General features: G+C 43.1%; 1 protein-coding gene across 3 annotated transcripts; it reads left to right on the top strand.

The window, feature by feature from the left end:
• Positions 1–32975: 32975 nt before the first annotated feature.
• On the top strand, positions 32976–134298 carry UXS1 (UDP-glucuronate decarboxylase 1). Of its 3 annotated transcripts, none has more exons than XM_019485014.2 (16): positions 32976–33166; positions 47770–47797; positions 51728–51776; positions 54863–54906; positions 61860–61920; positions 66922–67102; positions 81735–81839; positions 83923–83982; positions 90849–90970; positions 105943–106062; positions 122098–122141; positions 125094–125154; positions 126983–127040; positions 128805–128908; positions 129771–129922; positions 133486–133600. In XM_019485014.2, exons 1-16 carry the CDS (start codon positions 33070–33072, stop codon positions 133505–133507), a joined length of 1308 nt encoding a protein of 435 aa, XP_019340559.1. In that variant the 5' UTR covers positions 32976–33069; the 3' UTR covers positions 133508–133600. The 3 variants fall into 3 exon arrangements, with proteins under 3 accessions (XP_019340559.1, XP_059577013.1, XP_006265982.1); XM_059721030.1 differs by lacking the exon at positions 133486–133600 and adding an exon at positions 132090–132145; XM_006265920.4 differs by lacking the exon at positions 129771–129922 and having other exon boundaries at positions 32979–33166; positions 133486–134298.
• The last annotated feature ends 9881 nt before the right edge of the window (positions 134299–144179 follow it).

Genomic DNA, 144179 nt, shown 5'->3' with positions numbered 1-144179 from the left:
TTGGTGGTACCTTCCAACTCTAATGTCTATGAAATCTATTAAATCTATTAAATCTTTCTTGGTCAGGTGGATCCAGTCTCTTCCCAGAAATCCTTGTTCTTGATCCCATGGTCAAAGAAGCCAAAGTCCTGCTGGGGATACGACCTGCACATCCAGGTATTGATCTTCAGGATGTACTGGTTCCTGCCCAGGCCCTTTCCCTTGACTAGAAGGATCAAAGAGAGCATGACCTGAGCTGCAAACCACTTCACCTTTGTACCCAGCGCCCTGTAGTCACTTCTGATCTGCTCAGGATCTCTCCTGGCAGTATCATTGTGTGTCCACACAGTCAGAGGACTGGAGGAGTCTTGGAGATTCCTCTGTGACATCTCGGATCTGGGCTCCGGGCAAGCAGCAGACTTCCCAAGACAAGAAATCAGGTTGGCAGATGGCTCCCTCCATCCCCCATAGAAGGGAGTCTCCAACCACCACCCATTGCTTCTTCTTGGTGTGGGTTGTCTCATTCCTTCCCACCTTGGTGAGGTTTTGCCTGTCTTTCTCCACCAATGGAACGCGCTCCTCCCTGTGTTGCTAGGGCTGCAGATCTGTTCTCCTGACAAACTGCTGCAGGTGGAGGTGAAGATTTCTGCTTGCTGCCAGAGGTCACAAGCTTCCAGCTTCCACCCTCCTGGGACTCCATGTCCTCTCTGAACTCTAGTGCTGCCTCTGGCAGCTCTTCCTTAACAGTCCTGGAGGTCTTCTCTGGCATCAAATCAATGAATTCTTCATGGCAGAGGACGCTTCGGAGCCTCACCACTGCCTCCTGTAGCTCTCTTGCCTGTTCCCTGAGAGACACCACCCAAAGGCACTGCTCACACTACAGGCAGCCCCCCAACCTGGCCATCACTAGAAGGAACCTGCAAGCCACAGTCCCCATAGCACCAAAGCTGTACCAAGGTGGAAGCCTTGATGGTGAGTGATCCTGCCTGGACAGAAACCTCACAGGTGTAAGCAGAAGCAGTTGTGGTGGCTCTGGCATGGCGATGTCCTCCAGCCATTTCCCTGAGTCTATGAATCTGCCTTCTCTCTCTTACTGCCCTTCTTCCCAACACACCTTCCCTAGTGAACTAACCTGCAAGCTGGCCTGTTAATTGCTCATTGGCCCCAAAAGGTTCCTTTTTTCCTGCTTCCTCACACCAAGCTGAAAGGCTCGCCCCTCAAAAGCCACACGGGATGAGAGCAAACTGGCTTATAAACTGACCGGCAAACTGCTTACTCTGTTTGATGCCCCTGTTTGCTGGCTCCTTGGTTGCTGGCCTCCACTATCCTATCGTGCAGTTTTTTACTTCGCAGCAACACATGTATAGACCCTGAAGGGGCTGGCTGGGGCACAAGGGTCCTTCAGTGCAGGGGCTACCCACTGGCTAGCACTGAAATGAAGTACTCTCATGCCCCAATCAGCCCTTCTGCAACACACTGAACAAAGTTGGAGTAGCCCTGAGCTGGCAAGCTGACCCCGCTGGGTCCCTTGCCAGCTGGGGCTGCTCTGACCTGGCTCTGACCTGGATCTCGATGCGAGGAAAAAGAGGGAAAGGGTCCAGAAAGCTTCCCTGGCTGACCAGAGAAATCCAGAGCAGCCTACGGGCTAAAAGGGGAGCATATAAAAAGTGGAAACAGGGAGAGATTACCAAAGAGGAGTATACCTCCTCTGCTCGCGCTTGTAGGGAGGCAGTTAGACGGGCCAAAGCTACCATGGAGCTAAGGATGGCATCCCAAGTTAAGGATAACAAGAAATTGTTTTTTCAGCTATATAGGGAGTAAAAGGAAGGCCAAGGGTGGAATAGGACCCCTACTAAATGGGCAGAAGCAATTGGTGACGGACAGGGGGGACAAGGCTGAACTCCTCAATGAGTTCTTTGCCTCAGTGTTCCTAAGCGAGGGGCACAACAAGGCTCTGGAGGCGCAGGTGAGGGAGCTCCGGGAGGAGGTTAGCAGGCTGAGGGGGATCAGGGAGGCGGAGGATGAAATTGACAGTTATTTCCTTTCCCTGCAGGCCCAGGCACCCAAGGAAGAAGCAGCCCGGGGAGTGCCCTCCGCAGCAGAGTGGCAGACGGTCACAGCCAGGACCGGAGCAGCTCGCAGCGAACCGGTACCAGCTTCTCCAGTCCGACTGGTGAACAGGTACGAGGCCCTGGCGACCCTGCAGGAGATGGAAGGGGAGGAGGAAACCCTTGGGCAAGAAGAAACACCACGTTCTTCACACTCCGAACAGATCAAGAGATCCACGAGGACCCAGAGGAGGAGGCGACGAGTGCTCGTCATAGGCGACTCCATCCTGAGAGGTACGGAAGGACCCATCTGTCGCCAGGACCCCTCGGCATGAGAGGTATGCTGCCTCCCTGGAGCAAAGATTCGGGATGTGACGGAGGTAATCCAGGCCAGGATCAAGCCCACCGATTACTACCCCATGGTCCTAGTCCATGTGGGTACTAATGATGTGGCCAGGAGAACCCCCGATCACCTGATGGCGGACTACAGTGCTCTGGGTGGCATGCTGAAGGAGTTCGGTGCACAGGTGGTTTTCTCTTCCATCCTACCAGTGACCGGACGAGGAAGATGGCAGGAGAACTGCATCCAAGAAACCAACTGGCGGCTTCGGCAGTGGTGTCTTGAGGCAGGCTTCGGCTTCCTGGACAATGACCCGCACATCACGACGAGGGACATGCTCAGCTGGGATGGGCTTCACCTGTCCCCCAAAGGTAAGCGTGTGTTTTCTACTAGGTTGGCGGATCTCCTCCGGCGGCCTTTAAACTAGGCTCGTCGGGGGGAGGGGAGTACGAGGGCAGGGGAAGCTGTGGACCACCAAACCATGTGGCACCCACAAGGACAGCCCAGCCTGAAGAAGGAGAACATTGGAAACCTGAAAGCCATGGGGAGATCAGCACTACAGAACAGGTAAGAAACAAGAAGGTAAGAAACAATGGGCCCCTTGGGACTCGGAGCGGGGTGGCAGCAAAGGCACCAGTCGCAGGGCTCAAGTGCCTATATACTAATGCTAGGAGCATGGGGAACAAGCAGGATGAACTAGCGCTCCTGCTTGCACTAAACACCTATGACTTAGTGGGGCTAACAGAGACCTGGTGGGATTCATCCCATGACTGGGCGGTACATATTGAGGGCTATAGATTGTACAGAAAGGACAGGTCAGGGAAGAAAGGGGGGGGGGGTTGCACTTTATGTCAGTGAGCAATATACATCAACCCTCATCAAGACAGAATCCAAGGTTGAGGAAGTAGAAGGATTGTGGGTTAGGCTACATGGGGGGCAAGGAGAAAGGGATTTGGTGGTAGGGGTCTGCTACAGACCCCCACACCAAGGGGAAGAAATAGATGCAGGGCTCCTGAGGCAACTCTCGGAGACCATAAAAGCTAAAGAGGCGGTAATCATGGGGGACCTAAACTACCCAGACATCTGCTGGGAGACTCAGACAGCAAGGTCCCATCGCTCACGCAGGTTTCTAACCTGTGTACAGGACCTCCACCTGACACAGGAGGTGCATGGTCCCACTAGGGGGAATGCCATACTGGATCTGGTATTGGCAACAGGGGATGACATGATAGGGGACCTCCAGATCGGTAGCCATTTGGGAGACAGTGATCACCTAATAATAGAATTCAACATAAGACGTCGAGTGGGTAAGGTAACTAGTAGGGTGAAAGTGCTAGACTTTAGGAAAGCTGATCTCAATGCACTCAGGCGATTAGTCAAGGACACACTGCAGAGTAGGAGTTTTGAAGGGATGGGAGCCCAAGAAGGGTGGCTGTGCCTTAAGGAAACGATCCTTCGGGCACAAAGCAAGACGATCCCCGAGCGAGGCAAAAAAGGGAAAGGGGCCAGGAGGCTTCCATGGCTGACCAGAGAAATTCAGGGCAGCCTAAGGGCCAAAAGGGGAGCACATAAAAAGTGGAAACAGGGTGAGATCACCAAAGACGAATATACCTCCTCTGCTCGTGCTTGTAGGGAGGCAGTTAGGCGGGCCAAAGCTACCATGGAGCTGAGGATGGCAACCCAAGTAAAAGACAACAAGAAATTGTTTTTTAGTTATATTGGGAGTAAAAGGAAGGCCCAGGGAGGAATAGGACCCCTGCTAAATGGGCAGAAACAATTGGTGACAGACAGGGGGAACAAGGCTGAACTCAACGAGTTCTTTGCCTCAGTGTTCCTAAGTGAGGGACACGACAAGTCTCTCACTGGGGTTGTAGAGAGGCAGCAGCAAGGCGCCAGACTTCCATACATAGATCCTGAGGTGGTGCAGAGTCACTTGGAAGAACTGGATGCCTTTAAGTCGGCAGGCCCGGATGAGCTCCATCCGAGGGTGCTGGAGGCACTGGCCGACATCATTGCAGAGCCACTGGCAGGAATATTCAAACGCTCGTGGCACACGGGCCAAGTCCCGGAGGACTGGAAAAGGTCTAACGTGCTCCCCATTTTCAAAAAGGGGAGGAAGGAGGACCCGGGCAACTATAGGCCGGTCAGTCTCACCTCCATCCTTGGTAAAGTCTTTGAAAAAATTATCAAGGCTCACATTTGTGAGAGCCCGGCAGGGCAAATTATGCTGAGGGGAAACCAGCACGGGTTTGTGGCGGGCAGATCGTGCCTGACCAATCTAGTCTCTTTCTATGACCAGGTTATGAAACGCCTGGACACAGGAGGAGGGGTGGATGTCGCATACTTAGACTTCAGGAAGGCCTTCGATACGGTATCCCACCCCATACTGGTGAACAAGTTAAGAGGCTGTGATGTGGATGACTACACAGTCCGGTGGGTGGCGAATTGGCTAGAGGGTCGCACCCAGAGAGTCGTGGTGGATGGGTCGGTCTCGACCTGGAAGGGTGTGGGCAGTGGGGTGCCGCAGGGCTCGGTCCTTGGACCGATACTCTTTAATGTCTTCATCAGCAACTTGGACAAGGGAGTGAAATGTACTCTGTCCAAGTTTGCAGATGACACAAAGCTATGGGGAGAAGTGGACACGCTGGAGGGCAGGGAACAGCTGCAGGCAGACCTGGATAGGTTGGACAAGTGGGCAGAAAACAACAGGATGCAGTTCAAGAAGGAGAAATGCAAAGTGCTGCACCTAGGGAGGAAAAATGTCCAGCACACCTACAGCCTAGGGAATGACCTGCTGGGTGGCACAGAGGTGGAAAGGGATCTTGGAGTCCTAGTGGACTCCAAGATGAACATGAGCCGGCAGCGTGACGAAGCCATCAGAAAAGCCAATGGCACTTTATCGTGCATCAGCAGATGCATGACGAATAGGTCCAGGGAGGTGATACTTCCCCTCTATAGGGCGCTGGTCAGACCGCAGTTGGAGTACTGCGTGCAATTCTGGGTGCCACACTTCAAGAAGGATGCGGATAACCTGGAGAGGGTCCAGAGAAGGGCAGCTCATATGGTCAAGGGCCTGCAGACCAAGCCCTATGAGGAGAGACTAGAGAAACTGGACCTTTTCAGCCTCCGCAAGAGAAGGTTGAGAGGCGACCTTGTGGCTGCCTTTAAGTTCATCACGGGGGCACAGAAGGGAATTGGTGAGTATTTATTCACCAAGGGGCCCCCGGGGGTTACAAGAAACAATGGCCACAAGCTAGCAGAGAGCAGATTTAGATTGGACATTAGGAAGAACTTCTTCACAGTTAGAGTGGCCAAGGTCTGGAACGGGCTCCCAAGGGAGGTGGTGCTCTCCCCTACCCTGGGGGTCTTCAAGAGGAGGTTAGATAACCATCTAGCTGGGGTCATCTAGACCCAGCACTCTTTCCTGCTTATGCAGGGGGTCGGACTCAATGATCTATTGAGGTCCCTTCCAACCCTAACATCTATGAATCTATGAATCTATGAATCCTCAATGAGTTCTTTGCCTCAGTGTTCCTAAGTGAGGGGCAAGACAAGTCTCTCACTGGGTTTGTAGAGAGGCAGCAGCAGGGCACCAGACTACCATGCGTAGACCCTGAGATGGTGCAGAGTCATTTGGAGGAACTGGATGTGTTTAAGTCGGCAGGCCCGGATGAGCTCCACCCGAGGGTACTGAAGGCACTGGCTGATGTCATTGCACAGCCACAGGCGGGAATATTTGAACACTCATGGTGCACGGGACAGGTCCCGTTGGACTGGAAACGGGCCAATGTGGTCCCCATTTTCAAGAAGAGGGGGGAGGAGGACCCAGGCAACTTTAGGCCAGTCAGTCTCACCTCCATCCTTGGCAAATTCTTTGAAAAAATTATCAAGGCTCACATTTGCGAGAGCCCGGCAGGACAAATTATGCTGAGGGGAAACCAGCATGGGTTCGTAGCAGGTAGATCATGCCTGACAATCTAGTCTCTTTATGACCAGGTTACAAAACGCCTGGACACAGGAGTAGGGGCTGACGTCATATACTTAGACTTCAGGAAGGCCTTTGATACGGTATCCCACACCATACTGGTGAACAAGTTAAGAGTCTGTGACTTGGATGACTACACAGTCTGGTGGGTGGCGAATTGGCTAGAGGGTCACACCCAGAGAGTCATAGTGGATGGGTCAGTATTGACCTGGAAGGGTGTGGGCAGTGGAGTCCCGCAGGGCTTGGTCCTAGGACCGATACTCTTCAATGTCTTCATCAGCGACTTGGACGAAGGAGTGAAGTGTACTCTGTCCAAATCTGCGGATGACACAAAAATGTGGGGAGAAGTGGACACACCGGAGGGCAGGGAACAACTACAAGCAGACCTGGACAGGTTGGACAAATGGGCAGAAAACAACAGAATGCAATTCAACAAGGAGAAATGCAAAGCGCTGGAGTCCTAGTGGACTCCAAGATGAACATGAGTCGTCAGTGTGGATATATGTTATATGTAGTATCAGTTGATGAGTTTCATATGGTTTTATTTAAAAACTATTTATCTTCATAAACCTCAAACAATTTCAGTCTTCATAAAATGGTAAAGGGTGGGAATCAGGGTATAAGGGAGACTCTATCTGGAATCCTTGAGGCGGTATTCTGTTGTCAGTTAATATCCTGTCAAAGGAAATCGCTCACATGCATAATGGCTTCACTGTTGACAAATACAGGATGAAACTTTTTTTCCTGATAACCATGACATTGATGTAATTCACAAATACTTTCATTTTATCATTCCACTAAGAATAGTTAACCTTTCTTACAAAGTCTTGAAAAAAAAAAACTCATTGGTAACACGTTTTAGAACGAAACTGAATGCAATATTAAAGTGTCATTGCATCACACAGGCAGAAATTTGTTAGGCAATGTATTCATTGGACTAACTATGTAATTGGGAGAGATGTAAGACCAGGTTTCTGGCCAAAGCTCAGGAAAGGAATTTTGTGCCTGCAAAGGTTTGTCTAAAATCTTTCTCAACTATATAGCTGGTCCAATAAAAGACATTATCAAACAAATCCTGCTTCTTACATATTCCCAGGACTATCACAGGCTACAGCTACACTACTATCACCTCATAAGACAGTTTTGCCAGGAAATTAATTTCATAATTGGGCCTGTGAACATTTTTAATGTATTGTATTAAAAAAGAAGCAGTGCAGACTTAGACCTTCCATTGATAAAAGTATGTACTAAAGCTGAAGATAAAATGAAGCCTTCAGGCAGTGTCCCATGTAGCCAGTTTCTTACTGCAGAGTTGTTGATGAAATGAAAAGAACTGATGCAACCAGCTGTGCTACACAGTGACTCCAAGCAATAAGGGACTTTTCCCGTTTCAGTGCCTTCACTCCTATCACTGCCCTGTTGCCAGGTCTGCCCCTTTGACTCTCTCAGAGAAGCCAGATCTACACTTAAAAATTTTGCTGCCTTAGCTATGTCACAGAAACCTTATGTGGACACAGCTATGCCTACAGAAGAGGTCTTTGGTTGGCAGGTGGTCATTTAGAGTTTGTGTGAGCTATGCTAGCAAAAAGAATGCTTTGGGCAGGATTTTGGGTAGCATTGTGTCTTCACTGGGATGCTCTGTTAACATAGGTGTGCTAGGATTACTTTAGCAGCAGAGGCTCCATAGCATGCAGTAAGCCAGAATCAGCAGAGTAGAACATAATGGAGAAATGTTATCTTGTTTGGTTTTTTTTCCTAGCAGCAAAATACTCTTCTCAAGAAAAACCCTGATCTCTGCTCAGAAACCTCATTATGTGGGTTATGAATCTTTCTGTCTCTCAAGTAATGCCAGCCTCTGCCACTGCATTTCTTCTCCAGCAAGTGCATTAGCTTCTTATTTGTTAACGGGTGCCAGTCAAGCCTTGAAAACCCTCCATTGCCCTCTGAGAGATCACTACTGTCATCAGGCACCACTGCAACCAACTGTGGTGCTTATAGTTCCAGTTATTAAGGTTATGCCTACACTTTAGACTTGCCCTGCGTGGCTAAAAAGTCCCCAATGTGAAGCCCTGTTTGTGATTGACCTATGCATCCATAATAGTGTTGTTCAAGCTTTTGTGGTTCTTAGCGTTCCATTAAACAGGGCTGCTCTATGAATTCATTTCTAAAGTGCTTTATGTCTCTCATCTAGCATGGAGCTGCTGTCTGTAGCAGTGATGTTTGAACAATACTTGATATAAATAACTCCCAAGCAGAGTACGCTATTAATGCAGACAGCTCTGAAGGCAAAAGTAAACAGCATTTGGCAGCATGAACTTAATGATGATGGCATTAAGGAATTCAGCCTACAAACTAGCAAGTAATTGATCTTCAGTGCTTCCCACTGTCTTTTCTGCTTCCTCACATCATTCTTTCCTACTAAGCAGAAAGACTTCATTTTAGGGACATTTCCCCAACTGAATGGGCTTATTGATATCTCATCATATCTCTACCAGCTTCTGGCAATGTGACCTCACTGAAAGAAGATTTCTTGGATGGCAGCTCTCTTCAAATGTTGTAGAAGTGCAGTCAAAAGCAGACAGCCAATTATGGCAGGGAGAATTAAGAAAGTACAGCCTGAGTGAAACTCTGGTGAGGCATTGAAAGACTAGCAACACCAAAGCTTAACTGGCCTGTAGTCTCATTTCATCAGAGGGCTGTTGCCAGATTAGCTATAGCTTAAGATTCCTGATAGCTCAGGATCTTATAGTGCCTTTAAACATGGGTGGGAAGTTTTCTATGTGGATGGAAGAAGGGGTTAAGGATATTACCCAGGCTACAATGTGAGCTAGCTCTGCAGTGAAGACATACCCTTATCACATTGATGGGCTATAGGATGAAGTATACAGAATTTGCTTGTCCTTCATGTCAAAAAGAGCCCCAATTTGTTGATCTCAAAGTGTTATGTTCAGAATATATATACAAAAATGTGTGATTACAGTAAAGTGATAATTTTTTACCCATGTAACTGGCTGGTTTTCAGCCATTTGTCATAGTGATGATTTGTGGAATCTATGTATTGACTGAATGCATGGTTAAGTTACAGTACTGAGGAGGACCGGGAGGTTACAGTGGACTATATGATCCAATAGTGTGCTGTTGTTGTGAAAAAGCAAAACAAAACAAAATCCAACAGCATATTGGGTTGTATTAATAAGAGTGCTGCTTGCGCTTCAAGAAAAATAATTCTTCAGCTCTGTTCGGCACTGATGAGGCCTCACCTGTTCAGTTTTGGGGTGTACTTCAAAAAGAGCTGGACAGACTGGAAAGAGTCCAGCAGAAGGGGACAAAAATGATTTGAGCATTGGGAGCATGACTTATGAGGGAAAACTAAAATAACTATATATAATGGCACACCAGGGCAGCTTCCCAGGCCCCACACTGCAATCTACCCAGGCACAAACACTGACCTAGGCATCCACAGACCTTACTCCTCAGAGGACATCTAACCAGAAATCAAACTCAGTCAGCAATGAAAGTCCTCTCCTTCCTGAGTGTGACTTCCTCCTTTTATACCAGTCCTGGAGGCCTGGCATTGGCTGCAAGCATACCAGAGTGGGGCGAACCCAGTTCAGCAGCTCTCTTTACCCTTTCTCATGAGGGGTTAGCCAGCCCACAGCATCACACTAGGATCATTTAGTTTAGAGAAGAGAAGATTGAAGGAGATAGACTTTTCTCTGTGGCTGTAGGGGACAGGACTAGAAGCAATGGCCTTAAACTGCAGCAGAGGAAACTTGGTTGGAGATGAGAAAGAAATTTCTGACTATGAGGGTAGTTAAGCACTGGTATAGGCTACCTAGCATAGGCAGTGGAAGGGGGGGCTAACGGGGCTTAGCCCTGCAAATGTGAGGCAACAGTAGGGCCGCAAGGCAGCCCAGCTGCAGGCTTCCAGTGGCTACAACAGAAGTAGGGAGGGGCATGCAGGTAGTGGTGAGGGAAGGAGTGGGGCTGGGGCAGTCTGGGACTGGGGGGGCAGGCACTGCACAGCCAGTGGAGTGTGGGACTGAGCCACAAGTGGCTCATCTGTGGGGCACGGCTCCTGCTGCTATGTGCACCCTAGGAGGCATGGCAGGGGGTGCCCCCAGATCTGCAGGGGACAGGGCAGGCTGCCACTGCGAGCTGGGGCTGGACAGCACCGGGCTCTTCCCAGTGGAAGCAGGGGGCGCTGGGAGGGAGCTACAGTAGGGGTGCTGCAACCACCACAAAATTTGCTGTAGCTCCCCTGACCTCCCCTCCCAGCACCACCCACCCCAAGTGCAGCCCGCTGCCCATGCAGATCCCTGCCCATCTGGGGGCACATGCCCCCCCATGTACTCCTGTGGCATGTGCAATGGCAGAAGCTGCCCCTTACCACCCTGAGCCCCGCAGATGAACCATGGCTCTGTCCCGCACCCTACCCCACCCTGGCTGGGCAGCCCCTACCCCTGCCCCCTCTCCATCTCTGGACATTTTCAAGAGCATATTAGACAGACAGTTGACTGGGATAGTTTAGCAGGGAGCTGGACTGAATGACCTTGTGAAGTCCCTTCCAGACCCACTTTCCTATGATCCTATGCATAGTTTATGAATTCTGGTTGATGGAAATTGTTAATATAAAAATGCTGTCTCAGGGAATACCTCTCCATAGATGTGCATATGTCCCTTTGCTAACAGGGATACTAGCACATCTTAGGATTCCTCTTTTCTGGAGCAAGAACAGTCATCTCATTGAACCACACACAAAATAAACCAACTTCAAAAGGAGGGCTGGAAAAGGAACTGGATAATGCCTACCTTGTGGCCTAGAAATTAGAGCACTGTGTCCCTAAAAACAGGTCATAGAAAAGATAGGTAGGACCTCACTGCATTTTTGTAACTCAGTTTTAAGGACAAGATGATGGCATATTTAAAAAGTAGGAACATTAATGGATTTTAAGGGACTGTGAGGATTTGACCCTGATGTCTTAACCTTGTGAGTAGGGCTTTATGTAACTGTTAAGGGCTTGCTTCCTCGGTGCTCATTGTATGACCGAGTGGTAAGTCATCATCAGGGAACCTGGTTTTCTCTGATAAAAAAAATCACCAACTTTCAGATTTAAAAAAAATTAACCCCAAATCCACATTTTTCCATGACTAAATTGAAACACCACTATATATGTGTGTGTGTGTGTGTGTCTGTGTGTGTATGTATATGTATATGTATGTATTAGTGGCATTTCATTTTAAACATGGAAAAATGTGGATTTGGGGTTACTTTTTTTAATCCAAAAATTGGGGATTTTTTTTTTTATCAGAGAAATCAGGCTCCCCTGTCATCAGTAGCTGGAGTCACCCTGCATTCTGTTTGGCTTTGAATTTTATCCCAACCATACAGATGGTCCAATAAAAGTTATCACCCCAAAAAATCCTTGTCTCAAAGATTTAACTACCTTAGCAGCTTTGGAATATCCCACTAGGGGTCAGGATTTCAAAAGTATTAGGCACATAAACATGCAAATAGGCACCTAGTTGGATTTTAATAGCATCTAGGCAGCTAATTCCCTTTGATTTGAAATGCATTTCAACATCTTCTATATTAATAATGGTTATTCTCTGCTTTGGTATATGGCATTTTTTATTCTTCCAGTATGTTGGGTGACTTTTTCATGTGTTTATAACTGCATTTTGCGACAGAACTCATCCTCAGTTCTCCTTTCCCAAAAGAATAGTTTAAAAATGTGCATTCATTGAGTATCTTCATAGCTTCACCTCAGTAAAATGATTCCTGAACAGCAAGGGGAAAAATCCTCCTCTCCCTTTTTAACTTTAAAAGTGATAATTGGCAAAGCAAATGGTAAGCTTTTGAGTGATATAGATGTAAATAAAGAGAAAAACTAGTAATACTGGCAGTCCAGTTTTGAAAGACTTCACTTTTGTTGATTATGCTAAGCCAGAAATATTATCCTGACCTTTTCATTAATTTGCATAACATCAGCTACAGTGTTTTGCAATGAAACTTCTAATGTTGGCTTTTTGACAGTCTTTCTAATATAGTTATCCATTATTCTAAGAAACCCTATATATGAATGAAATATGAAATGCAATACTGGGAAAAGCAAGTATTTGTTGTTTCTTTCTTGGCAGATCAAGTGCAGAAAACTTCACGATGCTAACCTGTTAGTATGTCTGGTAATTTGTTTAGTATTATTCATGCTGCTTAAAAACTGCTTCAAAGCCAATTGTCTCCTGCTAATATTTAAGCTGCTACCAGAAAAGTGGTCTGAGAGCTGTTGTGACTTCACATGCAGACTGGAAAATATTTTATGAGGTCGTAAATAAATCTGTTAGTGCCAGGCACTGTAAAAGTGCTTTATTTATATTCTGAGATTCATGCAATATGGATTGTGGCTTTGTGTCTCTTGTCTCATTTCATAGTGAACTGTAATGATCCTAACATACTGAATTGTTTTATCTTTTCAGACAATTAAATCATCATCAAAGTTGATTTATCAGCTTTTTTCTCTCTTTGTTGTCTATATCCAACCTCTTTCTTCCTCTTACTGTCTTCCTCTACATAGCAAACAAGATCAAGGGAAACCTCAGAGCACTGGAGAAAAGCAAACATATTACTTATCTTTAAAAATATATGGAAAAAGAAGTCAGAGAATGACAGACCAGTCAACCTTCAATACTTGGAAAGATTTTGAAGGGAAAAAAATTAAATGTTCAGTGTATAAATACCTTGAAGTTATTGCTGGGTGGGGCAGAGCTGTACTGCTACCAAGTGCATCCACAGGAGGCAGATAATGGAATGACCTTCAGGGAAGGTTAATTGTGAAGTAAGCAGAGGTAATTGATGAATAAGTAGTTGTGAACCAAGTAGTAGTTGTGAACCAAGAGCATGTTGTAAGGACAGCAGATAGCCATGCTTTCCTCCCTGAAAAGCCACATATATCCTTTGATGGTGCTGTGACATGGCAAGAACAGGTCACCACTACAATAAACCTGCCCAGCCCACAGCTATGGGTCTACGAGTCTTTAATGGAGGAGCAGGAAGAAGAAAATGTTAGAATCTCAAAGGCTATAAAGGCAGATGAAGGCTACAGCAAAATGAGATCCCCAGTTGACTTGTTCTGGTTGCCATTGAATCAATCATCCTCCACTGTGAGGGACTGCTGAAGATTGCCAAAGGTGATTTTGAAGTTAATAATATGATAAATAACAGCCAACATGGGCTTTTAAAAAATAGAACATGTCAAATCAAAATGATTTCCTTTTTGACAGGATAACTGGTCTAGTGAATAAAGTGGAAGTAGTTGATGTGATATATTTTGACTTTAGCAAGACTTTTGATGCATAATCAAGCTAAAGAAATATGGTTCATGTGTAATTTTCATAATGTGTGTGAACAACTAGTTAAAACACTGGTACTCAAAATAGTTATCAACAGTTCTCTGTAAACTGGAGATTTCCAGTTTGGTACTGCAGGCATATGTCCAAGGCCCAGTTCTATTAAATATTTTCATTTAGAATTTGGATTATATACAACTATGCATAGATCAACCCTTACAATACTACTGGCAGCTTTCCTCTGGATAGTGGATGATGTTACTTGCTGTCCAGTTCTGCCATATCACACTTCTAATGAAAAAACTGTCATCTTGACTAAAAACTATAATTTGTTATCAGTCTGCATTTCAAACTGTGAATATGAATCACTAATCTATAGTTTTATATAATGACTCATCTAGATGCTTTATATTAGACGTAATCTTCCTGTACAAAATATTTAAAGGACAACTGCAGTATTTAGTGGAGACAAGACCAGAATATTAGTAGCTCTTGTTACCACTTTGCACCAATGTGTCTTTACCACCTCCAGGCCACCTATGCCAGGGGTTTCAACATTTTTTAATAAGTGTACCCGGCGGGGGGGGAGGGGGGGGGGCGAGTGGCTGGACACCAAGTGGGGAGTGGCGAGCAGCTGGATGCAGAACTGGAGGAGGAGGGGAGCTGGCAAGTGGCCAAATGCAGAGTGGCGATAAGGGTGGGCTGGCGAGTAGTGGAGCAGCGGCAGCGTGGCATCTTTGCAGCCCTGTTCTCGCCCCACCCCAGCCCTGCTCCTGTGAGGCAGCAGCGTGGGGTGGCGGCGCTCTGTCCCTACCTGCCGCTGCCTACCCCTGAAACCTTTCAAAGTACCCCCAGTTGACAATCCCTGACCTACACCATGCCTTGCAAGAGGAAAGGCCTCAAAAATAGCCTCACAGCCTTCTGCAATGCCCATACCAGGAGAATCTTTCCCTTAGAGCAGTAGTTCCATAGGCAACGAGTAGGGGGAGCATGGTGGGGGCACATGACCCGCCCTGAGATGGGCCGCCACTGAAGCTGCCGCCAGTTTCTGTGAGCAGTTGTGGCCCCCCACCCCCCCACTGCCAATGCAGCCACCGGTGATAATAGGTGGTTCCTGCTCACCGCTGCCACTACGTGGCACCTGTGGGTGGTTCCCACTTGCTGCCACTACGCCCCTGCCACCAAGACTGCTGCTGCCGTCTGTGGGTGGTTGCTGCCCCACCCCCCGCCCCGAGTCTCCGGAGCGATGTGTCATTCATGAGTAGTTCTTAGTCTTTTTAGACTTGAGGTATCCCTCACTAGACTCAAGACCTCCCTCAAGAAAATGCCAGTTTTTAATTTTCATTTGATTTCTGACTACAGAAAAATACTAGACCAGTTCTTCCATTGCAAAAAATCCTCAGAAAGACCACAGTAAGTCAGAATGGTTTTAACACTAAGGCTTCCTATTTGAAATATCTTGGTTTATCTTATGAGTCATGTTTGCATATCTAACAGTACTAACGCTAACACATAATACCCCATGGCACCCCTGAGAGGATTTCAAGACACCACAGGGTACCTCAGCACCCTGGTTGAGAATCACTGCTCTAGGGAGATACAAGGCTTATATGGCCCCTTTCTGCCATTCTGACCCATTTTGCCAGCCTAAGGGGGTTGAAGGGTAATGTGAATCTCACTCAAAAGTTTTAAATAGTCAAGTTTCATTTAAACTAGTCATTCAATGTTGTTAGCAGGAGAAATTATTAAAATGTTTTTACATGAGTTTCCAAAACACACTGATGTGGCAAGGGCAAATGTGACCATAAGAGTTACTCTCAGAGTAATAAATCCAGCCTGATATAAATTAGGGCAGTGAATGCAGTTTCCAATTGAATGCATGGGACAGATGGGGACTTTTGAATTAGTTGGGCTATTTTTTAAGAATTTGGCTAATTTTAAGCAACAGATAAGTTTGTAGAGAAATAATAGCTGCCTTCAGAACACTTTATTGTGTCTTCCACTTTATCACGCAACCGAATATGACCACTTTTCTGTCTTGCCCAACTCAGAGCAGTGTCAAAATGACACCTATCTATCTGCCTGCTAAATAGTGTTTTGTGTGATATAAATAATATTCATTTTTCACTATTCCCTCTTTTGAAATTAGTTCTAAATGGTCATTATCATATCTTTTCTTTCAATCTATATCTAATGAAACTCATCTTTTTCTAGCCTAAGACCTTGCATACCTGTACTGTATTTGTAAATACATCTCTTATTCACCAGATTTCTTTCACATACTCCATACCTTGTATATTATATGCACCTTGGTTTTAAGAGGCAGGTTCAAGAAAAAAATGTTCCTTGCAGAAACTGAATAGCAGCAGCTGATCCAGATGGGGCTCCACGTGCTAGATGAGGCCCATGAACCCTATATTCTGGGTCAAGGGCGATGTGCTGGGTCCAATCTGGTGAGCAGAGTCTGAACCCACATGTGCAGTCTGACCCTACACTAGCTCCAGGGCAGAGTCCAACCCCAAACCCCAGTTCCAAGTCTGACCCTGTGTGCTGGGTCCAGAATCACATGCCAGGTTTACTGCCACAAGAAAATGTAGTATTTCACTGGAGTTGCAAGTACATAAAGGGTGTAGCTATGACCTTCAAGATTCCAGCTCCAGGGCACAATGATTTGGGAGGTGCCTTTTACAAAGAAACACTAACAATCATGTTGGAGGGCAGGCAAGGAACAATATTTCACAGGGCATGCATGTCCACTGGGTTGATCAGACCCTGAGTTGGTGGGACCGTCTACAATGGCGATGTAAAGCAAATAATTATTCTGTATTAGAACCAACTAGTGAGCAGAGAGACTAAAAATAGACGAACTAATTTTGCAACATTGAAGTGGAAGAAAAAATGTTATATAAGGGAAGTGAGTTTGCTAATGGAAGGGGTTTTTTACAACTTTTCTCCAGGTTTTCTTTGGAAGACTGTCAGGGTAGATAATGATTACCCTTTTTGATCTTATCTCTAGTATATAGAGTTATTATGAGAGAAGACTCAGCTATTACATTCAGATATAGATCAACATATCATCAGAAGCCTCAGAAGGCAATTAAATAAGTGAAGTCTAACAAAACCTCAGGCACTGAGTACCTTTCCAGTGACTGGCATAAATCTTCCCAATCACTTCACCTTTATCTGGATTATATAATAATGCTCTACAAACTGGAAAGCTTTTCTTTTTCATTAGTCAAACAAGAATTACTGTGCTCATGTAAAGGATAGAAGATCCTCCAGAGTATGTCACCTCTAGTGACCAAATGCCTTCCCAGAGAATGAACTGGTACATGACTAAGGAATGCTTAAATGCATGAGTGTGATACCTGAACTGGAGCAACTGCTCAGACTGGGTTAGCAGATGTGACATGCAAATTCTGAGACAGGTTACTTCACCATTCATATCTCTGCATCCCAAGTTTTCTGAGCATGAAAAGAGGATGTGTTTAAGGTAGGGAGTGTCTGTGTCTTGGAGGACATGGACTTCTGGAATGAAGAAGTCAAAGAACAAAAGCCATTGAGAAAAAATTAATTTGTCTCAAGCCAGAGTAAAGCTTTTACTACAAGTAAAAAGCTCAGCATTGAGGCATAAGGGATGACAAATTAGGGCCTTGTTACACATTAATTTTGGGTGGCTTCTGAAGCCCTTAACCCCTATATTGTCCACCCACTAATACCTTTAAGGAGCTTAAAGCACTCATTATGTGGCTCAAAGTTATGCCACTCCAGGGCAGGATTATCTCTTGATCCACATAACCCAGCTCCTGTTCTGTTATGACGTGACCACTCCCTGCAGATGTGCCACTCAGGTTGAAGGTATGACTGCAAGCTTGCACTAAGCCAATCAACATTTATGCAGCTCCCAGTGTAATATGTAACAAGTCGGTTAGTCTCTGTGAAGTGTTATAATACCCAGATGCTCTTTTCCTTGGGACTGCTTTGTTCCCTTTTAATTAATGAATGCTATTTTGTGCACACTTGCCATCAGAGTGAGAGCTTCCAAGCCAATTATTGGACTAGTAAATTGGAAAGTGGACCAAACTGGTGCAAGGGATTTGAAGGGGGTGGCGGGGGAAAGGGCACAGTAGGCGCATCTACACATGTGCCCCACTGCGCAGTGGTACTGCACAGTCATTTAGTACTTACTAAAGCACTAAAGTACTTGCTAAAGCAAGTGCAGTCCCAGCGGCACATGGGTCATTTCCAACCCTACCTCTCAGTAGCAATGCGCTACTGCACAGTAGCAGCAGTGTCACAGTTAGTGCCCACCAAAACTACTTCACTGTAGCAACAAGCTATGTTGCCGTAGCTTGTCACTATGGCAATGTAGCGCCTTGTGTAGATGTTCCCAGTAAGTCACAGCTCATAAGCCTGTTGAAAACCTGCCCACACTCCTTCCAGCAGACAAACTCTTTTGTACATGGGTGTTTGTTCTATGAAGGCTACAGAGTAGAAAACAATTACTACCATAAAGAGGGGTTTCCTTGTACAGGGTAGTAAACTGTAACCATTTTTCTAAGTAGGTGACCTGCCTTTGAAATAGCCATCATTTAGTTCTGGTCTACAAACACTTTCTGTACATTTATATCTGTCAGAAACCATATAGAATAACATTGAGCCTGGTTGGAACAGCCCCAAGGTGGCAGGCTGACCTCCCGGACCTCCTGCTAGGCGGGGCTACTGCAACCTGGCTCAATGTGCTGCGGGCACAATGCACGTGGAAACTGTGCACCCAGGAGCATCCTGGGAGCAATAAACTGCAGAGCAATAGGCTGCACAGTTTATTGCTGTGCATTAATGGCTTGTATAGATACACCCACTGACAGCACAATTCCTCTGCTCAGTTCCAGTTCCAAACCCCATGCCAGTTAGTGACAGCCATCACAGGGAAAGTTTGCGGGTTTTTTTCATCTCTCTTGCCCAGCTGTTTGAGGATGATGCATCTGCAATCTAATCACGTCAGAGAATAAAACCCTGAAAACAGTATCTTATAATGAAAAATGTCAGGGAACCTTACTAAGTTACCAACCTGACCTATAATAAGCACTTTATACTGATATAACTGCACTAATGCAACTGTTTTGACTATATCAGTTTCTAAATCAATATAGCTAAAGCAGTATTAAACCTCTATGTAGAGCACTCTGCTCTCAGAAGACCACATGTACAATAAATAGGAATTGCTGGTTTTGGTTTCTCCATTAGTTTTCCTTTAATCTGGAACTTGCTTCCTCTTTCATCACGTTAATTTGGTTAATTAATCTCCTTGGAGGACTGCAAGTTCCATTTTTCTCTTAGATGTATAGAGAGCTGATACGGAGGATATGATGACTTTAGTTTTGGGGTCACTATGGTAGGCATAGGCATTCTCACTGTATAGCTAATTCAGTTTGCAAACATACTGTAGATTTTACTGCGTTACAATTTTTTATTAAATATGCTAAAGCTCTCTACTGGCCCTGAAAAAGCTGAAATAATGGTATTCGTATATTATGATACTAGAGCATACATATGATACTAGAGCAGGGGTCTTCAACCTTTTTTAACAATTGGTCTCAAAGTTTCAGTTCATGTATCCCTTCATATTTTTTCTGTTTTTTTTTTCTGGGGAGGGGGCACAGATTGAGTCCCCCGTGGTGAGGGAGGGAGTGGGGCTGGAGCAGGCTCTGCATAGGCGGAGGGAGAAAAAATTATTGTGGGGGCTGAGCACCCATGTGCGCAGCCCTCCCCCTCCCCCTGCAGGTAAGTCCGTGGGGAAAGAGGTGGGGGGAGGGGAAGGGGCCATGGGGGCAGGGGGCAGATTGAGGCGCCCGTAGTGAGGGAGGGAGTGGGGCACATTCAAAAGCAGGGATGGGGTGAGTCATGGCTTCATGGGCCATTCAGATTGGTGGGGTGGGGAGGCACCATGATGTGCATTGTGGGGCTGGTGGCACCCAGTGCATCCCTCTCCATGGGTAAGATGTGAACGCACCGGGGAGACACTGCTGCCACACCCCAGGCACACTCCATCCCTGCCCGCCTGCATATAACCCCTGTGACCTAAGTACTCCTAGGGGTATGTGTACCCTCAGTTGATAACCCCTGTACTAGAGCATATATTGCTGGCTGGCTGGTCCCCTCCCGGGATTCACCACCAGATGCATAGACAGTGCGGCCAGCAATGCAACAGCAAGTGACAGGCACTGGCCAACAAAACTGTCTCTCCTTAGGAAGCTCCAATGGCTCCAGGTGCTTAATCAAATCTTCTGTTAACCAGATTTGAACTGAAAAACCATGAATTTCAGAAAACAGCTATAATTGATAGAGAGCTACATCAACTGGGCATCGATATGGCAGCCCTTAGACTTTTGGAAACTGGATCACTAGATGAAGTAAACTACCACTTCTGCTGGTCTGGGAAACCTGACAATGAACCAGGAATACATGGTGTTGCATTTGCTGTCAGGAAGTCTGCTTTCAGTGCATGTACCCCTCTAGTATCTATCAATGAGAAGATTGTGCAGTTGGTTGTGAACGCAAACTCAGGAACCCTGACTCTTCTGTCCATCTACGGGCCAACATATGACTACTCCAAACAGCAAGGAGATGAGTTCTATTCTTATCTGGAACAAATCATGAAAAGTGACCCTACAAGGAACAGACTCACTGTTCTCAGTGATTTCAATGCCTGGGGGGGTAAGGACTAGGAACACTGGGGACACATCATTGGCCAACACAGCACAAATAGCCTCAGTAAACATGGCCAGCGTGTCCTTGAGCTTTATGCCTTGTGTGAGCTGATAGTCTCAAACACTTAGTTTGCTGGCAGCAGCCGCAGCAAGATCACATGGAAGCACCCCCGCTCAAGATATTGGCATTAGATTAACCTCATCCTGATCTGTCACAGAAACGTTCACAATGTACTGCATGCACAATAATGCATAGTGCTGATTGCTACACTGACCATGCCCTTATTAGAGCCAAGCTCCAATTACAGCCTAAAACAATCCATCATGGAAAGCCAAAAAACAAACACCTCACCTCAACATCTCTAACATGAAGGACTCTGACTTTTGCACCTTCTGTGGGAGCACTTGTGCAACGTTTCAATGTGCACTTGAGCATGTTTCTGAAAATGATCAACTTGATTTCCCTGATTCTGACACCTTGTGGGAAAATTTCAAGTCACTGGCTACTGCCAAGGATGTCTTTGGAACAACAAAGAAAAAACAACCTGACTGGTTTTTAGCATCTGAACATCTGCTGCTCCCGCTCATAGAAAAGAAAAATCAAGCTCCTTGAACTCTACTTCAACAACCAACTCAGTCCAGAACTCTCAAGTTCAAAGAGGCTATGGCTGTGGTCCAGAAAGCCACCAGAGAATGTGCCCAGAAGTAGTGGCAAGACCTGTGCAAAAAGATTCTGCTTTGAAAGAGGGGACCTTTGTGGTACCTTTGATGAAATCAGAGGCACTTGGTTCAACTTGTAAACAGACTGCAAACCTGAAAGTGAAAGATGGTACCACCCTGACTGACAGGCAAAACTGTATGACAGTCAGTCTTGACCGATGGACTAAGCATTACAAAAAACTCTACTGGATGCCATAATCTGTAGATACTGCTTTAGCTACCGTTCCCCAGCTTCCAATGATGCAGGAGCTGGACTGAACACCAAGTTTTGAAGATGTAGAGAAAGCTATCAAAGCGATTGCATCTGGGAAGCCAGCAGGCAATGATCATCAGGTACCTCAGAAGCTCCTGAAGGCAGGGGGGAGAAATCTTGTAAGGGACATCCATGTACTTCTCCGCACCTGCTGGGAGGAAAGCCACATACCCCAGGATCTGAAAGATGCAAAGATAATTACTCTATACAAAAATAAAGGGGACAGTGCAGACAGCAACAACTACTGAGGAATATCTCTGCTCAGCATGGTTGGCAAGGTGATTGCAAGGGTCCTGAGGAAAAGACTTCAAGTCCTTGCTGAGAAAGTCTACCTTGAGAGCCAATGTGGGTTTACAGCTGGATACTCCATGACTGACAAGTCCTTCACAGTGCACTTGTTGCAAGAAAAAAAGCCTTGAACAACAGGCACCTCTCTATGTAGCATTCGTTGACTTACAAAAGGCCTTTGACACAGTTAGTAGGAATGGTATCTACAGGATCCTGTCAAAAATTGGCTGTCCAAAGAAGGTGCTCTCCCTATTCAAGGAGTTCCATGAGGGAATGAAGGCAACCATCCAGTATGAAAATGAAACATCATCTGAGTTTAGTATTGATACTGGTATGAAGCAAGGCTGCATCTTAGCACCTATCAGCTTTGGTATCTTCTTCTCTATCCTTCTCAAGTACGCTTTTGGAAACAATCCATCTGGCATACTAGTTGAATTGAGGACAAACCGCAGCTTGTTCAACATCAGACGATTTCAGAGCAAGAGGCATGTCACACAACTTGCTATTTGGGATCTGCTCTTCAGAGATGGTGCTGCATTCATTTCCATCTCACCTGATGAACTGCAGATCATGATAAACAAGTTCTCTAATTCATGCACCTAGTTCAGCATGGTAATCAGTATCAAGAACACAGTTCTCATGTCACAGGGCACCAACATCACACCCAAAATCTATGTCAGTAATGAAGCTCTGGACAGCATAGATCACTTCTGTTATCTTGGCTCAACTCTTACCAGCTCGCATTGCCTTTATAGAGAACTTGATGTGAGAAGCGGCAAAGCCTCTGTCACCTTTGGCAAACTTACTTTATACGTCTGGAATGACAAACTGCTAACCATGAACACAAAGGAGTCTGTCCATCAGGCTTGTGCCCTCGATGCCCTCCTTTATGGCTGCAAAAGCTGGGTCACGTACTCCAAGAAGGAGTGGAGATTGAACAGCTTCCACCTTTGCTGTCTTAGAAAAGTCCTTAGAGTCACTTGAGTCCAACAGATCACCAACAATGAGATCCTTGAGAGAACCAGCCTACAGTCTATGCAGACTAGGCTGGACACTCACAGGCTTTGCTGGTTGGGACACGTGGAGCATGTGTCTCAAGATCATCTGCTGAAGGCTGTACTCTATGGCCAACTCAAGAACTGCCCATGATGCAGAGGAAGGCCAAAGCTCCAATGCAGTGATAAGGTCAAGCAAGGTGTCAAGAAATTAAGCATTCCCACTGACAACTGGGAGAACCCTCCCCACAACCACTCAGTCTGGAGAAACTGGGTCAAGGCTGGTGTAATCTCTGCAGAGAGCCACCAGAGAGCCCGTACTGAGGCCCACAGGTGAGCCAGGAAGCAGAGCGTGCTTCAGCCTCCATCTGGCAAATGGATCTACAGCCACTGTGGGAAGGTTTGCCACTCGCACATCAGGCTCTTCTCCCACATCACTGCCAAGCACCATTGACTGACTATCACATCTCCTTTCATCTGTCAAGATGTTGAATGGCCTGAAGTAAAGAGCATATATTGTTGTTAGAGGAATGTTAAATTGACAATGATACTGAACCAGATCAAATCCACCTATTAGGCATCTATGAGGCATTTAATTATCTGAATGTGATCTTGATGTGGCCTGCTAGAGTCCCTGAAAAATTATTAATATGTCTTCTTTTGTAAAGCACCTTCATCTTAGTTTTAAGACTGAGTCATAAGAAGTTGCAAGGACCCACCCACCTATTCCATTAAGAGTTTTTCCAGGACTCTTACCCTTTCCTATTTGAGTTTTGATTACTCTTAGATATCTAGCTACCACTTCAGGGCCTAATAGGTTGAATTGGATCTAACCATTTATCTTCAAAAATGTACAAGAGAAGCAATGCATGAAAGAGAAATTTAGAGAAGTGGTTTTCAATATACGATTATTTATGAGCCAAGTGGATGGATCATCTATGGGTCAAGAGATGGCATACAAAGTTATTTTTAATTACACTGTTAAAATGTTATGGGGCCATGCCTTATTTACGAGGATTGGAAGATGAAGTATTAATAAAAAAATACAATCATGCTATAAGCACAAGAAATAACTACTGGCTTTAGGAAAGAGTTACAAACAATAATCTAAACTGGTGGCAGGGGCCAGGGTAAATGTTTACATAAAGAAAATAACTGTTTCTGTACCAGAACCAACTTATGCACAGGCAGTCTAAAAACAGTCAAGAATCTCTGCAGTCCATTTTACTTCTGCTAAAAGTGCATGCAGCTACACTGAATTCTATATTTTATTAATGTGGATATCATCTGTTCTTTTTCTCTGCTAGTACAAACATTATTTTCCTTTTAACAATGCTGTGTACTATTGGGTGTGGATATAAATAAAGCTCTTAATTCTACTTTAGATCTTATCACCAGACCATGTTCTCAGGCCTCTTTTTGCAGAGAGAAACATTGATAATTATAGCATTTGCTTTAAAGTATTTGGAGACTGTATCCATGTTCACAAAGCTTTTTTCTCTCCCCTTTTCCTGTCAATCTCCATTTTTCATATAGATTTCTTCTTTCTGGCGCCACAGTAATTTCTCCTGGGATTCTGGCACTCGCTGCTCTGCTCTCTTAAAAGTTTTGCTAACATAGTTATGTTGCTTAACAGCATGGGAAAAATTGATATAGCCAGGAGCAAACCTCTTAGGGTAGATGTAGTTGTATCCACAAATAAGTCCCTTTTCTGCCCTTGCTTAAGCATAACTTGCTTAAACTATGCTGGCTAAAGAACTCTCCTGCTGATATAAACTGTAACTCCACTAGGGGGGCTTTGCCCTTGGCTCTGTAGAGTTCTGTTGCTAAGGTTTGTTTGGAAACCCTTTTAAGCAGTGTTCCCAGCTCCTGAAAGCAGAATTTTTCCAGGCAAACCTCAAATATTAACTATATATCTCCAAGGAGATCTTCTAAAGTTGTCACTAATATCACTAGACAGTTTACCAATACCAGAGAATGATAGTTAGCCTTGTTCATCTGAAGTCAGACAGAAGGCATAAGGATAAAGGTGCACCTTATATGTGAACTGAATCAGAGATGCATATGTTTTCATGAGCAACACCTCGATTCACCAGACATCGCCTTCCAATTTACCAGTATTATATCTGGCATACTGATACTGGACCCTTAATTACATACACTTTCTTACTAGCAGCCCCAAAAGTCATTAGAGCTAGTGGCAAAATATTTAAGCAACATTACTTTTAAATATAGGTAAGCCCTTGAACCTTGCTTTTGTTGAAATCACCCACAACTGACATATCCATATTAATCTTTTAAAATTAGGGTTCAGGTTCAGCAGTCTATTCCCACTCAGCAATGCATTCAGCTATATGCCTAGAGTAAAACGTGTTTAAGACCCATTGACTTCAAGTTTATCACTTGTTTATAGTCCATCCCTAATTTTACAGTCGTTAATAGTTGCTTAGCCTTGCTGAATTGGGTCCCCCCCCAGCACTGCACAGTCTCCCCTGCACTTCCCCCAAGCCATATACCATGGGTCTTCTCCATGTGTCCCCCCCCCCACTACCACTGTCTCCCTTGTGCTTCTTTTGCCACAAATCCCCTCTCTGACCATATCAGTTACTCTAAAGCAGGTGGTGGCTCAGCTCTGGCTTCAGCATCAAGCCAGTACTTGAATCTAAATCAAGGCTCCCTTCTCTCTCCCTTGCCTGCCCCCCCCCCCCCCAATTTATTTGGGGGGAATAAACTTGTCTTCAATTTGAATAAATATGGTATTAAAATCACAAAAAAGATAAAAATTACCCTCCCCACAAAACACTTCCTCCTTCTAGGCATCGTTTATGCAAAATAAAGACAAGGGAAGGCCAAAAAGTGCAGTCTGATTTTTTTTTTTTAAGGCATCTTTAAGATTTGTATTTTCTTTGTTAAACATCTCTGGAATTGAACCCCTTCCCCACCTCCTACCTCTAGGACACACCTTTACTTTCATCATCTTTAAGGATTTCCCAAAGGTGATTTTTTTCAGTCTATTTGATGCTTCCCTCTGAAAAGTAGGGTGCTGGTAGGTAACTGATTAATAGTAACTAGTCCTATTGGAACCAATGCGAGCAGAATTAGGCCTATGCTGAATGCTTTCAAAATTTCCATTAGTAAATCTCTAGGGACTGTGACCTTCTCTGTGTTTCCACAGAGCCCAGCATAATGGGAACCTATTAAATAGTCATAAGAATTAGCTAGAGTGGATTGTTGGAAATCAAAATTAATCACTGTTTTGTTCTCCTCCAGATGAAACATCTTTTAGGTCATAAGCTTTTTGGCTAGGAACTGTCATTTATCACACATTTATATGGTCTCTGGCTCAGTAAGTCTTGCCTTAGATGTAATCTTTAGTGCTACATGATATGAGCATTTAATCATCCTTATCTTCTTCCTCTTCATCATCATCATGTTACCTACCTACCATATTTATTCAAATCTAAAATGACCCTGAATTTAAGGCAAACCTCTTCTCTAACTAGAGGTTATACATGAAAGGTTTATAAATTTGATATCATTTTCAGGCAAGTGGCATGGGGAAGTCAAGGAGTTTGCTCCCTGCTTGTGCCTGCACCCCTACCACCTCTGGGCCCCTACCACTCTGACTGCCCCCCTGCAGACTCGAGCCCTCCTGTTCCCTCTGCCTCTGTTCCCCCCTTCCTCCTCCCTCCCAGCCTCTGCATCCCCATCCCCCTGCCTTAAATAATAGAGGGTGTGGCTCTCTTCCTGGGATCTGCTGAGCATATATTAATAACCATTATGGCAGCAGGATGTTGTCTTTTTTGACCCCCTGCTTTACTTGTGGCAGGTTAGGGTGTAATGTCTTGTGTTGTGTCAGGGTTGACTGTGTAGTTTAGCTAAGAGGTTAGATAGTGGATTTGAATAAGATGGGATAGGGATGATTCTGCCTTAGGCAAACAGTTGGACTAGATCAGTAGTTCTCAACCTTTTTTGTACCAGGACCCATTTGTAAACATTGATGGCCAATCTTGACCCAGTGCCCCTCACCCCCAGGCCCTAGCCCCACAGTGTGTGGGGAACATGGGGGGCCCCAAGCCTGGAGCTCTGCCAGCCTGCAAGGGAAAAGTCATGGTTTCTCATGTATTTCTCCTTTAAAGGAAAATCCATTTTTAAAGTTTGTTGTTCCATTTTTTATTTTTGTTCACAACCCTTTCATATATTCTTGTGACCCCCTTTTGGGTTATGACCCATGGGTTGAGAAATGCTGGATTAGATAATTTATGAAAATCCCTGCCAACCTTACTTCTCTGTGATTAGGGGCCACTGGAATTGGCAATGGAAGTGCACTGCACAGCAGCTCCTTTAATCCTGTGCACGCCCCCACTGCCCACAGATTGGCAGAGGGGCCCCATTGGCCCTGCTGCTCACCACCTATCTAATTGGCAGGGAGGTGAAACCCACAGTTTAAATATGCCATGGTATTTGCAGAGGGCCCCATCAGCCTTGCCACTTGCTGCTGTCTGAACAGGAGGCAAAAACCGCAGCATATTTAAAACTGCAATATTCACCTCCTGGCCATCAGAAGCAAGCAGCAAGCCATGGGTCTCATGGGAACCCTCCACCAATCAGCAGCAGTGGGAGCATGAGGGAAACTCCAAAATTAAAGGTGCTGCTGCACAGAGCACTTCTGACACAAATTCCAGTGGTCTCTGGTTTTGATTCTATGATAGTGATATAGGGTCACAGTGGCAGCGGCTACTTGCAACACTGACTATGCAGTAGCTCATTACTACTGTGCAGTAGCATCGTGTGGCAGGAAGCATGACATGATGCTATTGCGCAGTCAGCATTACCTAAAAGCTGTTCAGCGATGCTACTGTGCAGTAACTCCAGTTATTGCATAGTCATTTAGTACTTGTTTATACTAAATATAGAAAAATTTGATTAAAATGAAACACTACCATATATGTATATATACATATATATGTGGTGATCCATTTTAATCATAGCAAAATGTGGATTTGGGGTTTTATTAGTTTTTAATTTATTAGTTTATAAATTTCTCTCATCAAAAATTGGGGATTTTCTTTTTTATCAGAGAAAACCAGCATCCCTGGACATGAGTCCATGGTTGGCTTGGATGCCCAACCCTATGGCTCTGCCCCCGTGCCCATTGCGCAGTCAATGTCTTATGTAGACACGGCCAGTAAGTCAGATGGTGTTATAGCTATTCTGGAAAAGCCCAGTAGTGGAGATGCAGTATATGCTGACAGAAAAGATTTTTCCACTGACTTTAAAGTAAAGATACACCTTAGTTTTTGTTGTCATTGTCTATGTAACCCCTGGTTGGCTTAATGTGTGTGGTATGTACATGTTAGGTCAGCATTCCTTAACTGGCGGGACCCTAGTGGACTTATTCTGGATTTATACTGGTGTAACTTGTAATCAGGATCTGCTCCAAAAAATGCCAGTCTTCAATTTAGAGTTTGAATTGGGTGAGTAAAATCTCAATGGTCGGTTTCAGGCACTATTATTCACAGTAGGCCTGATTCAAGTCACGGTCATACCAGTATAAATCAGGATAAGGTCTGCTGTAGTCACTGGCAAGTCATCCTTGTAAAACTGGACATATGTGTTCTTCCTGGCACAGCCAGCACTCAAAGAGGCTACAGGACCAGATATAACAGAGCTGTCTAAATTATTTGTCATATCATTCAAATTGGCATACTTACAGATCAGGCCCTTGGTATGGCCCTCCACACTCCCAGAATAAAAAAGTGTTTCTAAATCTCGTGCAACTCTTTGAAATTGTCGTTAGTTGTCTTCTGTCGTCTTAAGGGAAAATGCTTAATGAAAAACTGGTGTTTTGTGTGCATAGGGCTATCAGAGCTCATGGTAGAGGATATCTTTTATTAAACCAACAAGGTTTTTGCAAAAAAGTTTCTTTAATTTTTAATACAATTAATAAAAGATAATCACCTCGAATAAAAGATACTAATAAAAGACACTAATAAAAGATATCACCTCTACCATGAGCTCCAATTGTTTTTTCTTCTAGACCAATACAGCTACAAACTGGATAAATGACACATGGAAGATATCAAATTTTAGCCAGTTTTTTTAAATGAAATCTTCATAATTTTCCAAGCAAGAAGCAGCTGTGACCACCTGAAACCTGAGATACTGTTCCTGCCTCGGGTCAAGGTAATTTGCATGATAACAGAGTCTCACAAGAGAGCTGAGAGACTCATTACTAGCTAAGAATGGCCTGCCCAGAGGAGCTTTCCATCTATTGACTCCTCTGTGAAATCCTATGAAATATGAACTTTTATTTCTACCCAGAAGAACTTTTACAATCTTTTCTCCAATGCCTGATGAAGGATGTTTGTACCCGAAAGCTTGCAATTAAAGACATTTTTTTGCAAAAAACTTGTTGGTGTAATAAAAAATACCATCTCTACCATGAGTTCTGATTGTTTTTTCCTCTAGACCAATATGAATACAACCTGGATACCTGACATAGGGCTATAAGGAGATTTCTGAGTATTATCTGGCTTTAAGTTTTCATTTAAGCACAGCATATAGGTTTCAACACATCCCTTGGAACCTTGAACAATCTTTCTGAATAGGTTGGTCGGTTGATTTCTGTATTCTTCTTGTATAAAAGGATCTTAACATCTATAGAAGAGAGTACATTTAATTTAATAACACAAGTTCTCCATGGAATGCTGATAAAAAAAAACAAAACCTCATCTACGTGGGCAGTAGGAATTTTTCAAATGTATTTCATTTATTTATTTTTGTTACATTTTTTTTAAATTAGCTGTCTATAACAGGCAGGCAAGGTTCTTTGGATAGATGTGATATTTTTTATTAGACTGACTGAGTACTTGGAGCAAAGTTCTTTGCAAGCTTTTGGGCAAAAGCACCCTTCTTCAGGCATAGGGAGATGCCGTAGTTGTAATTTAATTTAATAGTGCACTTATGCAAATGCACATACTTACCACTCTCTTCCAAGTCCTGTTTGTACCATTCCTTTGTATTTGTTGTTCATGTTTGATCCTTATTTTACAGCTTGTCTATACTATGGGACACAAAGGGTCATATGGTGTTATAGCTTTGCTGGCAAAGCCTAATAGTAAGTTGCAGTGTATGCTGACAGAAAGGATTTTTCCACTGGCATTGTTATGCTGCTTCCCAAATGACATTAAGCTGACAGAAGCCCTCTTTTTCAGAAGCTGTGTCGACACCAATGGTTTTGCCAGCATAGCTACATCAGCTAGGGATGTGAGCCAAAATAGCAATTGTAGTAACTTTTAAATTGGGATAGAAGTGCCTTTACCTAACTGTACCTGTCTCAGACAGGTAAACCTAAACATTCACATTTATTGTGATTTTGGAGGAAGTCACTTAGTGAAAAATCAAAGTCCTTTAGTTAAGAACTTTGAGACCTAGAGATGAAAAGTGCTACATGAGACTTAGGAAACGTTATTACTATTTGAATATTTATCTAAGAACTTTCCATTTTTCCTCTTTGTTTTTGGGATTAAGTCCTGCAGGTTTTAGGATTCCTATTGAATTCTGCCTAAGTAATGACTGCAGGAGTGCTGAGTATATTTCTCTATCACATGGGTATCTTCTCTTTATGTTAAAATTCCTAACTTAATCTCCCCATGGCCCAGTTTATCCCTGGTATAAAACTCTATTGGAGATAGACTTGGCTCTGTATTTTATTTTGTATCACTGTATCTTTACTTCCTGTTCTCTACTTATGAAACAATAAACAATGAAATAAGCATACAAGTGTAGACTATCAAAACAGAAACCCAGGAAAGCTAAAACTAAGAGACAATGGTGATCATATCACTATAGTGCAGCAGCAGGAGTTATGAAAACTCGGTTCATCAGCCCACCACTAATTTCCTGCATGTTGTCAGGCATGTGACTTGCTTCTTCGGGGACAGATTTTGTTGTTTTCAGTCATGCTGAATAGGCCCATGGTCCTGTGAAGAATTTTATTTGTGCCCAATTTGACACAGGTTCTTCATACCTTAAGTAGGAGTGTGTTTTCCTGCTCTGTGAGCATCACTAAATCTGTCCCTCCATCAGCTAAGTTTTTTTCACGTTCCCATGTAGACTTTCCCGTTCACATTCCCGTGAGTGTAGTCCTTAAGAACAACAGCAAAAATTATGAGAGTTCGCAATACAGGTTTTCCTCGATTTATGCAGTAGTTGCGTTCCTAGGGCATGGTGCATAAATCGAATTCACATAAAGTGAACCCAGTTTACAATGAAACAGATAGGGATGTGTTCCCACGGTGGTGAGGGAGGGAGGGAGGAAGGCTGGGGCTAGGGAAGGGGCGGGGAGAGTGACACAGCACAGCCCAGTGGCTGCAAGCAGGCAGCATCTGCTACTCCTGGGGCTGCAGCAGGGGTGGCACCAGGCTCTTCGTGGTGCTCAGGGTGGGTAGCAGCCCCACTCACTCCACTTCTCCACACTCACCACAGCCCCTGCTACGGCAGCCCCAGGAGCAGCCGATGCCAACTGCCTGCAGTCACTGGGCTGCACTGTGCCCCGAACCCCCTGGCGTGGTGCAGCCCAGTGGCTGCAAGTAGGCGGCGTCCGCGACTCCCAGGGCTGCAGCAGCGGCGGGCCGCAGTCTGCAGCGAGACAAGACCAGGCTCTTCCCAGCACTCGGCAGCAGTGCTGAGAGGGCAGGTTGGGGGGGGGGGGGGCGGCTATGGCGAATTTTGGGGTGGCAGCGAGCCCCCTCTCATCGCCGCAGTCCACCCTGAGCACCAGGAAGAGCCTGGTACCACCACTGGCCCCAGCCTGTGGTGGCCACCAGTCCCAGCCTGCTCTCATCCCACTGCAGGTGGCTGCCTGCCCCTGCTGCAGCCCTGGGAGCAGTGGATGCTGCCCGCATGCAGCTGCTGGGCTACGCCATGCCTGGCTCAGGGTACCTTTACCTAACTGGGTAAAGGCTCGGGGGACAGCGCAGTGCAGCAGTGGCTGCAAGCTGCTGGCATCGGCCATTCTCAGAGCAGCTGCAGCAGGGGCTGTGGTGAGTGGGGCCATGGCCCTTGCTCCCCCCCTTACCCCTCTCCTCAACTCATGGCCCTTTCCCCTCTCATCACAAACTTGAGGGAGAGAAGAGCGCGCCTCTACCGATCGCATAGCAGCAAATTTACTTCACATATAACAAATTTCAGTTATAAAAAAGGTCATCGCATAAGAGCGAATTTGCATAAATCTAACCTGCATAAATCGAGGGAAACCTGCACTGGTAACATGTCCTCTAGCAGGGGCCAAAATCACATCCTGGGCTACTTGGTGCTAAGTGGCCTGCCATACCCAGTGCCAAGGGGCACAGGCATGAATGCCATGTGCCCCCGGAGGCTGGGGAGGCATGGAGAGCTTACGCAGGTGGTGGCAGCGCTGTTGGCAGCGGGATAATGGCAGCAGCAAGCGGTGAGCTCCTGCAGGAGGCTGCAGGCAGTGCGGGGGGTGGTGAGTGCCAACCAGCGGTCAGCAACCACCCGCAGACGTGACCGGCAGCGTCAGCAATGGCCAGCGGCAATTGGGGACTGCCCACAGATGCCTCCAGCAGTGTTGGCGGCGAGGGGAGGTGGGGTGGCTAACGACAACAGCCCAGATGCACTATTGGCAGTGTCAGCGGCACCTTTTTGCAGGGGTGCACCGCCACACTCAGGGGGTGCACATGCACCCGCATGCACCACCTATGCATCGCCAATGGGCACAGGGGCAGAGCTGTGGAGTTGGGCATCCAAGCCAACCATGGTCTCATGTTCAGGGATGCTGGTTTTCTGTGATAAAAAAAAATCCCCAATTTTTGGTGAGAGAAATTTATAAACTAATCAATGAAAAACTATTAACTAATAAATTAAAAACGAATAAAACCCCCAAATCCATATTTTCCCACGATTAAAATGGATCACCGCATACATATATGTATATATACATACATATACAGCGGTGTTTCATTTTGATCACGGGAAAATTTGGACTTTGGGTTATTTCTATCCGAAAATTAGATTGTGTGTTTTGTTTTTTTTAATCAGAGAAAACCAGGATCCCTGAGCGCTGTCCAACCTCGCAGAGCCTGTCACCCAGGCGGCATTGCGCATGCGCATCCACACGCGCTCCCCGGCAGTGCCTCACCGCGGGCGGCGCGTGGAGCCCCGGGGGGAGGAGGCACCCGCCCGGGAACCGCCAGCCACGCAGCCAGACGCCTCGCGCCCGTCCCAGCGCATGCGCAGTAACACCCCCCTCTTCCCTCTCTCGGTTGGCAGGGGCGGCAGTGCGCCTGCGCGGCCCGGGCGGGGCGGAGCCGGCCCGGCGCTGGCCTTGCGCGCGAGCGAGCGAGCGCGGCCGATAACGGGCGTCCCCCGCCGCCGGGGATGGTGAGCAAGGGTCCGCTGCTGCGCCTGATCGCCGCCCTCAACCGCCGGAGGATGAAGCTGCTCACGGGGATCGCCCTGGTCGCCTACGTCGCCTGTGAGTGTGGCGGGGCTGGGGGCGGCGGGGGCGCAGCGGGACCCCCGCGCGCACGCGCTCTGCTGTGCTCGTGTACTGCACGGGGTGGTGGTTGTTGCCTCCTTGGGCTCCGGACCGCGGCAGGCCAGGGTCTTTGGGGAGATGCGATGTCTCTTATATTCGTGCAGTGAAGAGTTGGAAAAAGTGTTTTCGCGTACTCATGCACATGCAGTTGCATGGATGCGTGTGTGGGTAGGCGTGTGCTTACATGCACATCTAGGCAGGCAGATGTGCATGGGCAAACGCATGTGTGTGGCCCTCTACATGGGACACATACAGGTGCGCACGTGGCCGTGTATGCCTGCCCAGGTGCACACATGGACACACAGATGTACGTCCTGTGTGTGCGTGCCCACATAAATGTACAAGGACGGGAAGTTTTTTCTCTACCCCTTCATTACTGCCCCCTCCTAGTGGTGATGTGTAGAGGGTGCATGGGGGTGCACGTGCACCCCCTGAGAGCTCCAGTGCACCCCCTGACAGGCAACGCTCCCCGCCTAGGCTATGGGCAGGGGGGGCAGGCAGGAGCTCTGGTGCCCCCCGCCCGCCCCATGAGTGCCGGCCCCGGGGGCGGGGGCACCAGATGAAGCGCTGCTGGCACTTCGCCTTCCACCCCCCTGGCTGGCAGGGTTGGCCACAGGGGGGACCCCCCATCTCAGTCGCTGACTGGCCGCTGAAGGGGCATGTGTCCTTCCCAACCCCCCAAGCAGTTGGTCAAGGGGTGCCCAGTTCCCTCCCTTGTTGCCCTGACATCTGCGATGTGGTTGGGGTGAGATCTGCCTAGAGTCCCAAGTGGCTGATGGGAGACAAAAGAGAGAAGGAGGCAGCTGGCAGGGGAGCCCTGGATGTTTACTTTGCTGTCAGGTTACTCAGCCTTAGCATGTCCAGCATGCTAAGTGATGTGGGCTTTTGAAGTGCCTGGCTTTCCACTTGCTTGCAGTTACTAAAAAAAAAAAAAAAAAAAAAAAAAAAAAATGTAGGCTGAACAGGGGAAACCTCTCCCAACAAGACAGATATGTGCCGCCAACAGCACATGCATGTGCTTGCAGCATTCTCACACCTGTAACATATCCACATGCGTCTTAGCCCCTTGATATTCATATTCTGCGCTGAAGCAGAGCAGTGTTTCAGGTATAACCAGGACTGGGCCGGTGCTGGGAGGCCCCTTAATAGTCATAGTAGTGCTTTGAAGTGGCCCTGTGCCTGAGCTACTTGTGCTAGTGTTAGTAAATGCATCTCTTCCCCCCCACCCCAATACTTTCTTTCAAATGATTAAGTGTTTGAAGGTCATGAACCTTCTTTCCATGAATTCCCATTCACCGTTCTTATGTAATGAATCATATTTGGAGTACAGTACAGCATTAATACTTGAACATAAGAAACACTAAACAAATAATCCAAATACCTTTTTTGCAAACTAGGAAATATGAGCTCCAAGCCTCTTAAGTTTTAATGGAATATTGCTTGCAGGCACACATGTGAAAGCCCCACATAAGGCTCACTTCCACTCCATGTGGGTCCATTTGTGGATTTCAGCCTCTGACAGTCTTTCAAGGGTGTATCTTGCATGGGGGTGGGGCAGTGGAATACCCTGTCTGTGCAGCGATGTGTTTGTGCTTGGTGCTCTGCAAAACTAGAAAGCCAGACTGTGTTCACAGTTTAGAAATAATGTTAAGGCTAGGACAAAGTTTCTCAGGTCTTGGATCATATCTTGTGTCCCGTATTTTGCTTAATATCCTTTGGATGCAAACCTGTCCTTTTGATTCTGCATAGCAGTGTGTACATTGTTGTGGTCTAAGAATCTAGACAGAAGCGTAAAGGTGGCTGGAAGAATTAGGGTCCTGACTGAAAGACTTTGTGGCTCGTTACTCCCCCAAATTGAAAGGGGAAAGGACCACATTGCCTTCCAGACCTTTTCCTCCTTTCCACCAAGGCCCATTGTATGTTTTGCACTGTTTCATATTCGGTTTGGTTTTTATGTTGGTGTATACTTTGTCTTCAGCTTGCTGTAGGTTTTACATTGACAGTGAAGACTATAGAAGTTGTCAGGGATGAGGTCTGAGACTTTGGCAGCTGAGTTGGTGGCAGCTGAAGCTTTTGATACTCAGAGGCAGATAGGTGAGCTAATTTGATGGGATGTTTTGAGTATGCAGAAAGGTCTCTAAGGCTTTTCATATTTAGGAAAGGATTGTTTTCCTCTTTCCTTCTCAGGCAAAGGTGGGGAGAATCAGCTTTCAAACCTTTCTCCCCACAATAACCCTGAACAGCAACCTGCTGTCTCATTGCAAGTCAGTATCTGCAGCTAGTAACTCGTGACATTTTAACTAATTGGATATTTCTGTCATCTTTAATATTATGTAGGTGTCAGCAGCAACTTCTAGGATAGCCTTATAACTCATTGAGTTATTCCAGGTTACTTGCTATGGGTATGGGAAAAATATTATGTTTTTCAGGCAGAATTTCATATGCTTGTGACTAAATTTCAGTTGTTAGAGAGAAGAAACTGCAAGAACCTTTGCTGCCTGAATCTCTGAGCTTTGAGGTTTTTACAGCTTTTAACTTCCTGAAGATTAAGTTGAGAGAGATGCTGCTGTTCAGTATGGAAAGGGTAGCCTGACATATTAAATAGTGAGTTAGTTCATGAGAATAAGGTTCTTGTAAATCTATCTCACTTGGTTATTCTAGTCAATCTCTGCAGTAGAATCATTGGTTTTGACTTGTGTCTTGAGTATATTAGGACATGGTGTCAGATTGTACTGAGCAATTGCTTCTGTAGAAAAAGATAACACTGCAGTTTTCCAAGAAACTTTCTGTTTTATTTCCCACTCCTGAAAGTATGTTTCTTGGAATATCAGTGAATTGCCACAGCACATGGAAGTGGTTAGATCATACCACACTGAAATAGAATGGAAGTTGAAGAAACTGAGCTACTTGTGCTAGTGTCAGTAAATGCATCTCTTCCTCCTCCCCCCAAATACTTTCTTTCAAATGATTAAGGATTTGAAGGCCATGAACCTTCTTTCCATGAATTCCCATTCACCGTTCTTACATAATGAATCATATTTGGAGTACAGTACAGCATTAATACTTGAACATAAACACTGAAAAAGTAATCCAAATACCTTTTTTGCAAACTAGGAAATAGCCTCTGAAGTTTTGATGGAATATTGCTTGCAGGCACACGTGTGAAAGCCCCAGATAACACGGGATGGAAGTGAGCCTTCTCATAAGGGGTTTGGTGTCTTATTTGATAAGAGATGCCTTTTCTTAAAAAGTTCTTCCCAAAGGGCTACATTGCTTCTATGAGGGCTTGTGTCAATTAACAAACTTGTACTGGCAGACAGCACTCACATAGGGAAGCCTCCAGGACATGTGCCCACCTGTGCAGCTCCTGCTGGAACTGCACAGCTTCACTGCTGCAGCTGGGAGAAGACCTGCTGGGTGATGGCAGAAGCCAGTTTCTGACTGCAGCGCTAGTGTTCCTCTGCCATCGGAAAGAAGGTGTTCTGCTGCAACTATGGGTGTGGATGTACTCAGTCCTGCTGACAAAGCTATGTAGTGTGGATGAAGCCTGAACGAGTTAGGAAGATGTAAGTAGGGCCCCCAAAAAACAAACATCTACAACAACACTCTTACAGCCAGATCCTACAGTCTCTGTTTTTCTAAGAAAATCCTTGGATCACAATGAAGTTGCCAAAGAGATTAATTAGTTAGTTGCAAAATGAGGCCTGCAGTAATTATGTACTCTTCTTGCAGAACTCATTGACTTTTGTAACTTCTGTTTAAGTGGAAGGTAAGGACATAGCATCCATTAAGATCCCATCAAGACATTGTAACTCACAGTTTCATTAAACTTATTTAAACCGATTTAAAGGGATACAGTGCACTCAGAAAGGCCTGCAATTTGAATCTTGTGGGAAAAAAAAACAACCCAAAGGAATATTTCTACAGCAACAGAAATAAAACTGCATGTAGTTTAAAATCTGAAACTTAAGCTTCCTAGTGCTGTGAACATGAAAACAACCAGAAGTAGAAGTGAGATGTTATACTTTGTTTTCATTATGGCAAGTGGTAAATAAACAGCAATCAACACAATATTTTTAAGAGTGGAACATATGTCATTATTAAGATGAGTAGTTTATTTACACCATACAGCCTAGAGTTTCTAAAACACTTGCCTAAATGCAAGCTTGCAAGCCTGTACTATAATGTTTAAGTAAAACTTGAATCCTATAAAGAACGGTATCTGCTCAGCTTTGTGTACTGTACCAATAATCTCATTGATGTATGAAGGTTTTGTAGGGTAGGGGTTTTTTTAGATGCTTATCTGTGGACTTTGAAGTCTTATTTTTTACAAATCTTAGCCAGGATTTTAAAGTGGGTCATAAGCCTTCAAATCTGTTTTAAGAAATATTTTGCTTTGGTAGGTAAATAATCCCCCCCCACTCCTCCCCCCCCCCCCCAAGAATTCCAGTTCTGCCAGAGTTCACTAATTCTTTCCTCCTCCTCAAACCTTATAATTAGTACATTTGCCCCCATTTCTTCTTTAATGTTCGTAATAGGACGTTATGCTTCACTAAATGTTACAATGCGTTTCTTATTGTGACAGATCTTTTATTTATATTAAGGTGAAGACTACACTTTTTTGTGTACTTTCTCAACCTGTTATTTTCCCAGTGGTGTTCATTTACTTAATTGTTTACATTGTGAAAATGGTGATTTTTTTTTTCAATAGATTACCAAATTTGTGTGAACCAGTGAGGCACTAATGTATATTCAAATATAACAGTTAGTATATTTCTGCACCTGATTCTTCAGTGGGTCATATGTTGTGTATTATCTGTGCAGAGTGAATGTAAAATGCTACTTTTCTGTGCTGGTTACATTTTATATTCACTTTGCGGTAGTGAAAACCAGTGGCATTGGTGAAAGGAAGCAGAGAATAAAGCCTTCTCTTTCCAAGGATTTGAATTTTGAATGTGTAAGTGACTGAGAAAGCTAATGTGCGACAAGGGTGTAGGTTGTAGCCATGTTGGTCTGAGGCAGGGGTGGGCAATTATTTTGGGTGGAGGGCCGCTTACTGAGTTTTGGCAAGCCATTGAGGGCCACATGATAGGCAGTCAGGGACAGATAAATATTCATTTTCTAAATTTTTTAGGGGCCCTGCAAGCCAGATAGAATGGCTTGGTGGGCTGCATTTTGCCCACCCTTAGTCTAAGGACATAGGCAGACAAGGTTCTTTGGGTGAATCTGATATCTTTCATTAGACCAACTTAAATAGTTGGAAAAAAATTCTTAACAAGCTCTTGGGTTTAAAAACCCTTCCTCAGGATGAGGAAGCCTCTGCAGTTAGTGTGTGCTTTTCCTTGATGGAATCAACAGTAAAGAAGCCAGAGGCTGGGCTGGTCTGCATGTAAGACCAGCAGTCAGTGGAGATGTAAATTGAGGAGTCAGTGGATAAGAAACAGGCTCAATGGAGGGAAAAGAGAGAAGGGGGATGAACATAGCAGGTAAATAGTGGAGAGGTACCTGAGGAGTCAGATGTCAGGCAAGTTATAACGTGCATCATAAATCCAATGTCTGTATTTAGTCTGTGATCTTTAGTATCCAGGAGGTTGTTGACGTGACGTTCATAGGCTTGTCTGTGAAAAGTGTTTTGTAAGTTCCCTTTGGAGATTAGAACTGAGAGATTGGAGAGAGAGTGGTTTTCTTGTGAGAAATGTCTCTCCACAGGTACTTGGGTATTCTTGTCTTTAATAGATTTCCGGTGTGCATTCATTCTGTTGCGCAGTTGTTGTTTGGTGTCTCCTACGTATTTTCCATCAGGGCATTTGGTGCATTGGATGAGGTGTATTACATTTCTGGAGGTGCAGCTGTAAGATCCAGGAATGCTGATGGCTCTGTTGTGGGGTGCAGTAATTGTGGGGGTGGTGGAGATGCGTTGGCAGGTTTTGCATTTCTTGATGTGGCATGGTCTGGATCCATTCAGTGTGTTCTGGGCTGTAGGAAATTGGCTTCTGGTGATGAGGTTAGTGAAGTTTGGTGCTTGTTTGAAGACTAAGATGTGTGGTTCTGGGAAGATCTCTTTAAGAATAGGGTCTCCTCCTAGTATGGGTTGCGGTTGTCTGAGGATTTTCCGTACGGGTTCAAGGGAGGAGTGATATGTCATAACTAGCGGTGTGCAATTCGTGGGGGGTTTTCTTCTGTACTGCAGCAATTCTTCACATGGTATCTCTTGTGAAGATAGCTCTTTCAAACATGCCATATATCTCTCTGGAGGAGTGTCCTTGTTGAGTGACAGCCTTTTAAGATTAGTGAGGTGGCAATGTGTGACAACATTTTTCACAAATCTCATGCTCCCCTGCACCCATATGAATTAGTCTGCTGCTGAGAAGCAAGGGTTTTTGTGGGTGATATTTTTCTACTAGACCAACTGTGTAGTTGGGTGGGGTAGAAACAAGCTTTTAGGTACCACTGTAATATTCCTTAGAGGATACTGATTGTACTGATCAGTGTCTTCCACAAAAAAAAGATAACCACAATATAGTTTCTTAAACTTTCTCTGTTTTATTGCCCCCTCTGAAAGTATGTTTCTTGAAATGTTACTGAATTACCACAGTGCTGTAGAGTGGTTAAATCAGGGGTTCCCAACCCCTGGGCTGTGGCCCGGTACCAGGCCGTGAAGGGTTGGCTGCTGGTCCTCAGGAGGGCTGGCTGCCAGACCGGAAGTGACTGTGGACCAGTAAACTGTGGACTGGAAGTGACTAGCATACTGCAGACTGGCAGCCAACCCTTGTTTATATCGAGTATGCTGGTCACTGCTGGTCCACAGCTTGCCGGTCCTCAGCATAAAAAAGGTTGGGAGCCTCCGGGTTAGATAACTGAAAGCTTATCCATTTTCCCCCTAACTACACAACTGTTCTAGTAAAAGATATTGCCTGAAATTCTTGCTGCTTGCATGTTTCCTGATCCATCGCAGTTACATTATAGCCCAAACTCTGTTGCTACTGTCATTTCTTGAACTCTTTATATTTTGGTGCTTGTCATCATTCAGGTTCTGAGAAATCAGTTGGTATTTAGCTTTGCTCTAGCTATCCCTTCACATCTTTTAAAGACACCCTTCAGAAGCAGACACGTTCTCACACACTGTATAGCAGCTGCCTCAACTTTCACGTAGCCATGCACAGTACATGGCTAGCTCAATGCAGCCAAGCCCTCACAATTAACATGCCAATTGTCATGCAACTGATGGATTGCAAAATTCCAGTGTGTGTGGCTCTGTTACACCAGTTAACATAAAGCAAGATACGCAGGAGCCTTTGATGTATTCCTTCTCCATACTATCCAAGTTCTTAAATCCATGTGGCAGAGTTGACAGTATTGCTGCTGTAGATTTTCAGCACAGTGGGGCATTTGATTTCCCCTGGTGACTTCACATCAGCTTAGTGAGCCCCTGAAAGCGGTATTAGCTTTCTTGGATACAGAAGCTCATCTCCTCACCAGTACAGGCATAGCTGGTAAGGTTGCTTCTGAATGATATTGGTCAATCTATTTCCTGTCATTAGGAAGGTCTGACATCCAGGGAGTTGAGTGATAGATGATCAGAGTTGTTTTTGGGCTTATGGTTTGACTAAAGCTGGAAACAAACAGCAGAGTGGTTTGTGAACAGCTGAAGTTCTGCCTATGTGCTATGAAAGCATGAGCTTCAATCTGGACAGAATGGAGTGAAAGGCTTTTCAATGTCCTGTCAACTTCTACTGCTGTCCCAGCTCCTGCTCATGTTGATATGGAATAGGAAAACAAATTCCAACCTCTCAGTTTTTGTGTTCAGGTACCACCGAGATTAGTTTGTTAACACTTTGACTTCTGCTTGGACGTAAAAAGGAGAGCCCAACAAAACCTGCTAGCCCACCTCAATTTAGTGATCATCTGGATGGAGTATTTGTCTGTTAAGTACAGGCCAGATTTCTGTAGATGCAGGACCACTTGGATACCAAGGTAGAAGAGCTGCACCATGTGTGGCAGGGCAGTGCAGGACTCCAAACTATTCATGGGCCAGCTTGTGATGTCATATGCTCAGTGATTTCTGTTGAGAGAGGATGCAGCACTTTCAGGGAGCTGCTTAACAAGGTATTAAGTGGTGTTGAATACATGCACAGGATTTCGCAAGAGGGCAGTAGTTAAGGTGTGGGAGACTCAGATTTGTTGTCTTCCTGTGTGACAGGTTTGACATGCCACCTGTCAGTAGACTGCCTTACCTACCAGGCTATACAGTATTCACAGTAAGATGCTGTCAGTCTTGTCCGTTGACATTGTTCTGCTTTGTTTAAATAATTAAATGTTTACCAGAGTGGAGATTAGAATCTGGTCCTAGCCATCAGGCTTAGAAAATAACTTGTACTCTCTTGTTCATTAACTATTTCACGTGTAATGGAATGGCTCTGAGAGGAAGGGTTGAGGAAAGCTCATATTAGTATACCCTGTAGGTTACACCTTACTCTGTAGGTGGTTAGGATAGCATCCTGGGAAGCTAAAGGCTCAAATTCATACCTAGTCTGTCTCATTCAGAGAAGGGATCTATCAGGGTCCTGTTCATTATCAGTGCGATGTGGTTAGAACAGATAATTAGCTTTTAAAAATCTTAACAGGCAAAGCATCTAATGTAACTTAATAAAAAAGAACAAGTTAATACACCTTGCTGAAAGGCATGATCCTAATTATTTCTCCATGTGAAAATTTGTATGCAATTATCAATCTTATTTTTTTCTGCCAAAATGGTGCCATTTTATAAGTTGTCATCTCAGTCTGGTAGGTTTGCAACATACTGTCATTTCAGTACACAAATTCCCCTAATATTTGTATGGGAAAAACAGTATTACTGTCTGAGCTGAGGATTACTGTGGAACACCTGATTATTGTATGTCTCTGCTTGTTATCAATGTATACTCTGGCTAGTCCTTTGTTTTGTAATGGCTAATTACAGATTTAATTGGGATCCACAAGGCAATTAAAGTAGTTTACTTTTGATGCAGCTGGTATACTAGTCACCATTTTTGACAAGCTCTCCCTGTATGCTTTTCCAGTCTGTCAAATTTTCCTCTAATAGTCTGTCATTAGTAGGAGACTACCTGCTGAGTGACCATGCAGATTCTAAAGAAAACAAAACCTTTTTGAGAATGTAGATTAAATTGTTGTGAATATTAATGCATGCTTCCTAGATGGAGTGTTTAGCATCAAATGATTCATTTTAAATTCTCAAATGTTATTTCAGACAAGGTTCTTTGGGTGAATCTGATATCTTTTATTACACCAATGTAAATAGAAGAAAAATTTTAGCAAGCTTTTGCATGTAAAAATCCTTCATCAGGCTGAGAGCCTCTGCAGTGGTGTGTGCCCTTCCTGGATGGAATCAATAGTAAAGAAGCCAGAGGCTGGGCTGGCATGCATGCAAGACAGGCAGACAGTGACGATTATTTCTTCACTGACTGACAATAACAAATGTTATTTCTGCTCTGGAAACTTTAGGTAACAATATCAATTCAGACTTTCTTTTTTGGTATGCCACTACTTTTTAAATAGGAAAATGCAAGAAGGTAATGGCCAGAACATAGGTTTAGCTGTGTTGGGGTAAGGAGAAGGTAGAAGGGGAAAATTAGCAATTATTAACAGCTGAATTCACTTAGGCTAGAGATTGGGAAAGAGTTTCAAGACATTCATCATTGTCAGCAGGAGGCCATCAGTTATTTGAAGATGTACAAAACAGAGCTGTTAAGAACGGAAGCGCTTCTTTTAAAAGCAGGTATTACAGTGGTCCCTTTTTAACACCAAAGTATGATCTAATCTCAGACAGACCTTGCAATCTCATCATCGGTTAAAATATCTGGTTTTGAATTCTGCAACTCCCTAAGCTTGTGGTTCTGAAGATGAGGGCTGTAGACCACAAGTGGTCTTACAGAGGTTTGGTATTTGGTTCTTAGATTGTCTTGTGTCCTTCTCCGCAACATTCAAGTCAGTCAGATGGTAAGGGTGCATGATGGTCCACAAGTAATGTTAAGAGTTTTTAATGTTTCCATAGCCCAGAAAGTTTGGGAACTGCTGTGTTTAATGCCATGGCACAAGGCTTGAAATTCTGCATGTTTTTACTATCATGCAGTACTTTAGGGTGGACTATGAGTTGTTTCAACTATTGTTGATTTCTTACATGTGATAGGGGAGAGAGAAGGGATAACCTGTGATGAAGGCAGAGATTTCCTCTGCAACTGGGCAAGCCACCTTATTTTTCTTCCCACCCTTTAAAGGGCAATAATATTTTCATCCTTCATGGGGGATATTGGGGATTAATTCAGTAATGGATGTGAGTTGTTTGTAGCCTGTGGTATAGCAAGGAATTTATAGAAAAAACATAAATTGCATGTTAATAATTTGCACGGACTGAATTCAAACAAACATCCTGTACAATGACACTCTTTTAGGGCCAGATCCTACATTCTCTGCTTTCTCTAAGTAAAGAGAAACCTTGGTTTCTGTATTCTATGTACTAAAAAAGATTATCCATTTCTCCTGTAATCTATAGATGCTCAGATAAGTGACTTTGACAGATCAGCAGATGTCAGTTTAATGGAGGGTGTTTTTTAAGTTGCAGCATGGCATTTTTATTTTTTAGTTTCTGACTTTTTTTTTTCTTCTAAGATAATTGAGCTCTTATTCCTGAACTCACATAGTCCCCTACCTAAGTAAAACATCAGACAAGAGAGAGTCTTTGTAATGGTCCTTGTTATATTAAAAGCTGCTGTATCTTATCTGTATAAATCCATTAGCATGATGTCAGAAATGTTCAGTATGCCTCTAGAGAGCCAACTTTTAAAATTCCCATAAATATTAATTATTCAGCAGAAAGAAAAGCATCCTTTGGACTTTGCCTTTTGGTCCCTTCTTGTTAAAGTTGACTTGGTATGTATGACTTAGTATATCTTGAAGGAAGGAAGGGTTTGGAAAAGAGAAAAAAATACTGCTAGATTGCACTTGCTGTAAGGACACAACTTCAATCTTGAGAGGCAAGGGAGTTTGAGTCTCTTGAGAGTCGAGACTTTTAACATTTTGTTTCAAAGATTCAAGCAGCTCGGGTTTTAAGAAGTATGGTCGTGTCTTGTTTTAGAGACCTTCCTCCTGTCTCCCAGAGGCAAAAGTTTTATCCCATTCTCCAAATTCTTTCTTTTCACAAGCTGAAACTTTTATTAAAAGTGTAAGGTCTGCAATAGTGATGAGTGCTTATGATTACATTTTTAATCTTAAAAGCACATTTCCTAGTAATCCTTGTAAAACTCCATCTTTGTTTTCCAGAGAAGGAAACAGAGGCAGAGAGGTTAAGAGATTTGCCCGAGATCAGAGGCAGTTTAGAATGGAATTACAATTTCTCTCTTCCTTGCACAGACCATTAAATGAGGCCATGTTGGAAAAAACCCCAAAACAACTAGATTTGATACCCAGGGATGTGCCCTAATCACTGGGTCTCCCTCCCTTGTCGAGTCTCCCTTCCTCTTTGTGACCCAGTGAAATCTTTAGTTCTTTTCTGAAGTGGCACAACTTCAGGAAGAAAGGTAGAAAGCGCCTCCCCCCTGCACTTCCCCCTCCAGAACAGCCCCTTATTCAGGTTGTCAGGGCCCTTTTTTGAGAGAAAGCAGGAAATGTGGGTTTGAACACCCTGAGCCTCCCACTTGCTCAGGATGTCAATTCTGTTCCCTCAGTTATTGGATTCAAGATAGGAGGAGGGTTTTTTTGAATCAGTAGCAGGAAGTTCTGTCCTGTAGGTGTCTGCTAGGTGTGCTAAGATAAGGGCTATACAGAATGTAGGTGAGAGAATGCCTGGTGTGAGCTCTGCCCCTCCATGATAAATAGTTTTGCACATACACAGAAACACAACATGCAGGGAAAAAAATCCTCTTACGTATAGAATAGGGCAAAATGCTGCTTTTGACCTAAGCAGTGCTTATGTGTACTGTATACAGGTATGTACACTGGCTGAAGGTAGAGAATACATTCTTAATGGGAAAGCTAAGCTAGGTCAAAGCAAAAGTTCCCCTCTCCCTCTGCCACCCAGGGCTAATGCAAGGAAAGTTGTATGTGATATTTTATTTTATGTGAAATGCAAGGGAAATCCTTGCAGAAGAATCGATGCAATCATAAACAAAAAGTGCTGCTGTGCCCCCACAATTTGGGCTTGCAAACATTCTCTTTTAATATAGAAAAGTAGGAAACTTTGCTGCTCCTCACTTGGTGGTGGTTAGTAGCTGTGCTATCACAGCAGAATACATTTGGGGAAAGAAAAGTATAGCTGTTACATGTCGAGTGCTCTCTTCCTGTTCTAGGCATTAAGTTTGCACTCCGAACTCCACCTCTGATGTAGCACAGCATTTTTACACTGCCACTTTTAAGAGGCCACTTTCTTATACTGGAGCTCATTTTGCTGTTCCAAAATGCTCACTGCAAAGTGAAAAGCTTAAGATTTTTTTTCTTGTGGTTCACCCCTCCTTTTCATCAGTTCTTCCTTACCAGCCAAATTTTGTGCCTTCCACTTGAAAACAAATTTATGTCTAGCTTATAGGATTTTGCAGTTAAGGAAAATAATATGAATAATAATATATAAATAATAATAATAAATATGAACAGTGGAAACAAGAGTTTGGTACACTACTACTCTACAGCCTGCCTTGCTCTTGCTATGTCTTCACTGCAAGAAAAAGATATTTAACTGCATCTCTGATTCAGTTAATCTATAAAGTGTATCTGTATCTGACTTCTGTAAAATCCTAGTACAGACAACTCTCAGGTAGTTTTCACTTCATTTTAAATAATACAGGTCAGTGCTGTATCCTCACCTCCTGGGGTTTACCTCAACGTAGCTTAGTTTAAGTAAAAAGTGTGAAGTCCTAATTGGGGATCTTTCAGAGGTAGCCATCTTCATTGTAAAGCAAGCTTTTTTCAGTGACAACGCTCATGCTGACACCATGTCTGAAATGCCCCATGAAGGTTATTTAAATACCATCCCCATTTTAAGTAGCTCCTAACAACATAAACACCTCAGTTCCTTAGAAGACTTTTTGTAGGCAATACTAACATTTCCTTTCCAAATACATAAGTAGTAAGTGCATTATTATGTTGCCTCACCCTTTTCACAGCTTTGTTGCATTGTTTCTTCTTAGGTGTCACCTGAAGGCCTTCAGGTGCTGTAAATGTTGCTGTGGGCTTTTTGTCTTGGTTATGTTTCTGTAAAGTACTTTTGGTGCACACTTGGAGGCTGTAAATAAATAATATTCCTGAGGAATTAGACACAAGCCTGTAGCAAAATAGTTATGCTTGGATGTCTTTTGTTTGTTAGACCACTTCAGGAATACCCACTCAAAGCTGGAAGCAGCCTGTATGACAGTTGAAGTGACTTCGGGAACTTTGTTTTAATACCATAACCATATCCTTTACTGCTAAGAACGTACTAATTTGGGTGCTTATCCTAAGGCTTTTTTTTCTTTTTTTTTTTCTTTTTTTCTAGGGCAATTTATAATGGGCTTCTGGAGATTTATTAATATTGGGAAATTCATTACTTATGTTCTGGGGTTCTTCTCACAAGCATATAAGCTAATTTATCTTGATGGACAAAATTGTCTGGTTAATAATTTGAGATGTCTCTTCTGTCAGTTCATCTACGTTTCCCCTCCCAAATGAAAGTATTAAGGAACAAATCCAATGGTTCTAATACCCTTATTATAATCATTATACCCTGAACATCTCCAGAAGAGGGGTGGGTGTGCATGTGCATGCATGTGTTTTTAATGAATTGATTTGGCAGACTATGAAATTTTATCTCTCTCTATGACAATAAGGAAAGGAACAGCAGTTTTTTGTTGCATTGTATTATACGGCTTTAAAAAAACTACATGAAAAAGCTTAAAGTTGCCAAGTGAAGTATTCAGAAATTAAGAAATGCCACTCTGGCCTCTCTGAAGTGTGTGTATCACATCTGTTTGAGAGAGTGGTGTTATTTTTAGTGCACAATGTTTGCGTGCCCAGTGTCCTACTTGGGTACTGCAGTAATTGAGGCAGTGCTTAGTTAATGGCCACATGCCTGTTGTACCCCATCTTCATTCAGTGTACACTTTCATCCCTGGTGAATGAGGGCTCTCTAGCTGGTGTCATATGTGCTTTGTCAAATCACAATTCAGTGATTATGAGCTTGTATGCTTTTTTATGGTGCTAGGTTGGGGGGGGGGGAAGAAGGGAAGTACATCATTCATTTAGCCATAGGTTCCTATCTGGAATATCCCACAATCTGATTCCAAACTCTTTCTCTTATAATGTGGGAGAGCCTCATCTGACTTTGCCAGGTTTTTTCCCCTGTCATATAGAAAGTGTTCTGATAAGTGACCTATTTAAAGATGATTGGTTTTAATACGTCATAAAGTCTAATCTTCTGCAAATCTCTTTATACAAACATGATATAAAATTGAGAAATGGCTCGTTTTGTTATTAAATGGTATTATTAATGTTGTTTTGTTTTCTTTTTTCTCTTTCAGCTGTATGGGGAAACTTTGTCAACATGAGGTAAAGATACTGATACAAAAGTAATATGTTATCTGAAGCAAGGTTACCTTTCCCATCATCAGGCAGCAACAAGAAGAAAACAAAAAGCCTAGAAACAAAGTTACTGGCATTTCAGCTAGCAAAAAGCATAGTTGCAGAACGCATTCCTGCTTAACTAAAAAAAAAAGTCTCCAACCTCAAAGAACATGTCTCCACTGCAGATTCAACTCAAGAGCTTACCTTTTTTTTTTTTTTGTCAAAGTCCCCTTTTTCTTCCACACATGCAAATTGATCTGAGTTAAGTGGCCTCAGGTTAGAACCTGGGCTCTGCTTTCATTGTACTTTCAACAGTTTTCACTTCTTGCCACCTCCCCTGTGCCTTTCCTCCACTATTCTCAGAATACCTGATGAGTTACCTATAATTCACTGGGAAAGACTCATAGGACATAGACAAATATAACATGTAAACCTGGAGTAGATAGGTTAAATTGGTTTAAATCTGCCTGAAACAAATCAAGTGTTCACTGGCACTGGTTCCTAGTTCTGTGTGGACAATAAGCATTCTGTGACACAAGTCTGGTCAGCGTTCCAGGTATCCCAGACTATATTGCTCTTCTCCCAGTACGCATGCACACACGCTCACTATTGCAGTTGGTTGCTCTACCCCCTTTTTTTACCCTATGGTTGAGACTTTTGATCAATGAGCTCCCTTCCACAACTTGTTTAATAAAAGCTATCTTTCTAACCATCAGCTGTGTTGTCACTCCTTGACTGCAGCCTCTCTACCTCCAGCCATCACGCCTCCCCACCTCATCAACCCCTGGAAACCAAAAAGCATTAAGTCTGAGTATTCTCTTTTCCCACCCTCCCTCCAAGTCACATGAGCAGACTACACGCTTTGGTCATTTGCAGGTTATTGAAATTCATTGCAATCATATGTAGTAAACAAGAGAGAGGCCTCCAGCCACAGGTCACCCACTGGGACTTTCAAAGCACATGTGCAAGCTCTCCTTCCCTTGCTGCTTGTCCATTGCAAGGCATGTTGAGGTGGTTGCTTATTCCACTTCCTAGCATCAGCGCCGTAACACTTCACAGTGATTGGGAACCAGTTTGCAATCAGTGACTTTTGGGAATGGTTCAGTTGTTATATTCGTTTGCATCCTGTTCCATAACCATTTTGAACCAGTTCTCAATCTGTGACATTTTGAACTGGTTCAATCATTGTGTCTTTTCAGGCTTATAGAATGGCTTGACTTAGTACAAGACAAGAGAGACCTAAATGTGAAAATGCAGCCCAAGCAAGGACATGATGATTTTTAATAGGTCTTAGCAGCGTTGCTGCTCACATCTAGGATAAGCTAATCTGGGGAAGATGTAGCCAATGTAGGGAGGAAAAACACAACTGGTCATTCTCTTTATTACAGGGGTATGGAAAGGCACTTAGATATATCTGGGAAAGAGTCAGGTCTTCTTGAACCATTGTACATGAGAAAATCATGCTGCTGCATGTGATTTGGGATTGGGTTCACTATGAGGTGAGGTGGCTCAGTCTAGACTCAGCCAGAATTAGTTTCCTTCTTTTCCTGGAGAAGTCCCTTTGGAGTCATAGGGACAATGAATCTTTAGGAGACAGAGAGCCCTTCTGGCCTCATTCCATAGAAGTGAAGTACATAGGTCCAGCCTAGGCACGTCTACACAGGACACTCTGTCACTGTAGCATCCACAGGTGCCTACACGTGACCAGCATTTACTTCGCTGTAGTGGTGTGCTCCCCCATTATAGTGTGCCACTATGCTGAAGTAGCTGCTAAGAATAACCATGCGCCATGCATATGGCACAGTATGGGCTGCTACTGTGCTGTGCTTTAGTACTTCCAAAAGGAAGTACTAAAGTATGGCTTAGTAACAACCTTGCTGTAGGGCAACATGTAGACACCCTCTGTGTAGCTACATGTATATGTTAGGAATAAAAATTATATAAAATAAAACTGCAGTGTGCCAGCACTGATACACCCTTCTGGCATGTATACAGACTGCAGGAGGTGCCATTTCTAAGATTGCTTTCAGAAGTTTAAATATTTTGAGAGCTTCTATAATTAGTTAGCATAAAGAAAGTTTATTTCCTTTACAGATAATTTTTCAAAACTGTAAATTTTGTCTGCTTGGAGAAGAGCATTTAATAAAATATGTCCTGTGGAGTACAGTGCCACTTGTGTACAATAAACAAATTATTGCAGTGATAAGGTCGGTGTTTGCTACTGGTGCTGCAGTGACCGTTTGGGACATGATGGATTCTGTTTGGAGACCATGCTGCTGGCTTTACTGAGACAAAAGTACTCGAGTCATTGGAGGTTTTGTCACAGACACACTGGCTTAAGATAGTTTTGCAGAGGATTCGTTACCCTGATTTCTAACACCGTGGCATGTGTGTGTCAAGTTAACAAAGAACCCTCTGTTTTCCTAAGTATAGTAACTGTAGATCCCAAGTAAAAGAGCTCTGTTTTACTTGAAAGAAGTACATTTTGTGTAGGATGCCCATGAAACCTCTAGTATGGAAAAAACTTGCTACTTATAAAGCCTGTTGAATAAGTTCATAATTTTCCTTTCAGAATGCAACTTAAACAAGAATCCATGCGTACTTAAGCAAAATCACCTAAGTTAGATATGTTATTTTAGTTTATAACTTTATATTTTAAGTTTTTTAGAAATTATTTGGTCCAAGGAAGAATTTAACTAATTGCTTTGAGCTGTATATGGGGGAAAGACTAAATATTACCACAAAACCTTTAAATGATGTTGGGCTTATAAGGCAGCCTGAAGAGGCCACCTCAGATATATAGCCTGGCTTCACCTCAGTCAGGCAGACTTAGGTGCAGCAGCTGTTTTTGTTTGCTCATCAATGACCATTTTAACTAGGCTTCTGCGTGCTTTTCTTTCAGTTGAAATTTAGAAATACCCATCTCTGTTGTAAGTACCTTTGCTAAATGGATGATATATCTTTTTAAGGAATAGATAGATCTCTGCTTAATGAAGAATATGTGAAAAATAACAGGTTCAGTTTACAGAACATGAGTTAATTTTAATAAATGTTTGTAATTGCAGTGTTGCATTTCAGCATCCATTGAACATCTCCAGTACTTTCTAATATGGGAGCTGTAGTGCCACTCTTGACTTTTTGCATCAAAAATTTTAATGCCTGTAAATGTGTACTTTGGAAAAATGGCTTTGTTAAAATATCACCTTTCTACTCAATGCCTTTTTGTGTGCTTGTATATTCAGAGTTTGATTTAATTTATCTAAAGACAAAAATGTGCTTTGATTCCTTCTGACCTCCCAAAGCTGATGCTTTCACCTACAGGTGAAAGTGATTCGGAATCTATTCTGCCATGTTAAATAAAATTGTTTACATTATTTCTACTTAAATCTTTGTAAAACCTTGCTGAAAGCATGGCAATTTCTGAGGCTGAATTAAAGGTATAATTAGCCTGCAATATCTTTCATAAAGGTAAGAAGATCCCAGCATACTCTCTTAACCGAGGTTGAATTTACACATTTAGAAATAAGGGAAAAGTTTTGTTTCCATATTTGAGGAGTTTAGTATCAATACGTATGGATCCTTATCAGTTATGTTAGTCTCTTGTCATAGAACTGCACTTCAAAATTACTTTGTAAGAGGTGACCAATCCAGCATGCATTGCACTGAAATTGGGTACTACGATAGTGATTTTTGCTAGTTTTATGTGAAGTCAGGGGAAACCAATTGATTTTGGTAGGGATTAGATGAGGATCTATTGTTTATTTGCTCTGAGTATCTTTACAGAATCCATTCTGAAATATCTGAAAAAATTTCCCTGTGAATGGTGGGGAGGGGTTTTTTGGAAACATCCAAAATGTATTGGAAGTCTAATCTAATTGCTCTTGCCTTCATGACTTGTTTTTTTTCCTCCAATAGGTCTCTTCAAGACAATGGGGACCAGAAAGTTGAAAATAAGATAGAAGAGGTTAGTTTCTTAGGTGTATAATAATCTTTTTTTCCCCTTGTTTTCTTCCCCATTTATTGTTTTCCCTTTGATCAGAATATTTTACCACCTTTACTATTTTCCACTAATATAAGCTTCAGCATACTTCTTGCAGCTACATTGCTCTTCATTGTTATGTACCCAATTTCTGGCACTAATCAATAACTTTGTTTTCCCTCAGAAAATCTTAAATCCAAAAATCCAATCCTGTTTGTCACAAGGTCCTGCTAGGAATTAAGCCTTTTTTACGAAGTTCAGGATTGCTGTACTAATTACTTTCTCTGCCACCTCTGAAGAAAAACCCAAATGAATTTAATGAATTTCTACAGCTTTTAACTTTGAATATATGAACATTGTTTTGTATCTAACTCGTAACCATGTTAATGAGTTATTAGTTTATTAGTAGTGAAATATTACCATGTTGGACTTTATAGAAAAACCTAATGGTTTTTTGTACTAGGCATCCAGTACAGTAATACTGAAAAAGTAACATTTAGGTGGCATATATGGAGATCCTTTATACAATGTGGTACCTATTTTGTGTGACCACATTTTGAGGTGAGGGGATCAGCAGGGTGTATCTCTAATTTGTCAGTTTCTCAAGAGAATTTCAAGAGAACTATGTAGTAATTGTCCCTTTGAAATGTTGATTTCAGTAGGCTTATTTCTCTCTCATGCCTGTTTTGCATAAGCAACTTCAGTAGGAGTTTTTGGATTTGGAAATGACTTTTTTTAAGACTGATCAGACATAAAATGCTTTGGGTACCCAATATGCAAAAGTTACTGTAGAATCTCTTAGGTAAAGGCTCTCTAGATTTTTCCAAAACTAGACATAAGTTGTGGTAGGACTTACTTCACAAGTGACTCAAATGGTGTCACTTAAGGTACTGATCAATGCGAGTCAAGTTGCTGAACTAGGTTTATAATGAACCTAAATTACTGTAGTCTACTTGTTAACACAAATGTGTCCCTGGACACAGAACTGTCCAAATCTAACCCATTGTTTGGGTAGCAAAAATTAATTTGTTGTTAGTAATCAATGCTTTTTGTGCAGTCTCTGGTGATCCCTAAAGATCTGCGTTTGGGTCCAAATTTAAATTTTATTAAGCCTGAGGCCAAGAAAAAGACCTGATTTTCTTACACACCATATGCTCCCAAAATAACATGCATACCTTAGGGAAGGTAGAATGAAGAGAGAGATTTTTTTTTTTTAGTCTTCCCTGCTATAACACAGGCTCACCAAAAGCTGCTGTCAGTATGACAGTGGTAGTTTTAAAGCTTGAGCTCTAGAGTTGGCAGGAGAGGGCAAGTGATGCAGAACTGGACTCTGCTTTTCCTGCATGAGCCCAGGAAAGCAGCACAGCCCTTGGCTGCCATTACAGTGTTTGCGTGCCTCCATCCCAGTGCAGAAATAAGTCTTGCAGTTTAAAACTGACAACCCAATTTGGGATGGCTAATTTTTGGGGAAAAGGTATATATGGCATGCAAGTAAATGAGTTCCAGAACTGATCCCCACTATTTGAAACTTCAGTCTGGCATTGCATTATAAGTGCACTGCTTGTTCAGTGTTCATGCTGACAGAAATGTAAGAAGTTTAAACTAGTTTATATATTAATGCTTCTGTGACTTTTTTGCATTTCTTTTAATAGTATATGGTGATTAAAAAACTAGCTGAAGAAATGTATTTATTCATTTCATTTATATTCTGCCTTTCCCAGCAAAGTCTTAGGGTGACTGAGGTGTTTACAATGTAACGTTACATTTTGAACACCCCCACCCCCAACATTTACTTAAATCTGAGGAACGGGCTGCTTGTAGCTCTTCAGTGTCCTCTGGTAATTTAGTCTTGGTATGATGGCTGTATTTTAGCATGTGCAATTATATTCTGTCCTCATACGTTTCCCAAAAAATACAAATGGGGTATTCCAGCTTCTGTCCTAAACAGTAGCATGGTGTTGCTTGCTTCTTTTCTTTGGCTGATCTGAGGCGAATGACTGGCTAGTCTGCAGTGCTGCAGAGAAGGACCTGGAGGTCAAATACAAGCTGAATACGAGCGTGCTTTTGTTGGGGTCGGGGGAAGACCAACAGTATACTGGATTGTATTAACAGAAGTGTCACTTGCAAAACTAGGAAGTGATTCTTCTGTTCTATTCAGCATTACTGAGGTCTCACCTGGAGTACCACATTCAGTTTTTGTCTCCATACTTCAAGAAGGATGTGGAAAGACTGGAAAGTCCAGGTGAGCAACAAAAATTATTAGGGGCCTTGGAATCATGACTTGGGAGAATAGTCTGAAAGAACTAGGGCTATTTGTCTGGAGAACAGAAGACTGAAGGGGATTTGGTAACAGTTTTCAAATACCTGAAGTATCATTATAGAGAAGATGGAGATGGGCTTTTCTCTATGGCTGTAGGGGACAGGGCAAGGAGTAATAGCCTCAAGCTGCAGCAGGGGAAATTTAGGTTGGAAGATTAGGAGGAACTTTCTGACTGAGGATGATCAAGCATTGGAACAGTCTACCTAGAGAAGTTATGGAATCTCTGTCCCTGGAAATTTTCAAGAGTAGGTTGGACAGACACTTGACTGTCTGTCCAGCCATGGGTGTCAGGGGTGATCCTGCCTTGATCAGGGGCTGGACTAGATGACTCTGTGAGATCCCTTCCAGCCCTGCTTTCCTGTGATCCTAAATAGTTTCCCTCTGTAATCCTCCGTTTCCCTGCATGAAAAAGGTGGTACTGGTACTGATCTCAATTATTACTTCAGAGTGCAACTATACGTGCTAGATGTGTTGTTTTCAGTGGTAGCCTAAGTAATTTTTCTGTACCTGTAGTAATTTTTTTATATCAGATTTATTCCTTTCTTGTTAAAAAAACAAAACAAAAAACTGTTGGTCTCTCTTGACTCACAAAGTACTGCATAAAATGTAAGTCGTTCTCTTTAGCTGGACTAGTTATTAAGATGAAACGCATCTTATCCATCCTTATTCCAAAATATTTTTACCTGGGTATTTTTTGAGCTGTAAATCCTTGTATCTTGGCTTTAAAGAACTAATTTTATTCTTGGTTTAGGCTATTGCACCACTGAGAGAGAAAATCAAAGACCTGGAAAAAAGGTACGTTTGTTCTGCTGTTTGGGGAACTTCATCAATAGAGCTGAATTTCTGGTTTGTCCTGACCAAGCTTCCTGATCTTGAGTTTGACACGCATGCATTTTGTATATGAGCTCAGCAATGAGATATTTCTCCTTTGTGAGTAAGATGTAAGGCTTTGATTTTTCTTTTCCCCCGGGATTGAAAGGTTTAACAAAGCGCAGGGTGAGTGACCCCACTGAAAGAAATGGAACTACTCACTCTTTTTGTAGACTGAAATCCCATGCAGAAATTTGTTTTTCTGGGTCCCTGTAGGACATGTAAGCAGCACTCTGAATAATTATAAATGATACAAACTTGGAACATTATTTTAGACCCTCTATTTGTTTCTGGCAAACAGCTATTATGAAAAACCCTGTTTTGAAGGTTTGTGGTCTGCCCTAAACTGACAGTACTGATAAGCACATGTGAATTCACATGAGATTCTGCCTATCACTGTGCTTCTTCCATGGAGAAAGAATGGAATCATGCTTCTCATGGTGGGAAAACATGCACAGTATCCACATGGTTTCAAAGGTGCTGCATGCTTTTCTCTCAGCAGCACATATAATTTTCTATTTTGTGCTTAAAACGCATGCAATTTTCTACATCTGATTGACTGTTTTCATTTTTTCCTACAAATGTAATCCTTCCTTACTGAACTCTCAAATAAGTACTGACTTGCTTGATCAGATTGAATGACCTTGGTGCAAACATTCCTTATATGTTGGGTCACCAGTAACTATTGTAAACTGTGCTGTCATACTTGCTAAACTATAATCATGAACAAATGAAAAAGTAATGATGGTGTGTGTGTATGAAGTTGTCCTGACTTTTTTCTCTACCCATTGATTTTTACCAAGCAAATAATTTATTTAATCTTTAGATGTAATGAGTGAGGTTTATGTGTCCTTGATTTGGGCTGCTCTTAATTCAGTTGTCACTCATGAATGGATATGGATTATGATAGCTTGATCAACAGTTTGTCTTGGGGCAATTGTCAAATGACGTTTTAGTTCTCTCTGAATCGGAGCCTGAACATTAGTATCTTCTCAAGATGCTAATGCGGGGTGTTTCATTTTGACTAGTGCTTGCAATATGCTGTTTAATGTAGTAAATTTCAAATGTTAGCAATATCTCCCTGCCAATGAGGGGAAAATGCTAAATTTTCTCATTTTCCCTAGGAGTCTGCTTTTGTGTTGATAATTTCACAAGATAAAAGATTAATTCTTTGGTTTTGTATCTGTGCAGTTATTTATTCATGTGCAAAGTGAGTGTAAACTGTTATCGCTATTGCCATCAGAGGTGTAAATAATTACCAAGGGTAGTTATAAACCTGTAGTTAGAGGATTGAGACTGAGTAGTAAGTAGAGGTGCACCGATTCATTGGTCCGATATCGGATCGGCACCAATATAAAAAAAATTGATCGTATCGGAGATCAGCCTGATGTGGCAGATAATTTGGCCAGTAAATGCCCGTGCATGCATGCAGCCGTGGCGCAGCATGTAGGCAGCGAGGAGCACAGCCCGGCAGCTTTCAGAGCTGTGTGTAGCTGGTAAGTCTGGTGTGATGGAAGGGGAGCGGGGAGGGAAGGGGCATGGGGGCACAGATCAAGGCCTCCGCAGTGATGGAGGAGTGGGGCAGGGGCAGGTGCAGGACGGAGCTGCAGTGCGTCTCGTCCGGGGGGGTGGAGGGGGCTCCCACTGCTGCATGCCGCTCATCTAGGCGCTGCTGGTCTGGTGGCATCTGCCGGTCTGGTGGCTCCCGCTGCTGCTCCCTCATCCAAGAGGGCATGGAGGTGGGGTGTGCCCCTGGATCTGCTCAGGGTGGGCTGGGGTTGGGGCTGTGCTGGGCTCTTCTTGATCTGCCCCTCCACACCCTTTCCTTCCCCCCTCCCCTTCCACCATACCAGACTTAACAGCTGCACACTGCTTTCCAAGCTGCTGGGCTGGTATCAGAAATCTGATCAGTATTGGCTGATACGCCTCCTTAAAAATCTTCTATCAGTATCAGCCCCAAAAATCTCTATTGATATACCACTAGTAGTAAGAGGAAGCTGTAGTTAGAAGACTGAGACTGATGTGATGAGTAACAGAAACTGCTTTATACTATAGTCCATTTGGGTATAAAGGTTGATAAACCTGAAGACAGTTCATTCTGCTTCCTTTAGTATTAATCTCCTGACAAAATATTGTTAAACTGAGGCTTAGTTTAAGAATATTAATCAGTAAATAATTTAAAAATAAAGTCACTGGGATGGCAGAGTTGCCCAGACCAAACCTTAGGAATACAGGGAATTTAGAATTAAATATTAAGAACCACGTAGTTAAAAGCATGAACGCTTACAGTTCAATCACCCGAAATGCTTGACCTCTGTTTCTAGTAGTGATGATCTGTGAATAATACAACACTTGTCATTTTCTTCACACTATTTTTTTCCCTCAGCCCATTCTTCTTGTTACAGTTTGGGGCGAAGAAGTTCGTTTTCTATTGGGGACCCTTGTTAGTATTGAGGTGTATTTGAGTGTGAAGATTTTGTTACCTCCACCCTTAACCCTACCCTCTGTATAAAGAACAGCAGCATTTTTCCTTACCCTTGTAAGGATCCTAATTGAGGAAGTGTTGTGGGTGAAAAGGAGGCAGGCCTATGCCTGATGCCTTAGAACCAGAACCGGAATCAATCCAGTGGTCATCTACAGATGAGAATGTAATCCGTCGGTGTGAGCTTTTGGCATATGTGCAGTCTCACTTACTATATACCCAAACAAATTTTGGCCTGCAAGAAAACTAGAGTGGAAGAATAACAATTGTTTGAGTTACCATTAAGGTCACAGCAGCGTTTACTTAAGAATGACATGAGCTATTGAAGTATTGGCAAGACTAAACTAAGTAGCTAATTGTTACTTAGTTGCAAGTCATATGTTGCCATAATAGAACAAGTTAATAGGTGAAAAATAAGTTGTAAGATCTGAAAGCTCCCCGACCCTAGCGCAAGAAAACCTTTGAGCATCAGTTTTATATGCTTACAATTTATGGCTGCTTGTAGATGTTAAAAAAATAAATTTGAAAAAAAGATGCTTTACTTGAAACTCAGCGTGCTCCTGCGACAAGCCCAGCACGTGCCCAGGAGAGGCATCACATTCGTTGGACCCAGCTCACCCAACATCTGTATAGACTGTGTGGCAAGGCACTGTTTGCGCCTGCCACTTTAAGGGCCTGAAGCCAGCAGGTGGCAGGTGCCTGATTAGGGCAGTCATTTTGGATCCAGGGCTGCCCATATAAACAGGGCATTGTGCTGCTGGAAGGTCATGCCACAACACTAAGGTCATGCTGGAGGGCTGCTGGTGTCCATCTGGAGGTAAGGGAGGAGCTGTAGGGGATGGATAGGAGGCTCCTGGTCCTGGGTATGACCTAAAACTGCACCCTGCTGGGAGTGGGTGGCGTGGTGGAGCTCCCAGTGGCGTGGGAGCCCCCAGGAAATGCCAGGCCAGTTACCACACCAGTGAAAGGCGGGTCGGGGCGCCTTAACCCCAGCTCCCACCTTTGGGTGGGTCAGGTGACACTGGAGGTAGAGGGGGCCAGGCACAGCTACAGCCACCTGAGCCCACCCAAAGAGGGAAGCCCTGAGTAGAGGGGGCATTGTGGAGGCCCCGAGTAGAAGGGGTGTTGTGTAAGATCTCAGGGTAACACTATGACCTGCTGCTCCATGGGGGGAGTGAGAGTCCCCTGTGAGACCCTGGAGCACCAGTCGTGGTGTGAGTCACCCCATCTCCCCACATCTAGGAAGGGGGACCCGGAGAGAGTGTGGGGCTAGTGAGGTCAGAGGTAGAGTGCCCCCTTGACTGATCCATGCTGGGGCCAAGACTAAAAAGAATCATAGAATCATAGAAGTAGGGTCGGAAGGGACCTTGTAGATCTTCAAGTCTGACCCCCTGCCTGGGCAGGAGAGAAACTGGGCTCAAGTGACCCCAACCATGTAGGCATCGAGCCGCTTCTTAAAGACCCCCAGAATAGGAGCCAGCACCACTTCCCTTGGAAGTTGGCTCCAGATCCTAGCCGCCCTAACTGTGAAGTAGTTCTTACGGATGTCTAATCTAAACCTACTCTCCAACAACTTGTGGCCGTTATTCCTTGTTATCCCGGGGGGCGCTGGGGGAAACAAGGTCTCCCCCAAACCCTTCTGGTCCCCCCCCCAGTGAGTTTACAGATGGTCACCAGGTTCCCCCTCAGCCTTCTCTTGTGAAGGCTGAACAGGTTCAGGTCCTGTAGCCTCTCATTGTAGGGTCTGCCCTGCTGTCCCCGGATCATGAGGGTGGCCCTCCTCTGGACCCTCTCAGTGTTGTCCACATCCCTCTTGAAGTGGGGTGCTCAAAACTAGACACAGTACTCCAGCTGTGGCCTGACCAGTGTTGCGTAGAGGGGGAGGATCAGCTCCTTGGACCTACTTGAGATGCACCTGTGGATGCACGATAAGGTCCGGTTAGCCGTGCCGACCGTGACCTCGCATTGTCAGCCCGTGTTCATGTCAGTGATGACTCCAAGATCCCTTTCTGCCTCCGTGCTCTAAAGAAGGGAGTTTCCCATCTTATAATTGTGTTGCCAGTTACTACCGCCCAAGTGCAGCACCCTGCACTTGTCCGTATTGAAACGCATCCTGTTTTTGTCAGCCCACCCTTCCAACCTATCCAGGTCTTTCTGCAGTCTTTCCCTCCCTACTATCATGCCCACCTCACCCCAAATTTTGGTATAAGATCAAAAGGGCCAGGTGCCCACCGCAAGGGGCACCTAGAGTTGTGGGCCTGGGGCCCTGCCTGCCCTTGGAGGTGAGGCCAAAGCCCCCAAGGGGGGACCATGCCCGAGAGGGGAGCCAGCTACATGGAGCTCGGCACCCCGAATGAAGGCAGCGTACGCTGTCTGAGTGGAGAGATCAAAGAAGTGTCCTGCCAGGTGGATTCTGGAGCCTAGTGTGGGGTTGGTATGATTAATAACATCTGGATGCCATCTGCGAGGCTTGGGCCATGGTGTAGGGGAGGTATGGATCCATGGATACCCCCCAAACATTGGGGGTACACTAATGGGCAACCTTCTGCCTTAATTAACAACTTTTCATTATTCCAACAAGGCGTAGCGGGTGAGACCGGTGGGCGGCTTGCCCAAAGGCAAGTGGGGAGCTAGCTGTGGCTCCGGGGATCCCCACGTTGCCACAGACTAGATGCTCTAGTGGGGAGTTTTTGCTGCTTTTATCTAATAGCTGATTCACTCAGCTTGAGATAAAAGCGCCCAAAAGCCCTGCTGAAGTGCTTGATCCATACAGATGCTGTGTAGCCAAGTTGAAGTAGCATGCTGCTTCTTCCAGTAAAGCGTGGTTGGGGGGGGGGGGAGGGGGCGTTGTTTTAAATATCTGCAAGCAGCCTATAGGATTATTGTACTATTAGAAAAAGTAAGTATCCATGGCTTATTTGTACATGACCTTTATTTTAGAATTCTGTGTACAGGAGCTTTTGACTAAGGGGGGAGGGGAGAGAGAGAGTAAGAAATGAATGAATATTTTAAGTTATTTTGACAGGCTTTTTGAGCTATTTCTGGGGAAAATCTCTTAAACTCTCCTATTAAGTAGCTCTACAGTAATCTTGTTGAGGTGACTAAAATAGAATTTCCTTGACTTTTTAATATAAACATTTAAAACAAGAAATGGAAAAGAGAAGTGTATGAGGTTGGGGGTACTGAATAATTTTTTTTTAATTTTTTATTTTTTCTTTACTCCCTTTAGTATCTTTCAGGAGCTTGAGTTGTTGTTTTGGGGGATTTTTTTTTTTTTTCATTTTTAACCTATCTAAAAATAATTGCCTCTTAGATTAATATAATGTATTTTCTCTTATCCTGTATATACCTTGTCCTCAAAAATCAGCCCTCCAAAACTGGGCTGTTTGACTTAGTAGGGAAGCTGGTTTTCTTTGCCAGAATCAAAGCACAAAGACATTGTGTTGCAATGTGGCTGCCAGCTTCTCTGTCAGCAAGCAAGCAATAGGGATTGTTGCTCTCAGCTCACCGGCTGAGAGAAGCTGACAGCTGTTTTGCAATGCAGTCTTTCCATTAAAAAGCCAGCTGTAGGCCATGATTCTGGAATTACGCCAGCATGCACACACACATGCACCTTCTGCCTTCCAATACAAGGCGTGTGTCTTATCTGCAGGGCATATGGTATGTGAGAAAATACATTGATTTTACATCGCTACAATAGTATCTGTATAAGGTTTTATAAGTAAGTACTAAATCTGCATGCTGTACATGCATGGCAGTACACGTGTAGTTGAAACTGCTGTAATTTAAAACTTAAATGTAACAAGGTTAAAGTTTAAAATAGTTTAGCATGCTTTTATGTAGCTGTAGGAGTTCAAACATAATAGTTACAATGTAACAGCTGTCTTGTATAGCAATTGCTCCTCCTTCCTCCCTCCCCAACACACACACTTAAAGCAGCAAAGAGGAGTCCATAGCCTTCACAACCTGATCTTCTGAGATACTGTAATTGCAGCCGTTCCCTTAGCTTTCCATAGATGCAGGCTGTGATGATTTTAGTTTAAGATCAAGCAAGGAGAAAAATATATGATTAACTCCTAAGATAAAATGTACAGGGATATTTTTCTTCTTTTTGATCACGTTCCATTTTTTTAATTAATTTTATTTTTAGTATTTATTTTTACTAAATTTAGGGCAACTTCTCATGTCTGCTCAGATTCCTCTCTAAGAGAGTGGTAGCAATTTGAAAATTTTGTCAGGGTATATTTGTTTAGATTTTACCTTTCAGTGTCTGGTACACTATGCTATAAATGTAGTGGGGTCATTTTTGTGACAGTTGCTGATTTATCCTTTGTATTTCTTCTAACAGTAAAAGTGAAACAACTAATGTTTTTCTTTGGTTTGAAATGTTCTGCAGTTTCACTCAGAAGTACCCACCAGTGAAATTTCTATCAGAAAAGGATCGTAAGAGAATTCTGGTAAGTTAGTATTTTATCAGGGTTCCTGCTGTTGAAATAAGAAGCGTTGGTATAGAATTTTATGACTCTTGGATTAGTTAAAAGAAATGACAGAAATGGCAACAGTTTTGATTAACTTTGCTATGCACCTTGGCTTGTGCTGTGTAGTTCAGTAGGAGCCAGTTTATCCCTTTTCGTCCTGTACTAGTGAAGTGCTCAAACACAGAATGTGGTCAATAGACTTGGGCTCTCAGTTGGAGTTCTCTTATCAATTAAGCAGTTTCTGTCAGCTGGTAGTGTCGTGGAGCTACACTGGCTCTGATCCCTATTTACAGAAGGGTCTTTGACTACCTGCAGCTGTTGGAAACTTCTTGAGACTGGCAGCCGTTTGAAAAAGGGCTGATATTTAGAAAATGCAAATTAATGTCATGACAACATTTGGAGTCCCCTAAGCCGGACTGGTAGCCGCCCTTCCATCCTGTAATATGAAGAAAGGGCATGTATAAAATACAGGTTCCCTGTCTTCAGTAATCAGCAATCCTCTCTTGCCTCTACAGGATCTCTAAGCACAGAGAATGGTATTGGGTATGCTAAGGGAAGGAAAGGACATGATCTGTCAGGGAGAACCATGACTAGGGCATGAATGCACTTCATTGAAGGTTCTGCAAAGGTCCCTAATTGCTACTGAAACAGGATTGATGTTAGCCGTGTCCCCAGATTTTTCTCTTTTCTGAGGCCACCTTGTGATGCAGATATGAATTTGTTCTCTAGTTTCGAAGGGGTAGAGAAAAATGCAAATTTTGTAGGAAGTACAGAAGTTCCTGCTCTTCTGTTTAGTGCTAATACAGAGCCATGCGAAATGCCATTATTTGACTTGCCTAGTATTCTTTTTGCTCTCATCTCTTCACTATTTAGAAAATGGAGTGGAGTGAAAACAAGCAGCCTGCTTTCTCTCTCAAAATTAAATTTCCAGAGCCTAGCTATAATGGCATTTATATATTATAAACACAACTTTCTGTAACCTTCTGTCAGTTTTATGCAAACCTTCACAAAAGGAATAAAGAAAAGCTAAGTTAAGAGAATGTGGTTTGCAGTATTTTCTGCTATTTTCAATATAGCTATATACCATACACAATGAAATAAGTTTAAAGGTAACCATTTGTAGGTCTTCAGCTTCTTCTGTTGTAGAAGTTGAGATGTGGGTACTGAATTAAAGTGCAACGACAGCCTTTCTGGCTTTCTGTAGTTTGAGTGCTTGGTTTTAAACATATTTTTTTTAATGCGACTGAAACATGTAGCAGGCTGATTAACAAGGTAACAAATTCTTTAAGTAGTTTTGTTGAGAGAGCTGAAAACTGATTTGCTTCAATCTTGGGTATAAGTGGGCAGAAGAATGTCTGTCACACTTACATACAGGTAAATAGTTTTTCATCCTGTGTAGTGAGAGAGAGAGGGTGTTTTTAAAACTAGAACTAAGTCAAAGAAATAACCCTGGTTATTCATATCTTTTTCTGGAGGGAGCCTCATGACCTCAGTTCAGTTTCTGTGCCAAGCTCAGGTTGATGGTTTCACTGTGCTGGGACCTAGAGGAAGAAGTATCACTTTAGAGACCCTGAACTAATCTTTGAATTCAGTGAGATGCAAGTCTAGAAAGCAGCACAAAGAAATGACACGTTCAGTGATCTCATACCATGCAAAAGAGCTGCTGCATCTTTTCTTGCCTGTACTCTGAAATCTCTAGTTCCTAGTTTGCTTCCAGGTGCAGTTCTAGATGGCATTTAACTTATAAGAACCTTTAAGGTTATCAGTAGCCTAACCTATATAGACAACTGTTCTATTCATATGATTGTTCATCCTGATGCTTCCTGTACTTGTACATTTTTAGGACTAGACAATTTGAAGTTCAGGGCCCCTCAACTAAAGTTTATTCCTGACTACCTTTGTCTAAAAGAGCCCAAGTCTATTGAAATCATGCCATGCTTCAAGGCCTGACTATTTACTCATGCTTTAAGTAGATGAATAGGCAGTGAGCATTTTTTAAATTTATTTTTATAGTAATTGGAATTTTTATTAACTTTATAAATGATAATGTCAACTTGGGATTATTATTGTTTGTACTTTGCCCAAACTGAATGTGGTGCACCTATACAATACAAATGAAACTTCATTATACTTTACATTTGGGATATTGCATCTGACTAAAAGTATCAGATAGGCCTGGCAAATCTGCAGACCTTTAAGTGCTTCAGATAGAGGGAAATTGCTTTACTGAATATTTTTAGTGCACTTTAATAAATGCTGATGTCATTTAATCATTTTAGTGTCAAAATGGTTAAGTGCACCATTTCTAGAAAGTACTGTTTATATTTTAAAATTGTATTTGTTCAAGTGCCAGGTCTACAGCTTACAAATGAAAATAGTTGATCTAAAATATTTGGGTCTTAATAGATCATTGTTATATGTAAGCAGTTTTATTTTAAAAGGAAGTGCACCAACCCTGGTTTTATGAATGATTACAGAAAGTACATATAGAGTGTTTTGGTACTATAGTCATCTTTTTCTTTTGATGTCGCCTGAAGTGAATGAAAAAAGATTGAATGAGTGTAACAGTTGTTTACTTTTCTGGGGAAATTCAGCTCCTTTTCCAAATCACTTTTCATCTAATATTTACGGACCCCTACATCATAAATCTGTGTTTTTGCTTTATTAAAATTCTATAGCCATTTTTAAATATGAGTAAATTTTTAAAAAATTGTCTGTGAACTATCACTTTTCAAAAACGTAAAAAAACCATCCCTCAGACATGGACTCTGCAACACGCTCTTTTTAGAAGAACTGGTTTTCTAGATTTTATTGTACCAGCTCCCCTCCCAACCTCCCCCTCTCCCTTCCCTCCCCCCCCCCCCCCCCCAAGAAATTTCAAGCCCAGGAATATGTAGAATCCTTGAGCAGAAGTTGAAACTAGGGTACCTCTTTACCTTTAGTCAGAGCATAGAACAGAGTCTTTCCCACAAATGTCTTTTGTCCTGGACACCAAAGAAAAACAAGGCAAATGCGCAGAACATAGTTTAACTAGACTGCAAATCTTTATAAGTAATAGATTTTGGGACCTATTTTATTAATAACTTCAGTGCGGGACATCCTTTCTTTCTAATCCATGCCACCTGTTGAAGAACTGCCTTCAGTCCCCAGTTTTAGTAAGCCCTAGTCTCAGCTTTGTTGGTGAGACTTACGCCACTCATCAGTCATGAGAATTAGGGAATAGGAAAGAAGATTCCGGCTCTTTGCTGTGGCATAGGAGCCTCATCCTCATTTCTTACGTTCTATAAGAGATGTATTATTCTTAATCAGTATCCAGTGCTGGTTTAACAAGGAGCGTGCAATATATATTTGAGTCTGGGAGGCACCGGGTTAAAAAAAAAAAGTCTAATAGTCTGACTAAACATTCATTCTCTTCATTCTTCATGTTTCACTACTGGAGTACTTAAGATGCTATTGTCGCCATAACAGCGGGGCTAAATTACTAAAATAAAATGAAAGCAATGTGCAAATGAGAGGGGAGCTTTCATACCTTTTATAAAAGCACCATGAACAATTATCTTCCCCCTCTCCTCCCCCCCCCCCCCTTTTGGGTCACCTCTCAGATAATTTTTTATTGGTCTTTGTTACTTATTTTCCTGATTAAAAAAAATAAAAGTTCTTACAAAGATGATTTTGTTTGTTCAATGTCTCCAGAAAATATTTTGTTTTTTATTGATCAAAAGTGAGGGAATTTCTCTAATTAACTGAATCAGGAGAATTATACAATCTAACCCATACTCTACTAGTTAGATTTTTATCTGACAGCCACAGCAAAACTTTTTACTCTTTTAATTTATTTGGTAAGATTGATTAATTACTGAAGTGCACTGATGATACAGTAACTTCATGATTGGATCACCTTGTGCAGTCTGTGCAGTCACCTAGTTGTGTTGCATATGTGATACTGGTAAACTACCTTTGCAGGGGCCATTGCTCTTCCCTTATGTAGTCTTACAGACTGCTTGTGAAGCACAGTAAACAAGAAAACTGTGTCTCTGTAGACATGTCCCAAAGCTTGTTATTTGCATTGCTTTTTTTTGGTGATTGCACATTTCCTGACTTCAACGATTTACTACACTTTAAGGATGACCAGCAAAAAGCAAAACAAACTTTGCCATTTTAATGTCATTATAAGGGAAGGGTATGAATTATTTCTCATATTTTTTTTTTTGGAGTTTTTGATTATTGTGTGTTTAGAATAAAATGTTAGTATCTCTCTATCCTGAAACTCTGTAGATGACAGTGGGATGGGTATGAAAGGCTGAGAGTTCAGCAATAAAGTAGGGAAGCGATTAAGGGAAGTTCAGAGTGGCTTTCATTTTTAATGCTTTTTTGTACCAAATAAATGCATGTAGTCAAAAATGGTCAACATTTCCTTTCATTTGGTTAAGAGAAGATGGAGCTTACAAGACTTGGTTGAGATATCTGAGATGGCTTCTTTCAAAACCAAAACTAGACTTTGATATTCCTGATTTTAGAAATATTTAAAAAGGGGAGGAGGCAACCTTAACATTTCCTCTACATCTTTCTTGTGCTGAGGATGAATCCTTTTTGTCCATCTACTGCATGCTTCTCTTTCATGCACACAACATACATACGCCCACCTCCCCCAAGACTTTGCAGTGCAGAAAGGGGATGAGCCCAATTTTAAGATGAAACAAAATCCTCTGATAACCTCTGATAGCCTCCAAAATGATCTGTATTAGTCTTTTTTCCTGCCAGTAGTTAGATTTGTAAACCCTCAGTGATTAAATGAACTAGATGGAGCTTATCATGAACATTTATATTGCCTAAATAAAAATACATTAAAAATAGAAATGGAGTTGTCTGTCTATGGTAAGCAAAGATCTGAAAGCTGCTGTTCTTCTGTCTTGTTTGTGGACTTTGTCTGGTGTCTCTGTAAAAAGAAAAAAAAAATTTATACCAACTGTCCTAACGCAGATAACTGGAGGAGCAGGGTTTGTGGGTTCTCATCTTACTGACAAACTAATGATGGATGGCCATGAGGTTACAGTTGTGGACAACTTCTTTACGGGCAGGAAAAGAAATGTGGAACACTGGATCGGCCATGAGAACTTCGAACTGATTAATCATGATGTCGTGGAGCCCCTGTACATTGAAGGTAAGTAACATATTCGAATCTGGTATTCCTTGGTATCTTCAATTAATTGTGTTTACCCTGCATCAGTGTGCTTGGGTACCAGATAGATTTACATATAGGTATGCAGATGGATCTGTTTTGGTACCTGTGTAGTCTTCCTTATCAATATTTCCTTTTTTAGCTTAGTGCCCTATTAATACCATCAAGTTACAAAAAGGTTTGGTGTTTGGACTATGAGAAGAACCTCTCATTTAGATTAGATGAGAGAGGGATCCCAAAACTAATTTTCTGTCATAACATGAATTCACATTATGGCACATGATGACTTCCTCTGGATTAAACAGCATGTGGTGCATTGATGAGACGGGGTTTTTTTTAGTCATAGTTGAACTTTGCCCATTCTTTTTTTAATTTGAAACTTTGCAGATATGCGGTGACTATGTATTTAAAAGATAAATGAAGCTGAGGCCTCATTTGCTATTCTCTCGATGTATATCTAACAGATGGAAAGGTTCAGATAAATCTATTGTAAATACATCCCCCTAGCACTTTCTGTGATGGGGTTTTGACAATATCAAAGCACGTAGTACCAAAATAGCTTTGTAGGCACATGGTCTTTCTGTGTTCTACCAATGTATCTGTCCAGTTATTATATATTATTTTGCTTCAGCTTCTACTGACAGAATAATGGGACAAGGATCTTATTAGAATGCTTTATTTTTGCTGCAGATACTGTTAGCTTGCATCTTAGCCCATTTAGTCTGTTAGCTTTCCTAATCTCTTCCCCCTCAGCATTACTTTCATTCTGATTAATTATACTTGGGCTATTTTTCAGAGACTACCAGTATTTTAATACTGTGGCCAAATTATGAGGCCTTTTATTTAGAGGAATACCAAAAGGCTTCTGCTGCCTTTCCTTTGCTGCACATAAGAAATCAACCAATAGTTTTGTACCAACTATAAATTTTAATACAGTGTTCAGCAAACAGATAACTAGAATTTTTTTCTGTATACCCCAGCCCTGTTAATGAAGATGACAAGTAAAGCAAAATCTTCCAAAAAGAAAATCCCTGCTTTAATTTTATATTATTTATACTCCACCTAGATCATGCTAAAGAAGATAAATTCAAAAAAAAAAAAAAGAGAAAGAGAAGGACCTGTATTTGGGCTTGTAGAGCTTGCAGTCTGAAGCTAGGGACAGAAGTTGCATATAAGTGATGTTACATACAACCAGTTTAAGTGATCAGAAACTGGTTTCAAACTGTAACAGAACAAAAGTTCAGTGCACATAAACCAATTTCAAAATGGCTGAAACTGGTTTAAGATAAATCTGGTTGAATGTAGAATCAGACTTAACTGCTTGAGGTCCAACCGGTTTATGGAACTTCTGTCCTAGACCCCTTCCTGGTTTAAGTTAAATCAGAGTTCCCCAGGATCCTGGCATGCTCTGCAGCCCTGGGCTGGGCTATGCTGTGCTGTCTGCTCCAGAGAGCAGGGCTGGCCCTGCCCGTCCACTTTCTAGCCAGACGAGTGACTGGGGCGTGGCCAGATGCTGGCTCAGCATGGCCTCCTGAGGCGAAGGGGGCAGGAAAGGGGTTTTATTCTCTCTTTCCCTTCCCTCTCCCCCCTGGGGACTCCAGCCAGGATCTGCCTGGCCAGGGCGGAGCAGCCCCTGTCAGGGTCTTCCTCCCTCCCCTCTTGCTGCTTCAAGGGCAGGGGCGTGGCCAGATGCATGCTGTCATGGCCCCCTAAGGCAAAGACAGGGAAGGGGTTTATTTCCCCTCCCCTCTCCCTCCAGGACCCCAGCCAGGGCACAGCAGCCCCTGTCTGGGTTTCTCTCCCTTGCTATTCCAGGGGTGGGGACTGTGGCCACCTCAAAATTCAGCTTAGCCCTCATAGCCACCCCTCCAACCCTGCCACCACTGCTTGCCCTGGACAGGCCGCAACAGCTCTGCCTTCCCTGTTCCTCCCTGCAGCGCAGCCCCTCCACTGGGAAGAGGCTTGCACTTCCCAGGACACCAGGACAGAAGCTGGTCCTTCCTCCCTTGCTCTAGCACCCTCAGCTTCTGGCCTGAGCCACTGCAGGCATGTGCCTGCATTTCTAGAATCCCTATTCACTTGCTTGCCAGTTCAATTTACACAGGTTAGATTAACCTGCAAAGATTGAATCAATTTAGGCTTGGGCTTTTTCAATGTCCTATCTTAGCCTGAATGTAGAAGTGATGCAGTAAATAGAAGGAATAAATTAGATGGAGGTTGAGGTAAGGAAAGACATTTAATTACAATAGATTCACTTTTGGTTTTGGGATATTGCATCTTTCAGTGGTTCCATTTACAGTCTTGAGGCGTTGGGTTTTGTTTTTTGTGTGTTGTGTGTTCTTTTGCGGGGGGGGGTTCCCCCAGGTTATCACCTGTGACCTAGATAGGGCTTTGAGCAGGAGTTTGAATGAGGCTGAACACCCAGAGATGAAAGTTTTAGGAGGACATTCCAACCACTAACAGTTGCCTTCTCTGAGCAAGATGGTTTAATCCTTTTCTGTGGTACCTAGCACCTATTCATTAATGAAAGCTAACTTCTGATCCACAAAGAAGAGGAAGTTCTTGATTGACCTTAATTTTGGTTTTAATTTTAGTCTGTGTGAGCTCTCCACACATGATTTAAGTGAGTTTAGGTGAGCTTGAGTTTTGCAGCATTTTCTTCCAGAAGGCCACGTTGAAATCCACCTCTTTGGTTTGTGATGGAGACCTGACTGAGACCTTAAGATAGGAAATGACACCCAGCTTTTTGGGGATGCTTCTAATGACTTTAATTTACTAGGATACTAGCAGATTCCCTAAAAACAGATTTTACTCTTTGCTCTGTGACACTGTTGGTGTAATGGATCACTGTGCGTAGTAGTAAAGGACTTACCGAAATGTAAAGCATTCATTTTAAAACTTTATTTGTAATGGAAACAAAGATCAGTGACTTCCTTTATTAACAAAGAGAAGGACTGGGATATTGAAAAATAAGAGAACTGTCCTCAGAATGTTGACTAGGAATTCACAAAGATATTACAAAAATGGGAGTTTGAAACTAGTTTTTTATACTTTGTTTTACATATATATGCATGTGTTTAAGAAATGGACAGATTTCGTCCATGTGTTTTTTGGGTTTTTTTGGTAATCTAATAGAAAAAGTTTTCTAGGTTTTTTTTATTATTATTATTAAAAAAGAACAAAAGTAACACACAAGCACTTTTGGCAGCAACGTTCTCAATGGAATAAACATCTCTGGAGTGTTAGTTGTTGAAAAAAATAGCATGTAGGTTCCTTGCAGTTTTTCAGCCCCAGAGGTAAGATGAAATAAAAGCTGCTTTAGGATCCTTTTGCCCCTGTGTTTTGTTTTTTGTTTGTTTTGTTTTGTTTTTTAAATTTTGAGTTATAAAAATCCATTAGGATAGTAAAAGACCCCAGGGTACAATCTGAGAAGAAGTGTTTACAATAGTGTCTTTGGGAATCTAAACTTCAGTTATAATCAGGGACCCTAGCTGTCTTTGACTGAAAAAATCCCCAATTTTCGGTGAAAAAAGTAACCCCGAATCCACATTTTTCCATGATTAAAATGAAACATCTCTCCCTCTCTGTGAGTAGTGTTTCATTTTAGTCATGGAAAAATGAGAATTTGAAGTCTTCTGATATCTATATATTAGTGGCGTTTCATTTCAAATCCACATCTTATATATATTAGTGGTATTTCATTTAAATACTGGAAAATGTGGATTCAGGGTTACTTTTTTAAATCGGAGAAGACTAGGATCCCTGCTTATAATGGTACATCTGGGTTGAACCAGAAGAGATGGAATAAAGTGTATTACCACACACCTGATTAATTTTTCGTATTCTTTTGATTCTGACATACTGTCTCTGCTTACAGTTCATATTCATTAGTAGTGGCTTTATTGATCCCTTATAAGAAATACTTTACCTTGCTTTTTGTAAAACAAGTTCACACTGATAGAAATTTTAGGATTTTAACACTGAAACACAGTTCAAGTTTATATTTTTAAAAACCCATGACTCAGTTGCAGCCAAACTTTAAATTTCTGGGTAGAGTCAAGATATGATTGCCATGCTGGCATTCTTTAAAAGCAGTTAGTATCCCTCTGTCTCCAGGGTTGCAGCTTGCAGACCATCAGTCCTGTTGTGTGCATGCATAGAGGTGCAGACTTTTCTGAGTCAGTTTCCACAGTGGAAATGCAGTGTGTTATGCTACTGGCAAATTTGGATGGCTTTGAGGGCTGTTATGAAGGGCTGGATAGCAGTCCTCTCCCTCCTCTGGAAGTGAGCTATGGAAAGCTTCAAAATTGACTGTAGTGGGATGAAGTGTGCATACCCATCTGTATTCTAGGCTTAGTAAAAGCAGCCAGATGTGGATATGGATGGCAAAAAAGGTGACTGAATACATATCCTGAAAGTTAATCTTTGTGGTGGTTGTTACAACTGTGAGAACATCTACAGTTCTAAGGCAAAAGAAACTGCATTGTAATAGTGCTCTGTGCTGTCTATGCACAGTACTATGTGCCTAGTAATGGTACAACTTTGCATATTTGAGCATTTTAAAGGACCCAGCAAACATTTATTAAGCTCTACCTTATGGGCAAAATAAACCCCATTCTATATGGGGAATTGAATTGAATCAGCACTCCTTTACTGCCTGTGAAACATTATCCTTCTGTCAGAGGAAAGGGAATAAATGTGGAAGGTGGCCACCACAGTCATCTTAGCTTCGTTGTTCTGTGTTATAGGAACATTTAATACAGGGAACCCCCATCACTGTTTCGCTTTAGCACTATTTTGCTATAACGCTCTTTTTAAATTGATACCTGATTTCACTTAGTGCTCAGCGAGTTTCATTATAACGTTCACAGTCACCATCTTGGGTCATTAAAAACAATTGCGGTCGCTGTCTTGGGTCATCAAATACTTCTGGTTTCATTTAATACTCATTTCACTTAACGCTTGGTTTTTCGGGAACCAATTAAGAGCACTAAGCGGGGGTTGTAGTTTGCTCCCTGTTCATCAGCAAGTACTAAAGATAGGTTGCAGTCTTCAGTTCATAAATGATGAGTCAGTTAATCTGATTTTATGCCCATAACCACAAGTACATGATATGGTTTGAACACTTAATCGTCACCCCGAGCATGCAGAAAAACTGTTGAAAAGGATGCTCTTAATAGAAAAAAAAAAAGTCACTGTGTTACTCAAGAATGTTCTTATAAATAAACTTCAGTTAGACAATTCTCCCCCTTCAGCCTTGATTAGAATGCTCCACTGAATCTCCACTGAATCATGGGAGCAATTGCAATTTGGAATTTTTCTAACCTCTTACAGCCCTCCACTGAAAAATTGGGCACTTCTAATAAATACCAGAAGGTAGATATTGTCTGTTGGAGTCTGAATATTGGGTTTCACTGTTTTGTTTTTTTTTTAAATGGGGATCTTTGTGGAGTGTAATGAGAAAGCATTACAGTGCAGCTTTTGGAGATGAGGTTACTTCACACTGCAGTAGAAGTGTCTGCCTGCACTCTGTCACTTGATGCAACTGCTGGCAGTGTGTGTTTGCCAGGCACAAACTCTTTGAAATTAATTCAAACCTAGATAGCACTAGTTGATTAATCAACTACTCCCCCGTTCCCCTGTGGCTCCCCTCCCCTCCTGAATTTTTGGATTTTGATGGAAGTGGCATGTTTAGTTAACCCAGCTATTTTTTTCTTGATTTCATCATTGTAACAGCTCCTGGCAGGGTGATTAATAATTTCCCCAACTGTTATCAGTGCTATATATAAACAGATAACTTTTGACTTCATTTAAAGGGAAGCAGTCAAGTTAGAATTTCCAGATAGTAGGATAAGAACTTAAATGATAAAAAAAGGTGAAGGAACCGTTGTAGCACTAAGAACTTGAAAGCTGATTGCGGGGGAAGTTGGGTTCATAGTTTCAGCTGAGAGAAATGCCAAGACTAAATCTACATCTTTAGCAACAAATAAATTGGGTTTGTCAATTTGGCTTCTAGTTATCTAAATTGCTAGCAGCCTATGAAAATAAATCTATATACAACTTAAATTAAGGCACTGACTTCACTGTGACTTATACAGAGCCTTAATTGAGCTTGTGCTCAAGTGCTTGGCATCCCTATTGACTGAGACTTTTGAATAAAGATTTTAGTTCTTTTAAGCTGGTGTTTTCAGTAGTCATGGGTCACCTGCTCTTTGGAGATAAACTGTTTCTGCTTTATTTTGAGCTGAGAAATAACAAATAAATTAGTTGTACATATTGTTCCTTTTCTGTCACTTTCTTAGTACAGCCTGTACTATAAAGAACTAGCCTAGTATTGAGATATTTCAAAATCTTTGTTAAGGACTTTGGAATGTCACAGGCTGTTTTGCTGTGAATAGGGTTATTAATGTTGTTAAAGATACAGTAGGGTTAGTAATGATTTTGATGTTGTATCCTTGTTCTCTTGTCTTCCCTTTGATTCCCCACCTGCCAAATATTTAATTTTCATTTGACTTAATATTTGGTAATTGATGAAGATGGGGTAGTACATTTAAATTGTTTAAAAATGAAATGGAGATGTGCATAATTCTTGCTTGCGGTAACATGTGAAACAGTTCATTTGCTTGCTAAGATCCTGGACTGGTAAATTACTTAAGCATGTGCACAAGTGATGTGCTGCATTAGGGTGTAGGCAGCTTCCTCTGGAAGGTTTAAGGTTTGTGGTCCTCTTTGGACTTGGTTAATGGAGTTAATGGCAATTGTATGAAATTCATCTTTGGATATTGTGCTGGGTCCTCTAGATTTGACTGTATTTGGAACTGCCATATTTTCCTTGATGACTTGGAAATGGATAGTGCACTAGCCTGCTGCCTGAGACCAGCTTCTGCCACACTCCTTATGTGAGAGCTGTTACTCACCAAAGTATCTGCTTAAATATAAACCCTCTCAGCCTGAGGTCTTTTGAAATCCTTGGAGGCAGCTGGTTCTTCTAGTTCTATTGAATTGCCTGAAGATGAAAGAAATGAGGCAAGCTGTAAGAATCTGATACATTTATGTCACCTGCTTAGGAAACCCTAAACAGTACATATTGCTGCTTCTGGGATAGTTATGATCAGGGATCCTGGTTTTCTCTGATTTAAAAAAAAATCCCCAATTTTTGGTTTAAAAAAAAAAAGTGACTCCAAATCCACATTTTTACATGATTTTAAATGAAAAGCCACTAATACATAGATACAGATAAATATATAGTGGTGTTTAATTTTAATCATGAAAAAATGTGAATTTGGGGTTAATCTTTTTAAAACTGAAAATTGGGGATTTGTTTAAATTAGAGAAAACCAGGATCCCTGGTTATGATGAGGCATAAGGGGAAATTGATCATTCAAGACCTCCAAGTTTTGGTCCTTTCACTACAAAAGCAGCAAAACTAGCAGTAACCACTGTGATCAGTTTAACTTTGGTTTTGATTAATTATTCATCTTAAGCCTACTATATTAGAAATGGCTAAGTAGAACTGAGACCTAAAATTTACCTTCTGAATTTTTTTTCATTCTGGAAACACAAATTTATGTCAGGGAGATTTTGGCATCAGTTGGTGTTAGAAATAAAAAATTCATATTCAGTGTTTTGTACTGTTAGTAAGTTTAATTCTGAAGGACCAGCTAAAGCCCTGTAGACTGCTTTGTGATGGCATGGAAAGTACCCCTGTTCTGGTAGGGGATTTGTAGTCTACCACATTTCATTGTTCTACAACTCTGTGAATATTACTGCATTATTAAAAGCATAGGGAGCACCTCTGTGTCTGATCCTGTATAAGTTCTGTAGAAGTTAAAATCCAAAAAAATACTCCCAGGGTAAGATAGGACAGTCTGGCTATTTATAAACATTTTACTTTTAGGTGGTGTATAAGTGGAACGAGAGTGGGAGGAGTGAAGAGGTTTGTAAGAGAGAGGGAATAAGAAAGGAGAGCAAAGGAAGAGAGGAAGTCACAGACTCATTTGTGTAGCCATGACCAGGATGTTGAAAGCATAAGGCAGGGGTGCAGTTTACAGAGCATAAAGAAGTAGCTCAGACTCCTCTGTCTTCACATGAGTTGTAGTAAAGAACAGGGTTGCACCTGTTGTCAAAAAGTCTGGATTTAATATGAAATGGATCATAGCATTCGGGTACAGTGTGTTGACACCTATCTTAAGGTACCAGTCACTGCAGATAGGAGCCAAATGGGAGCAGTGAGCTGCAGTGCAGTGACACACTTAGGATAAGGAAACATGAGCTCCAGCACAGACACACTTTTTGCCAAGGGATTTGAGGGAAAAAGTAGGTTAAATATTAGGCATGCTGTCAAAGTTGGAACAGTTTTTTTAAGCTTTGTTATTGGAGCATGTGTTTATCTTAAGCAAATGTAAGGTTTCAATATGAAAAATACTTATGTGTTGGAGGCTTTTCATCCAGTTTAAAAGCTTAGGTCACCTAAAGGATTATTGAAAAGTAGTAAATACATCCCACAGGGGTAAATCAAGTAGCTTATGCACTCTATTGCACTTCATTGTCAAAAAGCAAAATGACAAAAGAGAGTTCAACAGAAAATTGAATGCTTGGTTTGTCAGGAGAAACTTTCATGCTCCTTGAGTCTGTGGGACTGTTTTCTCTTTAATAGGAACAGAGAATTCAGATGTTTTTGACATGCTGTCTGATTAAATTAGTTAACAGATGCTGGCCCCATGGCTCATAAGCATGTCTTGCATCTGCTGTGCAACAGCAGAAGTAAATTAGCTATGCAGCTTATGCTATCATAACAGATATATACACTTAAATGAGAAATGTTTTGTCCATAAAAGTAGGTATAAGATGCCTAGGTGGACACTAGAATTGCTGGACTTGAATCGACAGTTGGAAACACTTCCTGTGATTGGACTTTCCTTATGAATGTGGCAGAGAAGTAGAAAAGGGTTGTGAATGAGGCCGTAAGACTCATCTTCTCCCTTTGCATCCCTTTTTAAAGGTTATGAATTGTGAATAGGTCTGTGCCTTGTCTTTATTCTGCAATGTATGAGGAAAAGAATTCAGGAATCATCAGGTGCATTCCCTATTTTTACTTTATTTTTGCTGAGGAATTCACTATGTGAATGGGGAAACTAATTTATGCCATTGATCTGGTGGAAGTAAAACCTACTGTGGGGTCAGGGGGAGAGAAGAAGAAAAGAAAAGAGGGGTGAGATTTATTCATTCTCCATCTACTTTCTCTTTGTTTTGCGGTGTTATCTTTTTTGCTGCCATTTAACATAAGTATGCAGTTAAACAGTTTGTATAAAAGTCCTACTGTTAATCCAGTAATATCTGAGCTTGCACTGAGGCTAAGACTAAGACAGCACTATACAATGTTCAGTTCTCTAGCAAAGTGGGGACCAAACTTGATCCTTGTCCTAAGATTTAAAGGTTTTTAAACTTTTTTTTTTTTAATCCAGCTGTCTTTTACAGTATAAAGAAGTGAAGGGTTTGCTCATGTGGCTGACCTATTTTCTTAAACTGTTTTCTTAAATTTGCCTTGTAGGCGTTTGAGCATAATCTACATACACACTCAACTGAGTTCTTGTGATTTAGTTTTTTGATATCCTCTTGGGCAGCTTCTTCCTTAAACAAAAAAGGCTATAGTATACTCTGAACTGATTATGATGATCCGTGCTAGAAGACCATCTTTCTACCCTGCTTAGCACTGTAATAAAGGGCACAAAATATAAAAACATGTGAACCTGGCTCTGTAATCTTTGGCCTGTGATTTTACAGGTGTTTTCAGCTAAGGCATCTTTGTACATTCTTTGTTTTATTGCTAACAAGCCACTTTTTAGTCGTCTTCAGCCTTCATATTCCTGTTTCATGTGATTAAACCTGTTACATTAGGTAGCCTCCAGTCTTGAGACCCTCCAAAGTTTCTTTCTTCCACTTCTGTAGAAAGAACACTCTTTTTATTAACCAAATTGGTATAACTTGCTCCCTTGAATGGTCATGTATTTTCATGGCTTTGGTGCATTGGACACAGTGAAAGGTTCTTTTCTGTTCTGTTAATTTGTACCTTTATTTCATTTTCTTTCCTGAGCAGGCTATTTTATTACAGGCTCTGAAATAATACCATCTTCTTTGTAGAACAGTGGTACTGAACCTTTTGGCCCAATGAACAAAATAAGTGCATGGGGCTGATCCATGGGTCAGATCAGACCCTGTGCCTCAGGATTGGGCCCACACACCTGAATCTAGACCACGCTGCCCTTGCCTGACCCCACATGCTGGGATTGGGGCCCTGGCACCCTGTGCTGCCTCTGCCTAGACAACATGCCAGGTTTGGGCTCTGGGGCCCATGCTGTCTCCATCTGACCCAGTTCTCTAGGATTGTACCCTGTGCGCTAGATCTAACACGTGGGGCCACGGCCCACAGGGACCCACCTTCACCGAAAAAGATAGTGCTTGTTTGGAAAATGAATTATTGGTCACCAGCAGATGTACTCATCTGATGACAAATGTGTTAACCCCAGTTTGCACATAGCTAGATTCTGTGTTTTGCTTAACCAGGTGGACCAGATGAAAAAGTGAGCCAGGGTAGAAGTAGTGTGTGTATGCTTTCCCCTACTCGATCACCATGGTGCATTAGATCCTAGTCTGGAACTAAAATAAACACCTACTCCCTTCAGTCTGCTGTACAAGGAGTGCATGCTCTGGAGAGGAAAAACTGAAGAGTTAAGACTTCAGGATATTGGCTGTGTATTGAATGACTGTAGGTCTATTCATTTCAGATTCAGTAGGTTTTGCCTTGTTAAACAGCTACAATAATACTTATTTACAAAAGTGGTTGTGTGGTCTTAAATGTATGTACATTGGAGACAAAATATGCTCTGAAAAGCAGGTTACTATGCTCTGTGTCACCGTGGCTAGGTTGTTACCATTACTTGTAGCTAGGTTGTTTGATGCAGGTGTCTACATTGGAGATGGCCTGCATCAGTTGCTAACCTTCAGATCTCATGGTACTAGGCATTGCATAATTAAAAATAATTATGACTTATGAAGGATGGTACTGTTCCATGTGCACTCCCAGAGCACAATAGGGAAGGTAGTACTTGATACTGCTGGAATAAAGGCACAACCTAGCCTCTATATCTTGAGTTTTCTCCAAGTACTGGTATTACTGGTACTAGAATATAAGCACAGTGTTCGTTACTATTACTGTTACTGTTTTGCTATCAAATCTGCAGTTTCCAAGTCAGGGCCCAAGATTTTTTTCTACATATTGTAACTAAGGATTCCTAGGATCTGAAAACTGAGCTGTTGTTTCTCTGCAGTACATCATCAGAAATGGATCTTGAAAGCATCTTAAAGCTGAGGGTAGAAGGGACTGAATAAAATACAGCTTGCCTTTCTGCTGCTGAATTGAAGTCTCCACATTGGTGGTAGCAGTAAAATGTTTTAATCCTAAAATGTTAGGGTAACTTCAGTCTCCTCCATGGAGATAAAGAGAGCAATTTGCAATCCTGTAGCATTCCGGAGTGCATTGCTCCAAACTACCCTCCTCCCCCACCCAGAGCAGAGAGAGCCCAAGTTTCCTGGCTCCCAGGCACACTCCTGCTTGCCATCCCTCTAGGGCTTTGCAGGCAAGAAATGATTTAACCCTTAGTGCAGGGGTGGGCAATTATTTTGGCTGAAGAGCCGCTTAACATGTTATGGTGAGCTATCAAGGGCTGCAAAGATAGCCCTGCCCTCCAGTTCCAAGATGGTGACCAGAAGTTTGTCTGTCTCTTCCCCCCCCCCCCCCCACCAGACCTTTGGCATTGGAAGTCCCTCCCCTTGCCCCCAGAAGTATTCCTTTTGGGTAGAGGGTTTGCCATCTTGGAACTGAACTCCCCCCCCAATTATATTCTAAAAATCAAACAACATGCATTAATTTGATTTTAAAAAATATTCGTGTCCTGATTGTATGCGTTTGTGTAGTGTACATAAAGGTGATTGCACAACAGCTTAAAATTAAGTCTTACTTCTGTATATTGTGGGGGGGAGGGTATGAGTGGTTGGATACATGGTTTGTGGGGGGGGTACGTGTGTATGCGAGTACATATGTATAATGGGGTGTCCATGTGGGACCCTCCCTACAACCACGCCCCTTTCCCTCATTGCGCACAGCCCCTGCCACCAGCAGCAGGTGGTGAGGCCTCAGGGCGCTCATGGCCTGTGGCAGGCGGAGACCCCCAGTGGTGCACAGTTCCGGTGAGCTCCAGGTCTGCACATGGCCGGGTCGCCGGCAGAGAGTGGTGGAGTCGCCTCAGCTCCATAGAGCCCCTGCCAGCCCAGGCTCCATGATTCTGTTGCCCCACCAGCCCTGGCCTCAGGGCACCAGTGCAAGCCCCATGCTCCTATCTCCCTGCTCACTACCCCGTTTCCACCCCCCCCCTCCCGGGCCTGCTGCTGCTGTCCTTCCCTGGCCCCTTCCCTTCCTACCTGCCCACTGCCACCACCCCACACCTGCTACTGCCTGACCACTCCAGCAGCACACAGTTCCTGGCTGCATGGCTAGGACTGCAGAATGCAGCAGGAGCCAGTCTGGCTCCCACAGTTCCCAGCTGGCTCCTGCTGCTGCTGTCCCTGGCCCCGGGACACCGTGTTCTCACCTGCCTGCTTACTGCCACTTCCCACCCTCCTGCCTGCCACTGCTGCCTTTTCCCTGCCACCTTCCCTTCCTTCCCCATCTGCCACCACTGTTTCCCAGCCCACTTCTGGCAGCATGTGGTTCCCAGCTGTGTGGCTGGGTTGCAGCCTTGCAGACAGGAACCCTGTGATGCCGGCTGGGCTAGGCAGGCTTCTGCTGCACTGGCGTTCCTCGCCCCCTGCTCCGTCTGTCCATTCTTATTTGAGTTTTCAGCTTGGACAGAGGGACAGTGGGAAACAGCCCCAGGGTCCCAGGCCAGAAGTTTTTGCTAGGCAGAAAGAAGCTCTGGTTGGGGGCTGAGGGTGGGGTGAGGCCATGGGCCTTGCTGCTGCCACTGCTGGGTCCTGCCGCTGGCTCCTCCTGGGTCCTGCTGCTGCTGGTGCCTTGTCATCTTTGACAGGCAGCCAGGGGCAGATAAATATGAATTTTCTAAATTTTTTTAGGGGCCCCGCAGGCTGGATAGAATGGCCTGGCAGGTCACATCCTGCAGGCCCCCAGGCTTTATTTTGCCCATCCCTGTCTTAGTGTGTGACTGTTCATAGCATGTTCTATGTTTTAATACAGCTTAACCTTCCAAAGATTTAGTATGGTCTAAGGGCCTTGTTATAGGTTGCACTTTGAGCTGCTCAAATGCTGATCAGTGCTAGTGCTAGCTTGAGTTTGGAGCAGTTATACCTTAAGGCAGGGGTGGGCAAAATGCAGCCTGGGGGCTGGATGCGGCCCACCAGGCCATTCTATCTGGTCCACGGGGCCCCTAAAATATTTAGAAAATTAATATTTATCTGCCCCTGGCTGCCTGTCATGCAGCCCTCAATGGCTTGCCAAAACTCAGTAAGTGGCCCTCTGCCTGAAATAATTGCCCACCCCTGCCTTAAGGCTAAGGTGATCCAAACTCTTTTTTGACTGTCCCCCACCTGCCCAGCTGTGACTTGCTACTAGAGGGCTGGTAAGCCAGGACAGGCTTCTATCCCTGTTCTAGGTGTGGGGATACAAGAGATGGGCTGGGTGGGAGCATGAAGCTAGGAGGCAGAGAGTTAATGGGATGGGAGTGGGTAATGAAATGGGAGGTGGAATGGAAATGGGGGTGGGAGAAGGGTGGTGAAATGAAGTCAGCCAGCTACTGAAGGATAAAATAAAAAGCAAAAAAAAAGAAAGAGGATGCAAATTGAAGAAGGTCTTGTGTTTTAGTAATTTGGAATTGGAGTGCAGGGGATGCTTATCATTCTAGGGTGGCTGGGAGGTAGGAGCAGTGAGGGAAGGTGACTTTTGGGGAAGCTACTGGCCCTGCTCTTGGAAGGAAGCCCCAGCTCATGCATCTGAACCTCTGCCTTGTTTTGCCCCCTCTGACCACTCCTGGACCTGTCTATGCCTTGTGACTTGGCTAGCTGGCATGTGTTGTGCATGCTGCTTTCATCGGGTTGCACTCCTAGGGGTGGGAAGGTCATACCCCCAGGGACAGAAGGGAGAGCTGGCTTGGTGCCAGAACTGCCCACTTGGCAGTAGAGTTCAGGGGGTAGAAGGTTTGTCTACATAGAACAGGAAGGTAAAGGAGGAGACACTGCATCCTGGGATGTTAGAGGTCTGCAACTTGGATGGCTTATCTTTGGGAAGTAGCTACACATTTATGGAACATGAGCTGGGTAATACAGATCAGAAAATAACTTGCCCTAGAGTGGTATAACTTCAAGCTGCCTAAAGTGTGCTTAAAACTAGTTTTAGGTGTTAATGTGCGGACATTCCAGGGGTTAAGAGCTCTAGGAGCTGCCCAAAATTCATGTGTAATAGGGCCCTAAGTGTAACATGCAATTTCAGCTAGAAGTCTAGCTGTGAGCTTTCATTGTAATGTCTGCTTTCTGTAGCTGTAATGATTGTTCACTTAGTTTACTATAGCAGGAAATGACTATATAACTGTTTTTTTCTGTCTTATAGTGGACCAGATCTATCATCTAGCATCTCCTGCTTCACCTCCAAATTACATGTATAATCCTATAAAGACATTAAAGACCAACACAATTGGGACACTAAACATGTTGGGTAAGTTAAAATATTTTCTTTTTTTCTAACTAAATTCTTTTTTACTTGAAATACTCAAAACTATTAGCAGTTCTTGGGCTTAAAATTGAGACCCCTGCCCCCTTTGCCAGGGCACTTAGATATCTGAATAACATATGTTCGTAATTGTCCTGTTAGCCAATTATAAAAAAAAAAAAAATAGTTGGACTCTTCACATCTGGGACTTATCCATTTGCAGTGAAATGAATCCCACCTGTTGTATATCTTCAGACTGAGTTGATTAACACAGTTTGCAAACAAGATGTCAAGAAGATACTGTTTCTAATAAAATTTTAAAATTTCAGTATTTTAAATTATTATAACCTGCAACTACCTCAGTCATGCCTTTTGACCCTAAAAACAGTTTATTTTCATTCTTTGATTTTGTTTTTTACTTTCTCTTGTCAAATGAGATACTTGAATACCTAGAGAGAAGGAGGGAAGAAATGAAAACGTCAAATAACAGCATTTTGTAAAATGGCACTTTCAGTAAATTTTCTCTCCATTCTAGGATTTTTTCTCTCTTGTTATATAAATACGTTTTCATGTTTCAGCAGAAGTCCCTTGTAAACATGAAAAAGCAGAAGTCAACCAAGTTAGGAGCACTTTATTGTAATAAGTATTATTGCGCAAAGAATACATGCATTGCACATGCAGTTGTAGAAGTGGGAATTGTACAACTTGCAGGGGGAAGGGTAAAGTTGTCTTGGTGACTGTAGAGCAGTGGTGGCCAACAAATTAGACATACCACAAATTAGCCCTGCACCCGCCTTGAGTGCCACTCCAATCTCCTCCTGCCCAATCTGCTGCTTTGATTTGTTTCCAGTCCTGTGCACTCTTCCCAGTATGCTGCTCTGCTTTCTGCTTCTTGCTTCATCTTTCACTGTGCTACATGTCCCTTGTCTGATCTGTTTGCCACTTGCAGAGACTTCCCACTCCACTTCTGGTATGCAAGTTGTAGATTGAACACCCCTGCTGTAGAGCATTTCTGTTGCAAATAACAAATTATTCCATTTCAGTAGCATGAAAGTTAGCTCAGGAGAATTAACGTTGGTTCTGTAAAATCTAAAAAATAAGATTGAGTGCCTCCTATTTTTAACTGCCTCATAATATACTTTAAGAAAACATGTGATTCCCATGCTGCTGCTAAAGTTTGACACAGTTCTGGGCCAGGCTTTAATGTTTGGCAGTTTTGGTTCTGGTGCACATGATGAGGGTATGCAGGAAGGAAAGGTGATCTGAAATCACCTTTGGGAGTTTCTATTTTTCCAGCTGTTGATCATGTTGTGATTGATACTGGCTGCAAATAGTCCTGAGGATTCATAATAAAGTAAAGGAGAAACTGGTCAGGCTGGGATCTGACCAACTTTCTCCAGTGATGAAATGCTGCACTGAACATAATTCAAGGATGAAGGTAATTTTAGAAACTACTTCGATAGTTCTGCATCATAATGCAGTATATCTGCATGGGCGAGATAGTCCTATCAGTTGTTAGGTCAGGTTGAGGGCTGCTGTGGCAGGGGATGTTTTAAAGGCCTACTTAAACACTAAGAAGGATTTGTTCCACTGCTCTTGTATTTAAAGGAGTTACAAAGTTCTAGCCAACTTTAAGAGGAGAAAATAACTTTTTTCTTACTTCTTCTGAACCAGATACTCTGTGTTGCCTTCCTATTTTTGCATAGTATCTATGTCTAACTTTGGTGGATCACAAGATAATCAGGTCTTAAAACAGTCACTCCTTCAGTAGTGTGAGAGTTCAACAGTGTGTTCTGGGCCCTGATCCAGGACTTAATATAGCCAGCCCAGAATCTTGGTTCAGCCTAATTTTGAACCTGTAAAATAAATGTTCTGAGACCTGAGTAGCAGCAGAAAAACTTGGTCATAGTCCTTCGAGCTTGAAGTTAGTAACTGTAATCTTGGAATAAGAAAGACTAGGCCTAAAAGAAAATTATTAGGAGAGCCTTGAATGTGTAGACAATGCATGACCTGGATTGATCACTGGACAGAACTAGAAGTCTCTTGAGTTTGCTGATATTCACATCTTCTTCCTTTTCTAAATGTTTAGGCTTAGCAAAACGTGTTGGAGCACGGCTTCTACTGGCCTCCACCTCTGAAGTGTACGGAGGTAAGATGAGTATGACCAACCTTGGGGGACTTATTGCTTATGGTAGAGGGCAAACAATTTGTTGCTAGTATTTATGCCATTCGTAGCTTGGATTTCCTTGCTAGCTTTACCTTGTAGTGTTTAAAATAAAGACATTAGCACTTACTTCCAAGCCCTTTTGTACTGCCAAACTAGCATAAAATTATCTAAATGTAAATCAGAATTGGTCTAAAACTGACATGTAAAATAAATTATTAATAGTACTTATTAATAAAAGGATGAAAGTTTCAAACTAGTAGGCTTTCTCATTGGAATTCAGAGGCTAGAGTGCTTCAAAAGTAAATTTGACTCTTGTTCCCCTTTCTCAGCAGAGCCTCCTCCCTACCTACCCCCCACCTTGTCTTTTGTATTCAAATCACTCTTATTTGATAGCCTGCTCTTGGCTTGTCCTTTGGTAGAATCTGATGACGTTAGTTTTTGCTTACAAAATCTTATGCTTCTCTGACTCGGTTAATCTAAAAGGTGCATCTCTATTCTGCCTTTTGCCTAAAAATGTCTTGATATTGTTGCATGCTAGCGTAGTTCATCTGGTAGTAGCTATATCAGGACCTTGCTGTAGACAATTAGCTAGTAGCCAAAAGCACTCTTGAGTACTGAGCAGGGGTAGTCAGCACCTAACTATGCAGTGCTGCTAATAGTTAAGCACTCTAATCTTTCCTTTTTTCCTTATCCACCTGAGCACTAGATAAACCAGTGCCTATTGTATTTCCTCATGTATAACACCTTTGGTCAAATTTGGCCCCCCAAAATTGGGGTGCATGTAGTAAATGGGAAGCTGATTTATTCTGCCTCAGGTTAGAAGCACCCTGGTTTGAGTCCTGCTTCACAGTGCAACAGTTGATGGAGTATATTGGTTTAGTGGCTCATTTTTCACTCTAAAGTTATTAACAATTGCCTTTCCTTTCTTATAGTCTTGACTTTCCATTAATCAAGCTAACCTTTCTAAGGGCAATTCTGATTTTTGTTTGCTGGTCCTCTTCTCTATATTTCATAGCCTCTATAGCATAGGCTCTTCAGCACAGACTCTAGCAATTCTCAGAATCAAAGATCCACCCATGGACCAGTCTTTATAACCATCTAAGTTATGCAAGAAAGGGAGTGCAAGTAAGTAGAAGATTAGGCTCTGTCCCTGCTCTATGCAGCCTCAACTCTAGAAAATCTTTTTTCTTCATTCTGCCTTTCAAAAATGAGATGTTTTATATTTGGGGGTGTGTTGTACTTGAGAATATGGTACTTTGTAAGGAAAAAAACAAGTGTGTTCCTTATTCTTCCCTCGAGTTTATTTTTCCAGTGGAAGGACTCTAGTCAAGTAAGTTCAGAGCAAGTACTACAAGCAAAGAATTCCTTCCAAACACAGGTTTGTTACATGTTTTAGTACGACTGCCTTTATTCCTTTTATGCAATGGATAGGTTCTTCAGGGGAAAACAGTGTCCCACAGATGCCACTTTTTAAGTGAACAGGGGTGCATATACTCTGTTCCAGAAGATGAAACATTGCTGCAGGGAGACTAATTCCAGAGCAGCATCTCTTCCGAATCAACCTGATTGCAGTGGACTGGGGGCAGGAGGGAGGGGACTTAAAGAAATGTAGCTTGTCAAACTTAATATAGGTAAACTCAGTCTGGCAGGAGGGTCTGCCCACATCAGTTACTCTCTGAATAAACTGCAAGTGGTGGGTTGTTTTAAGTTTTCAGCAGCTCTTTTGATGTCTATTGTTTTTTTTCATAAAGGAGCTTAAACTATGCCCTGCAAAGGACTTCGGCAGAGTTGCTGCTGAGTGCTGAAGTGTCTGCACAAACTGAAGGAGCATTGCAGCTTGTTGCCTTCTAATGATTTCCATTAGCTCTTACGATTAGCTAAACATCAGGCTTTATAGTTGCAATAGGTATAGAACTGTCTTGGCAACTTGAAAAAGGAAAGAAGGCATTGCATACTAATTTCAGTTTTAAAAATCTCACTGAGGATTGTCCAGCCCTGAGGAAGAGTATTTGGTACCCAAAAGCTTTTCTAACATCTCCCAACTATACAGGGAGGGGCAGGGGCAGGGGCAGGTGCTACACAGCTGGGGTGGGGCATGGGGCAGAGCCATGAGCAGCTTGTCTGGGGAGGGGGGAGTGGGGGGGTGTGCCAGCTCCTGCCACTGCATGCATCCCAGGAGGGCATGGGGGGCATGTGCCCCCAGATCTGCGTGCAGGGCAAGGGTGGGTTGCTGCCGCAGGCTGGGGCCAGGGTGCTGCTGGGCTCTTCTCAGCAGAGAGTTTGCCTGGGTTGGGCTGGGCTGTTTTTAGAGTGGGCAGTGCTGGCAGTGGGAAGGAGGCTACAAGGGGGCTGCATCCACCCCAAAATTTGCCATAGTGCCCTCCGAGTGCCACCAACTGCTCTGAATGCAACCTGGCCCAGCCCCCCACCAGGAAGAGCTCAGCACTGCCCTGGCCCCAGCCCACAGCGACAACCTGTCCTCGCCCCACGTGTAGATCTGGGGGCACATGTCCCTCATGCCCTCCTGGGGTCCATGCAGCAGCAGGACCTTCCCCCCACCCAAAATGAGCCGCGAGCAGCTCTATCCCACACCCCGCCCTGGCTGTGCGGCACCTGCCCCTCCCCCAGCCCCACTCCTTCCCTCACCACAGGGGCCTCAATCTGCCCCCCCACACCCCTTCCCTCACAACAGACTTAGCAGCTGGACCTAGCTGCTCTCCACACTACTGGGCTGCCTACGTGCTGTGCTGCAGCTGTATGCATGCATGGGGCTTTTATCAGAGACATTATCTACCATAAAAAAACTGATTGCCAATAATGTTAATTTTCCTTATATCAGTGCTGATGCAATATGGGACCTATGTATCAGTGCACCTCTACTTTCTAGGATGTATAGGTAACAGCCAACAGGTTATTGAAGGGACTGGGGAAGGCAGGCTGACCAAACAGAAAAGTCAAGGCACATCTAACATTCAGAATGAATGTACACAGTATAATAACAATTTTGAAAAAATTACTCCAGAAAGTGTTTGTTTCTTGCTGCAATGCTAGTCAGAGTAACAGAGGCAGCAAAAATATTTCTGAACACAGCACAAAGCAAAGGGCATCAAACATATGACTCATGGAGTCCCATAATCCAGCCCCTAGTGCTGCCCCTTTTGCTGCACCAGACCATACATACAGTGCCCAGAACATGTACTGCCTGCAGGGCTTGCTGGGGCCAGGTCCTTCCTGGGCTGCATCTCCTGTGGCACTCGCTTGGCACATTGTCCTGGACCAGCCCAGGTGAGGGCCACCTGTGCTGGATAAGACATGTAGGATCCATGGGCCTGATCCGGCCCACATACCTTCCATGTGCCATTCATCTGTTCCACAGGGCCAAATGAGATTCAACACTCCTGGTTTAGATATTAATGGTGACTCGATTGTAAATTTATTTTGAAGTTAAAAATCATCTGAAACTTTCTTGTCCTTTATCTCCTCCCCCCACCTTACATCGAGTGACATGTAGAGATTCTGCCATTGCCTTAAAATACCCTTTTAATGATTAAGGTATGATAGCTGTCTCCCTACAGATAACTAAGGTGACTGTTTATATTTGTCTGGGTCTTTCTTGAGGTGATGGGAAGACGAGAATGACTGTCCAACAAATTCAGGAGAGTCTCTTCATTATTAAAGCCATCCTGGGTAGCGCTTGAGAAAGCTGTTAGTAGAGGTCGGCTTAACTCATGGCTTGGTCATGGCATGAAGGGCTGATTTCATGGGCTTTTCCTGGTGGCCCCGCCCCTTGCTGTTGATTGGAGAAGAGGCATATACCATATAATTTAATAGCAAATTCCATGGAAAGTAAATTATATTGTACAATTTATCATGTTATTAATCTTAATTTTAAATTAAAATCTAAATGTAAGTATATTATAACTTTATATACACTATAAATTGTAACTTGTATCATCAGAATTATTACTACACTTTGTAAAATATCTAGTAATACTAATTAATGCTAACCTTAACAGAAACGATTCATTTTAGTTGTTAAATGCTAGCGTGCAGCATCCATCAGCAGTTGCAGCTAATATCTTCTGTCTCTGCAGTGTGAAAACTTGTCCATACGTTGAAATCGCATGTTCTGTGTCCACTGAATTGGTTGGAATTATAAGGCATCATTTTGTCAAGTTGTAAAGATGTGGAAACCGATCAGTAGAATCCCAAAGCTCAGTTTTATATTGGAAGGCATTTTGATTTGGGTCAAAAATGTGAACAGTGCTTAAAAAAAGTAGGCAGCCAGTTTTTAAATCTGGGTAGTAGTGACTGATCATACTTGTAAGTACTGATTTAACTTTGCAGCTATTGCCTGGAACAGTTCTTGTCTGTGCTAGTTTTCAGTTTAACAGTCTGAAAGTTGTTGCAATGCCATATCTTTGACCCATTTTATCAAAGTGGGGATCTAAATGCGGTGTTAGCTTGTTGTGTGCTTGGTGAATCAAAACCTGATGCCTTTTAAACCACGGCAGAAGCTTGATGAACCGGATCACATTTTCAGCCACAAATTTAGCTTGATCTTCAGTGTCGCCTATTTTAAGAAATTGTGTAGTTTTAAGCATGTACTGTGTGCCCAGTGTGATTTCAAGCTCATTACACACAAATTGCTAGTAGTACTTAATATTCTTTACATGGTAACAAACTACAAATTCCACCTTGTAAGCACAGGTTCTGGTGGAAGTGATACCATTGCATTTAGATCCCCTCTTTGGAGATGGACCCCCTGTATCAAAGCTTACGGCCTGGACAATGTTTGAAGGCTTTTTTAAAAGAGAAAATCAGTCTTAGTATAAGGAAATTGTGTGCCATATATACATTCAGTATGACAATTACTTACTAAAAAAAGAATGTGTGCATTGCAGGTAATGTGAATTGCATTGGTCATCCTTCAGTGGAGCACATCAGAGAAAGCTTTGCACATATACATTGCATTATCAGACAGAAGTGCTGAGATTTTACTAATTTCTAAGCTGTTGTTTACAACAGCCTTCATTACAGCTTGTGTTACACTTGAAAAATTTACAGGTGTGAGTTGAACTGGCTGTTTGAAAAATAGGCAGGTTGTGGTCTTTTAGGTACAAATAAAATGTGGAGTACATAGTTATCTTGTGCATCTGTTGCTTCGTCTGCTACAATCAAAATTGATTTATTTTCTTCCAATGCAGATTTTGCAAAGCAATTACTCCTGGTAGATAATCCTGGCAAAGTTTGCTTTGCACATGGGAAACTGCCAGTATTTTGTGCATGTTTGTTGAAGTAATCCCTTAGTTTCAAGTTATCAATTTTTTTCCAAAGGTATATTGGCAGTAATGGTTGCTCCACTAGCTTGAATGTAGCTTTTCTTCTTGTTAAACTGTTTCAGTAGTATTTCTAACCATCAAGGACAGTGTCATTTGTATTTTGTTCTGACCTTCAGCTTCTGCAGAAGCCTTTCACTTTATATGCAATTCAGACTCTAAACGGTAATCAGTGCTGCTTTTCCTCAATACATCCGGAGTCACGTTGCAAGATGAACAAAACAATTTTGCACCATCTGCATGCTAGGCTCCTACAGGGGACTGCCTTACACAACCTTGAGCTGTGAAATGTACTTAGCTTTGTTTTATTTCTTTTCACTCATCTTTAGATTGCAGCATTGCATTTAACTATTTTCACTGTACTGATTAGTGCCTTCACTTAGTCTATGTCACTAGCAGACAGTAACTCTCACTTGTGATCCATGGTTACAGTGATTGTCTCACTGTTTTTTGTATTTTGGTAAGCATTGGAACAGCATATTATATGAATAATTTAGGGGGGGGGGGGGCCTCAGGTTGATTTTTGTGGCAAATCATAGCCAATGCAATATTTCCCAGTGATTGCAGACCATGCTGGTTTTTGTGGTGTCTGAGAAAACCACAAAACTGCAAATTAAGTAGACCAGTCTCAATTGATAGAGATACATAAATCTGGCCTCTCTCTTCCCAAGAGAAGTCAGACCAGTAGGTCACTGTGTTATAGATGAGGCTGAAGCCAGAGTAGAGCTTGAAATAATTTTTTAGCAGGGCATTAAAGTAATTTCAGATAAAGCATCTTACTCTTTCTTCCCTTACTTCAGCAGCTTCTGCCTTATCTAGATCCTTCCAATACAATTGATGGTGAGAAAATCCCACCTGTCTGCCATTTGCTGATCTAGCATACTGGGATGAGGAAAAAACAGGGACTTGCCCCTGCATTCACTAAATCAGTTGCCATGTGTTATACCCAGATCTCCACTTCTAAATCCCCTATTTTTACTTACTTACCTTTTTTCTCATCTCCCTTTTTAAAAGCCAAGGTGTCTTAGCTCATTTTGGATCAAATAGAAATTGGCATTGCACTTTTACATAACCTTTAATCTCTTTATTGAATTAGTTTACATCAGAATCTTATGTGCCAAGAGTTGTTCCATTTTTTTGTCTTGAAGGTCCTTTTCCAGACAAATATTTAAGTTTCAGCTTGGCAGAGCAATAGCTCTTATGCAGGAGCATGTCAAGAGACAAAGCAAACATGACAGCCACTATTCCTTGTTTAATTACCTTTCATCGCACAATTGTGGATCTTACGGGTTTTATACTTTCCTTAATCCTTATCCCTTTTTTGGTTGTGTTGAGTCCTTCTCTGGTAAACAATGTTGGAATTCCATGTAAAAAATAGATGCCATGTTTGGAGGAAAAACTATGTAAAAGCAAATCATACATCAAAAGAACTGCTACCAAAAAAGGAATTATTCATCTTTCATATTAATTACAAAGAGGAAGCCATTCAAGTTTTATTTTTCTCCCTAGATCCTGAAGTTCACCCTCAGAATGAAGATTATTGGGGTCATGTGAACCCCATAGGACCGAGAGCCTGCTACGATGAAGGAAAGAGAGTTGCAGAAACTATGTGCTATGCCTACATGAAGCAGGTATTACTGGTTATCAGATTTCTTGTGTTTGCTTTATTTTCTGACTACAAAAGCACAAAAAACTGGAGAGTACTCATTTGGTGGCAGAAGGGTAAAAACATTTGAGATGGGGACTTCCTGCTATAGTTGCAAAATCTGTGCTTTCTTAAATGTAGAATTGTTATTACTTCCATCTGTTCTGGTATTTCTAATGAACAGTGCTCTCTAAGAAAGCACATTTTAATTTTTTTATTAGACTTTTTTTTTTAATTAGACTCACTGAGCCCTTTGGTATTGTAAATAATTTCTAGGCAGTGATTAAACTGAAGTAACCTTGCTAATTTAAGTCCTAAATCATCATGTGCTTAAGTGCTGAGCTGAATCTGGCCCTTACAGAGTAACATGGAGCAAGTAGATGAATATTTTATATCTAAATATAGGTAAAAATGAAGTCATAACACTCTGTTGAGCCTTGAACATATTGCAGCTGAAAAAATAGTCCTCCTATTTAACACTTGTTTCAGACAGGTTAGTACAGTGGTTCTCAACCTTTTTAGACTTAAGGCACCACTCAAAAAATGCTTTCTCTTGTTTTTTGACTTAAAAAAAAGAGCAGTTTTGTTGTGAAAAAACTCAGAAAAACCATAGCAGGCCAGAAATGCTTTTGACACCGTATTCCTGTTTGAAATATCTGGGTTTAAGTTTTGAGTCATCATGTAGGTTTTTGCATACCTGAATGTGCTAATATTGAGCAATGCCCTTAAAAGGATCTCAAGGCACTCGAGGGTGGCTGTGGCACCCTGAGAGAGAATCACTGGGTTAGTAACTTAGCACTAGGATAATATAACTTCTAAAATTCATTTATAACGTGACATGTCAACTTCACTTTTTAAAAAAAATGGAAAAATAGGGTAGTTCAAGGTGAGCTTCTTTTCCTAATCATTAACTTGGACTTGCATGAATAAAGCTGACAGATGAGAGGTAATTTAAAATGTCAATGTATGGAGCATAACAAATTGGGTAGAATGCTTTTCAGTTTTGTACCAAGGCAATGAATCCAAATTTAATTTTAATTGTAGTGTTTCTGTACAAAATACCATATCCTTTAAAATAAACAAAATACTCATTAAAAGAAACCCAACAGAAACTGAATTAAACCTGAAAAAAATAAGTAACATAATATTCTTGCCATTCTATTTTGCCTGAACATATAGATGTCATTGCCCACTCCTCTTATGGACCAGAAAAGAAAATAAATTTCAAGATTTGTATCTGCTTTGCTCTTTTTTTTTTTTTTTCTTGTAAGCTATAAAATGTGGATGGTGCTAACAGTTATGTTGATGTGTTCTGCAATTGAGTTCAGTACAGTAGCCATTCATATAAGGATTTATGGAAATGAGCTTTATCTATTCAGTGAAATTAGTTTTATGAGCAGTTCTTGCATTGTGATGTGCCGAATCCTGTGCAGTATTGCTGTACTATAGCATTGCTGTTTTACAGCCCAATTGGCAAGTCATTGCTGCTTATGGACTCTAGGTGCAATGGGACCTATATGTGCACTGTATTTTGGTTGTGAAGGTTTGTAGGACTGAAACAGTCTACCATGTACACAAGCACTAAATGAAAGTTGGTGGTATAAATAAGCCATCTGTCCTTGGCGCAGCCAAGTTAGACTCTTCCTGTGCCTCACTGGAGGTCAGTGAAGATTCAAAAGATTCTGCTTAGCCTGGTCCCATGAGGCCATTAATGTTGTAGCCCCCTTACGCTGGTTCTTTCATGGGAATGTCCCTCTGTGGATGTTCTGCTACCTCTTGGAGGAAAAAAAAAGGTAATTTTTTTTAAAAAGCAATTTTTTTTGGTAGCAGTTAGGTCTGGCATCTTCAGTGAAAAAAGGGATTGTCTGTAAGGAGACTGTATAATAGGGAGTATAAACAGACATAGCATTTCCCCCCTGAAATCCTGCAGAGTTCATAATTTCACTTTAAATACCTGTGAAATATGCAAATAAAATGTGCTAGCAATTTTTCCCAGAATAATGCTGTCTTTAAGTTAACAGCAGCTTGTTCATGGTAATTACTTTTCTTTCCAGGGGCAAACTTATCAGGCTGCATGCTCTCCCTGGCCACCAGCATGCTGTCCCTGCCACTCCCTGGCAGAAGTGCAGCTTGCAGCAGCTAGGTGTGTAGCCCTCTTTCTGTCCCAAGTTTTGACTTGATCAGGATCATGTCAAGTGAATTATCTGTTTATAGCCAGAGTGACTTAGCCATGAGGTGCTTACTAGGGCTGTGCGAAGCTTCAGTTGTTGATTCGATTTGCTGGATATTTGGCCCGATTCGGTGGCCAAATCTCTGAATCCGAATCTAATCAAATCAGGAGACCAATAAAAAGGTCCAAATCTATTTGAAGCATCCAAATAGATTCAGAGGAGATTCGGGCAGTCTCTGCTCACCACCACAGGGAGCTGGACCTGGGCTCTGTGCTGGTAAGTAAGGGGGGGGTGCTAAAGGAGGGGGGAGGGGACCATGGGGGGACCTCCATCAGGCCTCATCCCCTGCCTGCTCCCCTACCCCCCTGAGTGCCCCCTGACCTCTGCCCGCTTTCCCAGCCCCATCAATGGCTGTCCCGCCTGGCCCCAGTGTCCCGGCACTTTAAAAAAGTCCTGCACTCACTGGCTGTTGCAGCAGTCATCAGGCTCGTGGCAGAGCCCCCCCCTCCATGCAGCGCAGGGCAACGGGGGGAGGGCAGCGGGGTTGCCCCCCACCACCTAGCAGGAGCTGGTGAGTGCAGGGCTTTGTTTTTTGTTTTTTTTAAGTGCTGGGATGCTGGGGCTGGGTGGGGCAGCCATTGACAGGGCTGGGAGAGCGGGCAGGGGATGGGGCCTGTTCAATTTGGAGATTCAGCTGATTCAGTAGCCAAATCTCCAAATTGAATTTGGCCGAATCGATTCGAATCACCAAATCAAATCACTGTCCCCTGAATCATGTGAATCCAAAGCAAATACTAGCTGCTTCACAGAGGCCTACTGCTTACCTGGTGGCATGCGGGTATGAGATTTCAGGTATTACATGTTGAACTGGAAAACTTCCAGAGTGCTGATACTTTTGTCTTTCAAAATATTCTTTATTTCATTTTAAGTCATCAATGTGTGCTGTTGAAAAATCTAACATTTCCATTTGATAAATTTGAAGGGGTTCACTCACTTCATAGGATAGAGATTACTGCATCAAAATACTCCTGAAGCTCAAGAAAGAATTGCTTTATTAGTGAAGAGGAGATACAAAACTAACAGTGACCTCACTAGTGTTAAGTAAGAATAACTTCCTAAATGTTTGGAAGGTAAAGTTAGGCAGAGGAACTGATCTACTGAGTTAATTTATACAAAAACATGAGGTCACTGTTGAGGTTTTGTGTTAGGCTGTGAGTTTGAAGTTGGAATGCATATTATTGTGGGAATCTGTAAAGGTAAAGCCGTGTTGAATCCAGTATTGGACTCAGGATACGCAAAGATAAACAATTAATGTGTCCAGTGTGGTTTGTGACTGAACTCGAGTACATGGAATTGTTCAAATGATATGCAGTTAAACTCTTAAGCATGCCTGGGGGCTCTGAGTAGTTGATTCAGTGGTATCTGCACGTCACAAAACCAGTACAGGCCCTCAGTTTAACAGGTAGGTCTTTTTATCAAGTTCTCTTTATGTAAAACAGCTCACAGGTACAGGCAACCCCTGCTTAGTGCTCTTAATTGGTTCCTGAAAAACTGATTATTAAGTGAAGTGAGTGGTAAGCAAAATCGAAAGTATTTGACAACCCAAGATGGTGACCACAATCATTTTTAATGCCCCTAGATGGTGACAACGAGCATTATAACAAAACTTGCTGAGCGCTAAGTGAAATTAGGTATCAATTTCAAATGAGCGTTACAGCGAAATAGTGCTAAGTGAAACAGTGTTAAGCGGGGGTTGCTTGTACAGTATGAAACTGGAGATAGTCCTGATGAAGTATTTGGGTTAGGGTCAGATGGGAGAGCAACAATGTTGATGTCATGGGTGGTGTGAGCTATATAGACCACCAGACCAAGTGTATGATGTGGGATGGGGCTTTCTTCAAACAGTTAGTGGCAGTTTCCTGATCATGGACCCTGGTTCTCATGGGGGACTTCAGTCTCCCTAACATCGGTGGGGGGGATACAGCAGTGCACAGACAATCCAGGAAGTTTTTGGAGAGTGTTGGGGTCAACCTCCTGGTGCAAGTGTTGGAGAGACCAACTGGGGGCCGTGCTTTTCTTGACCTTGTGCTCACAAACGGAAGAATTGGTGGTGAATATAAAAGTGAACAGCAACTTGGGCAGCAGTGACCATGAGATGATTGAGTTCAGGATCCTGAGCAGCCGAGTAAGAACACTGGACTTCAGAAAAGCAGACTTTGACTCACTCGGGGAACTGATGGGCAGGCTTCCCTGGGAGTCCAAAGGGAAAGGGAGTCCAGGTGAGCTGGTTGTATTTAAAAGGAACTTTACTGAGGACACAGGAATGAACCATTCTGATGTGCAGGAAGACTTGCAAGCATAGCAGAAGACCAGCTTGGCTTAGCTGAACAAGGAACAGTGGTCTCAAGTTGCAGCAAGGGAAGTTTAGGAAGTTTAGCTATTAGCAAATACTTCTTTACTAGTTGGGTAGTAAGCACTGGAACAAGATCTGCAGAGAAGCTGTGGAATCTCTATCCTTAGAGGTGTTTAAGGGCTGGATAGACAGAGCCTTGGCTGAGATGATATATTTGGGGATGATCCTGCTTTGAGGAGGGGGTTGGACTGGATGATGTCCTGTGGTCCTTTCCAGCCCTAATTTTCTCTGATTCTCATGGGAGAAGAAATAACCTCTCCAGTTTTCTTTTTCTTTGTATGTACAGTACATTATAATGCCGTGCTCACTTTGGTGTTTGGCAAGTCAGTAGTTACTTTTTTTTAATTTTCTTTTTTTTTTTAATTTTATGATGGGAACTAAGTAGCTGGTTGAGACTTACTTTAAGCACATTCCAACTACAAAATTTAGTTTGAACACTGTTTAGGATTTGATACTACCCCTGAGTATGAATCAAGCATGTTCACTTTACTCCAGTGAGGAGTGTGAATGTGAACTATGTTAAATGCTTTGTCTAAAAAAAAAACCAAACCAATACAGTATTGTGAACAGGGTTGAATTTCTCGATTTAAATTGTAAAAAAAAAAAAAAAAAAAAAAAAAAAAAATTTCCCCCTCGTTACCACTTGCTGACCTGTTTTAGACCTGCAAATTTGCAGATTACTTCTCTTCCCCACCCCCTGGCATCCCCTTTCTTGAAACCATACTTTTCATAGGAATTACCCTTTTTTATCATATTCAATTGGAATGATACTTATTTGGTGTCTATATTAAGCAACAGTGATAATAAGGGGTCTTCTGGTCTTTGTATTATAATAGCTTCCAAATTCCTTTGGGGTACCTTCTTTTTCTACTAATTAAAAATCTACTCTATATGCTTAAATCCCAACAAAGAAGAAGGATTTGAGTATAATGATAATCATACAAAAATATGGTATCATTGTCAGACAAATCTATGGAATATTTAAATTTTGTTTAAATATGGCTTGTGATCCATCCCAGATTCCTTGTTGTTTGGGTTTTATCAATCCTACTCAATATACAGAAAGCTGAATAGTGTCTGGTAGAAGGATAAACACAACTGAATGGAAAAATGAAGTTGTATAATTACAAAACAGTAAAGAACATGCTTTTAATATGGATAAGCAAACACTTGAATACATGCTGAATACATGCATTGTAAATACAACTCTTTAGTGGTGGATTTCCTGTTGGTTTTGTTTCTGCATTATACTTGTTTCTCTAATTCTTGTTAATTCACAAATTGAGTTGGCTTCAATAATTGTAAAAATCCTAGATGTAAAATATAGGGATGATGAAAATTGTTGGTTGAATTACTAAAAGAATTACATTATAATTGTTAACTCTCAATACAGTTACTAAGTAATTACGGAGAGAAGATGCATCCTTGCGTTATGAGGTGTTTTAGAGTTTTATTCTAGTCTAGTTTTTAAACATCAGTTGTGAGGCAGCTTCAACTGCTTTTCCTGGAAGACCAGTTCAGTCTAGATATTGCTGTTAGATTCCTCTCCCTGCCCTACCCCCCCCCCCCAGTGTATTGTCTCGATACTTTCACTTACATTCCATGGTATTATCTTCCACAGATCCTCTGCCATACTGTGCACAGCAAGATAGAGAATTTATTTATGCCTTGGAAAATGATGCTATAAAAGTGGTTGTATTAAGTACTACTACTTGTGTTCCTTATGTACATTAGGGAAACCAGGTATCATGCCAGAAGTCACATTTTATACCGCAGTTCCAGAAAATAATTATTGCTAGTTTTTTATCAAGCCAAACAAATTAAACAAATACAGAAAACTGTCAGAACAACCAAGAAAACCTTAATTTAAATGGCATCAATTACGGAAATTAGCTTCATTTCCTCTGATTCAGCAGAAATGTCTTTTCCTTAAAGCAGTCAGACAGCTCTAAGTATGGGCCTTGGTACAAGGGGGGGGATGGATATGATGCGGTGACAAACTTCTGAATGTTGGCCCTGAAAGCATTTGTGCTGCTGTGTCCTGGGAAAATTGGACGCACTAAATCTTAAGGTGCAAAGGTTGCCTAATGTATTGTCTGTCCTTGCTGTTTGTTTGATTTTATTGAATGTTGCTTATGTGAACCTCAGGAAAAATTAATTTTGGTTTCTTTGGCCATGGTGGTTCCCTTTCCCTAAAAAGCCCCAAAACCACGTGTTTTGCTGCTTGCCCTTATGCTTGCATTGAAAAAAAGTGCTGCTGCCACTCAGTGCAGTTCAACAGAAAGTACCAGGCAAAGCTTGTTTGCATTTTCTTTTAAATTAATTTTTGTTGGCTGAGCATTGAACATGGTAGTTCAGTGGTCCACAAGCAGGTTGCTAGACTTTGGAAGAAGAAACCACCCTATGGCTGCGCGTTGTGGCCCCTAGCCCCAAATCCCACGCACTGCCCAACTGGGCAGCAGCCCCAGCCCTGCCCCACTTCTTCCCTCCCTCCCTTCCTATGGGGGCCTCAATTCCCCTCCCTACTCCTCCTGCCCATCTCACACACTTACTTTTGGGAGCTGTTTTCCAGGCTGTCTGGTAGCCATGTGCCTATATAATTACATTCACGTGGCACGTCCTGCCGAACTGCCCTCCTCCTGCTCCCCCTAGCCCCTTGCAGGCTGGAAATCTGCCAGCCTGCAGAGAGCTCTTTGCAAAACTGCAAAATCCATGGGGGTTTTTCGTTAAAATGAGAAATCTGTGTGTTCTTTGGGTAAAGGGGAAAATCCACATTTTTCTCTGTTTTCCCATGGGAAACAGAAAACCCAAATCCCTGGTAATGACCAACAGTGGCAATAAAACATGAGTTGACATAACTTTTAAGAAGTTCATTACATATTTTGTACACTTTTGCTTTGTTCTACTGAACAAAGTATTGGAAATGTGAGCAAATAGTATTGTGTCAAGGTGGTTGAGGTTACCCAGGCTAGATGTGAAATTAATACAAGCCACCGTCTTGTTAATCTATAAAATAACAATTGACATTAAACTGCTATAGTACTACATTAACAAATGATGTGTGTTCAGTTGCTTTGTACCACTATTTATCACTGCCGAAGCTTTCATTTTGGTTAGACCAGCTTAAAATCCACCTAGAATCCTCTGACTGTAGTGGATGATTTTGTTTTGTCGGTTATTCTAAAATTTAGCAATGAGGTGTCTGGTATGTATGTTCCCAGTATGGTGATATGGCAAAAGAAGGTTAACGTGACACTTGGATATATTAATAGAAAAATATCAAATGAGCAGAGAGATGAGATTGTCTTGGAATGTTGCCTAACATGAGAGTACTATGGGAGTATTTTGTTTACAGTTCTGGCATCCATTTTTTTTTAAAGGAATACTGAAAAATTGGAAAGGGTTCAGGAAATGCTACAAAAATGATTTATTTGGAAAGATGCAGTACAATGAGAAACCAAAAGAATTCTGTCACTCTGCTTAACCAAGTAGAAAGATAAAAGGCATGTAATTCATACTGTATAATTATCATCACAGTGAAGAGGTTACCTGATACTAGAGGCTTTTGAATCTATCAAGCATAACAAAATTAAGCGGGTAGATCAGTGGTCAGCAACCCCTGGCACTCTTGCAGCAGGTGGCAGGGAGACTGCAGGCAGCTGCAGTGGGGTCCGGTCCTGGCCTGGCTTGTTGCTTGTGGCAGGTGCATGCATGCCTCCAGGCGGACAGCAGAGAAGAGGCCAGGGCTGTGCTGCCACAACAAGGATCGGGCCCCTTACAGCTCCTCCACTATCCCACCTGTGCCTGGCATGCCAATATCTTACAAGTTGAGATTGTGCGGGGTTTTGGCACTCTGCCCAAAAATGTTGCCAACCCCTGGGGTATATGCTTGAGTCAGCAAAGTACAAAGTGGCAACAAGATGCAGGCATGGTGTATGTAACCATTGAAAGGGTCTTCCAAATGTTGTGGCAAGTTCTCCAACACTTCAACATTAAGATACATCTCCCTCAAAAGCTGCAAAAGATGCAGGAATCTCTAGTGGCATTACATGGACTATGTTATGAGGATGTCAAACTAGATGAACATAATGGTTCTTCTTGGCCCTCAGATCTTTGAGCTTCTCATTCCAGGCCGGATAAGTCATGGTGTAAAACAGCTTTTGATATTAGTAATAACAAGGGTGAATCTAGTTGGCTAATGCTATAACCCAGTGGTATTCAACCTATTTTCAGTTGTGGTAGGGATGTAACCACCAGTTAAATATTTGTTTAACCTGTTGTAATTGCAACAGGGGAATCCCCTGTGGTTCAGTGGTAGAACCCTTGTCTGCCACATAGGAGACCTGGGCTAGATTCCCAGACACTTATACAACTACAAGCATGGAGGCACCAAACAGCTGGACTCCGTCTGGTCTTTGGATTCTGTCTCAGTGGCCTAAAGGGAGGATGGAAGGTCTGGGCAGCCTCCACTCCTCCGAACGATTCCTGCCCAGTCATACGCATCTGCAAAGTTCGGGGAGCAGGGACGTACTGAGCCCTGGGCCAATGCATTCCCTGCCATGGAGGAGGGGCTGCACCTACGTGCCCTAAGGAGCTGAGGGCCAAAGCAGCCCTGCCAGGCAGGCAGCACAGCCCAGGAAGCTCTGAGGATTAGCAGCCAGTGAGGGGCTGCAGCCACAGGCGCGTGGCTTCTTGGGGCCAGCTGCAGCAGCGCAGGGAGGGGAGAGGCAGGCAGCAGCCTCAGAGGTGCTTTAACAGCCCATTGGCGTAGTGTGAGGGACAACTCCCTCTCTCCTTTCCTCTCCTCTCCCTCCTCCCTTCACTCCATGTAGCCTAGCTATTAGGTATTAGTCACCCCTTCCCTCTCTTCTCCCCATCTCTTCCTCCTGCCCTGCCACCTTTCTGTTCCTGCTGTGTTGCCTACAGGTCTTCCTTCTGCCACCCCTCACCCCTTTTTCCTCCCAGAGTCTGACAGGCCCCAGGCCAAACGATAAACGGTTAGCTAAATTAATCATGTAACCATTCACATCCCTAATTTGCGGACTAAAAACTTTTAAATGGATGTGATGGATGGACCCTTTTGGAAATTTCAAATGGAGGTGCCAGACCCCTTTGAATTGTAAGTGTATTCACATACTTGAAATTATATTACAATTGTATAATTGTACTTTTTGATTGATCATAGTAGTCTTTCACAGACCCCTTAAGCATGGTCTATGACCCCCCTGGGGTCCTTGGACAACAGGTTTAAAACCACTGCCATAACCAAAAAGTTGAGGCTCTGTGGTTTCATATATTCAGGATTGGATTTTGTGTTTATAAGATCCATCCATATTTTAAAAAATGAACTGTCTGCCAATAATTTCGGTGTGATTACAAATCAAAATTATAACGGTGTAGTTTTAAACGGTCCATTTCAAACACTAGCAGTTATTTTCCTAGTAGTCAGGATGTGTTTTTTCTGACAGATTGCAGAATTTCAGGCACTGAGAGGCAATGTTGAACAATAAGCAAGGGATGTAGGCAGCAATTTTAATAATTTTATCTGAAAGAGACTGATTAGCCCCATTATGTTCACTCTGATAGCCATGCCAGGTGTCTGAGCTTTCTAGCAGATTATTTCCCCTTTTTGTTCTAAAAATTCTGATGTCAGTGACTCTCCTAATTGCCTGGGTCACCATGCTCGGGTCTCCATTTCCTCATTTGATGCATGCAGTTATTCCTTTTCCTGGCTTAAACTTTTTGCTTGCTGTGCTGGTGATTCATAGTAGATAATTAGCAACATGGTTCAAAATTCACAAAGCATGGAAGTTTAAAACTATTAATTAGTTAGAGCAATCACCTGTTCTGTTTCTCAATTACAGTGTTAGTACTTGAAGCTATTTCACTTTAAAAAACCATCCCTGGGAACCTTTTCATGTCCAAGTTATTTTTGTATTGAATTGTTTACCATGATGTGTAGACCAAAAAGTTGTCTTTTCATAAAACTGATTGAATTGAAAATACAACTTATTTCTTTAAAATATACATATATGCCCCTAATACGCAGTAATATCCTAGTATGCCTTCCTGTAGCAATTACAGGAGCAAAGATTTTCAAAAATGAGTGTCAGTGGTACATTACTGAAGTAGTGGCCTGATTTTATGTAAGTTATGGGTACCGAGTCGTTCTCATTAACTTCCCTGAGAGCTCTAGGATATCAGTGCTTTGGAAGAATATCAGGACTGGACTGAAAAGCACTAACCTTCTTTGCATGCTTAAATCAGTGCCATGATTTTCAAAAAAACACCACTCTCAGTTGAGTCAGTCAATGAATATTGTCGGGTACTGTCATACAAGTTTTTCTGAATAAAATAAATGTATACCAGCAGAAGCTCTTTTATGCTACTATAACGTAACAGTTCATGGTTCTTGCTGGCATAGAAATGTCACCAAAATTAAATCTCTAACCAATAGTATTAAATGGGTAGGAGTTTCTAGTATAGACTGTGTGAGAAAAATTCCACTTACTATACTAATCCCTAAAGCCGGTCCTGCAGTCTGTTCATTTAGCCTTTGATTTGATATCTACGTAAAACAAGAACATATACAAACTTGAAAATCATTTTTAAACACCCAGAGCTTTTAAAGGGGTTGAAAAATAAATCCAAGGTCATAAAGATTATTAGAAAATTAGGATTTTTTAGCAGGCAAAAGCAACATTTTGGAGACGTCACATGTAAAACTGAAGGATTAAAACAAGCTTTCTGCTTTCTGCAGTTAAGGAATGTGGCTCACCAAGCATAGAGCCATAGCTATTGTGAAAAAAGATGCAGAGAATTTATAGAGTTTACACTCCAGTTGAAGTTAGGGGCAATTAATGGCTTCTACCATTGTTAACTTTATTCTGCACTGTCAGTTGTTTGTCCTTGGCTGCCCCCTACATCAACATGCTTTCATTTTAAATTACTCTTGAACAATTAATTTGTTTCTGACTTGTTGCCCATCTCTTTCATCTCTTCCTTTGTTCATGCCACTAGCTTGGCTTGTTGAACTTTTTTTTCTTCTCTGGGCAGACCTACTCTGTGTGTAAGCAGAGACTGATACACCTTCCCTCACTCCCTCCTCCAGGTTCCAGAAAACATGCCCAGGGGAAATACTGGCCATTGCCCTGATTAAAGGTGGAAGTATGTTTCGAGGGACAGGGATCTGAGGGGCATAGGTAATGCAACCTAGGATTGTAGGTGTTGAAATTAATGATGGGGTATGACCTGCTGTAACAACCATCAAATATTTGTATCAGTATACAAAGGCGAGAGGAATTATTTGTGAAATATGGAAAAGTTCACCAAGAAAAGTAGGCTCAAACCAAGAGGGGAAATTAGTACTGCACTTCTGGAAAAAATTTCCTGGCAGTGAGATTGCTCCATTTTGGAATCGTTTGCAATGGAAATGGTGGAAGTCTGGCATTCACAGAACATCTGAAAACCAGGCTGCAAAAAACAGTGGAATATAAACATCAGGAATAATACTTCACTGCAGGAGAGGGTGATTCTGGCCCCCCCACCCCCTCTCTCTCCCGATTCACAGAGTCCCTAGAGATAGTTATGTAGCCTGAAAAATCTCTGCAAAGTTTTCCTGCTCCCTCAGTGTGTCTTGAATATTGATGAAGGAGGGGAGTGGGGCACACACACGCACAAGTCTACCTATCTGTCTCAGTAAGACCCCTGCCAGTTTCCAACACATACTGGAAAACAGCAGTCTGCAGACTCAGTATGTGTAGTACAAAGAGGCTTTCTGTTTTGGGGCCAACACAATTCAACCAACGACTATTTTGCCTTAAGGCAACCACTTTTCTAAATGCCTTATTTTCATTTGATATTAAATCTATCTATACTGTTGGGAAGTTCATGTGGAATAAAGTCCGTCCTTTTAGGACAACAAGGAAGAGGGGAAACGAAGAAGAGCAACCCAAGTGAACTGTTTCTAAGTGCAGTGCATCCATAAACATGGCATGAACTGTAACGTCCTGCCAGAAGCATGAACACATAACTCACCTTGTAACAAAGCCCTTTAAATAACTTCAAATTAGGAACACTTTCTTGATTATACTCTCTTTGCATGGGTGGGAAATGTGCTGGTGCATAACATAATGTGTTTGTTACCAATTATGGATAAAAGAAAGAAAGAAAAGAGAAGAAGAAAATGCCAGGAGTGCACTGTGATGCTCGTACTGACATGGACTGGCTCTGTGACCTTGAGCAAGTGACTAATGCTTTTTCCGTGTTCATATAAAAGTTGTTGATACTGTAATAGTTCACCATATGATTGCAACTATGAACAAGAACATACCATGTTTGCTATCTTAAGTCTTGCTTTCAGCTTCTGAAATGCTGACCCCTGCTTCTTTCTCTTACACCAGTAATTTTCTATATTCACATGCACTGCTTGGTGACATCTTCCCTCTCGCAGCAATGGGCAGTTTATTTCTTTTTATGTAATCAAGCATTTAGCCATTCTCCAGTTAAAGGGTGGCTAATCTGCGGCATGCATGGCCCAAGCAGGCACTTTGTGTGGCATGTGACAGATCTGTCAGGGAGCATGGAGAACAGCAGATGGGGCAAGCAAGAGAGGGCAGGGGAAGGGATTGGAGTGGTACTTGGGGAAGAAGTAAGGCTCTCCTGCCTTGTGGCACACCTGGCAAAAAGATTTGTGCTAATTCTTACTCACATAGCTGTGAAATGATGATACCAGCCCTTTCATAAAGCTGATATTCAGATATGTTTGTTTATAAATGACTTTGAGATCTGGATGGATCAAAAATTAAACTTCTTTCAAGCAAACCTGTTTCCAGGAAAATGGTAACCTCATGATCTCCCTTGAATGAGGAGCACATGAGCTCAAGGTGCAATCTTCTGAAGTGAAGCTGAATGTATTTGTAGAGAAGAGAAAGTATTCTCTTATGAAGAAAATCCATAAGCTTATTTCTTACCATATTTTTCAAGTCTCACTTTTACAAGGAATGTCAACCAGCTATAGTAAAGTTAGTAGGCAGGCTGTTCAAAAATACTGCTCCCTGTGTTCATAATATTTTTTTAAGAAATTACATGATTCTTTTGCAACGCAGAGAGGCTGTGGCTATGACTTTAGCCACTTGTGAATCAGCAGCAAATACATCACTTCCAGAGGTGAAGCTTTCTAGATGCATCAGAAGTCAAACCAGTGTTTTTGACTCGGCATGGTAGTATGTTCTGTTTACATTCAGTCATGCTGAGGATGAATGTAAAAAGACTCAGCATGACTAAGGAACCTTTCGCTGCAGGCTGAGGATTTGGCTCTAAGAATTTAGCTGAAGCAAAGCTTGTTCCAGTGGTGGGGGGTAAAAAATCTGTAGATAGACTGTCTCAGTGCTGCAGTTTTGCAGAGTCAGGATCACTATTGGCTCTGCTTTTTGAAATTCAGTTTGCTGTGTTGATTACTTTAAGATTTAACATAGTTCTTACAAAGCCTTACTGAGAATAATGAAAATCTCTCTCAGATTAAAAGCTTCGATAAGCATTAAAGTGCTTAAACAGCCTATAAATAAGTAACAGAGTTTTTGAGCAGGATGTTAGCCAGTGATCTACAGTGCATCAGTAATGTTAATGACTCACAGTTATGAAGACCCGAGGAAGAGCACTTGATGCTTGAAACCTTGTCCAGCAACTCTTCCAACTATATGGTTGGTCCAAATAAACGATATCACCAAAAATCCTTTTGCATGCTTCCTGGACCATTGTAGTTCTAACAGCACTCCAAACCTACTACAGTTATGAAGCCACTTTATCATAAGCACTGTTTTAAATGGGCCTATGTTTTTTCTGGACACAGAGAGCTCAGCACTTAAAGTTAAAAAAAAACAAACAAACCAACAAAACCCTTCTTAAAAAGGTCCTGCTTTTTGCTTAGCCATTAGCTACTCTGTAGGCCAGGGAAAATCTCACATAGTTGTACCCACTTTGCAATATATGGAAATGCTTCTAACTGGAAAGTTGTGATATTGCAAAAATCTGGAGGGTGTGTCTGTTGGAAGACCCTATTAAACTGAAAAATGTGACATCAGTTCTCCTTAGAAGGAAATATGGTAAAGAAAGCATCAGATGTTCCAACAGTGGTGCATAATTGTAATAAATAATTAGAATCAACTGTTTTGTAATATGCATTTTCTAATAGAGCCAGGGAGGGGAAGGGGTAGGTGTGTCTTAAGGTAAGGAAGCAGCAGGTGTTTAAAAAACTGTATTGAAAATTCTTGTACTGAAGGAAATCTTTAGGAGAAAAGTTAATTTGGGTGTCTCCATCATAGGCAACAGGGAGGAATCTTCATAATATAGACATGCTGTTTTGTTTGTTTGCAGGAAGGAGTTGAAGTGCGAGTTGCCAGAATATTCAATACCTTTGGTCCTCGGATGCATATGAACGATGGCAGAGTTGTCAGTAACTTTATCCTACAGGCTCTTCAGGGAGAACCTCTAACAGTAAGTCATTATCACTTGGTCCTGGGTTTGAAATTCCCCCACTTAATCTTGGTCAGATAGCTTGTTTTGAGAGATGCATAGTGATTTTCATAGTGTATAGTGGGTACATAGCCTGTGACACTTTGGAGAGTCTGGACTTTCAAAAAAGTGCTGAATCCTCTCCCCCTAAATATTGGACCTCAGTATCTTCAGTTCCAGTATCTCAATCACTGATAATGTTGGCCTTTATTCTTACAGTCTTAGAAGTGTGAATGATACAATACTAATGAATATGAAGAACTATACACCCAATAGTTAGGGCACTAGTTTAGGACCCAGATGACCCAGATTCAAGTCTTGGCTTGTACCCCAACTTCCCTTTGTGATTTGTGAGCAGGTTTCTTAAAGCTAGATCCATGAAAAAGGTATCCCATTGATTCCCCTAGAAATGAAAAGTTATATTGTGCTCAGGTGCTGAATGCTTAAATACTTCTTTGTGGATCTGAGTCTTCACTTCTCTGTGACTCAGGTTCCCCTGTCCCATGGGGATAATAGCACTTTCCATCTTAGAGGGAATTTCAAGGAAAAAATACCTTAATGTCTGAGGCTTTGAGTAGAGGTGCACCAATGCATCGCCCCTCGTTGCAATGTGCAGCGCTGGCCAGAGCTGTGCCCCATCAGGCACAAATGCCCTGAGCACCCAGCCCACTGCTGCTGCCACTGCCACAGTCTGCCAGCGCTACGTGCCACGTGGGGAGTCGCACTATAACATTGTTCCCTCTGTTGGGGCTTCAGTCTCCTCGGCTTCCATCCTTTTACTGTAGCTAGGCCTTCTAGCTTGTACCCACTGTATCGGACCTGGCTTTAAGGCACTAGCTCTTGCTCGTCTTTTCTGGTCGCTGGGCCCCTGGCCCCTGTCTGCCAGGTCCCAGGTTCCTGTGTGTCTGCACCCCTCTGGTGCAGGGCCCTTGGCCCCTGTCTGCCAGACCCCTGTGTCTGTGGCCCTCTGGTACTGGGCCCCTGGCCTCTGTCTCACTGCTGCCTTGCACTCTGCCCACTCCAGCCTCAGTAATTGCTTGAGCCTACCCTGGCAGGGCTCACAGCTACTGCATGCCTCTCAAGTATTAATGGGACTTCTGTAACTGCCCCTGACAGCCCCATCCCAAACCTCCAGTATAAACACAAGGCCTCAGTCTATAACATAAATCTCAACAGTGAAGGTAGCCCTCTGGCCCTTTAAGAGAGCAAACCTTCCTTCACCCTTGAGCCAACCTACCTCCCAGCCTGACTCCTTGTGAGCTTCCTGAGTCCAAATGCTCCTACAGGCAGCAGAGCAATCAGACCTGCGTCCCTGGGTGGCTCTCCTGGGCAGGAGCTCCTTCCCCTGCAGCTGCAAGGGAGAGGCTCCCTGAGCCAGCCCCAACCTTGGGTTTATAAGCTCCTAGGGCCCTGCCTGCCTCCTGTCAGTTAACCACCTGCAGGTACCTGCTAATTGGTCCATTAACCTATTGCCCTAGCGACCTGCAACTGCTGCACTCTGCCTTGCCTGCCGGGCTCCCTGGCTAGGCTGCTGCTTCTCTAAAAGGCTCTTACTTTTTTTTTTTTTGCATACCACTGTATTATTTGGCTGTGGTTGTGGCTGTCAGGGCTCAACTGCAGTTAATTGCATGTTGTTCAACATAAATATAATTTATCTTGTTCTGTGCTTACCACGGATTCTTGCTCAGCATCCCATTGGTTATCTCTGCTCCTCCCAAACTAAGAGCAAGTTTTCAGCTTACCTTCTCTCAGGGATCCTGCTGCTCACTTTCTTATTGACACTTTTTTATTGACACAGTAACAGCTGTGTGGATTAACTTTAGAACAAAGGGAATGTTGGGAAAAAAATCCTGTTTGAGAATAATTGGCCGCTTATTATTGGCCTTTTTTTGGTTTTTAACTTTGCATGTTACTGTTCTGTTGAGAGCAGAATGCTTTGTTTCACAGGGAAACTTTCAGGAAAGACTTCCAATGAGAACAGTTTTGATGCATTGCATTCACTTCTAACAACAGGAAAATCCCCCAAGTTTTTCCTAGAACAGGGATGGGCAATTACTTCAACTGGAGGGCTGCTTAACAAGTTTTGGGGAGCTGTCAACAGCCACAAGGGTAGCTGCTCCCTGCCTCCTCGCCACTATTTTGTCCCTCCCCTTACCCCCAGAAGTACTCCTTTTGGGAAGGGGTTTGCTATCTTGGAACCAGAATAAAACCAAATTATATACTAAAAATCAAACATCTACAATAACGTATTTGAATTTTATTTCAAAAAATATTTTTTTCCCGATTTGTGTGCGTATGTCTTGTGCATAGAAGTGATTGCATAATAGCTCAAAATGAAGTCTTACTCTTGTGGGTGGGTGGGTGGGTGTGGGAGGATGTGTAGATGTGAGGGTTGGGGGTGTGGGTGGGTGGGTATGAGGGGTTTGTGGGGGGTATGTTTGGGGATAAGTGGGTTGGTGGGTTGGTGTGGGGGGATTGTGGGGTATGGGTGCATGTGTATGATTGGGTCTGGGGGGGCCCCCACAAACATGCTTCCCCATTGTGCACAGTCCCTGTCACCAGCGGCAACAGCAGGTGGATCCCCCTGGTGGTGCATGGTCCTGGTGAGCCCCACTACTGCATGTGACTGGGCTGCTGACTCCATCACATGGGGCTTACATGCTCGAGCCCTGTGCAGTGAAGCCAGTGGTGGAGATCATGGGGCTTGGCCAGGGCAGCAGGGAGAGGGGCAGAGCCAGTCTGGCTCCATAGCATGGAGCTCCCTGCTGTTGCCCATGACCTGTGCATAGTAGTAAGCGGGGCTAGGCTGCAGGCTCCATCATGTAGGGCTCCCCCCAGACGCGTGACACAGGCAGAGAACCCGGGAACTGCACATAAGCCCTGCACAATGGAGCCAGGTGAACCCTGCACCCCCACTAGCCCAGGCTCCACCTGCCTTCCACCCCACCTTGGGTCTCCACTGGTCTAGCCCCAAGGCACTAGTGCAGGCCGCAAGTTTCCACCAAGCTGCCACTTTGCTTCCACCTGCCACTGCCACCACTCCCCCCCCCCCCCCAACGCGCCCTCCAGTGGCCACCACTTCCCCTGCCCACCACCGCTGCTGCTCTTCCCTGGCCACTTCCAGTCTGTAATTGTTTTGGAAGGGTCTTCATTCTCCTATCTCTTCCCTTTTCCCAAAAGCTTCTGAGAGTTAGCTAGCGCTTGCTGCATAGACAGAAAGATGCCGAAAAAAGATGAAACAGAAGAGTTCTGTTTTCAGTCTGAGACTTTTGGGTTGTATTAGATTAGACAAAATAGGGAGAGGATTTCACACCACTTTCTGCATTTGTTCTGTGTATGGTGTGATGGGGGGAATGAAGGCATCTATATAGTAGAAGTTTTTTATAGAACAGTGTGGTTCTCACCCTTGATAGATTCAAGGCATGCCTGGGACTTGCAGTTCTTAGTTGTCACCAATTTTTTAAATACAGAAAAATAATAGACCAATTCTTCTGTTGCAAAGAACTCGAAAACATTTTGACCTGTTGTGGGCTTTTTAACACTATGAATTCCTATTTGGAATCTCTGGGTTTACCTTGTGAATCATGTTTGCACACCTAACAGTCTAGCATTGCCTGGCACACCGCAATACCTTTAAAAGGATCTCAAGGCACCGCAGCATACCATGGCACTCTAGTTGATCACCAGTTGAGAGCTGCAGGAGTCGGGTATTGCTGTGGGATCTTTATGCCTCTTTTCTTGTTATTGATATTGTCATTCAAGGAGCTGAAATGCAATGGTATTTTGGCATAAAGACATTGCAAGATTTGTACTGAACTTCTCAGTTATTCAGAATTGCCCTTACTTTTTTTAATAGCTTTGAAAGTGAAGTCACCAAGGAGGTAGGGTATTTCCTGAAAGCTTTTATAAATGACATTTGTATGCAGTAGTTAGTTAATTTTATAAATGGTACACAATTCATCATGAGTATACCAGAGAATCAACAAGAGAAGCTTGAAGTTAGTGAGAGGACTTGCCTGGAAATTTTGTTTCATGACTACCACAGTCTTCTTGACTGTCTGAGCAGGCTTAGATGATACAATCATGTTAAAAAGTTCCTTCATAGAATCTGATGAAGTAAGCCACTGCTTACAAAGGCTAATACAACTCTAATTTAGCTAATCTGTAAGTTAGCCTGCCTTCTGCCTGACTTCAGACAAACACAGCTATTACTTCTCAAAACTCCAACAGCGAGTTATACCAGAGCTTCTGTTCTGGCAGTACCAGCTGAAACTCTGGGATATTTCTGAGCAAATCTAGTGTGGACAGAAACGAAGGCAGGAATGACTCCCTTTTAATCCCACTAAATGATAAGTCATTAAAGAAGAGGGCCATGGCGATGACTATTTAGTCTCTAGCTTGCTGAGTAAGTGGTATGGAGATTGAATGAGCTATGTTGGGGATATAGGGGTGGGAAAGTCTCTCCATTGGAATCAACAGGAAGACATGTTTTGGAAGTTGCCGGAAGTTTAGTCAAACGTCATTCTTCCTGACATAAGTTTAGAGGGGGTCCTTAGGTAGTCTTTAGCCTGGGGGAAGTACAAAAGTGATGCATCTCCAACTATCTGTTCGTTTCTTCAGTATATATATTTCCCTTGGCATCAGTGGAATTGGTCAGTGCGGGTTGGTTCTGCTCATCTTGCAGAAGTTCTAGTTACTGCATGTCAAGAAATTCCCTGACTGGTGCTGTTGCTCATTTTTGTCATTGAAATTCTTCCCATGAAGATTTTCCTTCAACGTGGGGAATGGGTGGAAGTCAGAGGGAACCAAATCTAGTGAACAGGTTGAGTGGTAAAGTGGTTCATGATCGCTTTTGGTGTCTGTGCTCACTGAAACCTGGGATGTGTGTAGTGATGCATTTTCCTAGAGAAGCAGTATTCCTCAACTCAGATTTTTCACAGCACTCATTCTTCATGGTTTCTTGGAAATGCAACAGTTCACTAACCCAGTACTTCGGTTGATGGTTTGACCAGCTGGATGATACTCAGTTCTGTTTACCCTCTTAGGCCAGGTACAGACATTACACTTTTACCAGCATAAGTGATCAGAAACTGGTCTGTGCCCATAACAGAACAGAAGTTTGGCGCACTGACTGATTTAAAAATGGTGGAACCCAGTCTGAGACTTATGCCCCCCCTCCCCCCACCACCACACACACTCTCTTCCTTCTCCCTCCGTCCCCCCCTCCCCCAAAGGGTGAGCGTGTGTTCTGTTTGCTACCAATCTAAACTCTGCCATTTACAGAAAACTGTGCAACTTAGATTGATTTTTGCCTCGGGCTTTTTGAATGTCTGTACCTAGCCTTAATGTCCCATAAAAATGGTCTCTGAGACATTTACCAACTGATACTATCTTCTTAAATGTTGGGGAGGTCAGAGACTGTGCGTTTCCACTGCATGCTGTGTTTCTTGACCTCGGGATCAGAGTGGCAAAATTGTGTCCCATCCTGAGTCTCAATCCTGTTCCTGAAGTTTTCTGGGTTTGCTTCCAGCTTCCTCTCCCCTGGAATTTCTTGGCAATGCCAGATTACACTCACCCTTGAACAGCACCCAGCATTCTAGGCACCCTCCCTTGCTGCAACTTGAGACCATTGCTCCTTGTTCTGTCATCTGCCACCACTGAGAACAGTCTAGCTCCAACCTCTTGAACCCCACTTCAGGTAGTTGAAGGCTGCTATTAAATCCTTCTCTAGACAAAATAAGCCCAGTTCCCTCAGCCTGTCCTCCCCTCACCATTTTTGTTGTCCTCCACTGGACTCTCCAGTTTGTCCACATCCTTTCTTTAGTGGGGGGCCCAAAACTGAACACATTACTCCAGATGTGGCCTCACCAGTGCTAAATAGAGGGAAATAATCACTTCCTTTGGCATGCTGGCAACACACCTAACAATGCAGCCCAGTATGCCATTAGCCTTCTTGGCAACAAGGGAACACTGTTGGCTCATATTCAGCTTACTGTCCACTGTAACCCCCAGGTCCTTTTCTGCAGAGTTGTTGCTTAACCAGTTAGCCTCCAGCCTGTACTGGTGCATGGGATTGTTCCATCCTAAGTTCAGGACTTTGCACTTGTCCTTGTTCAACCTCATGAGATTCCTTTTGGCCCAATCTTCTAATTTGTCTAGGTCATTCTGAATCTTAGCCCTATCCTCCAATGCATCTACTATTCCCCCCAGCTTGGTGTCATCTGCAAACTTTCTGACGGTGCACTCTATGCCATCTTCCAGGTTGTTGAAGAAGATATTGGACAAAACCAGCCCCAGGACCAACCCCTGGGGCACTCCACTTGATACCTGCTCTTAACTAGACAGCAAGCCATTGATTACTACCTTCTGAGCGTGATGTTCCAGCCAGTTTCCTATCCACCTTACAGTCCATTCATCCAGACTATACTTCCTTAGCTTGCCTGCGAGAATGTTGTGGGAGACCGTATCAAAAAGCCTGCTAAAGTTAAAGTTCACATCCACTGCTCTCCCTGCATCCAAAGAGTCAGTTACCTCATGATAGAAGGTAATCAGGTTGGTCAGGCTTGACTTGCACTTGGTGAATCCATGCTGACTGTTCGTTCCTAAGCACCTTCTTCTCCAAGTGCTTAGAAATGGATTCCTTGAAGATCTGCTCCCATGATTTTTCCAGGGATGAAAGTGAGGCTGACTGGTCTGTAGTTCCTTGGATCCTCCTTTTTCCCTTTCTTAGACATGCGTACTACGTTTGCTCTTTTCCAGTCATCCTGGACCTCTCCTAATCGTCATGAGTTTTCAAAGATGATGGCCAGCAGCTCTGCAGTCACATCAGCCAACTCCCTCAGTACCGTCAGGTGCATCCCATCTAGCCCCATGAACTTGTATATGTCCAGCTTTTCTAAATAGTTCCTCAGCTGTTCTTTCACCATTGTTGACTGTTCACCTCCTCCCCAAACTATGCTGCCAGGTGCGGCAGTCTGGGAGCTGACCTTTCCTGTGAAGGTGAAAAAGGCATTGAGTACATCAGCCTATTCTGCATAATCTGTGAACCAGGTTGCCTCTCCCATTCACTAAGGGACCAACACTTTCTGTAATCTTCCTCTTGTTACTGACATACTTGTAGAAACCCTTCTTGTTACCCTTCACATCCCTTGCTAGCTGCAGCTCCAGTTGCGCTTTGGACTTACTGACTTCATCTCTGCATGTCCAGCGTGTATTCTTATACTCCTCCCTAGTTGTTTGTCCAAGTTTTCACTTCCTCTAAGCTTCCATTTTGTGATTTAGTTTACTGAGGAGTTGTCTGCTAAGCCAAGCTGGTCTTCTGCCATGATTCATAGATTCATAGATGTTAGGGTCGGAAGGGACCTCAATAGATCATCGAGTCTGACCCCCTGCATAGGCAGGAAAGAGGGCTGGGTCTAGATGACCCCAGCTAGATGCTTATCTAACCTCCTCTTGAAGACCCCCAGGGTAGGGGAGAGCACCACCTCCCTTGGGAGCCCGTTCCAGACCTTGGCCACTCTTGCCATGCTTGCAAGCTTTCCTGCACATAAGAATGGTTCATTCCTGTACCCTCAGTAAGGTTCCTTTTAAGTACAACCAGCTCACCGGGACTCCCTTCCTCGTTGGACTGTCTTCCCAGGGAATTCTCCCCATCAGTTCCCCGAGTGAGTCAGAGTCTGCTTTTCTGAAGTCCAGGGTCCTTACTCTGCTGCTCTCCATCCTTCCTTTCATAGATTCATAGATGTTAGGGTCGGAAGGGACCTCAATAGATCATCGAGTCTGACCCCCTACATAAGCAGGAAAGAATGCTGGGTTTAGATGACCCCAGCTAGATGCCTATCTAACCTCCTCTTGAAGACCCCCAGGTTAGGGGAGAGCACCACCTCCCTTGGGAGCCCATTCCAGACCTTGGCCACTCAAACTGTGAAGAAGTTCTTCCTAATGTCTAGTCTAAATCTGCTCTCTGCTAGCTTGTGGCCATTATTTCTTGTAACCCACGGGGGCACCTTGGTGAGTAAAGCCTCACCAATTCCCTTCTGTGCCCCCGCGATGAACTTATAAGCAGCCACAAGGTCGCCTCTCAACCTTCTCTTGCTGAGGCTGAAGAGGTCCAGGTGCCCTAGTCTCTCCTCATAGGGCTTGGCCTGCAAGCCCTTAACCATACGAGTGGCCCTTCTCTGGACCCTCTCCAGGTTATCCACATCCCTCTTGAAGTGTGGCGCCCAAAACTGCACGCACTATTCCAACTGCAGTCTGACTAGCGCCCGATAGAGGGGAATTATCACCTCCTTGGTTCTGTTCGTCATGCATCTGCTGATGCATGATAAAGTGCCATTAGCTTTCCTGATGACTTTGTCACACTGATGACTCATGTTCATCTTGGAGTCCACTAGGACTCCAAGATCCCTTTCCGCTTCCGTGCCACCAAGCAGGTCATTTCCGAGGCAGTAGGTATGCTGGATATTTTTCTTCCCTAGGTGCAGCACTTTGCATTTCTCCTTGTTGAATTGCATTCTGTTGTTTTCTGCCCATATGTCCAACCTATCCAGGTCTGCTTGTAGTTGTTCCCTGCCCTCCGGCTTGTCCGCTTCTCCCCCCGGTTTTGTCATCCGCAAACTTGGACAGAGTACACTTCACTCCCTCGTCCAAGTAGCTGATGAAGACATTGAAGAGTATCGGTCCTAGGACCGAGCCCTGCGGGACCCCACTGCCCACACCCTTCCAGGTCGATACCAGCCCACCCACTACGATTCTGTGGGTACGACCCTCTAGCCAGTTCGCCACCCACCGGACTGTGTAGTCATCCAAGTCACAGCCTCTTAACTTGTTCACCAATATGGTGTGGGATACTGTATCGAAGGCCTTCCTGAAGTCTAAGTAAACGACGTCTACCCCTACTCCTGCATCCAGGTGTTTTGTAACCTGGTCATAAAAAGAGACTAGATTAGTCAGGCATGATCTACCTGCTACGAACCCATGCTGGTTTCCCCTCAGCATAATTTGTCCTGCCGGGCTCTCGCAAATGTGAGCCTTGATAATTTTTTCAAAGACTTTGCCAAGGATGGAGGTGAGACTGCCTGGCCTATAGTTGCCTGGGTCCTCCTTCCTCCCCTTCTTGAGAATGGGGACCACATTGGCCCTTTTCCAGTCCTCCGGGACCTGGCCCATGTGCCATGAGCATTCAGATATTCCTGCCAGTGGCTGCGCAATGACGTCAGCCAGTGCCTTCAGTACCCTCGGATGGAGCTCATCCGGGCCTGCCGGCTTAAACACATCCAGTTCCTCCAAGTGCCTCTGCACCATCTCGGGGTCTACGCTTGGTAGTCTGGCGCCCTGCTGCTGCCTCTCTACAACCCCAGTGAGAGATTTGTCTTGTCCCTCGCTTAGAAACACCGAGGCAAAGAACTCATTGAGGAGTTCAGCCTTGTCCCCCCTGTCCGTCACCAGTTGCTTATGCCCATCTAGTAGGGGTCCTATTCCACCCTGGCCCTTCCTTTTACTCCCTATATATCTAAAAAAACAATTTTTTGTTATTCTTAACTTGGGATGCCATCCTCAGCTCCATGGTAGCTTTGGCCTTTCTAACTGCCTCCCTACAAGTGCAAGCAGAGGAGGTATACTCCTCTTTAGTAGTCTCTCCCCGTTTCCACTTTGTATATGCCCCCCTTTTTGCCCGTAGGCTGCTCTGGGTTTCTCTGGTCAGCCAAGGAAGCCTCATAGCCCCTTTCCCCCTTTTTCCCCGCATCGGGATTGTCTCCCTCTGTGCCTGAAGGATCATTTCCTTAAGGCACAGCCACCCTTCCTGGGCTGCCATCTCTTCAAAACTCTTACTCTGCAGTGCGTCCTTGACTAAACGCCTGAGTTCATTGAAATCAGCTTTCCTAAAGTCTAGCACTTGCACCCTACTAGTTACCTTTCCCACTCGACGTCTTATGGTGAATTCTGTTACTTGGTGATCAGTGTCCCCCAGGTGACCACTGATCTGTAGATCTCCTACCATGTCATCCCCTGTTGCCAATACCAGGTCCAGCAAGGCATTCCCCCTAGTGGGACCATGTACCTCCTGCGTCAGATGGAGGTCCTGTATGCAGGATAGGAACCTGCTTGAATGGTGGGACTTTGCTGTCTGCATCTCCCAGCAGATGTCTGGGTAGTTTAGGTCCCCCATGACTACCGCCTCCCTAGTTTTTATGGTGTCCGAGAGCTGCCTCAGGAGCCCCAAATCTAGTTCTTCCCATTGGTGTGGGGGTCTGTAGCAGACACCCACTATCAAATCCATTTCTCCTTGACCTCCATGTAACCTAACCCACAATCCTTCTACTTTCTCCTCCTCCAATTCCATTTTGATAAGGGTCGATGTATATCGCTCATTGACATAGAGCGCAACCCCTCCCCCTCCTCTCCTCCCCACTCTATCCTTTCTGCAGCTTATAACCCTCAATGTGTACTGCCCCATCGTGGGAAGAATCCCACCAGGTTTCTGTTAGCTCTCAGGATCCTGAACTCAATCATCTTGTGGTCACCGCTGCCCAAGATATCATCTACCAATACATTCCCCACCAATTCTTCCTGTTTCGTGAGCAGCTGGTCAAGAAGAGTATTGGCCACTCCAGCACCTGCACCAGGAAGTTGTCCCCAGCACTCTCCAGAAACTTCCTGGACTGCCTGTGCACTGCTGTATACCTCTTCTCCCCCCCCCCCCCCCCCAGCAAATGTCAGGGTGACTGAAGCCCCCCATGAGAACCAGGTCCTGGGATTTTGAAGAAAGCCTCATCCACCACTTCCTGCTCGCCTTGTGGTCTATAATATACCCCCCACCACAACATCACCCTTGTTGCACTCAACAGGCCTATCTCCAGTTTCATACTGGAGCTCTGAGCGATCATATGGCTCTTTTACCTACAGTGCAGCTCCTTCTCCTCTTCTCCCCTGCATGTCCTTCCTGAACAGTTTGTACCCATCTATGACAGTGCTCCAGTCATGCGAGTTATCCCATCAAGTCTGTTATTCCAATTATGTCAGAGTTCTGAGACTGTGTGAGGACTTCCAGTTCTTCCAGCTTGTTTCCCAGGCTCTGTGCTTTCATGTATAGACACCCAAGTTAACTAGTCAATTGCCCTGATTTCTCAGGAAGAATGAGAACACCTCCCCTGCCGCCCCCTCCTGCTTACTGTTTCTCCAGGTCACCCACTTCCCTACTTACCTCAGGGTTTTGGTCTCCATCCCCTGGTGAACTAGTTTAAATCCCACCTCATTAGGTTAGTGAGTGTATCTGCAAAGATGCTTTTCTGTCTCCTCATCAGGTGGATCCCATCTCTTCCCAGCAATCTTTCTTGGAACATCATCCCATGGTCAAAGAAGCCAAAGCCCTGCTGGCAACACCACCTGCGCAGCCAGGCATTGCTCTGCAGGATGCACCCTTTCCTTTCACTGGAAGGATCAAAGAGATCCTGCCCATCTGTTTCACCCTTGTACCCAGAGCCCTGTAGTCACTTTTGATCTGCTCAGGGTCTTCCATGGTAGTACTATCGGTACCCACATGGGGTAGTAGTCAGAGGGCCAGATGGAGCAGCATGGGGGCCAGATGAGTCTTGGTAATCCTTCTGTGACATCTTGGATCTGGGCTTCGGGCAAGCACTGGACTTCCCAAGATAACAGGTCAAGTCAGCAGGTGTATCCCTCTGTCCCCCCCATAGAAGGGAGTCTCCAATTGCCACCACCCAGTGCTTCTTCTTGGTGTTAGTCATCTCGATCCTTCCCACCTTGGGGAGGCCTGACCTGTTGTCCTTCCTCAATGGAACACGCTCCTTGCCTTCTGCTGCTAGGGCATGTACAAATTTAAAGCTTGATAGCAACCAGCTGTAAAGTTAGTACACATCTTTTAGGTCTAACTTTATAGCTGGTTGGAGGTTTTATTGTCCTGTGATAGCTACTTTGCACTTGTAGCCAGTCTCTAGGTAATTGTGCAATTAACCAATTAATACATGTAAAGTGTAGAGGGGGCCTTAATTTTTTATTCTTTGCTCTCATGCTTTTTCTTCCAGGTAGGTATTATATATACCTCTAATTTAGCCAAGACACGACATAGTGACTTTGTGTATTACTGTAGTATTATTAAATGTGCCACAGTGAATACAGATAATACCAGTGTTTACAAAATGTGTTCCATTAAGGATTTTAGTAGCTAGACAAATCCACCCACAGCTTTGAAACACTACAGACTCAATGCGTAAGTGGAGCTATCAAATACATCTTGTATGAAAAGTTATTGCTAGATGGAAGACAGAACTATGAGAGAGTGTATTTCCATATGGTGTTAAATGAATCATTTAGATAAAGACTTAAATATTTTTCTTATCTGTTCCCACTTAGTGCACTTCTTTTCCGAAGTAAAGGTGGTCTTACTTGTTCTCTAAATCATCATCATCAGCTATCCCTCAAAACAAGGATGATGTCTACCAAGGCAGGGGATTACCAGCGAGTTTTAAGGTGGTTTAGGAGTCCAATCCATGCTCTGCAATTTTTTTTTCCACAGATAGGACAAGGGATGCCTTGGGTGGATCACAACCCCTTGGCCGGGATGTTATGCGCTTTCCTTCCTCCTCTGCCATTTCTTGGCTTTCTGAGCAAAACAGTTCACTTTGAAATGGGTTGTAGCTTGATGTATGGTGCAGCGCCATTGAGACCTGTTACCAGCCAGTACTTCCCAATTTGTAGGGTTGATTCTACCTTTCTTAAGATGTCCTTTCAGGGTGTCCTTGTAATGCTTCCTCTGTCCTCCACGGGTCCTCTTACCATGACAAAGTTGAGAGAAGAGGACTTGCTTTGGGAGATTAATCCTATGTTTGATTTCTACATCAAGACTGACTGGGAGAGGTGACTGCCAAGGTATGGGACATGCTTGATGTTTTTCAGGGGTTCTCCACCAATAGTAATTTGTGGAGGGAGGGGGCAGCTTGTGCTGGGGCAGGCTGATGGAGCACCTTGGTCTTCCCAATGCTAAGGAAGAGTCTCAGGGTATGATGGGCACCTGAGAATAGATCAAGGGTGGACTGCAAATCAGTCTGTGTGTGTGAGGATTACACAGTTGTCAGTGTACTGAAGGTCAGTGATTCCAGTCTTAGTAGCTTTTGTTTTGCTGTGAAGTCACCGCAGATTGAAAAGCTGACCATCCATTCGATACTCGACCCCAGTTCTGGGAGCAAAGCTGTCACAGATGAGAATCAAAATTACCACAAGATAGATGGAAAAAAGGGTTGGGGCAATGGCACATGGCACTAGTATGGATGGTAAATGAGTCCGTCTCTGATCCATTTCAAAGGACTGTAGCAGTCATCCCATCATGGAGTAGCCTGAGGACACTGATGAACTTCAGTCAACAACTAAACCTAGCCAGCACCTTCCATAAGGCTTTACTATTGATGGAGTCAAAGGCCTTGGTTAGGTCAATAAATGCCATAAACAGCTCCTGGTGTTGCTCTCTACACTTCTGGATCTGTCATGCAACAAAAGTCATGTTGGTGGTACCCCGAGATGGTCTAAAGCCACGCTGAGTTTCTTAAAGGACATCTTCGGCAAAAGGGAGGAGGTGATTTGGAAAGATGCAAGTAAGAATCTTTCCAGCAATGGAGAAGAGGGACAATACCTCAATAGTTCCCACACACTGACTTGTCCCCTTCCTTGAATATAGCCACAACGTTGTAATTTTGTAAGTCAGGTGGAGCTTCCTTGTTAACCCATATTTTGATGAGAAGGTGGTGAAGTTTTTGTGCTAGTGCTGTGCTTTGAAGACCTCTGCAGAGATGCCATCTGTGCCTGGCACCTAATTGTTTTTGGTCTGAATTATGGCATGCCAGACTTCTTTGAAGGATGGGGGATCAGCAAGAGGTTCTATTACTGGGTGTTGATGAATGGATTCAATGGTGGCAGCTAAGACCTCAAATTCATGGTTGAGTAAATCATATGTAACAATGTTTCACAGACCTGACACTGGTCATGCTTTTAACTACATGCATTTATCATTATTCTTTGACTGCATCACCTGTTCTCTAGCAATATCTCTTTCAAGAGCTCTTGACCCGCCAACATACTAATGGCTGTAAAGCAGCTAACGTTTTAAAAGGCAAGTTGCTATAGTATTGTTTTATGTGATTAAGACCTTTCTTATGTGTGGGAAGTAACTAGTTTAAAAAGAAAGCCCAGGGGTCAGGAAGGCTATCTATGCATTGGAGTGCTGTGGAAAATGAGTACAGGGGAGCAAGGCACTGGATCGCTGACATCATTGCTGGTTGGGAACAGGACCATATAGTGCAGCTGTGTAGGTGGGCAGCTCTGTTCCTGGCGCATAGCTAGCAGACAGCTGCAAAAGTGGTTATTCCCACCCCCTCTCCTCCCACTCTCCTAGTGCCTTAGGCTGCTGCCCTGGCCACCCACCCTCACTTACATAACTGGTGCAGTGAGACATGGGTGTGTAAGCAGGAGGATGCAGAACTCTAGGGTTTAGAAGCTTCTTCACAAGAATCTTAAGCTTGATGTGGTGATGGACTGGGGAGTGCAGTAAGTGTATGGACTTGGACAGTTAAGTGATGTGATCAGGCAGAGAAGATGACTTAAACAGCTGCAACATGTATGAAGTGAACAGGCGGTACAGTGGCGGGTGATTGAAGGTCCTGACAGGAAGAAGGGTTGGTAGTCAAGACAAGTGAAAAATATCTGGATGAGTTTACTTTGTAGATTGCAAGAAAGGGTTTGGTCTCAGAAATATAGAAGACTTGGCAAGGTTTGCATTTTTCCCTGGAGCTGATTACTAGCAAAATTTGGCAGCTTTACTCTACTTTTTTATAGGTCTTATATACACCAGAGTTTTGCCAGCATAGTTATGTCAAGTGTGAGGTGATCCTTTCACATCTCCTAGCTTACTGACATGGCCATGTAGAATAATCAAAGTAGATTGATTATATGTCATGAAAGCTTCTACTATATATGTATTGTATAAAATACATATATATGTATTCTATACAAACACATGCGTATAATATCTAATATAATAAAAACCTTTGTCTGTCTGTCCATAACGCTTTATTTGCACTCTGACTGGTTGTCTTGGCAACTAATCAGAGTGCTCTGCACAGACGGCTACACACAGCAGAGCACCGCCATGACAGCAGGGACTGAGGGGCTGGAGCAAGGGGAGCGAGGCCAGCAGCACTGGCCTTAAATCCCCTCCCCCCCCACCTGCCCTGCTCCTTGGAGGCAGGGGGGTGAGGCCAGTGGTGCTGGCTTTGCCCCACTTTCCTCCCTCTCCCCCCTCCCCACCTGGCCCTGCTTCTTGGAGGCGGTGGTGGCATAGGGTGCTGGCCCTCCGCTCTGGCCTTGCCACTGCATCCAAGGGGTGCCCCTTCCCTCCCCAGCAGACAGGAGTGGGGCCAGCTGATTTGAAAAGGGAGCACTGCCATGACAGTGGGGACTGAGGGCTGGAGTGCAGGGGCAAGGCCGGCCACATGGGCCCCCCCGGCCCTACTCCTTGGAGGTGGCAATGTCGGCGCAGTGTGGAACAGCCAGGGTGGGGATGCGCACGGGGCCAGATTGCGGGGGGGAGGGGGGAGACACAGGTTTTGGGGGTGGTGCACAGGGCCAGAGGCGGAATGGCGGCACTGTGGGGCAGTGGGTGGCAGCTACGGGCAATTTCATTTTGTGTGTGTGTGTGTGTGTGTGTGTGTGTAAAACCAAAGTAGGTATTTTGATTATTTTTATATAAAAATATCTACTTTGGTTAATCTGAAAGGTACAGATTTACCATCTACCACCTTCTAAGGCTGGCTTCTGTGACTTAGTGTCATTGCTGGGGGAAGGACAGGGGAGAGAAAGAGGAGGAGATGACCCTTCTGCAAGATGAGCTGCCACTAGGCAACGCTAGTCTTGATCCTGTGTCCCGTATTTGGGCCTCCAGTGGGCATGTGGCTGTCTGCTGAAGATGCACCCTCTTTTTTCATGTTCCTGTAACTTTTGTTTTTTTAGGTCTATGGCCCCGGAACTCAAACTAGAGCATTTCAGTATGTCAGGTAAGGCTTATTTCCACTATTTAACATTTACTTGCATAGCCCAACATCCTTAAGGCTAGATCTGCTCTATGTAACATGAAGCAAAAAGGGAAAGGTGTGCCCGGTTAACTTATTTTTTTTCTGTTGAAAATAAAACATTCCAAAATATAAACTATACTTTTTTAAAAGGAGGAGGGTTGTATCACATAAATAGTCTGTAGTTATTTGAGTTCCTCCTCACTGGAAAAAGGCATGTTCTGTTTCACTTCTCAGGATTATTGCAGCTTTAGTGGCTTGACTTGTTCTTGTATCCTAATGCACTGCTGCCACCTGGTGTCCATTGGTAGCATGTTATCCACTACTGTCAGATCTAGGTTGAGGCTTTGTGTGCATTTAGTTTTTTGCCACAGATGTTTTTACCCCAGTGGAGCAAGCCCCTAGTTCAGATGCCGTGTTCCTAGTTCAAGGAAAACAGCACCTTGCAATTTTGTGAATATGTATACCCTGGGGAGTGATGGTTTGCATTGACTAAAAATCCCTAGTATATGCAAGATTAGAGTATGTTAGTTATCAGACTTCTTTCTTGGGAGAGAGATTAGAGCAATGACCTTCTGAAGTTTTTATTCCCAATTTCCATGTTAAGTGCAACTAGAACAAGTAGAGCTTCAATTCACACACAGTTCTATTTTAAACCTTGCTTCAGACCTCAGTTCTAAGAGCTCAGGAGTTCTTAATTGCATGACACAGTGAATAGATGTTCCAATGGTTTGTTTTTAATTTAAAATATGCTGATTCTTTTATTATCTGTTTGCATAACCTGGTAGCATTTTTCACATTTGTTCACACAACTCTGTGGTAACAATAGCACATAGTAGAATTCCCTTGGGGGTTTGGGGTTCCTTCTATCATACTTTGGATTATTTAGTGACTCGGGTGTCAGAACTGCACAGATTTATGCATGTAAAAACACATACATAACTATAGACACGTACATTATTTTCAGTACTGATAGCTGTCCCATTTTTTTTTTCGATGAGAACTTCAAGGTAAGCATGTGTAGAAGACTTTCAAGGACTGAAGAAATTTCTAATAACATCCTGAATATGGAACACTGAGTCCCTTTTCCACCTAATATCACTCTACATGTTTTCAAATTCTGCCAGTTGTCTGGAATGGTTTAAACAGGGCTGTTCCTGCCCTGAGAATGGATTTTGACTAGATGATCTCTTGAATAGGGTCCTGGACAGTGAAGCCTTGGGCTGTGACGCTGCAGAAGGGAGATGAGCATTTGTGTGGCACAGAATTGTTGTTTCTCATAAGAGCATAAGCAGTGTCATACTTTGTCAGACCAGTGGTCCACCCAGGCCACTATCTTGTGTCTGCAGTAGTAGATGCTTTAGTGGGAGAATATATGAACAGGGTATATTTAAACTAATCCATCTCTTGTCATACCTTCCCTGACATCCAGCATCATTGGTTTAGGGATGTCAGAATTAATCCCCGACTTCTGTTTGAATAGCTATTAATGGACCTGTCCTCCATGGATTTGTCTTGCTTTAAGAAACCATTCTGGTAGAAATGTGCCTACTGCTCCATGGAGCAGTATATTGCAGTGCATCTGACATAATGGCTCCTAAATGAGTATGAAGCTTGGATGTCAAGGAAAATAATAAAATACTAATTGTTTTTCAGTACTTCAGAATCCCTTGGGGGGGGGTTGTCCCCCTCCACATGTCTGTAGAGGAACATGCTGTCTGTATCTCCCTGAAATAAATGCTTTTGATGCAGCTATTTATCCTTTTAAAACTAACATTCAGCTCAGTAAATGTCAAGCACCAGGGTACTTGCTAAATGTAGAACTAGCCAGCCATTGAGTTCCTAGTTGATATGTAGTGTGAACTTCCAACTGTAATACATATAGCAGGTAAACCTCTTGGGCCCCAGGAGCCCCTTAGGGTCACTGATGTCTGTTTATCCAAAGAGTTCTAGAAATGTACTCCAGTTGTTCACACTTCACAGCCAGAGACCACTTCATGAAAACAAAACCTAAAACACTCTACATCAGTAATGTTCAACCTTTTGGCCCTGCAGGCCAGATAAATAGTGTGGGTAGGGCCAGGTCACAGGCTAAATTGGATCCTGTGCCCCAGGATTAGACTCTCATACTCAGATCTGGATCATGCTCCCTCTGTCTGACCTGGTGTGCTGGCATTGAGGCCTCAGGACCCTTGGCCACCTCCACCCAGTCCTGCATGTGGAGATCAGGCCCTCAGGAACCCATACTGCCCCTGCTCAGCACCTTCCCTCCCCCCCATACAGGGATTAGGGCCCCAGACCACATGCCTGGCCCCCTATGCAGAGATTGGAGCCCTAGGTTTTGTGCTATCTCTACCTGGCCCTGCATGCTGCGATCAGGGCCCTGTGCTACCTTTACCAGGCTCTGTGTACTAGGATCAGGGCAGCAGGGTGCCATACTGCTTCCACACAGCCCTGCATGCAGGGATCAGGCTCTAGGGCCCTGCCACCTCTGACCAGCCTCACTTGTGAGGATTGGGCTCCCAGGCTCATGCTATTTCCATTGGACCTTGCATGCCAGGATGAGGTTCTGTGGCCCTGCACCTCCCTGTGTGCCAGGTGGCTGTGGCTCTGTACGCTACCATGGGGAGCCCCATGGGCCAGCTGACAAGGCACCGGGTCGAGACCTGGCCCATGGGCTAGGGGTTGAGCACCCTTACTCTATAGCATGCCACAAATTAAAAGGAAGGGAGACGGACATCACCAGTGTCTTTCCCACTGCAGTGTCAGAGAACTAATTTGATTAACATGCTCTATATTGATTTCTTCATTTGTTGTCTAACTGAGCTGTTTCAGTGAGGTTGTGAAGGGGCTGTGCATCTCTTTTTGGAATAAAACTTGTCTCTGTTCCTAGAGAAATGGATATGTATTCAATCTGTTCTTTCCTTTTTTTTGCAGTGATCTTGTGAATGGGTTGGTGGCCTTAATGAATAGCAATGTCAGCAGTCCTGTCAACTTGGTGAATATACAGTTCTGTCATTCCACATTTATTCTGCAATAGTCTACCTTTCTTCCTTTTTCTTCCTTGTCATCAAAGTTGTTTTTTACAAGAATTAAATGTAATAAGAGTACTTTGTCATGCACAAACAGTAGATTCAGCTTTACAAATAATAGATTTTGCATGGTATTCTTCAGGCCCTTGTATCCCAGATCTTAACACTGACTTGAATGATAGAATCTTGCCATATATTTTGAATTTCAAAGTATTTTACTTTTTGTTCAACAGACTAACTATTAGAAGAGGAAGGCAGAGTAAATAGAATACTGAAATGCTCTAGTTTCAATGCATAGAAAATGCTTCTCATTGGCTTTGGTCTGAGGGGGTTGGGACTGTGTAGAAGTCTTGTACTGTTTTTGTAAAACAGTATTAGACTTCTATACTGTTGCATAAAAACAAGCTTGCTGTGTCCCATTTGTTTGTACCCACTTGCTTGGAGAGTAAAAGTAGGAGGAGGACCTTTAAAACCTTTCATTTTTCTTGTGGGCCCACTCTCACCAGTTAGTTATTCAGCACTGCAAGACATTTGTTTGCTAGTCTCATGTTTGCAAATTATTTTAAATATGTTTCTCAACCACTCTGCAAGTTTTGTCTCGATCTGTTGTGTTAAATCTGTACCTCAATAAATGTACAACCTGGGGCTGATATACAAGACCTGGAGAGGTGAGAAGTTTTAGAGTTATGAAGAGCTGGTGCCTTTGAACCCTCTTTGAAAGAAAGCAGGAGGGGAAAACAAGCTTCTGTTGATGTGCTGATAGTGGGAATTAATAGATATTTGGAAGATGATGAGATTTGTTATAGACAGTGGGATATGAAATGGGTATATGCAAAAATAAAGCATTTATTGCTGTTGCACACTGAGTGCTTTGGCTTGGGGGCAGGATTGGAGGAGTTAAAGTTAAAATGTTGGGTTCCAGATGCTGAGTATAATTTAGAAACCGTCTTAATATATTTTTAGCCCCGATTTTCAGCAAACCCTCAGGTTGCTGACTGTTGAAATCAGGTGTCTTAAGGACATAAAGTACATACTTAAGTGCTTTGCTGAAGTCCGTTGCCTTGATCTTGCACTGAGCTACATGGAGGTTGATTAATTAACTGATTGATTAACTAGTTTTTTTTATTTTCCCATTCCAATGGACTGCATCCTTGATTTCAATGAAGCATTAGGTATAGGGGCCTGCTTGTGCATGTCTCTTGCAAGATCAACACCTTTTGATTATTTAATATATAGTTGTTAACTTGGTACAACTGTCATCTGCGGACCAATAATATAAAAAAAGTAAAGAAAAAACACAGTATTTCACCTGTTTTGAGTAAGTAGATGTTTTGGTTTGGTTTCTGCCTATAGTTTGTACACTAAACTTCCCCATTCAGCAAGATGTCATATTTTTCAGACTATTGTTCCTCTTGACTCTATTAGGAGCCAGGGTTAAGCTAATGATGAATGTTTTTTTTTAAATCCCATCCTAGATAATCATTTTTTGTTTGTTTATAAATATGCTGCATACTTGTATTCGGTTTAAAAAGATCTGGAGAATCAGATAATTATACAATTGTATTCATAAATTGTGAATGCAAATGGTGTGTAGGGTAAGTTTTCTAATATTATCAGACAGTTTTGGTGGTGGTAAGTGGCTATTTCAAAATGGAATTGAGATGTAGTGTCCTTTCATTTAGGTCTTTTATTTACTTGGTTATAATCCTGTTAGCTTTGTTTGGTCTGTCACAAATGAGCATTTTAAGATGCTTTTTAATTACTCCTTTAACCATTATCCTGTTATATTCCTAGGGGAACCCAGAAGAACACACTATCCTAGAATTTGCCCAGTTAATTAAAAAACTTGTTGGTGAGTATGATAAGTGATTCTTGAGTGAAGGTCACAGACTTCTTATCGGTTGATAATTACTTGATTACAGTATGTGTAATACGGCTAATTGAATTAATTTCTTTGGATTTCTTAACAGCAGTTTTATCAAGGGCATGCAATTGTCTATGTTTGCTGTAATTAAATATTAGTCAGGTAAAGGATTTTGAATTTGGTTCAGGTTTCAATTATATTTCACTCAGTATTTCCTTTACTGAATTAATAACTTATTTTTTTATGTGGCAGTGTATCACATTCCAGTAATCTGCGTATACAAGCTGATGGATGCAAATGAAGAGTCTGTTCTGTTTTTCCTTGCTGTATCCTATATTTAGTTCAAGGGAGAAGAGGCTGGGTACTTTTCTTTGGTAGTGCACCCCCCCCTTCCAAAAATGCCCCCCGTTCTTTGTATGGCTGGTAAAGGTTATATAGATACTAGAAAGGCAACACCTAAAGAGGGAATTACCAGCTAGTCCTGTATACTGTAATCTATTTGGTCAGACCCCCAGCCCAGGTAAACTATGTTTTACTGTACATGAGACTTATCTTTTAAGAAAGAGAAAGTGTAAGATGATTACACGCCGCAGGAAGGATACATATTATGACTTGTGGTTTAAATTCAGTGTAGGAACCATGCACAAACTTCCTGCCACATAAATGCATTTATTCAGAAAAGTTTACAGGAAAAAGAATGTAGGTCAGTAAAGTACATTATCAGGTGAAATGCTTCTTGGGTTTTTAGCTATGGTCCTTCCTGGCATTTTTCTCCATGTACATTTTTCCCACCAGTCTCAAAGGCCTCATCTTGTAGCGGTCTTTTTTTTTTCTCCTTTCATTTCTCCAACCTACCCATTGAGGGCTTGATGCAATTCACTCCAAAGCCAGTCCTGACTGACTTGGTCAGAGAGGATGCTGGAGAACATATGGCAAGCTGTGCCTCTGTTTCCTATTCCTGCTGTTGAATGGGCTGTCTTTACAGACTCTTATCAAAGCCTATGAGATTTGGAGAAGAAAGGACTTGACCTAAGTCTTGAATGTGGTTTCCTCATGACAAAAAAAAATACAATGTCACTAAGCTAAATAAACTTTATGGTATCTTCCTCAGTTTTCAAACCCTTGGTTATCTAAATAGAAGCATTGTCTTATTAACTTGAAGATGTTGGAATTGTGTAATAAGCATCTCTTTTAAAGCTTTCTACTCTTAAGTTTGATATAGTACCAACAGTTAAAAGTTACTATGTAACCATTTTAAGTTTTATTCTATTTAATATCTGTACTATTCAACTTGGTATGGTCTAACATTATGCTTCCTGTGTAAGCATGAATAATTTCACACACAATGCCACAGTTTCACTTATTGGATCAATTTAAATGATCTGAATGGTTTTTTGGTAGGTGCTTTCCAAAGGAGTTTGGATAACCAAGGATATACTGTATCTCCTTTTGCCAGGATTCGCTGCTTACTAACAGACGGATCTGTTTTAATCTGGCCATAATTTTTAAGTGTTTCATACCCAAATATACTCCCTTATACCTTAATATAGCGTGGAATGTTATGGACTTGCCTAAAGCATATAGTCATCTAGAAGATCTCAGTCATAATTGTTTACTCCTCACATAAAAGCAAGGCTTGAGGCACTTGGGGAAAAACTGGGAATAACCTGGATAGGCTTTAGAGGGACCTCTTCACAACTGGAAAATGTATCAGCTGAATCTATGGTAAACACTCAGGATTTTATTTGGCAGGCAGTGGAAGTGAAATCCAGTTTCTCTCAGAAGCACAAGATGACCCTCAAAAAAGAAAGCCGGACATCAGGAAAGCCAAATTATTACTTGGCTGGGAACCTGTGGTATGTAAATCAGATCTACTATGGCATTATATATAAAAATATGGAAAATGTATTTTATGGTGGTTGTCTGTTTTTATAAAAGTAGATGTCCTGGAGTTGTTACATTTATTTTAAGCAAAAGCATTCCATGTGCAAGCATCATAAGGTATTGTGTCTGCTATTGAAACCCTTACTTTTTTCGGAAGTACTGGGTAACACTTATGGTCTGTGATATGCAGAAGTTGAAAATAGATTATCGCTGTGCTTCTATCACAATTGTACCGTCCTGCCTTAAAATCTCCACATCCAGGAAATAAATGAAAGGTATTTAAGTAGCAGCAACAACAACTACCACCCTTCATATGATTAATAAGAGCTATTGGCAAGGGGATAGTCCAGCATAAGCCTGTCAGTTCCTACAAAATATGAGGTATGTCATACATATGTCCGATGAATTTATTCATGTAGTCGTCCTCCCTATTCAGTGTGGCAGTCCAATTTTGAAAAAAAAATTTGCTTTTTATGTGGATTTTTTTTAATGCAAACTAAAATGAAATGTCTTCATATTCAGATGTTTGAGATCATTTTAAAGTTGGTTGCAACATCTTTTGAATCAATGAGCTTAGTTAAGTCAATTGTGAGGGGTAACAGAAAATACTAATAAAAACCCAGTAGTTGGATAATGTGTAGTGGACTTCTAGGGCATATTCAAATGAGCACAGTTGTGCAGTATGTGATGCTGCAAACACATTTGCAGCGCCACTTACTGCACAGTCTGGTGTTCTCTGCACCACAAGGGCATGCTGCCATGCTGCTCTGGTTTGGCTCCCCCCCCCGTTTGTTTTGTTTTGTTTTTGTTTATTTTTTACTTCTGAATATCCAGGGGTCAGAAAAAGTATGGGAAAAAAACCTCAAACAGTGCAACGCTCAGGCAGCGCGTATTGCTAAAAAGCAGAGCCATGCTGCAGCTACCGGCCAGGCTCCGCCCGGCGGGATCACTGTGGCTTCAGCTCCAAGAGGCCCCCAGGACCCCAGGTAAGGTAGTTGGGGCCAGCACAATTCTGGCTTCAGCCTCCTTTACACCACCCAGGGCAACTTGCTGCGCACCAAATTGCACGTGGCATGGGCATTCCCCAGGGACAAGAAACAGCAGTGCAAGGTGCACTGCCACTACTTGTCCCTGAGGAACCAAACATCCATGCACATCTGGATGTGCCCCTAGTGTCTTTCTACACTTTAACTGGTTTTAAGGTACCATCTAAGTTTTAATAAACACTCTTATATGAGATTCTTATTTCTGTGTAGTCATAGAAGCATGGGGTTGAAAGAGCCTTCAAGGGTTACCCGATCAAGTCCCCTTGACAAAATCAGTATAGGCTCCCCTTACACTATTGCAAATAAATGCCTGTCTTTTCTAGAAAACTTCTAGCAAATACGATTCCAGAACTTCCTTAGGCAGTTTCTTCTATTTTCCTACTGTTCTGACTGTAAGAATTTTTCTGTCCCCCTGAGTATAAAGCTATTGTTTTGTGCCCTGTCCCCTGTGGTGGGAGAGAACAGTTCTCCTTCACGGCAACCTTTCAGATATTTGAAAACTGCTTTCAAATTTCACTCCCATTTCATTTCTACCAATCACATTTTTACATACTTAGTTCTCTCAACCTTTCCCCCATATAGCTTGCATTCCAACCCTTTCATCATCTCTTTCACTCAGCTCTGAATCCTCCCAAGTTTCTCCACGTCTGTCTTAAATTCTGGTGCCCAGAACTGCTTGCTGTTCTAGCTTAGGCCTAATGAGTGAAATGTTTCTGTCACCTCCTGTTTCTTTCTTACAGTACTCCTGTTTATGCAGCCCAAAACTGCATTTGGTTTTTGGAGATTGCATCATTTTGCTATCTCATGTTGGGTCTGTGATCCACTAGAACTCCCTGATTCTTCTCATAATACAACAGCTTAGGTAGTTGTCTCCCATTCTGTACTGGCGCATTTAGTTTCTGTTCCCTAAAAAAAAGAATTGTGTTGAATTTCATTCTTACCTAATCTATCAAGTCTCTAATAATCTGTCAAGATCCTTTCAGATTCTGAGCCTAGTCTCCCAAGTGTTTGTAAGCCCTCCCAGTTTTTGCCATCTGCAGACTTGATCAGAAAGTTCTCTGTTCCCTAGGTCCAAATAATTAACAACTTCACCTGTTTCCAAAGCCGATTTAAGCATCTCTGTGTAGAACTATTCAGAAATGTCTCCCTGCGTTGACAATCCCTAAAGGTAGAATTTCTCAAAGCCCTCAGGGTTGGTTTGAGGCATTTTGCCACTCACTTGACTGAGAACAGATTTCAATTTATGACCAAACATGTTTAAAAATCCACCATAAATTTGCTTTATACTAAAGGAAGGTCATACCTAATGGAGAACTAATTATTTATTCATCTGGGAAGATAGTTGCATGTACTGCTGTTTGGGGATTGGAAACACCTAGGATTTGTTGTGGGTAGCAATGAGATGTGCTCAGTACACAGGAGCTGTCAAAAATAGTAAATAAGCATTCATGCTGCATTAAGCGGGTGGGGAAAACTAAATAAAATATTTATAATACCATTATGTACATTTTTGCTGAGTGCCCCTGTCCACATACACTCTTAACAGAAGCCCAACTCTTCCTCCTTTCTAAAAACAGCTCTCCAAAGAGAGAGAATATTTTTTCTCCTGTCTCTCTGTTTTAGCTATCTGCTTACAGAGCCACTCAAGTGACCAGGGCAACTATTCTTTATTCAGTCACTACAGAACTTGGTAGCTGTTTTTCCAACATCCAGTGCTGGTTCCTGGAAAATCAATTTGAAAACAAATTCTAGTATAGATGTACCAGTAGTGGCCATAGACTAATCCAGTCCTTCAGAGCACTGCCTCTCACCAGCGACTGCCAAGCCCTGTTAGTTAGCCATTGTCTACCTGATGTGAGCATAAAGGTTTACAGTTTTTGTGGGATCTATGAAGAACTAAGAAGTTCAGTGTCTAGGATCACTGATTTTTTTTTTTCTAATGATATTGCCATTATTTTTCTTTATTAATTTATATATGATGTTGCTTTTATATTGTTTCTCTATATATTATATATAAAATATGTCATTAGAAGAAGCTATGTTTAAAAAAAAAAAAAACCTATTAGAGATACTATAAAAGCAAAAATCTGAAATCCTTTCCTTACAGACCAGCTCGTGACTTCAGCTGCTATCAGAGAGAGACATCCCTGGGCAGTAACTAAAGTCAAGAATTAGATTCTAAGGAAAGGGTTTCAGATTTTTTATGATCAGGTTTGTTTTTTTGCTTTTTGTTTTCCCTTGCCCCAAATACTAAGCTGGGGCTCTTGTACCCATTAATATTATTCCATTCTATGCAATACAAAGCCTGACAGCATTTAAACTCTAGGACAGGGGTTGGCACCCCCTGGCATGCATGCCAGAGAATGGGACATGAGGCCATTTTGCTCGGTATGCCACAGCTGGTCCAGGCTCTGGGCAGCTGCCACACAGAGGCTGGGTTGCTTGCAGGGAGGCTGCAAGCCCTGCTGTGAGCAGCCTGGTCTCCATGGGAGGCAGCAGCTGCCCAGAGTCCAAGTTGGATATATAAACAGCTGCGCCGGGCTCCATGGTGGCAGCTGCACGCACACCTCAGGGCACACTGCTGGGATGGGGCCTGGGGCAGCTGGGGTGGGGCCCTTGCTCTGCCATCCGCCCAGAGGTGCACATGGACCTGCTGTCAGCAACAAGGATTGGGCCTCTCGTAGCTCCCCTGCCATCTGCCTCTGGCTCGCCAAGTCTAGATGTGGGTCAAGGAGATTGCCGACTCCTACTCTAGGACGTAGCTGGCAGTTGGTAAAGCATCGTTGCTGTTCCATCTCAGGTGGGTAATGTGAACAAGAGGAGAGAACTGGACTTGAAAAGCATGTGTAATTTACTATCATGTTCCTGCATCCATACACTGAAGTGCTTAAAACCAGAAAAAGAATGGGGAAAATGGTGTTCATACACATGCACAAATAACTAGGATTAAACAAATTGTTCAAAAATAAGTGAGGCAGTCAATTCCTCATGGCATGCAGTTAAATGCCAGTTTGCTTAGTGGTGGTTTATATTCCCAATTCTATATCTTAGTGGAACAATTTTTAAATGAAACTTTAAACCTAGGTAAGCCTCACCCTTTACAGAGCATGCCAAGAGGATGATCTTTCTAATAACATTTAAAACAACCCAAAGGCACTTTTTTTTCCATTTGCTTCTTACAGATGTATACAGAAACAATTATATTGGTTTGTTTTTGCCCCCAAAAGTAGGCTGTGTTGCTGTTTAGAATAAAATAGGGTATTTCTAGCTTAGTATATGAAACCTAGATACAATAGGTAGATTTGCCTAAGATTAGAAATGCTTAGGCAGGTTATAACCAGTGTGTGGTGCTGTTAATGTTTATATGGCTAAAGATTTAAAGGACTTTAAAGCAATGTGTGTGTAGCTGGAACTTGGCCATAACGACAGATGCTGTGATGACAGCAGCTAAGTCCTTTAGGTTGATGAGACTCTCTCTCTCTCTCTTTCTCTTTTTGAAACAGGTCCCATTGGAAGAAGGCTTGAATAAAGCAATTCATTACTTCCGTAAGGAACTTGAATACCAGGCAAACAATCAGTATATCCCTAAGCCTAAGCCTGCAAGGATAAAAAAGGGAAGAACAAGACATAACTGAAAACTGTTACAGAGGAAAGGAGACTCTCTAATTTGCATATAACAAGATGTAATTTTTTTTTTACATGAGAGACTTTGAAACAAGTATCAAGAACAAACTGGAATTTCATTCTGAAGCTTGCTTTAAAGAAGTGGATGTGCCTAAAAAAACAAAACAAAACCCTGCAAATCTTGCCTTGCACTTTTTAAATCTGTCTTTTTATGTAAAATAGAGTAGAGACATCTTTGAGTATCTTCAAGTTTTATATCTTGCTGTGAGATCATTTGTTGTGACTGTCTTTGACAGTTTTATTTACTGGTTTCTTTGTGAAGCTGAAGATGAACACAAATGGGATGGGAAATGCCAATTTATTTATAAAAATGGGTACTATAAATCAGATGTTATATACTATGCATCAGAGAAAAGTTAGCAGTATTGTCAGGTGAGTGAAACACTGGCATTTAGTATATAGGGGTATAAAAGAATTCTGTATGAGAGCTTTACATATTCTTTAAATCAGAGTTTTTTCAAAGGTTTAGTTTTAGTTGCACACTTGAATTTGAAATATTTTCATTAATTATCATAAATAAGGATATTTTAAATCACTACTGTGTTGTGCATACTCTGGGAAAAAAGTTAATGTATTATTGGTTACCAGTGGTTGAATATGCTATTTTAATAAAATATTGAAACTTCTGCTAATGGGTTCCCCTTTTCAGTTAAACATTCAAACAAGAGAAAAATTTTGTCCATATCAAATGTTTGGGTTTTTTAACAGTTCACAGTTATGAGAACAGATGATGGTGTTGGAAGGCAGTGACTTAATTTTTTTTCAATTTCTGATTATTTTCTTGTCTCTTAACTGATAATTGGGAAGGTCTCTGAAATGTTTTTGTGAAAAAAAATTATAGGTTAGTCAGATTTATAGTTAAAACTATGTAATTGTCTAATCTGGGTCTATGTTTTCATGATGCAAAGATTTAAAATACAGTGTAATTTCAGTGTCCTCAAAGAAAAGGGGAAAGTGGGGTGGGGTGGGAGGGAAGGAAAGGGGAATGGAGGGACTTGTACTTAAAAACTTTTATTGAATCAGCAGGAAGTACACACTGTTCATGTCACAGTAGCCAAGATCTACTTGGCTCCCTGTGTTATTGGCAATCTGAGCCCATATTTTAAAAGCTATTTAGGCATTACATCTACACAAGACATTTACTGCACAATAGACTAATTAGCTCATCTACTTAGGCTGGAATAAACTAATTAACTCTTGAACAGGATAGTACTTGTTAAATGCAAGTACTATCCTGCCACAGAGTTTTTTACTCTGCAGCAGTGCACATGTAGATACTGAGTGGAGCATGAGGGTGCTTCAGTTCAGGGGCTGCCTACCAGCTAGTCCTGCACTGAAGCACCCTCATGTCCTAGCCAGCCCCTCCGTAGCATGTTGATTCGAGGGGAGCAACCCCAGGCTGGCAGGCTGATGGGCTGCTTCATCCCAGCTCAACATACTGCAATCCCAAGCCCATGTGCAAACATAGCGCACAGGAGCAATAAACTTGAGAGTTGATTCATGCATGTTAATTGCATATGTAGATGCTGTTCAAAATAGAAAGGTCTCAGTTACATTTTCAGAAGGGACTTAGGTACTCCTTAGCTTATGTCAATGCAATTTACACTATCACTTTTGAAAATGGGATCTGGCCATCTAAATCACTTGGACTTTGCAGCACCGAAAGTAGCAGTACCTTTTAAAAATCTGGGCCTCAGGAGTGTGCTTTCTTTCTGGACTGTAGAACAAAAAACATTTTTGGATGTTGTAACGTAGATGAGAAGGAATAATAATAAATGTCCATTTTCATGAAAGCCCACAGGAATATCTGAATTATATGATACTGATAAATTCAGAAAGGCTTTTCAGACTGTATCAAAATGGTTAAGTACAGAGAGTCAAAAATACCAAGGATGAATCAATTCAAACTTTGCAGGTTAATCTAAGCTATGTAGATTGAACCCATAGGCAAGTGAACAGATATTCCCTTTTGATTCTGGAAATGCAGCCACATGCCTGCACTGGCCCAGGCCAAAAGCTGGGGAGTTGGGGAGGGGCGTGGTAGAGCATGCCTCCCTGCTCTGCTGGAGCAGACAGCTTGGGCCAAGGCTAGCCCACCCACCCTGCAAGCAGGCAGATTTCTGGGAGAAGTGCAAAGCATCCTGGGATGCTGGGAAATTGTGAGTTAACTTGAATCTGGAGATCTGGGACAAAAGTTCAGTAACTCAATTGGAGTAGCTGACCTCCAGAAGTCACTTCCAACCCTAATTTTCTATGAATTTTCTATGATTCTATGATACTACATCCATCCAGGTTTATCTTAAACTAGTTTTGGCCATATTGAAGCAGTTTATGTGCACTGAATTTCTTTTGCGTTACAGATCTGAACCAGTTTCTGATCACTTAAGTTTATGTATCATTTCTGTCTTTGACCCATACGTTCCATGCTTGCTAGGGAGGAGAATTACAGACTTTAATAACCCACTTTTCAATGTGTGGGATGGCCCTTTTCAGTGACTAATCCACCGAGGACATTGGCATATTACAGCTCTCATTTTGCACCCTTGAACTCAAGCTTATAGTAATACTTGCTTTCATGTCTGAAGGTCCCTGGTTCAATCCCTAGAGTCTGCCAAGATTCATCCTTCACACAGCTGTTCAAAAACAAAGTCTGAGATTGTAACAACCATATAGTCCTGAAATCATAGAATCCTAGGAAACTAGGGTTAGAAGGGGCTTTGTCTAACTGGGTCTTAAAAACCTCCAAGGATGGAGATTCCACAACTTCTCTGGGTAACCTGTTCCAGTGTCTTACTACCCTCCTTGTGAGAAACGTCTTCCTAATACCTATCCTAAGCTTCCCTTGCTGCAACTTGAGACCATTGCTCCTTTTTGTTTGTCATATGACACCATTGAAAACAGTCTAGTTCCATCTTCTTTGGAACCAACCATTAGGTAGTTAAAGGCTGAAATCCCCTCTGTCTTCTGTTCTCCAGATTAAAAAAGCCCAGTTCCCTCAGCCGCTCCTCAGAAGTTGTGCCCCAGTCCCCTGACCATTTTCATTGCCCTCTGATGGACTCTCTTCAATTTGTCCACATCACTTCTGGAGTGGAAGGCCCAAAACTGGACAGAGTACTCCAGATATGGCCTCACCAGTGCTGAGTAGAGTGGAATAATCACTTCCCTTGATCTGCTGGCTGGTCACTTCCCTTGATCTCTTATCAACGTAGCCCAGTATGCTGTTAGCTGCCTTGGCAACAAGGGCATACTTTTGGTTCCTATTCAGCTTACTGTCCACTGTAATCCCCAGGGTCCTTTCTGCAGAGCTGCTGCTTCGCCAGTCAGTCCCCAGCCTGTATCAGTGCATGGGATTGTTCCATCGTAAGTGCAGGACTTTGCACTTCTCCTTATTGAAACTCATGAGATTTCAAGAAATTGGAGGATTTTACCAAAAGCAGTCTTTCTAAACCCTAGACCTACCCTCCAGCATATTTTCTACTCCCCACAGCTTCATGTCACCTGCAAACTTGCTAAGGGTGCACTTCATCCCATCTTCCAGGTCATTGATGAAGATATTGAACAAAACCAGCCCCAGAACTGACCCCAGGACACTCTACTTGATACCAGCTAGACATTGAGCCATTGACACTGAGGCCAATGATCCAGCCAGTTTTCTATCCATTTTACAGACCATTCATCCCGCCTGTACTTCCTTAGCTTGATTGTGATTGTATTGTGGGAGACTGTATCAAAACCCTTGCTAAATTCAAGTTGTCACACCCATCCACTGCTCTCCCTGCATCCACAGAACTAGTCATCTCATCATAGATGGCAATCAGGTTGGTCAGGCATCCTTGATGAATCCATGCTGACGTTTTTAATCATCTTCCTTCCAAGTGCTTAGAAATGGATTCCTTGAGGACCTGCTCCATGATTTTTCCAGGGACTGAGGTGAGGCTGACCAGTCTGTAGTTCCCCAGATTCTCCTCCTTTCCTTTATTAAAGATGGGCACTATACTTGCCCTTTTCCAGTCATCTGGGACCTCTCCCAATTGTCATGAGTTTCTAAAGATAATGGTCAGTGGCTCTGCAGTCACACTGGCCAACTCCCTCAGCACCCTCGGGTACATTGTGTCCAGCCCCATGGACTTGTACACATCCAGCTTTTTTAAATAGCTTCTAACCTGTCTTTTCACCACTGTTGGCTGCCCATCTCCTCCCCAAACTGCTGCGAGTAGTCTGGGGGCTAACCTTGCCTATGAAAACTGAGTTGAAAAGGGCATTGTGTACTTCAGCCTTTTTGGTGTCATCTGTCACTAGGTTGCCTCCCCCAGTTAGTAAGAGACCCACACTTTCCCTGATCTTCCTCTTGGTGATGACACATTTGTAGAAACCCTTCTTGTTACCTTTCACATCCTCTGCTAGCTGCAACTCCAATTATGCTTTGGTCTTCCTTGATTTCATTGCTGCATGCTTAAAGAATACTCTTATACTCCTCCCTAGTTGTTTGTCCAAGTTTTCACATCTTGTAAACTTCCTTTTTGTGTTTTGGCTTTATCAGGGAACTGTTTAGTGAACTAAGCTGGTTTTCTTCTGCCATAATTTATTAATCTTCCTGTGCATCAAGGTGGTTTGTTCCTGTATTCTTTAAAATACAGCCAGCTCTCCTGGACTCCCTTTCCCTCATTTTTGCCCCCCTGCCTGCCTTACCACATAGCCTCCCTACTACTTCCCCCACTGTCTGTCCCCCTATGTCCCATTACTACCTGCCTCATCACCTCTCCCCCCCCCCACCACCTTCAGTAGTCGGGGGGAGGGGGAGGGGCAATTTAAGATGATCCTCCAGTAATTGGATTCCATGCATGAAAACTTATTTTTAAATTATAAATTTGCCATGTGTAGGATCTAATTGAGGGCAGGAGGTTTTCTTACATTCAGGGTCATCTTGTATTCAAGTAAATACAGTACTGTATGTCCTTATCTGACATAGTGACACCACAGATTTTTTTTCCCCTGACTCATTAGTGACCAGGTAGCAAAAGTTTACAATCAAAGGGCATACAATCTCCCTTTAGGACTATCCCTCGGAGGGAAGCTTTCAGTCACCTACTGCAGAAGTGGAAAAGGTCTACCTCTGAAGGTTATGGTTCCAGGCTTGACTGGTGAAACCCATGTTGAGGGGAAATAGACGAAGTTGCTGGTGTCAAAATCCCATGGTAGCTGTTTTCTTTTTAAAAAGTGAAACACATATTTGAGAGTAGAATTTGGATGCGCGTTAATTCTTGTGTTTGACAGATGGGAGCCAACATGATGAGGTTTATTTTGAAGAAGGCTGAATGGACTGGTGTGGGAGGAAAGGATTAGTGTGTGTGAAGGGTGGAAGATCCTGCCTAAATAAGTTTTGTAAAGGTTTGGAACTGTAGATCTGCCTCTCCAGGAAATGAGCTGTTCTCATAAACTGTTAGCAGTTCATGGAACTGTAGTCCACACTTTGCCCCACAGACTCAATAGAAAGTCCAAGAACTGCAGGGGCCCTAGAGACTAAATTACTCCTAATAAAAGCTTGTGGCATATTTCTTTACTGCTACTCTTTGGGCATGTCTACTGGAGATGCTAACTGTGCAGTAGCCTAATACTGCACAGTTGCGTGCCGGCAAAAAACGGGTTAATACACTACTGCACAGTAGTATTAGGCTAATACACAGTAAGCATCACTAAAACCTGTGCATTGGAATTCCTGTGCATTTAGTACTTGGTTAACCAAGTACTAAACTTAATACACTGTAACTACGGTGCATTAATGAACGTGTAGACTCATCCTTTGCCACCCAGTCAAGACTGAGGTATGCTAGCAGGGCTGTGAATACTGGAACTTTTACCCTACCACTTCCTCCGCAGGTAAACAGGGTTCACTCATCAGAGCTGTATGACAAAAAAATTTTAAGCACTTTAACATAAATGGTTATAAGTGTATGCAAATTAGTTGAAGACAAATGTTTTATTAAATGTGCATGACCATAAGCACTATATGGATCTTAGTTTCTTTATTTCTGCCATAATACAGAAGCACCAGGTTAGGTGAATAAGGTTCACCTGGTCTCTTAAACTTAGTTAACTATCTGTTGGAAAGTGCAGTAGAATTGAAGAGAGATTCCAGGCTCCACAGTACAGCAAAATGAGTGAGTGGCCTCTCCAGTTCTTGGGAGCTCCTGCAGGGGCACACTGGCTGTGGATCTGGCGCTCCTTCCAACTTGTTCCAACAACCCTCCTCAAGGAGCATCTTTTTTTAATACCTTTTCTCATATATGTGCCCTGTTAAGGTCAGCAGTGACGTTTTGGCAACTTTCTATCAAAGCACTGCCAGCATGCCCCTACCTCCATATCAATGTAAATTAACATATGAGACTTAACCATAAAACTCCCCAAAGTATACCAACAACAAACCATTTCGCCTGCTGCTATCACAATACGTGACATTACATGGGTTAATCTTTTTCACTTGAACTACAGACCCTTTGTGCCACAGGCCTCCTGTTTTATTCCATCTACAGTGACAGAATTAACTTACAAATATCAAACTATGTGGTGTAATGATAAGCATAAATTAATTTAAGCATGCTATGGAAAACAGTGCCCCACCCTAGGGTCACAGGAATGGCTCAGCTGAGGCCTGCCCAGGAGCTGTTCAAGAGTGAAGACAGATCAACAGTCAAGACCAGGGAGAGGTTGAAAGCAGAGTGCAAGAAAATGAGGTGGCAGGTCATACACAGGGCAATATAGGGAGCAGGAGGCAAATAGAGGACATGCAAGGAAATCTGTCAGCAGAGGGAGGATGTGCAGGAGAGAAGGAAGGAAACTCATGAAGACAGGTGGGAATGGGAAGAACAGGACTCTTCAGGGGAGGTGGAAGAGTGGGTCTATTAGGCCATTAGAGAGGGCCTTGAGCTACAGCCTGTGAATGACGCAGAAGCACGGTGGTAAGCAGGAGCTCCCGCAGATGCCACCACCACTGTCGGGGAGGCAGGGGGGGAGCGAGTGCCAACCAGGGGTCGGCAACCACCCACAAACTGCTGACAGCGTCGGCGACAGCCAGTGGGGATCATTGACGGCCTGCAGATGCCACCGGAGGTGTTGGTGGCAGGGGGAGGGATGGGGGTGGCGAGTGGTTTATTTTTGTCAGGGGTGCACTGCCACGCTCAGGGGGTGCAGGTGCACCCCCTATGTATCACCCCTGCTACAGCCGCTAGCAAAAGATGGTAAAGGATCCTTCTCCCTCTTAGATTCATGGAAGATCGTTGGGTCCAGATCCCCTGCACCAAGCAGGAAAGACAGCTGGAGTCAGGTGACCCTGGCAAGGTGACTGTCCAGTCATCTCTTGAAGAGGACATTTCCCTGTCCCTGGAGGGACCTTCTTCCACAGTCTAGACACCCTAGCCGTGAAGTTTTTCCTAATGTTGAGCCTGAAATGGTCTTCTAGGAGTCTGTGACCATTACTCCTGGTTTTCCCCAAGGGTGCCCTGGTGAACAGTTGCTCACCAAGCCCTTGATGTACACCCCTGATGTAGCCATAAGCTGCAACCCAGTCCCCTCTTAGCCTTCTCTTTTTCAGGCTGAAGAGTCCCAGGTCCTTCAGCATTTCCTTGTATGGCTTGCTGTGCAAGTCTCTGAGCATATGGGTGGCTCTTCTCTGGACTTTTTCAAGCTTTACCATGTCCTTGTTAAAGTGCAGCACCTAGAACTGGGCACAGTACTCCAGCTGCAGTCTCACCAATGCCAAGTAGAGTGGAAGGAGCACTTTCTTGGTTTTGCTGGAGATGCATCGATCAAAGCACACCAGGGTATTAACCCTGCTGGCTACAGCGTTGCACTGCTGGCTCATGTTCATACTGTGGTCTATTATTACCCCAGGTCCCTTTCATTTGTAGTGCTGGTCAGATTGGCATTACCAAGCCTGTAGGTGTGCAGGGGATTGTTCGTCCCCAGGTGGAGCACTTTACATTTCTCCATGTTGAACATCTGGTTCCAATCCGCCCAACTTGCTAGGTCCACCTGTATCTGCAGCCTATCTTCAAGCCTGATCATGCTTCCCCATAACTTGGTGTCATCTGTGAACTTAGCTAGTGAGCTCTTCATCCCCACATCCAAATCTTTGATGAAGATGTTGAAAAGCACTGGACCAAGCCCCGACCCCTGAGGAACACCACTGACCACTTGTTGCCAGGATGACAGTTCATTAGAACTCCCTGGGTCCTACCCCGCAGCCAGCTTCCTACCCACCTGTCTCGCAGTTAAGCCCACAATCCTCCAATTTTCTCATGAGAGCATCATGGGGTACCAGATCAAAGGCTTTTTGGAAGTCAAGGTATACAGTGTCAGCCTCCTCTCTCTTATCCAGGTGATGAGTTACCTGATCATAAAAGGAGATGAGATTGTTAAGACAAGACCTGCCCGCAACAAAGCCATGCTGGCTGTCACTCAGAATCCTACCTTGTGCAAGCTTATCATCTTCACACATACTCCTTAATGAGTTCTGGCAGCAGAGAGGGGGTGTGTTATCAAACTTCTGATTTTTTTAAACTAAAATATTTGTTTACCTGTTGGAAGTGAATCATGGCATGGGCAAAATGGCTCTTAAATCTGTATTGTTCTCTAGCACCTAGGCAAGGACAAAGAGCTAAAGTGAAACATTGCCTACAGAGAGTTATGCAACACCATAAATATGTGTGGAACATATACACAGAGAAACACGTGCACTTCAGCGTGCGCACAGCAAATTAAGTCTACATCAAAGGTGCCCAACCTGTGGTAGCATTCCCTCTAAGCTATGCGGCTTGTGTGGCCACGCAGGCATGCCTGGCAGCATGGCACATGTGGCCGTGCAGCTTAGAGAGAATGCTGACCTGTGGCATAGGCAGCCTCTGTGTGACCTATAGTAGATAGGGCAGGGAGCAAAATGTAGAGCAATACATCAAGCAGGGAGCACAGGGCAGAAAGCACAAAGTACAATGGTAGTTTGTGCAGGAACTATGGCATGAAGCAACAAGCTGAGCAACAGATCAGTAAGTGATAGGGATCAGAGTGGCCCCCACTGATAATTCATTTCCTGTTGAGTCTTCCCCCTTTACCTGAAAACCCTGTCAGAAGGTAACTTAAATGAAGTTTCTCCTGTGGTAATGGTCTGACTTCACAGGTGTAAGAAAGAGCCCTAGTCCTTGCTGTGACTGGCATGGCAGGGAGAGTGACCTCTAGCAGAATGGCCAGTGCTAGCAGCTGGGACTGTTCAGGAGGAATGCTATACCCTTCTCCATGGTTATGGCCACAAGGACCTGAGAAATGGTAGAGGTGCCTTTCTCAGTGTGGCTGCAGTAAAGGGAAGCTGGCTGTCAAGGAGGAACAGAGGGATGGGAAGTAAAGGAGAAGGAGCAAGCATCTATTCTGGCTGGGCAAAATGAAGTCAAGTATGCCATCACTGCAGAACTTACCCAGGTTCAGGCTTATGGATCCAACACTGCACACTGCCACAATACTCTTATCACTGTGGCTGTATCCATGCTGATCCTGCAATAGCTTGGGTTTGGTGTTAAGATTTCCAGGGGTACCTCCCAGAATTCACAGCACCTCACTACTTTGAGCTGCTCTAAGGATTTTGTGATAGATTCTGTCCTTCATATAGCTCTGCAGAAGTGTTCATAGCTGCTAACACACATATAAGCACATACAAGTGAGGCACTTGTATATGCAGCCTTGCTTCTGCAAGTGCCAAGGCTTGGATCCAGTAAAAACCAATGAATAAACAAGTCCTGCTCTTTGATGGTGCAGCAGGATGTAGACAGGGGCTGCAGGACACAGTGGAGTTCATGGCCAGCCAACAGGATGTTGGCAAGTGACCTGTCTACTGTAGTAGTGGAGGTTTATGAGGCAGCTACTGCTGTGAGTTGTAAACAGCTAGTATGCCTGAATAACTAGCTGTCTTTGAGAGCATAGGTTCCCAAACTGTGATGGACCATTTTAAGGGGCTAGCCTCCCCTCTACAGTCCTGAGTCAAGATATTCCTTGACATCAGAGCCCCTCACAGTAAAAGGTACATGCTAAGCAGTTGTGGGATGGTGATGATGTGTGCATTTGTCTGACTGAACATAAGTTGGTACTGACCAGCCTTTCTGGTATTGGCCATGCTGACATCCACCTGTATGACTGGGGTGTTCTGCACCCTGCTTATCTGTGAGATTAGGAATGCAAGCTTTTGCTAAGGATGAGCTCAACACGCAACTAATTTCCGGCAACCAGCAAATGAGCCTCTCATCCCCGGAACTTGGATAAGTTGAGGAAAGGATATAAAATATGACGTGTGCCTTCTTCCTCACACGGAAGAATGACATACAGAGAGGATATGATGCTATTTGGCTGCTCAGTTTTGTTAGACCTTTATGTGATCGTAACATTGACAACACAGCAACATGCTGGCCTGTGTGTGAGGGGGAGAAAGACGAGTCAGGAAGCAGGAAGCTCCTGCTATTTGTACAGTCTCTCTGAT

The sequence above is a fragment of the Alligator mississippiensis genome, chromosome 1, assembly GCF_030867095.1.
Source record: "Alligator mississippiensis isolate rAllMis1 chromosome 1, rAllMis1, whole genome shotgun sequence".
NCBI classification, from domain to species: Eukaryota; Metazoa; Chordata; order Crocodylia; family Alligatoridae; genus Alligator; species Alligator mississippiensis.
This window is presented reverse-complemented; position numbering and strand designations above follow the sequence as displayed.

What these genes read in the sequence shown, in the direction of transcription:
- UXS1 (XM_059721030.1), top strand. Translation starts at nt 33,070, where the DNA reads ATGGTGAGCAAGGGTCCGCTGCTGCGCCTGATCGCCGCCCTCAACCGC. An exon ending in GGAAACTTTGTCAACATGAG is followed by an intron (nt 47,798 to 51,727) that starts GTAAAGATACTG and finishes TTCCTCCAATAG; the next exon opens with GTCTCTTCAAGACAATGGGG. An exon ending in TACTTGGCTGGGAACCTGTG is followed by an intron (nt 128,909 to 129,770) that starts GTATGTAAATCA and finishes CTGAATATCCAG; the next exon opens with GGGTCAGAAAAAGTATGGGA.